This window comes from Acartia tonsa, chromosome 2 (assembly GCF_053477335.1).
Source record: "Acartia tonsa isolate MP-2025a chromosome 2, ASM5347733v1, whole genome shotgun sequence".
NCBI lineage: Eukaryota > Metazoa > Arthropoda > Copepoda > Calanoida > Acartiidae > Acartia > Acartia tonsa.
The window spans coordinates 43651221-43795399 of NC_137261.1; the positions used below are offsets into that span (position 1 = coordinate 43651221).

The window sequence follows — 144179 nt, forward strand, 5'->3', positions numbered from 1 at the left end:
CCGGCGCGCGGGGGGTATAAAAAGTGCCCACCCCCTTATAAAACCAAAAATTCAAATTCCTTCAAACACAGGCATGTTGCATATCAAAATGACCGTATTAAAAGGCTGATTACGAATCTGAAAACCGTTTGGAAAAATATTGCTCCTAGTTCGAATAAGAACTCATTAAGTACCTAAAAACAGCTGATTTAGTCAAAATTGTTTTGGTAGGTTATTTGAAAATCATTTCATACTGAATCAATATTTTTCAAAACAGTTTTCAGATCTGTAATCAGCATTTCAATGCGGTCATTTTGATATGCAACATGCCTGTGTTTGAAGAAATTGGACCTAGGAAATCTTCCGCAAATCCTCCTAGAATCAATTATATGAAAGAAGTGTTACAACAATCTTGTGAAATTTTATTTAAAGATTTAATAAATTAAATTATTTTTTTGAAAAAAAAGTTATTTTTATAGTTTTTTATAAAAAAAATTTAATCGGTTAATTTAGGAAAAATCCGCCTTAAGATGTAAAATGTCGTCTTTTTATTGAGAAAACTTATTCTAATCCGCCATAAGTGTCACCATTCTTTTTTATATAAATATTTCTATATTCTTATTATAGGAAAAAATGGTTAAATTTTATTTTGACCGTGCGTTAAAAGAATGTTTTATGTTTGTGATTGGTTTTTGTTTGATTTGTGGCCATAATAGTATTAGAATTTTGGCAACATTGACCCAATAAAATGATTCTTTTGATTGTATTGATTAATGCTTACTACACTTTTTCATAAAAGCATTTGGGGAAAACTTAAGTAAAATTTTATTAGTTTTTGATGCTATTTAGGGTATTTTAGATCTAAAAACAATAAAATTGAGTATTTACAATATTTTCCTCTAAAGCACCTATACAAAAACGTTTGTAAGCCCATACTACAAGTGTCTGCATACAATAGAAGTCAAGAATAATAAAGGAATACTCTTTAAAAGGGTTTTAAAATACTTAAGCCTTAAATTACAAAATAACACATGGGAAATATTTAAAGGGTGATGTTGATGTCAAATAATTATTGTTAACTGCTGCAAAATTTTTAAGTTAAGAATATGGGTTATTATTGTTTAAGCCTTGGATTTGTTTTCATAGTGTTCTTCGTTTAAAACTTATTAAATCTATTGTGAAATAAAAAAAAACGAGTGTTAATGTATAATGTGTTTTGTAGATTTTGTTTAGTTGAAAACTTAATCGCAGTAAAAGAAATAATAGAAGATTAAAGTTTTAAATGTTTTTAAAATTATATTGAAAATTTTGATCTTCAAAATTAAAAAACTCTTCTAAGGCGGTATAGATCAAAAAATATCTAAAGCTTTTTTCAGATGGCGGAAAATTGTCTAAATGTGTTGATTAAATTTTTTGTTTAAAAAAAACATACAAAAAAGCAAAATTTTAAAAATTCAACATCATTTTAGAAATCTACATAAAAAATTTCTCAACTTTATTGTAAAAACATACAAGCAGGGATAAGGGATAAGGGATTTGTAGAAGATTTCCTAGGTCCTTTCAATTTTTGGTTTTATAAGGGGGCGGGCACATTTTATACCCCCCGCGCGCTCGTTGTTTTTGGATTAAAAAACCTCTTTCAAGTTTCACAGGGCTTTATATTGGCCAAGTAACCCTTGCAAATGACTACTAATGTGAAATTCCAAAATCGACCCACCCTAATAGGCATACAAGTCAATTTCAGGTTCCATGTATGATTCTGAAGGTACTGATCCTCCAAGCATAGACGTCCAAGGGGGGGGGGAAGTGAAGTGGGGATTACCCCCCAAAACAATTTGAGGAGGGATAAATACCCCCCCCCCCCCCAAATAAAAATCTCTTAACAAAAAAATTTTTGCCGCGCTTCCCGCACATTTTTAATACTAAATATTTAATAAAATTTAAATTACCCCCCAAAAAATTTTACCCCAGGAGTAAATTTGGGAGGGGGGTGGGGTAAACAAAATTTACCCCTGCAAACAGATTAGTTGGGGTAATTAGCAAATTTTACCCCCAGGGTAAAAATTTTAAGGAGTTTAAAAAAAATTTGCGGCACGCTTCGCATGCCATTTTATCCCCCCTTAAAAAAAATTTCTCCCCCCCCCCACAAAAAAAGCTTGGCCGCCCCGCTCCAGGTATCCAGAAATTTTTTTAAAGCTCCTTTTTTGAAATGAAAGAAACAGAATTTAAACAAAAAATTTGTAGAGTGTTGTGCAAGGTTGCCCCAACCCCCAAAATATTGAAAATTGAAGAAAAAAAATTTGACAAGAAAAATCTTTTTAGTGAGTGTGGAAGGTCACCCCTTTTCCAAAAAATATGAAATTGAAGACAAAACATTTTTTAAGAGGGTCACCCCATCCCCAGAAAAATTAAAAGTGGAAGAAAAAAATATTTGTACCGGGGGGTGTGGGAAGTCACCCCATTTCATGGAAGAAAAATTTTTAAAAATTTCAGATAAAATTTTTTTACGGGGGTGTGAGAGGTCACCTCACCCCCAAAAAAATTCAAAAAGAAAAAAAAGAAAAAAATTGAAAATGGAAGTTAATTTTTTTTTTAATTTAAGGGGGTTTGGGAGGGTACTCAACCCCCAAAAAATATAAAAGAAAAGAAAAGTATTTAAAAAAAAATTTAAGGTGGTGTTGGAGATCACCCACCCATGAAATAAAAAAGTTGAAAAATTAACAAATCTGTAAGGGTTAATTTCTTATTGCTCTATATGTATGACAGAATTTGGTGCCAGATAGACCATCTAGATCTTATATATCTATTCATTGGATGTCAAAGCTCTTCCCACCTCTACCTGCTTTCTTTTGAATTAAGAACCCTTAGGCATCGCTAACTTTAATGTAAGCCTACCTTAAAGTTGTACTAAAAAAGCTTACATAAATTTGAAAGTAACCTTTATCAAACCCCCCCCCCCCCCCCGCCCACCACCACCCTTCCCTATTAATTTCTACCTGCTTTCTTTGCAAAGAAAGGTTTAGGAATCCCTAACTATTTATGTAAAGGTAGCTTAATCCCCTCCCTATTTTCGATGCCCCTACCTTATGAATCATCCCTTTTGATCCACTTCTCCAAGTCAAAAATCCTAGGGTATCTTATCAAAAAAAGGTACCTTAACTAATTTTAAAAATAATAAGAAATAAAATTCTTTCTTAGGATGACAATTTGATGTTTTTTCAACAAAACTTTGTGTGGATTATTTTTAATTTTACTATAATAGAAAAACAAACTATAAGGATAGATCATATAGAACTAAAAGCTACTCTTTGTAATAAACATATAAAATTTGTTAACATGTGACTCTTTGTAGATTTTAATTTTAACATCTATATAGATGTTCATACATTTTAACAAAAAAGTATCTTAGGTTCAACACTTGCCTATTTCTAATATTTGATTATATGTTACCTATATATTACATGGTGCCTTTACCAAGCTAAGAAATCACTCTCTACAAAACGTTTTTTTAACCTTTCTTTATAAATCTAACAACTTTAAAGCTTAGAGAGGTTTTAGCTATTAAGTATAACAAAGACAGGACTTGAATAGAAACTACTTAAAAACTAATGAAAGCTATATAATTTTTATGATTTTTAAGCTAAAAGAACAGTTAGCTGTTTTAAATAATAACCTTTAAAAAAATATTCTACCAAGAAAGTACACAAGTATAGTATAATGAACCAATAGATATAGTAGATCTAGATGGTAAATCGAGCCCAATAAGTTGTGAAACTTAATAAGGAATATCCAAAGAGGTAACTTTATCCCAAGAAAGTTAACTATTTAAAGATGACTTCTTATATATGGTATGTCATATGCTTTAAATCATGCGAGGGAATAAATTTTTAACCATATGATTAACCAAAGCAAAGGCTTATCCTATGAAAGACTATTTATAGATGATTCATTTTGCGAATGATATCAAAGGATAATTGCTCTTTCTAACCAAATTTTGTTTACTTTCTAACCAATATATGGTAGATTGATCCTCCCCTGTATTCCTGTTGGCTGAATTTGGGAGTATGTTTTAATAATTCTTACTTGATAATTTCTTTATTGGTGTTCCTTTTTTTCTTCTAATCTTGAATGACAGCTTTAAATGACTTATTTTTTATTACATTTTTTTACGGCAATGCTTCGCCTATCTATTATGAAGTGTTGATTTAGGGAAAAGAGAACACTGAAAACATTTTTTACTATGCTAAGAAAATTGCTAATAAAACATCACATGTTTTATTTTAATAGAGAAAGAGGGGACAATGGGCTATTTATTACCAGCTTATACCAATAACGAAATTAATTTTAAAAAATCACAAACATTAACACTTGTATAGTGTCAGAACTGAATAATCAGAATATAAATGTATACGAGTCAAAGCAAAATTGTAAGTAAATTTGTTGAAAAACTGCTTGATACAGAATAATGTTTATGGACATACTTACATTTTAAGGACTTGATAGAGTTGCTTTGCTTATAATATTGTTCTTTGTTGTCCCAGGAATCAATATATCAAAAAGCAGATCAATCGGATAATTAGATCACATAAAAAATTGTTATTAAAAAAGTAGAAAAATCAACATGTTTAATATGGACGTACGGACATTCTGGTGATGATTATAGAGTTGCTATGCTTTCTAAATCGTACCTAACTACTACAGGAATCATCATGCAAAGTTTGAAATCAATAGGACAATTCTATCATGCCTAAATTAACGAATAAAAGCTATCTATCTTGGACGGACCGACCCTAATTATAGAAAAGCCTCGCTTTTAAAAATCATCCTGTACAAAACATTTAGAAGCAATTCATATAAATCTAATATCTTTAGAGGGGTAGCCAAAAGATATGGTGTATGTCTGTCTGTGTGTGTAGGACTGGACTAAGAACTACGCATGAAAACAGTTTTTAGTATCTTTAAAAGTTTTTTAAAGCAAGAATAAGTTTCCTTTTTTTTTTAAATATAACTAATGGCATATAAGAAGCTTCCATGAAAAGAAACCTATTCATTCCAGAAGCTAGCAAGATATTTTAAACATCCTTGATTATATCTCTTTTTTTATGACCATTGTATTTACCTTCACTTTTACTTTATTTCTAAAATAGCGGCTACGCCCCTAGAGGCCTCTAGTGGCACTTTAGATGTTTTTATTTGTTAAAGTCTCTAGTATCTACATTACTTCTTTATTTTACGATAATTCTCTTTATGTTACAATGAAGTCTCCCATATATTTTAAATATTATCGATTTTTTGTCATTTCTCTTGGGAGGTTGGTTGTTCCCTCTCCCAAAATAGTCATAAACCTTCCCAGAAACCATGAGAATCTACATATTAAGGAGAACCCGATCGGTTCAGCGTTTAGCGAGATCCTTTGGTACAGACACACAGACAATCAAACATCCTGCTACTTTAGTATACGGATTTTAGCGCATATGAAGGAACATAAATGAATATATCAATCAGTTAAATGTAGATGAAATCAGGGATCTAAAGGGATAAGACAATAGTAGATAAATTGATACCCCGCCCAAATTGAATTTTGGGATGCCTAGGCAAAATTTTTGAATTTTGATCTCCCTTCCCCCCCCCCCCATATAAAAAAAGCTTGGACGTCCTTGTCCTGTACAATTAGTGGTTGAAACGGCTGGATATTAAGATTAATGAACATACCAATTAAATTCGAAAAAAAGTCCCAAAAGTTATTAAGCCATTGAATAAGAAAACGTTATAATACAAATTTGGGGACTAATGTAATATTTTAGAAAGCCCAATGACCCCTCCCTCCCTGGATTGAATGAGAATTTGTACTTGCTTTCTACCTGACTTAACTAGATAAGATACCTTTTATATGTTAAGTATACCTAAGTAATTTTATGTAACCCTAATTAAATAATTAAAAAATAAAATCAAAAAATATGAAAGATAAGTCTTAATTAGAGTAAAGTTTTTTTCGTCTACATAAATAGAAAAAAAGAAACATTATAAATAACTAAAAGTGTACTCATTGTAATAAAATTTGAATTATAGCTCTTTAAATGTAGAATCAAATAATTACATCTATTTTGTTGTTCATTCATTTTAACGAAAAAAAATAATTTGCAAATGTTTAGCACACCTGCCCATTTCCAATATTTGAATATGATTTGTGTTTTTTTTATATATATTGGGGAGGTTAATTTACCATATTTTCTACTAAAAAAATCACCCTATAAAAAATATTTTTAAGTAACCATTCTTTATAATCATGAAAATAAAAAAATATCTTTAAAGAGGCCTTAGATGGTTAATTGCTATTATGTATAACACAGATAGGATGTATGTGGCAGAATTTACAAGGAACCGTGCTCAAAAACTTTAAAAAGATAGAAATATATTTTAAAATCTTTAGTTAGAAAAACAATTGGCTGTTTTAAGACATAACCAAAAAGGTACTCGTGTATCAAACCTGCTTTTTCTTGACATAACTTAATGTAACTAAGAACAAAATAGGAACCCCTAGTAAACTTCATAAGGTACCTTACAGCTTCCCTAAGTCTTACTTAACATTACTACATTTAGGAATACTTAACAATAACTTAGAAACTTCATAGGAATACTTAACTAAAAGCTTACATAAGCCTGACATAAGAAAATACCATTAGGGACACTTATCTTCGTTCGTGATTCACACTATTAATGCTTTGGTTTTGTGGTGATGTTACGTGATGCTGAGATTTTAATAGATTTATCTTTAAGTAACGGATCTGCAATGTGGAGCCGGAGCTGTGCAGCTCTGTGCCGGCTTCGTTCACGGCTCATTTTTTATTAGAGCTGGAACTGCCCTATAGTGATGATGGTCAGGGGGCGTCCAAGCTTTTTATTTTAAGAGGAATAAAAATTAGGCGTTTCAAATGTTCGAGGGGGGGGGGGGGGTAATCTAATGTTTTTTTTTAATTTTGAAAGGGGTAAAATAAGAGTTTCAAAGTGTGAGGGGTTAAACAGTAAACACCCTTTACTCTCGCAACTTGGACGTATATGATGGCGGCTGTGCTTTTTTTAATACGAACGGCTGCACCACTAGCAGCTAGGGCACTCTATTCTTATAGGTAGGAAATATTAGAAAATCCAAAACTATATCAACTAAAAATAATACTATTCTAAAATCCATCGGTTCATTAGTTTTAGCAACAAAAATCTATTAGACAAAAGCCTTATTAAATATCTTAATAATTGATTAGATATGGAGCCAGAGCCGTAATGGATATTTTATTTCATTTGGCGCCGAATTTATAGAAAACCCCACAAAACAACAGGGTCATTAACCAATTGGGTCTTTGAATAGCAGCCAATACCTTTGCATACATAAACACAGACGCTACAAAAGAGCTAGCAGACGAAAAAGGTCCCCACCACTTGGGCCAGGTAGTTGTCTGGGTTATACATCTATACTTATACATTTATTATTCATGCTAGAAACGAATTTTTAGATATAAACATATAAACATAATTCCAACATATGGAAGGCAACACGAATTTAAATTTTTTATCAACAAAATACATTAATAAGCCTGGGATCTTAGGGGATAAGACAATAGACAATAGATGGATTGTATATTTCCCATTTGATCTACAGAATTGCGTCTATATAGATTAAAATTAATCTTAGACACTGCTCTTTTATACAACCCCAATTAAATTTAATATATTTAAGTCAACGAGAACATGTTAATGAAACATTGGGGGCCAGAATGATTTCTAGTCCAATGTCCCCTCCCTTCTTGATTACACACACATATGCAAAATAAGAAAGCTTGCAACAAACAGTTTTCTAATAATTATTCTTCATATTCACAATTACAAGAAATTAACAAGGATAAAATTAGCAATAAAAATAAAGCAAGCCTAAAATATATATTCTTTCCAAAATATACTTGTCATACTATAATTAATGCTATTAATAAACAGTAATAGTAAACAATAGTAGTTTAATAAAAGTTTCCTGTCGTTATTATGTCAACAAAAGTAAGTAGTTATTCTGTTATTATATTATCAGTATCCATATGTAGTTACTATATCAGCCAAGCTGCAGCTATGTATAGGCGAAGTAAACTCTTAAAATTCCATATATATGGAATGCCAACAGTTTTGACAGTATTGTCTCAACAGATTAATTTTTTATGCCTTTATATCAACCAGTTTGACTTATTTTAAGTTGATGTCCACCATAATATTACAAGAAGTCTGCAACTACCTTGTAATAAGTTAAATTCTGTTCCTATTACTGTCTGCTGTTGTAGAAAAGATTCGCTGTTGAAAATGAAACACACGGTCTTGCGATAATTGTATGTAAAAATGAAAGCTCATCCAACAAAAAGATAGAAATTTTTTAATTCAAATGCTTGCAAATCAAGAAAAACTTAAAGTTTGTAAGATAAGATTATTTAGTGCCAAAGTATCTGCATGGAAGCGGGAGGTAATAGGTACTAATCACATATAAAATTTAATCATACTTAAGACGTTAATGCTGCTTTGATTGGCCACTTTCCAATTCAATGCGTATTCGTACTTGACCTAAAGATAGGGGGTTTATTAGGGATAATACAATGGACGATTAATTTATATACATTATACATCATCAATGATGATAAACAAAACCAACCCTTCCGCAAGTTAGAATTATTGGGTAAAAAGTTTGGAACTACTAGTTTTGAACCTATAAAAGTACCCAAAGTTTTCGAGCCAACATATAAGATATTCTGGTCATCAACTTTGGTACTAGAATAATATTTATTCCAATCTCCCTCCCTTCCTGCCAATAATGCGATTAATGACATTCTATTAACTCTTTCCTATGGTTTATCAAAAAAAATGTGGGTCGCAACTTTCAAACAACAGACATTAGTTTCTGCCAAGTTAAAGATGTTTATACAATACAGTCGTACTTGCCTTTTGGTGGCGAAGCTAATCTATAATTCACTTTTTATGTCTGTCCGCCATCAGTCCGTCCGTCCGTAGGGGAAATGGAATCTTCTTGACTGCTATGTAGGAGAGAGAGTTGATTTTTTTGTGAAGTTTCTCATGACCAATGAAAATTCACAATTTACTTAGTCCGTCAGTTTGTTTGTCATTGTTCAAAAGACATAAATAATTCGTGATTTTCTATGCTTTTTCGTATACTCTAATCCATTCTTTTTTTTATGATAACTTACATCAACTCTATAACTAGTCCATTTTTTATTTATATTTTTTTGTGCTTCTCTGTTTTTGGTTACAAGATATTTGTTTGTTGTATGAATTGTCAGGATTTTTAAAAAGAATAGGATATACTAGGGTAGGAAGAAACATTGGACTTTACATTTTATTGGTAAATAGTAGTTTTGCTGTTTTTTATCTTTGTAGTTTTGTATGAACAACAAAATTTTGCGAATTCACTTGAAGACTATTCTGTCAAAATATTGTTGTAAAATTGTGTTCCAACTGGTCGCCTGGGTTCCAACTGTGTAGAGCTGGATCTTTAAATGTGTAGCCGTTGCCGTTGCCGCTACCAGAGTTACAGCCACTAACCTAATAGCGATCTTAAAATCAAATTGGCTACGCGTGGCTACGGCTTTAAATCTTTAAACCACAACTCATTATCATGTAGATAAAGGACATCCAGTCTAGGGTAGTGTAATCAAAGATTTGGCTGGCAGTTGGATGTCTTTATTTCAAAGGAGAATCTATCTTCATTGAGAGAATTAACTATGTAATAATTAAAACCCAATATACAACCAACTCTTTGAATGCACGATGTTTATCTTAAAGTCGTAAGGGAGAGCTATATGCTCCTTTAAATCTAATACAAATGTTACAAAAAAAATAACAAACAAACAGCGCATAACTTTTTTAATGAAGTAAAAATCTGTTAATAAGTAATAACACTACTTTTCTTACTGATACTTTTGCTTTTTGTTATTAGTGTGGGAACAATTTAACATTATTTGGTAATTTCCCTTTCATTTGATATTGGACCCTAACTAACCCCTCCATTTGCCTCTACCCAAACACTATTATTCTATTGTATTCTCTAAAAATATATATTGTTGATTAATAATTAAAACAAGAGAAACAATTTGCGTAAGTAACGAAGACACAAAATAATATTAATATAAAAAGAGAAAAATTGACATTTATAGGACTCTATTCAATCTAGCAGCTACATAAATAAAATATTTTAAAAGATAGGGAGATTTTTTATGTGTTTGTGGGTAAGGTTAGGTTAGGTTATAATAAGTACTGGGTAGCCCTGCTAGGTAAGGACAACCCGCACGGGTTAGGTATAAAAAAGCAGCATAGTCAATATATTTTTACATACGGGCAACGGGAGTTATAGAGAAACTTCGCTTGTTTAATAGAGGGGCGTTAAAAGGTGACATATTTGAGAACAGAAGGATCTTGCCACATTTTCCTTTCTAATAGGCTTGATATCATGCTTCACATGCACGGATATAAATAAATATAATAAAATTTTAATGGCCATTAATCAGGGTTGACTTAGATAACAATGCGTTGTTAGTACATCTAGAAAACAATCCTTCAATCAAAAGGCGGATCGTCTGTAGAAGGTGGGTAACGCTTTAAACACAACTCCTCTCCACGACACCTTGAACATATTCTGGGTGTGAATTGTAGTGTAACCCACTTAATCGTCCATGGTATTAAGTAAGGTAACACCCAACAGACAACCAACTCTTTGATTGTACGACCTTTTTCTTGATTCGTTGAAGTCTTTACTGTGCATGGTAATGAATTGTGCCTCCTGTTATGGGCCAATTCATTCTCCCTTATCTAACTATTAATGTCCCACACTTAACATAGCAGCAGTATGAACCATTTCTAACGTCTTTAGTTTTGACGCAGTGTTGAGCGGATGTGCTGCATGTTAAGTCACGGTCTCGGGACTGTGTAAGCCATCGTGACTTTATGTTACCTTGTGCATTAATATCAAAGGACATATCAAACAAAAATGTTTTTATTTTAGTTTTTTATTAACTATCCTCTTTCCTTGATATATGGTTGAAAAGCATTATGATATACAGTACATTAACTCGTTTATAATTTGTCATTTTATTTCGAGTTAATCAAACCCTAAAGTTATGGGTATTATTCAGAGTTAAAAAGATCTACGGGAATCTTTTTTAGCTAAGCCCTATCTTACCTAATTTCATATTAAGCATAATTATTAGGCTTATTAATTACCAGAAAATCTGTAAGTTTATTTCAAACATGTTAACTTTTTTGATATTTTGACATTCATTTACCTTGATTTTGGTATTCCAGTTTTGCAGATATCTTTCATTTTTCATAAAAAATTATTTGTAATACTAGATAAAAACCCATAAGTAAAAAAATCTATTACCAAAAAACATCTATTGAATTTGCAATTTAAGTTCAATAAAATTGTGACGCACTAATGGAACACTAACTTACAAACTGCTAAGTAAAGAAAAGCTATGCTGTTAAAAATTAGAAAGACAAATGTATTTTATAAGGTACAAACAGATTATCATGACTTTTTAAAATTACAAATTCTTTTTACTTTCAATTTCTATTTAAAACATCATTTATTAAAAGCGTAGCCTTATGCTTATATAGTGTGTCAGTAGGTCCGACTGTCAGTAAGGTGTATATCAAACTTACAGCTCTAATTGAAATCTTTATTTTCACATCCAAATGCCAAATTATGTTGATTCTTATGATGTTTGGGCATAATATATTCTCAGTTCTCAAAGAATATTTTGTTTTATTAACATGTTTGATTGGGCTTCATTTCTATGTCATCCTTGTTTATTTATTATATCAGAAACAGTTAGAAAAGCCTTTGACATATAATCAACTATAAACAGTTAGGTACACGAATTATTAACTCATAATTAACTCTAAACAGTTGGGTATACGAACTATTAACTCATAATCAACTAAAAACAATTAGGTACCCGAACTATTAAAACATGATCATCTATAAAGAGTTAGGTACACGATCTATTAACTCATAATCATCTATAAACAGTTAGGTACATGAACTATTAACTCATAATCATCTATAAACAGTTAGGTATATGAACTTTTAACTAATAATCAACTATAAACAGCTGAGTTATCGATCTATTAACCCATAATAAACTATAAACAGTTAGGTACTCAAATTATGAACTCATAATTAATAACTTTTAATAGAAGAGAGTAAAAGTAGCTTTATTTTTTTATTCTCATATTTTTTTCTCCTATTAAAATAGATTGCGGATTTTTTGTGTATATATATACAATTTTCCAAAGAGCATCCAGTATAGAACTTACTTAATCTGCCAGTCCATCCATGGTTCATGTAACAAAACACATATGTACACATTTGATGAAGGTTTCGTGATATTCGATGATTATTCTTTTCTCCTGTTCGTCTGTCCTATTCTCTCTTTCTTTGCATTGTTCACTTTTCATGACCACTAAACATTTGCTTGATTAAATTTTTCCAATTTTGTTGTGCTTCGCTACTTATGGATGTAGCCATCCTTGTTAGTTAAAAACTAAATTAATTATTGTTGGTTCTTCAGATGATTTACTTGAGACTAGAATGAGATGTTAAATTGTAAAACCACACTTCCCCATGTAGACAACAACAAAATTCCTTTCTCTTTCAACTTTCCCTTTCTATTGGCGATGCTACTCTTGAAATCAATTTGTCTGTCCGTAACGCTATGGAAGATATGTGATTTTCTTGGTTGCTATTGAACATATACAGATGATATTCCTATGACATAAAGTCTATAAATTGTTTTGTCTGTCTTTCTTTCAGTTTTGCTTCAATATACATTGAATGGTTTCGTGATTTTCTCTGAGTTTTTGCAACACCCCCTTTAAACAGCCTTCCTTCGCTCCAATACTGTTTACACCCGCTGACATAATCCTGTGCATGCCACAAAAAAACTCCATGGATTTTCTTGCAAGACAAACCCACATATCTAAAACGTATAAAAATATATTCGAAAAGTTATAGCCTTAAAGTCACTTATTTTGTTTAATGATTTAAAGAAAAGACATGTTGTAAGTTTTGTTTTCTATTGATTAAAATTCAAAACTGATTTTCTGTTCTGTATTTTGATGTGTTATTCCTATACCTGTAATATGTAGTCCAAATAATTCTTCTCATTGAAAACAAAAAGGACTTTTTGCTAAAATTTTCTGAATGAATCGCAAAATTTTAATTGCAAATTATTTTTATCATTTTTGACAGAAAATGTGACATTTCTGCAAATTTATGAGAAAATTATTTTTTTTCGTGTTTTAAATAAATTAAAACAATTAAATTTCACTTTAAACATTGTTTAAAAACATTACAATACATAGTAAAATCTTTTTATTAAGATTGTTTATATTTCTACCAATTATTATCCTACCAATAATTAACTAAAAAAGATAGTAATCTAAAATTGCGCATTTAGTCCTGTCCTTCCGAAGTTACTGGGATAAAATAAATAGTAATTTATCTCGTATTATAGATAGCTTTCCGCGGATATTTCAATTTAAGGTTTAAAACAAGTCTTACTAACCCCGAGGTGCCGAAGGTCCGGACTAACAAAACTGTTATTGATTCTATAATTTTTTATTTAATATTTGTGGAAAATTATATGTAGTTCGATGCTATACATATTTTTCAGTCTGGCTGAGAACCGGTTCAAGTGGATATTAATTGGTTTCGAAGCCATACTGGAAAAAAAACTTTTCTTGGTTTTGTGAAATTTTCTAAATAAAAAATGTCATCCTTGTTTATTTTGAGTTTCTACGTATAAAAAAAAACCAAATAGTTACTATTTTATATGATTTTATTATATACAATTACTAAAACAAGACATTTTTATGGGTAAAATTTTACAAAAACAATTGATGTGTAAATTTATAAAAAATGTACAAAAAATTAAACTAACTTTGTTAGTATAAACTGTTTAAAATATTTAAATAATTAATGTGTTTGTATTTATAAAATCATTTTGCCAGTAAAGGGATGGTTGGGGAGCATTAAATGCCAACAAATCATCATAACTATGCATAAAATATTTATCTCTGTTCATTGGATTGTCACCAAAAAGAACCCGAGGTTTTCTAGCAGGAATTGGTGGCAGGGGGGTCGATAAGATGGTACATTTTTGGCTCTTTGAGGAAGTTGGTGTTTTGGCATTTAAAAACTGCAGGGTTTGCGGTAAATCATCATAAATTTTAAAATCTGGAGGAGTTTCAATGTTGATATTCCTTTTTAGATTTGCCAGGTGACAGTTTACCTTTAGAGCTGAGATTGGGGTGCTTTTCTTGAATATTAACTTCCTTTTGGCTGTCTTCTTTGTGACACTTTTTGGTAGATTTTTCTTGCTGCTGCGTGTTCCATAATTGATGTGTTGGTTGTCCTGTTGGTTGTTGCCCTGCTGGTATCCAATCCACACAAATTCTGGACTTTTCTTGGATTTACAGGTGTTGAATGTTGATGAGACCGGGGTCAGGGTGCTGCAGGTCTTGGCTCCGCTACTCTTACGCTTCAGTATGCTTGGCAGTCTCAATACAATTCTATAATAGAAGTATAATTATAAGCAAATTGTGATACATACATACAAGATCATAAGTAGAGCAGTTATAAAATTCAGATTTTATTCTGTAATGTTAATTGATATTTTAAAAATAATGGTTATTGGTCAATCAAATAGAAATGAGGAAAAAAACAGTTATGAGGTCGGTACAGATAATTTTGGAAATTTGTATTTTTTTTATATATTTTCATGCACTCAGACTAACATCAACTATGGAAAAGTCTTGATTTTCTCACCTAATACGTTTAGTAAGTTTAAGTTGCTTCTTAGACATCTTGGATGTGAGGATATGTTGATGTTTTCCTAACCAGATCTCAACTGATGAAAATTTAGCATAGACCACCTTTTTAAGTGAACCAGACAGGTAGTAAGCGCGGGGGGGATTAACATAAAATTACCGCTTCCACCGATTAAATACCAACATTTTAACTTCCTCTGCCCACTTTTAGGGTCCTTAACAAAGGGGAAGGGGTAAAATGGGTGGAGTTTTGAGTTTAGAAAAGGCGGAGATTTCTACGGCGGAAATAAAGCCAAATATTGACTTATTGAAGATTAGATAATTAGAAAGGTAAGCAACTCTGTAATCATCATCAATATGTTTTTACTACTTTGAACAAATTGATTTTTTTGGGCTTATTTCAATATTAGACATAGTGTTATAAGCGGAGCATCGATATAATTAAGTCAGAAATGTAAAAGAACTGTTTTAAGTAATATAGTAAAATTTTAAAAGTGAAGATTGTCTATAATTAGGGGTGGTCAATACGTCCGTCCGTAACGGATGGCTCTAGAATTGTTCTATCATGCAAGTAAGAAATCTTACACATTTATTGTTCCATCGATTTAAAACATAACATGATTATTTATGTATCAGTTAGGTACGACTTAGAAAGCGTAGCAACTCTAAAATCGTTGCTAGAAAGTCTGTACTGTTATTCAAAACTTGATTATTCTTTACAAATTTTTGCAAACAATTTTTGTAGCAGCAGCTTAAATTGCCTATAAAAAAATTACGCTATACAATACGAATGACCAATGATAGGTCAGTATACATTTCACAATTGGCCAATGAAAATGTATAATTGCCTATCATTGATCATTTGTAAGACCTTATTTTTTATAGGCACTATAAGCTGCTTCAATTTTGTATAATAAAACTTTCAAAGCTTTGCTTTAATGTATGTTGTCATCCTAGTTCTATAAAAAAAATGAGGCCAAGCTACTCGATAACACCTAAACACAAAATAATACATCTCTTATAATATGACAAGTGTATAAATATTTTATATTCCTGTAGTCTTCATTTACCCATAAAAAAAGATTATCTTTTTTAATGTCGTATTTCTTGTCTTTTTGTTCTAAACATTTAGAGTTTCTTTAGTATTTTGCTACAATAATACAAGCACAGCTAAAGATAATTGAAAATGCCTATGTTCAAATTTCCGAAAAATCTGAAGGATTTATTACTTTCTTTAGTATATTTTTAGTAGTAAGATTTTAGTAAGTTTTTTAAGGATCTCGCATAACATCTAAACTAAATAAGTTTTCTAACTCTATTAAGCTTTAGGACGTTTTTTTTGTTTTAAAAAATATTTTTTTTTGTTTTCTAGCTACGTTTCCCAATTTTGGTGTTATCCTTGTTATCCCGCTTTTCCGTAATTTTTATAGTGGGTGGAGTTTTTCCTGGAGCCGGAGGAAATGGCAAAGGTGGTTAGCAACATATTTGACCGTCCTAATACAGCTCCTCCCACCAAGCTTTGTTTGTGACCCGCCCCTTAACTATGTATGATTGTTTATGTAACCAACTACAAAATTGGTAAAGAGGTAAAAGTCAGAGCTCGTCAACAGAAATTGCGCTAATCCACGTGGCTTTGTTGAATGCAGGAAAAGAGGGAACATTGAACTGTAAATTACACTAGTACCCAAAGTTGTACAACCAAATTGTCTTTTAAAACTTTATTATAGCTTTGCTACACAAAAATATACCTAGATAATTAAATTCACAAAACCTCTCACAAAAAAACAACCGTCCATCAGATAATTTACCATTCACCCATAACGGATTATTACAGGCGGCCAAAAGGACATTTTGAATTAAAGAGTACCTTTGCTACAATAAAGTCCTAATAGTTAGCATATACTAATGTTGATTAGGTCAGTATTGTCTTAAACAATGCAAAATCCTGACAAAATCATCAAAGATTCAAATAACATGTTACCCCTAAAAATCAATCCATCCACCAAACTGTAGCCCGGCCTTAAGTAGTATAGAGTAAGTCTATAAACAATAATTGAAAATTAAAATAGTTATCTAACTCATCGTATTAAAACAACAGCTTTCCACGGTTATAAAAATATAAAATCACTAGCTGCTGCGCTCCTTACATCTAGGAGTTAGATTTTCAACGTTAGAGTAGAAAATAGTCTTAAACCAAAGTAAAAAGCCATATGGGAACTAAATAGCCTGAAACCATCCAGAGACATATAAAATCTTCTATAAAATGAAGAACTCAATCTGCACAGTAGTTATAGAAATATCAAGCTGCAGACAAAAAAACTTCGCTACTTTATATAATAGGATAAGATAAAGACAAGGGTCGCTCAACTTGTGGGAATAAGCCTAATTTACATCTAGTTTAATGACAACTTGAACAATGAAATATAATTTTTCATGGGAAACGGATATTTTAATAAGATTGTTATTGTAATTTGAAACTGTAATATTTACGACAATTCTTCAGTTTAATATAAGTTTTATTTCATTGAACATTTAACATAATATTGAATTAATTTAATTGTATTTCTATGAAATTATTGTAATTTGCCATATCCATGCTATCATTAAACTGATTCACAGCTAATTATCTAATTCTAAAGATCTAAATTTCAGATTATCTTTAAAACCAAACAAAAAACATGTCCTAACAGCCAAAATAGAATAATGAAGAAAATATTATATTTGTTCGTATTGATAGGTAAGAGGACAAAACATTTCTATACATCTTTAGTAAGATCTTTAATTTGACACCTTACTTTTTTAATTCTATTGAGTAATTATTAAAAAAATCCATTTTTTTAACCTAGGAGACTAAAAACTTTGAACTTAAATATATCATTACACAAGCATAAGAAATAGGTGTTTATATATACTCTTAAAATGAGAAAAATATTACAAATCCATTCTAAGCAAAATTGAAATAAAAAGTTTACAAAATAGTAAATAAACTACAATAAAAGAAATTATATGAAATTATTATACGGGCAACCATCTTAAATGTTGTTTTGAGAGTAAAAATGGGAAGGGGGTAAAGAGGGGGTTAAAGTAAGTGTTGCCTGTTTAATATAATATGTTAGGCCATTTTTTTATTTCATTTGTTCAATTTTGCTTACAATGGATTCGTAATATTTTTCTGATTCTAAAGGTATATATAAAACCCATATTTTTTATGCCTGTGTTAGGATGTACAGGGTGTTTTTTTAATGGAACAAAATATGCCTTAAAAACCGGTTTTTCCAAAGTACCTATTTTTGTAAGATTTTTGGATCATGAACAATTTTAAGAGTGTGCAAAAATGCTTACATTTTTGAAATTCAAATTGCGCTGCTTGTGATAATAGTAGAAAAATGTTATGCATATCGTTAGAATCGTCATAAACTCTAGTTTTTGGGTGTTTAAGAACTATTCCTGTGCTACATATAGTTTAGGTGCTATGTGGTAAAATATCCCAACTTACTCAAAACTTTTAACCTTTCTCACATTTTCCAACGTAGCTTCTATACTACAAATAGCATGAATAAGATACATATATCCAAAAACTAGAGTTTATGACAATTCTAACAGTAAGCATAACATTTTTCTACTATTGACACAAGCTGCACAAATTTATTTTTAAAAATGTACACATTTTGCACACTCTTTAAATTGGTCATGATCCAAAAATCTTCCAAAAATAGGTACTTTGGAAAAACCGGTTTTTAAGGCATATTTTGTTGAAAATCTACAAGTATTTTTATCTTATACAAAACTCCCCAACCCAATGAAGAAATTAAGATATAGATTATTAATTTCTGTCAATGGCAAGTGGGTTATATTAAGCAATACTTTTGTTCCATTAAAAAAAGCAACCTGTATTTATGTTCAAAGTTTTGATTAAACCGAGGTTTTAAAAAATCGATTTTTTCAATAATTACCTGACAGAATTCAAAAAGTAAGATGTCAAATTAAAGATCTTACTATTTTTGTTCATAATGGCAATTTTCTTCTTTTTTAGTTTTGTTTTAGTACCTTAAAACCGATGTAATAATCTTTTTAAAAACTTAAATTTCTTAAGAAATAAGAGGTCTACAAAAAAAACGATTGCATATCTAAATTCTATGGAAAATTTTAATCTACCACTTACTAAAAACACCAACTAGCTATTTAAAAAAAAATTTAAAAAGTTAAGACACCTTCTTTACCTAAAATTTAACCGTACTAATTAAAATTAACATATATTACAAATTTGTATCACTGTACCTCTTTGTTATATCTAATTACTAGCACTTGGAAAATGTATCACAGCTCAAGATGATTCACAAACAGTAAACCCTATAATACCAACTGATGATACACAAACTGTAAACCCTCCAATACCAACTGATGATACACAAACTGTAAACCCTATAATACCAACTGATGATACACAAACTGTAAACCCTATAATACCAACTGATGATACACAAACTGTAAACCCTATAATACCAACTGATGATACACAAACTGTAAACCCTATAATACCAACTGATGATACACAAACTGTAAACCCTATAATACCAACTGATGATACACAAACTGTAAACCCTATAATACCAACTGATGATACACAAACTGTAAACCCTATAATACCAACGGATGATACACAAACTGTAAACCCTATAATACCAACTGATGATACACAAACTGTAAACCCTCCAATACCAACTGATGATACACAAACTGTAAACCCTATAATACCAACTGATGATACACAAACTGTAAACCCTATAATACCAACTGATGATACACAAACTGTAAACCCTATAATACCAACTGATGATACACAAACTGTAAACCCTATAATACCAACTGATGATACACAAACTGTAAACCCTCCAATACCAACTGATGATACACAAACTGTAAACCCTCCAATACCAACTGATGATACACAAACTGTAAACCCTCCAATACCAACTGATGATACACAAACTGTAAACCCTTTAATACCTACTGATGATACACAAACTGTAAACCCTATAATACCAACTGATGATACACAAACTGTAAACCCTCCAATACCAACTGATGATACACAAACTGTAAACCCTCCAATACCAACTGATGATACACAAACTGTAAACCCTCCAATACCAACTGATGATACACAAACTGTAAACCCTATAATACCAACTGATGATACACAAACTGTAAACCCTCCTATACCAACTGATGATACACAAACTGTAAACCCTATAATACCAACTGATAATACACAAACTGTAAACCCTATAATACCAACTGATGATACACAAACTGTAAACCCTATAATACCAACTGATGATACACAAACTGTAAACCCTCCAATACCAACGGAAGAAACACAAACAGTTAATCCTCCAATACCAACTGATGAAACACAAACAGTTAATCCTCCTATACCAACTGATGAAACACAAACAGTAAACCCTCCCATACCAACTGAAGAGACACAGACAGTTAATCCTTCACCACCACCAACAGACAGCTCTACTGTAGCTACTACACTTTCTCAAACAAATAGCCCATTATCAATTCCAACTGTAGCTCCTACACCCTTGCCTACAACTAGCCCTACAGAAGCCTCAACATTTTCTCAAACTGGGATTCCAACAGCAGCAACTATACCTCTACCAACAGAAACTCCAACTGTAGCAACTATACATCCACCAACAGGTAATCCAACTGTAACAACAATACCTTTAACTATGCCTTCATCTACTAAAGTTCCAACAGTAAATCCCCCCACAGACAGTGTCACTGTTAATCCTATACCTCCTCCAACTGAGTATCCAACAATTATTCCAATAGTACCCTTCACATATAGTCAAACCATTCAACATATGTCACCAACTCAATCAAATAATATTCAATCAACAATGCCATCTTCAACACTCTCTTTAACTAACAAACCTTACATTGCTTATGGAACAAATGATTATTTGGAAAACCCATCTAAAGCAACTACAGAATACTATTATATTTACCCTAATATAAACAATCTAAACAATACAACAACAATTACCTACAAGAATCATTTACAGTCCAAAGAAATACAAGTTCTTGATTCATTATACGACTCCAATAGTGGACAATACACAGGTATATTAAAATCTTAAGATTATAAACTTATTCAGAGAAATATTAAAAGTTGTCTAGACTTTATTATTAAAATCTATTTTAGCTGATATGGACAGTTTCATTAAGCTTACAGGATCAAACAGGAAAACTTTATTATTTTCTAAATAATAATATAAATTTGTTTTATTACAGTAGTTGGATCATGGAAAGAAAAGGAAGTAGTGGATTTTGTCGTATTTTCTAAGTAGCTTTTCTCCTATTACTAGCCACTGCAGGGGGCTCTAACCCTGCAAGGCCAATTTCCTAAACCTGCGGGGCAATAATTAACTTTTATCTAAACCTAACCTAAAATAACCTAACCCATGAACCCAGTAGTTTTAAAAGTAAATGAGAAAATAATTAAATTTATTGTTTATAAGTGAAAAGTGCTGCAATGAATGGGCAACAAAACTAAATGGTTTAGTTTACTGTGTTGCAGCTGAAGTTTATCCAAACAGGTAAACTGCTGGGATTAAGGGTTGGTGACCTTAAATTATAAAAACAGTGTGTTTTCTTAATAAATATGATTTAACACTTTCCCCTGTCAGAAACGGTCTTTTAAGACATAATTTGTTGAAAATTATTGAATATATTTTTATGATATAAAGCTTCCCACTTTCTGAAGGAGTAAATGGGTAAAATTAGTCAATACTTTTTGTTAAAAAAAACACTTTAAAATCACAAAATTAAATTATGTATTTGTTGTAGGTTAACAAAAGTTATTACTCTTCCAAACAATTATGAGATGAAATTCACTTTCATGAACAAAGGATTTTTATGCCAAACTATCTGATTTTCACAAAGTTTTCCTTTTTTCATTAGTAATGTGAATGTTTTTTTTTAATCAAACATTTTTAAATTGATAGTTTGCATTGAAAAATAATAGGTGGAGATATATTTCAGTATTCAAGTAATAAGGGACAAGCATTATTCAAAACTTTATACATAAATGTAAGAAAAACACAATAGTTTTTTCTATCATTTTTATTTATGATGATAATTTTTGTGATTCAAATAACAACAATATATTTGATTTTAATTGAGTTCGATATTCATTAAAGGTCCTATGTTTTAGAATGAGACAACTCCCTATATAGAAGGATTTATATTTATGGAGGATGGCTTACAATATTACCTATTCCAATGCTTTGAAACCTTAGATTATGTGTGGATAGAAAAACAGGAACATATTCTTGTGGTAATTGTAATTTTGAAAACTTAGAGTAGAGATATAATGTACATTAGTGTCATAACTTATGATACCTTTTGTGCCTTTTAACACTACCATAAGCAGTATTAAAGTAATTTCAGTCAGCTGTAAACAAAAAAGACCACAAGGAAAAAAGTACATCTGCATATACAAGCCTATACACCAAACAAAATATTGAAACTTTAACTAGCAATGATATTACAACTAAGGAATATATTGAAGCATCTACAAAACCAGAAATCAATACACCAATGAGACATTATGATGAAAACACTAAAATGGACTATATGAAGTCAACTAGTTATAGTAATGAGATAACTACCAAAAAGTACAATACCTATTCATATGCATCACCATATGCTCTAGATGAAGTAATGACATCAACCCAATCCTATGACAACTATGCTAAATTGGATGACACAAAACCAATTACTAATGGCAGTAGATCTCAAACAACAGGATATCCCTTACAAATGTTTACAACCCCGTATATGACAAATGAAATGAAAACTACTTTTCCATATAGTAAATACACTAGACCAGATAGAAACCTAAAAAGTATTGCATATGAAGTTAATACAGAAGAAAATAAGCCTTTGGATTTTTCATCTGAACATGTTGAAGCTAGCTATGTTCCTAAATCTATTACATATTCCACTATCAAATCCAAAATCATGCCTGAAATATTGTATTTATTAACAACACCATATAGAACAAAACATCCCAAGGTAAAATCTACAGATACCTACTACAACCCCACAACTGTTGACTACATCAAAAACATAAATACATACAAATCATCAGTTGGTTTTAAAACATTTGATAAAAACACTTTTACCTCAAATGAAAATATTAAAGATACCCTATATCCAATTGAAGATAAGGATAACCATAAATTTACTTATGAAAAAGAATCTTCCAATAACTATGAAAAGTCTGGGAATAGTTATAATACTAAATCTGAGCCTGATGACTATTTGATTGAAAATCAAGAAGACTATAGTTATTGATGAACATTTTTACAATAACATTGAAATAGCTTTGTATATATAGATTTAAAGATAATTATTTAATACTTGAAATATATTTTACATTCAACTCCAATTACATATTAAGTTTAAGGAAATTACATAATGTTAAATATTTAACATTTTTTTGTAGTGATAAAAGAAATAAAGATTTAACTGAACAATGATCATTTTATCAAACATTAAAGAATTACTTTAAAAAAATAATTTTAATTTAAATCAAATTGATTTATATAGAAAGTATAGGAAATGTTGTCAATCTGTGAATAAAATGCAAAATTATATACTCTAAGATGCATGAATGGTCTTGCTATCCTATATAGATAATATAAAATCAACAGACAAATGCTTTGCAATCAAGTTAATCCATGTTGGGTTAGATTGTATAAAAACACTGTTTGTTTAGCTTTGCAGTTACCTGTGCATGTGTGTGTGTGTTGCCATATGGTTGGGTTGGAAGCCTGTGGACCTCCGACCTTCTTAATAACTTTTAGACCTGAATTTACAAAAAAAAAATTATAAATTCTTGTGTGCTTTAAAGTATTGTAATTCATTTAATTTTTGAACTACAAATGTCAAACTTTCAAAATTTGTTTTATGCTAATTAGAAATCATTCTAATCTAATATATTTTAAATAAAAAAGGCAATAACTAGAAGAGACACCTAAATCTAACACCCTGAAAAGTAATATTTAGTTTTAATTGAAATAATGAGTATGCTTTATAGGGCGGGACGATTTGCCATCTTTTTTGGATTTTCACATTAGTACACATTGGCAAGGGTTACTGGGCCAATATAAAACCCTGTGAAACTTGAAAGGGTTTTTTTAATCCAAAAACATCGGGCGGTCGGGAGGTATAAAAAGTGCCCACCCCCTTATAAAACCAAAAATTGAAATTCCTACAAACACAGGCATGTTGCATATCAAAATGACCGCATTAAAATGCTGATTAAGAAACTGAAACAGTTTTGAAAAATATTGCTCTTAGTTCAAATAAGATCTCATTAAGTATTAGGTAGTTTAGTCAAAATCATTTATTTTGGTAGGTTATTTGAAAATCATTTCAGACTGAATCAATATTTTCAAAACGGTTTTCAGATATCTAATGAGCATTTTAATGCGGTCATTTTGATATGCAACATGACTGTGTTTGAAGGAATTTTTGGATCTACTGCAGTTCATGGTAAAATATTGCTGGTAACGAATGCTTCCTGTTTTCTGGCAATATTAGAAGCTTCCTGGATCTAGCATAACAAGAAATATTGCTGGAGCTACCAATTTTTAACTTTCCTGGTTGCTGGCAATTTATACATATTCCTGGCACTGGCATGTTTGAAATATTCCTGTTAAAAAGCAATATTTCCCTTTTTAATTCCCATTTCCCTTTTATTACACTTACCCCGCAATTAGAGGTTGATAAGATTCACTCTACTCGAAGTGGCTTTTTTGGCATGTTTGTCTGATGTGGGAGGGAGGGTAGTGGTGTTTCTCTGTACTAATTGGGGGAGTTAGGAAAGGTATAAATTTTGCTCCGTTCTACAACAATTTAAAGTAAATTAAAAACCTTAAACTGATCAAATGTATATAATGAATTAGAGAGAGAGAGGGGGGGGGGGGTGAGACAAATATGATAAATATTCCGTATTTCTGAATTTTATCTACAGTTAATAATAAAAAGTTTACGTAGGCGTAAAAAGTAACAATATAAAAGTAGTTAGGAAAAATGGTAATAGGTCCTGGGAAGGTTTTTAACTATTTTAGTCGATTGGAAAGTCTAAAAAGGGGAGGGAATATAATTATTTGAAATAAAAATCTCCCGCCATAATCTAATTACCTTCATGGTTTTACTCAAATTAATATCTACCAATGAATTATTAAGAGTGAAGCTTTTCTTATCATGGTCTGTATGTCACAGTTGCGCCACTAGAATTATTCTCAACTAAACCATCAAACCTGGCCGCGGCACTTTTTTTATAATTAGGTTATTTTAGGTTACAGGGGCTAGTATTAAGTTTTGCATTCTATAGGCGTTCAAAATCGTTGGTTTTACTGTTTGATTTCAGAGCCTCACTTAGAAAACATTTATTTATTAAATAATATGATTAAAATTACGAATGTATCTCCCCTTCCCCCTTTTTAATATATTATAAAAATAAAGAGGACCGCCCAAATTTTGGCGCGAAAGTGGATATAAAGATAGAAACTGTTAAGTTTAAAGGTAAAGATCCCACTCTCTTAAATACTTCCCCCACCTCTATTAGGAATGCACATAAAATAATTGAAATTACTGTCCCTTATTAATTGTTGCTGTTTACCCCCTAAGAAATTGGGAAAAAGGGTATGGGGTAAAAACTCCTGTAAGCCAGTAATCTTCTGTCATTGCTGGTAACTTGGAAAATTTGCAGATTGCCAGCTAACAGGAACCTAGGATTTAGGGGAATTTGCGTGCTGCTGGATCCAGGAATCTTGTAATATTGCCAGGAACCAGGAAGCATTCGGTACCAGCAATATTTTACCATGAACTGCAGTAGATCCGAATTTTTTTTATTTTTTTTATAAGAGGACGGGCACATTTTATACCCCCCGCGCGCCCGTTGTTTTTGGATTAAAAAACCTCTTTCAAGTTTCACAGGGTTTTATATTAGCCCAGTAACCCTTGCCAATGTGTACTAATATGAAATTCCAAATTCGACCCACCCTAATGCTTTACCGTATTTTCCAATTACTTATATCAATACTTATTATGTGTACTCATTGTTAAAAAATATATCATTAGTTTTATATCAAGTGTACTTGAAAATACATGTAACTATTGGATTTACTATTTGTCTTGTTTTATTGTGCTTTAGAAATAACTTTTTTCTTTCATTGATTACAATGATACAGGTGAATGAAATTAACAAGATAAAGTCAATTATAGTTGATGATAGATGTATATATTTTTCAAGAGTTTTCGAGTTCCTCTCCATGGCCAGACCCCCTATTTCCAAAAATATATTAAAACCCTATAGCTTATCCAATATGATACTCCCCTCAAAATTATTCCTTTGGTACAACAGAATTTAATCAGCTGCTTATAGGTGAAGAAACCTAGTTTTGGAACAATGTTCAGTGTTAAATTGCTCAAGTTCTTTGAGAATATTGGACTATTCTCTCTAGTTGGGTCTATTATTTATCCAATTCTAATGATCATTCTGTGTTGTACTCCAATGATGTATACAATGGTTTTTAAACCCTCAACTGCGGAAAACTTTGAATTCTCAGGTATAATTTTTTAACATAATTTTCTAGTTATTATTATTATACTATATCATAAAGTAGTAAGCTGAATGGTAGGATGCCTCATATGCCAGGAAGGAATAGTTATATCTAATAGTTGTATTCTTCTCAATTACATTTACAATCATAACATTTTATTTAGGTAAGGCTGGTGTTATGCTGAGCATTCAAGGTTTCCTTTCAACCACATACCTCATTGTCAATCCATTCCTCAGTCGAAAATTTTTCCAGAGCTTTTTAAAGCCTCAGCTACAAGAAAATCTGTCTAGTCCGTGTTTTATTCTTCTTTTGATTGTAACTTGGATCCTTACTGTTGGTTCACAAAGTTTATCTCTAACAGACTTTATAATTGGAGCTCCTATTCCAACTATTTTGGTTGGAGTGCTCGGTGTGTTTGTTGGTGCGTTATTGACTTTAAGTTCCCTCACAGTTTTTGGAATGTCGTGTGCAACAATGATCAATATGTGTGAAAAGCAGTATTCAAATGAGCTTACAAAGGAAAACCTTAGAGTTGTCATTACTAACTTCAAGATGTTAGTAGCAAGTGCAGAACCTTTTCTATTTGTGACATTCTCTATCCAAGTTATTTTAATGATCATATATCTCTACCAGGCAACTCAATTATTTGATGGTTGCTCAGATTTATATGTGGTAAGTTTTATTAAGAAAAGTAATAAAGGTAGTAAGACAAGAGAGGTAATGTTTGATTGAGCCAATAGGACAATCTCATCAGAACCTACATTAAATCTCATTGGTTAAAATTGTGTACACATTTCATTACGAACGCATGATTTTTTTTTCATTTCATACATAGATAAAAGTCAGCTGTAAACAATATCATTTCTTAGTACAAAGCTTTACTGAATCAAACTTACTTGCTCAAAAAGTTCGTCATAAATGAGAAAGCTTCAAACAAAGGTGGATTCTTATTTAATAAAAATTAGGCTCGCTACTCACTGGTGAGGCAAAATTATTTATGTAAAAAATCCTCAAAAATTGCATAAAAAATTTACAAAAATTAATTAAAATCATAAAAGGGTTATTAACATATGATTTTGTTTAATTTTTGTAAATTTTTAATAAGCTTTTAAATGATTTTTCTCAAAAATAATTTGGCCTCACCCTCGAGTAGCGAGTCTATTTTTTTAAAGAATCCACCTCAGCTTGAGTCGTAATTAAACAATACTATCGTCTGCTAATAATGTTCCTTTTAAGATTTGACAAAAAATCGGGTCAGAAGCGTAATCTAAATATAATATGTCTATTAGAAAAGTATATATCGAAGAAAACTAATTTCCTAACTAACTTTATTTTATTTTAGTCGATTGGAATGGTTGGATCAGTTTTGGTACTAATTGCAGCATACATACTCATACTTATTTTATTATGTAATATACATCAAATTTACTTTGTATACTTTTTTTCTAATTAATTTTTATTATTACAAATTGTTAATGAAATGATCTTTTTAGGTGTTACTCTTGATAGATGTTATTGCAGCTACATTAAAATTGTGTGTCACCTAAGGTAAAAGAGAAAATTTATTTATTGATGTAGTTTTATTTATGTTATTTTTGAAACTCTTAAAATTATAGAGAGGAGCAACTTTTTACAGTTGATGGTCAAAAATGGAAAATGCTAAGTGTTCTGATTGAAGAAATAAAAGAGAGTCCACAATTCACTGCCATGGGGTTCTATGCTATTGATAGAACTACTCTGACAGCCACTCTTGGCACTGTAATTACTTACTTTATTATACTGCTACAAACTGTTACATGTGAAAATTGATATGTTTCAAATTAATATGTGTTTAAAAATTTTTTGTGTCAAAATATGATAAATCTTAAAATATCTTTTCAGTTAAAAATACCTTTAGAATATTTTTAGGAAAACTGTAATTCATTTAATTCTTAGTAAGTTGTGTGTTATTACAATTATTTTATCACAAATAATGTGCACCTTGATGTTAAAAGTTTGTAATTTTACAAATATTAAAGAAAAACACTTAAATCATTATAAAATGTGCTCTTTCAGACACTCTTTTCATGTTATGACTGTTATCAGTAATGTTTATATATCAAGCTTATTTTCTCAGAAGACCAAAAATACTAATTAAACCGTGTTTTTCTTTGATTTGACAAAACATGTAAAAACTCAAATTCAGACATAATAGTTGAATGTTTAATACTTTGTTTGTTTAAGTATATACCATTATATCAGTTATAAATGTTTGCCGACCCGCGTTCTAGGCACATTTATAGAAAGCTGTATTAAACCTATAATTTGATACATAATAACCCATACTCTGGAAAAAATACACTTAACCCTGCGGATCACCAACCAAGCTCACTGGGATCTGCCTCCGACTTGCTGAATCACTTTAGATAATGTAATTTTTTATATCACATATTGTATTCAAGGAAAAAACCTACTAAACAATAAATTAAAAGTAAGGTCTTACATTTTTTCTATTATTCCAAATTATGCCAACCTAGTTAAATCTTTAAACTTTATGAAACTGACACGTCTATAATTTCCTAAATCAAATTTTATTTATCCATATCTTGTATAATCCTTGCAGACACCTGTAATTTAAGAACTGCTGATTCAGAAGTTTGAAAAGCGTTACCTTTTAACATCCTAGTTTTAATTTGATACATATCACACTCCTCTAAACAAAATAATTGATTAATAGGTTTACTATACAGTATACAGTAAAATTACTTTTCTATAGTTAATTTTTTTAGGTCAAGAAAGGGTTTCCTTGGTTTTTGTCGTTGCTTGTCATCGCTGTGTAATTTGATGGAAATTTTCCACTCAAAATAGATTTGTACAGAAAGACTTGTTAATTGATTATTACATCCCTCCATCAGATTCAAAAGGTTAAACAGAATAATTACTGTTACACAGGAAATTTTTTCCCAAGTAATCTTTTTTGGATAACTCCTCATTGCTGAATTGTGACATTAAACACATTAAAAACAACCATAAAAATTATTTTTTTTAGAGAGAAATTTATCCCTCCCCCCAAACCATGATTAATGCAAAGTTGGGTTACTTTAATTATAATTGCCATTTTAATTTTGCAATAAAGGGAAGATTTTTTTGTTCCGGTGTTTCATGTATGCTTTTTTGTGTTTAAAAAATGCATTATTTATTCAGAAGATATGTTATGTATCAAATTAATAACCGTTTTTAGTCTAGAGAATTTAACAGTAGAAATACAGTAATCCAAAGCAGACTCTATAAGGGTTATTTTATGGAGAAAATATCTTTAAAAATCTCACACCGTTTAAAATGAAAAATCTGGCGGTCAAAAATCAATTTTCCGCTTAGAAACACATAATCACAGTTCATATGTCTCACACTTTAGGCACAGTGGAATATTTTTCGTGTAATTTAGACATTTTATGGGTAAACTGTTTTTCAATCAGATTTTTAAAAATGATTCGTTATTATAACTCTTTTTATATTTTGAATAAAATGAAATTTGTTAATTTTACCCTAAAACATTTGGTAAATAAAAGTAAAAGAAAATTATAGTTTTGAATGTACTTTGAATAGTCTTATTTTTAAATTTAACAGTTTAGTTGAAGTTAAGCGTTTTCAAAGTAAAGAGCTTTCCAGCAATTAAAAACAAATTAGAATCAAAGAAAGAAAACGAAGTAGCGGGTTACGTCGTATTTTCAAACTAGTTTTTGATAGGTTAATTTAATTATTTCCCCGTGGGATTAGAGCCCCCCGCAGGGGTTAAAAATAGTAGGAAATCTACTGTGAAAATACGACAAAACGCTACTTCGTTTTCTTTCCATAATCCCAAAATTGTTTCTGTAGCTTCTTACCAAAAAGTACTTAAAACAAGGATGACAACATTCATTAAACCGAAGCTCTGAATTGGTAGGCCAAGCGAACAATAACACTTGTAGAGTGTCAGAACTGAATAATTAGAATATAAATGTATACAAGTCGAAACACAATTTGAATTATTTTTTTTAAGTGCTTAAATAAAGGATAATGTTTAAGGATATACTTACAATTTTAGGACTTAATTATAGAGGTGCTCCGCTTATAACATTGTACTTTGTTATTCTAGGAATCAGTATACCAAAATCAGATCAATCGGATAATTATACCACATAAAAATTTGCTGTTAAAAAAGTTAAAAATCAACATATTTAAAATAGACGTACGGACATTCTGTTAACGATTATAGAGTTGCTACACTTTCTAAATCCTACCTAATGACTGAATGAATAACCATGTAAAGTTTGAAATCGATAAGACAATTCTAACATGCCTAAATTAACGAAAAGAGCTAACAGGACGGACAAAATTAGCTTTTTCAGATAGGGACATTTCATCTCATTAAGTTTTAAATTTATGAAAATGGACGCATATACCTGCGGAGAACTGTGGAGGGTTGAACCAATTACCGGTAAAGACGAGGGAATTGTTGCAAAGTAAGAATACAAGTATATCTACTTGCAATTACGGCATAAACTTTCAATGATAATGAAATGAAAATAAATATTATATAACATTAAGGAGGTTGAAACTTATGCAGAATTAAAAATTTTATACCTTTAATACAGAATAGTAGATTAAATTTCTACCACTATAAATCTGATTAAACAATAAACATTCTAACTTTTTATGTAAAATTACTTGCTGTAGCAGATAGAATTCTCTATTGTCACTTTACCTCAACGATTAAACAGCAAGAGCTAAAATTTTCAAATAAGGATGACAAAATCCATAAGTAGCGAAGCACAAAAAATTGTGGATGGGAATACGTACAAGTAGATTTAAAGTGTATTTATTAAATCAAGAATAGATTTATTGGAGAAATAAACACAAAACCTTGTTTTATTTTGTATGATGAAGACGGTTAAAGTAAATTATATACTAGATGCACATAACAATGGGAAAAAATATTTTGAAACTGTTAATGCAAAAAAATTTCGAAAATCGGACCATAAACACCAAAGATATGGAGAAAAATGTAAAAAATATAAAAATAGCCAAAAATCTGCAAAAAGGCAGTCTGACCGTCATCGTTGTTTTTTTTCAAACGACGGGAAATTTAATTATGATATCTTTAACTGAAAAAATTTCGAAAATCGGACCATAAACACCAAAGATATGGGGAAAATTTGAAAAATATAACAATAGCCTAAAACCTGCTAAAAAGCAGTCCGACCGCCATTGATGTCTTATAGTTAATTGTGCTCCTTAATAATGAGAATGTTGTCAAAAAGTTTCAGCTTTCTACTTTTTATAGGAGCCGAGAAAATCACGTTTCCCCCAATTCATTAATTACGGACAGACGGACGGACGGACGGACAGACGGACATTGTGAATTATAGAGTAGCTTCGCTACTAAAAATCGTTTTCTACAGACTACACTGGAAAACAAGAAAATCAGCAAAGTACTTATGTCGTTTTGTATTTAGATGTGACATAAAGAAGGGCTCCCTTATTCTGCAAGACAAACCTTTGTTCATAGTACCACCTGACGTACATTATGAGGTGGATTTTTTATTTATCTATAATACGAAGTAGAACAATGTTTGTCTATCTGTCCGTCTGAAGCTTACGATCTTAGCTACCTACCGATTGGGTTCTACTCTTCCAGTTTTGTTAGACAGGTATCAACATTATGATTTTTTTTCAGCATTCGTGGAAAATTTTCTGTAATTCGATGCTATACATGATTTTCAGTATGGCTGAGAACAGGTACTAATCCACCGGTTTGGAAGCCATACTGGCAATATTATTAAAATATTAAGTTGGACGCATATCTGGAATTTCAAGTATCCCAATTGGACTTTACTGAATCCATTGTCTTCTGGAGTCTTGCTGATTCAAAAACTAAAGATGGCAGAAAAACAGCCAGGTAAATTCATAAGTGTTATGACCAATCATCCATTCTGTTAAATTATATTCTACTATATTCAAAACTTAATTATATCTAATGAGGATGGGTTATAGTTGATACGCTGAAGCCCCGCAGGGTTTGGGAATAAAAATCTTAGTCTTGTTATATTTTGTAGCCCCGGCCTTAAGTCCTCCAGGGCAATTATAAATTGAGTTAATTCTATATTTTTTTATTTCCGAATATGCATGCAATATCTATACTTTTTGACTTACTAAGAGAAAATTCTAAAATTGTTTCGGAACGCAATGCCTAGCCGTTCTCGAAATCTTATCTCGAAGCCCTCCGAATGACCAACATAGTGAAGTTTACGAATGTGTATTTATTACCATGAAAACAGTAAGTCTAAAACAAAATATAAGAATTAATTACATAAAATTAATTGTTATTATTTTGTAACATCGAGGTTGCGTGATTTCAATTTAATAAAAAATATGAATTTTCTAAAAAACTTAAAATTGGCACGAATCATATTAAATCGCATCAGAAATTGATAATTTTAGAATAAAATAATCAATAATATAAAAGTAAATATTCGTATATCAAAACTTAGCAGTTAAATGGTCTATTTGCTGAAAAATTAATGATTTAAATTTCTTCGTAAAATTGTACCATTCTACGCTTATTTTCAAGAATTAAAAGATAAATTCTTACCACATATGATGTCAAACTAAGCAGGAAGGCTTATTTGAGATCTTCCACACATCAGAGCGCATGTATATTCAAGCAATACATTATTTTCATTCACGTAGCTCCTCACGTGGGACTTATCAAAGGAAAAGTGCGCGTCTCTTTTGTTCGTTTACAAGCCACGCGCGGAGATAGTTAGGAATGCCGCGTAACACACTCATTCTCTGGGGAATTCTGGTGTAAGGAAAAAGGAATTAATGGGTTCGAACTTGCCGGGGAATACAAGAAATACATACCGACACACACCCGTCTATTCACTGGGAATCGAACACAATACCTCATCTTTGCAACATGCGTGCAGACAGTGTCCACGAAATCATAATCTCATAACGCATAAATTACAAGAGTTTAAAATGTCATGGCCATAAGGCCTAAAATTGGTTATGGAAACTTACAAATACCACAACAACTCAAACCGCCTCAGCTACCACATAAGGACAGGAATAAGGAATGGGAAAAGCATTCAACATTCATGAATTGCACATTTACCACTCACACATCTCATTATATCATGGCCTCATAATCTCAAATAAAATTAGAATTACAGACCATGTAATTGCGAATACATGAATTAATAATCATTAGTACCTAAACTTCAATTAGGTACCTACATAATAAAATAGGTAAATGATTTTTATACTAAAAATCGCATCGATAATTAAATAATCAACTCAAACTTTTTTCATCAAAAGAAAGAAAGATTAAATAATAACATTTCTTCTACTAAATCTTTTTGCTAGAAAAGAAAAGTAAAATTGCATAAAAACTTCTCATTAATTAGAATTTTTCTCCGACAGAAAAATAACTTGCTTACATCTAAACATTTTCAGATAAGATAAGTAAGATCCTTAAATCTAAACATGTTTTAATAAAATAGATACTTAAATCTAAATAAAATATGACTGTAAAAAAATCATCAAACTTTGGAAAATTAAAATTTCATAATTTTAAATCTTCGTGAATCAGAATTGCGTAAAATTAAAATTGCAATTGAAATATGCAAATTAAATTTACTAAAATAAAACAAAAGCTCAATGTAAGAAAAGAACTTTTCTGAAATGCTGAATCTTCAATTTCTCTCTGTTTTAAGAAGAAAGCAATATATACATATTCATACAGTCATAATTAAAGGCAATTTGGCCTCAGTTAGAATGAATCCCTCAAGATACAAACTAACAATGTCCATCAAATAATAATAAATGCCATGTTCCAGCTATCCTGTTGGACGTTATGACTTTCCATCACAACTTTTGATACTGCATAATTTCTAACAGGATTTCTGGCGCAGGGCTGCATCAACTGAAACAAACATAATTAGTGATGTTTAATTCAAATCAAAAATAAAAAGAATCATGAAATAATTCAAAGAAACTTTTAAATTCATCAATCAAAGCAAATTAATCAAAATAAAATATTTTATGCTTTAGTTTTGCCGTTTTGCGTCGGGCCTGGCCGAGGAAACAGAGCTTAGGTACGTCGTAAAGCGGTCTTATTAAGCTAAATTCTACGAAAATCAAAGAATCTACTTAATTCATTGCGAAAAAAATCTGCATTTTTTCTTTAGATACATCAGTTCAAAGGTAAATAGTAATAATTTTAATATGCATGTAATATTAAATTATTTATGTGATTGTAATAAATCATAAAGAAATATTTAAATGATGTAAAAATCTCATTTTATTAATTTCTTATCATATCAAATTTCAATCCAACAAGGATAAAAATGTTTATATCTGTATAGGTACCTAGGAAATTTTCCTCGAAAAAAATCCCAGGTCTCGGAAAGACTTAAATCATTGAAAGAACTTGCGAAAACGTATGAAAACTTAAGTTTGCATTTCAAATGAAAAAAATCTTGCATCGATTTGAAAGTTTAAACGAAATTGTATCAAAAATTGCGTTACTTATAAATCTTAAGAAATGGGTAATTTCTTTTTTAAAAAATACTGCTTCAATTTTAATATATGCGATAAAAATGAAGGTAGAGTTAATTTAAAATATGCATAGTTTATCTTAAATTAATTCTGTGACATTCACATAAAATAATAATCAATATTTTAATAATACCATACATCGTGTTCATTATTATAAATGCTTAAACATGAACGAAAAATATATGTACCTAGGAAAATAATTGCTAAAAGTATTTTCTCAAGGTTTAAAATTGTCCGAAATCGCTAGGTACGAATATTACTACGAATCTCTGCTCTCGGAATGAACAAAAAAATCTTTACGCGTGGATTAATAGGAATCCCAGCTCCCGGAGTGAAAGAAAAACTTTTGTACATGAATTGTTAAAAATCTCTGCCTCCGGAATGAAAGAAAATCTTTGATTTGCTTACAAATTTAAACAAATATCTTGATTTTTTGCGATAATCTTTTAAAATAATAACGAGGAATATTTTAAACATTATCATAATAATATTACATGTTGTGTTCTTTACTTTAATGCATTATTTCATATGAGGATCTGAGAAATAACATTTTTTAAGTAAACGTGAACCATAAAAAAAATACCTCGAAAAATAATTTGTAAAAAAATCTATTTTTCTCAATTTAAAATCTGCAAAAATCATTTGGTATTTAATACACACGAACTTTTGCTTTTCAAAATCATACTTAAAGAAACAAAATCTTTTAAAATCTGCTTTAAAAGTCTAAACAGTTTTGTAGAATTTTTGTGCTTAGGCATGAACAATAAAATTAGTTGAATAATGAATACTTATTCTTTACAGAACCCATTTAGGTTCCTTTCACAAGCTCAACATATAACTTGTAATATTTTTTCTTTAAAGATCATTTTCACACATAAATAGTTTATGTTGTAGATTAGATATGTGTGGTTTGAAAATTTTCAATGACTTTCTGGCGGCAACACCCGCCATATTTCCACCCGCCATACTGCAGGCCTCTTACCCTGTGTCGGGCGGCAAGCTTGGCAGCAACCAAGTCGATTCTTGATTTACAACAGCACCTAGGTATGTAATTAAAAAAGTGTGGCTGTCATAAAACTTAGAATCATCTACCGGCTTTTGTCCGGCCGGAACCGAAACTCCCGTCGGCTCTTGTCCGGCCGGGACCGAATTTCTTATCGGCTCTTGCCCAGCTGGAACCGAAACTCCTGTCGGCTCTTGTCCAGCTGGAACCGAAACTCTGATCGGCTCTTGTCCAGCCGGAACCGAAACTCCAGTCGGCTCTTGTCCAGCTGGAACCGAATCATTCATCGGCTCAACACCCGCCGTAACAATGTTATCAACGGCTACAGTATCGTCACCAATATCATCAGGATTAACTGCAGCATAACTAACATCATTATCAGTAATAGCCACGGCAACACCCGCCGTAGCCATGTTGTCAACGGCTGCAGCACTAGCAGAACCAAAAGGTTCATCAGCAGCGTTACAAGCAGAACCAACAGGTTCATCAATAGCATCACAAGCAGCACCAACAGTCGGCTGCGGCTGAACATCTGAGCTTTCTGGTTTTAAAAACCCTATAGCTTCACTTTCCAACTCGAAATCTGAGCAGACAACATACCTACTCTTTGCTAATCCATTAGCACTAACAGCAAAATATCCAGATCCAAACAGGCTGGAGTAAAGCATGGTTTCTCCTACTGAGCGTTCAGAGTAGGGAAACATCGACGGGCGCAGGTGCCCAATGAGCAAATCCACCTGCCCATTAACCAAAGTAAAATCTTCAGGTTTCATATCAAACAAAACAGCTGCCTCCACAGGATTCATGGAGCACATCGCCTCTTTAGGACCAATGAGAGGCACTACCACAGGTTCTAACATGTGATAATTCTTGTGTCGATCAACTAAACATAGCTTGACCGTCGGGAGACATTTAACTTCACCATCAGCTAGAGAAATTCTTGCTGAACGTCCAGTAAAAGGTAACTGAAGTTTATTAACAAGTGACTGGGTTACCATTGGGATAGTTGAACCAGTGTCCCACATGGCGGACACTGGGACCTTCTGGCGATTAATATCAACGACGTCTAATTGTTGTAACATTAACATTAGGTTCGCCTCAGGGGAAGTATGTGCTTCATAGACGGCGGCAGCCATATCAACACTCTCATGTAGAAGGTTGTTATGGGTCTGACCACAATTGTCCACTTTGCATCCGCCTTTTACATCTGCCTTCGGGCAATCCACAGATTTATGCCCTTTCTGCAAACAAAGCCAACAGCATCCAGCACTCTCCACAAAACTCTTCCTGTCTGGCACTGACAGGTCATGAAATTTTGGGCACTTGTAAAGTAAGTGCATATCATTACAGCCATTAACAAAACATGACTGCTTCATCTTAGATTTACCAGGTTTACCTACGGCGGTAGCTGCTGCCGCAGGATTACCCTTCTTCTTAGAGGGGGTGTCCATATCAGTTGAGCACCGCATTAAAATAGCGCCCCTCTGTTCCTCGATAATCTGCATCAACTTTGGCACATTTGGGACGTCCATTGAGCCCAATGCCAAATTAAGCTTATCTTGAAAGTCTCGAGGTAACTTCTTGGATAACATCTCCAGAAGGATCACGGTCAACCACTGACTGGTGGTAACCTCATCATCTTCATCATCTTTAGTCAGCTGCTCCAGTTGGCTAACTGCACCACCGAACTCTGCTAACACAGTCACAATCTGGTTGGAGTCCGACGGTTTAGACTTTTTCTCCCATTGGTTGAAAAGGCAGAGCATTTGACGTGTCTTAGACTTGAAACGCGAGTCAAGGTAAGCCCACTGAGATTCATGCGATTGAATCTGAGTTAATTGGAGTCTCAGCTCTTTATTTTTACAGACCTTCTCACTGCTCAACAATAACTGCAAATACGACGGGTCCTGTCCTACAGTAAGCTTTTTAAAATTGTCCTTAAAACTTACGTAGGATGCTTCCTGGCCGTCGAAAGAGGGGAGAAGACGCTCGTCAACACGATTCATATATCCTGGCGTGAACATAGAACCGGTGGCGAAATGTGGTGTGCCAAACGGTGACACAAATGGCGATGCTGCTGTGGCACCCGCCGTCGTCGTGGGTGGCTTCATAGGATCAGTAATATTTGACATAATATCATTTGCCATAAATTCATTTGACATAAAACATTTGACATAAAATCACTTCACATAAAGGTACATTTGACATAAAAACATTTGACATAAAGGTACATTTGCCATAAAGGTACACTTCACATAAAAACGTTTCACATAACACGGTTGGACCCTCAGATGTCAAAACTTTATTTTAGTGTTTGGCCAAAATGACTTAGCAATTGTATCTGTAAGTACGTCTAATAACACCCTTTGCTATTTTTAAAATCCTAGAAAATTTTTTTTGCAAGAAAATTGCATAAATTCGCAACCTTTTTTAGAACCACTACATAACTCGAGTTTTAAAACTTTTTATATAAAATCCTTTTTACAAAAAATATCAATAATTACTTAAAATTAAACCTGAAGGAAAAAAATTCTCATTACACGTGTTAATTTTCATGTTTTAGGTCTTTTTTTGAAGAAAACATAACTTCTCCTTTTTTGACAATAATATATTTTTTTAACAATTCAAAGTAAAATATAATAAAACTTAAACGATTTTTCTTGAATTATCAGTTGAAAATTTCATCAAACATGCAATTTAAGTGATGAAAATTTAATAAAATCATTTTTTGAATGTTTAGAATTACCAATTTTCTACATTTAAAACAAAATGTTAACAAAATTTAAAAACATTCTAACATATAACTTCAAAAATCAATAACATTTTATAAAAAGATGTTTCAAAAAATAAATCATTAAAAGGTATTAAAATGCATTTGAAATTACTTAAAATTAAAACGAGAACATCTTTTTACACTGTATTCTGTGAAATAGAGTTTAAATGACATGATTAGTGAATGAAATATTTCCTAAACTCATTAAGCCTTTTTGTGACTATATTAAAAATAATTTATTTTGTTTTATATTGTTTTTATATTCAAATATTTGACAAAATTTTCCCTACGTCAATAAAATAAAGTCAGTTTTTTACTGTTTCCAGGTTTTTCTTTATAATTTTAACAATTAAATATAATATAAATCTTCATTATCTTTAATTTGAATTATCATACACATTAAAATGTGAAGTATAAGCTAGAATAGCACTTTTTTCAACGAATGTTTTAATGACATTATATCAAAATAATTCCTCTTAAATATCACACAACATATGATTGGGAAGTATAGCCATTTCTTGGAGGTATAATATTTACAAAAATACCATTAATTCTGTTTTTATCAGAAGTTAAAAAAATTGAACAATTCTAAAACAATGGTTGGCTGTCTAGATATTGAGAACACTAAGACTACGGCTCTGTTCTATTGAAATAACGTTGCAAAAAGAGGGGTTCTGAAAGTAATCTACCTAATTTTTTTTTAAAGAACCAACAAGTACTGTCAGTATCTTTTTTCTTGTAATCTAGCAGACAATCAAATCATAACACAATTTTCATGATAAAATATTCAGGTTTCTACTTCACATTTTAAAAAATATACTGATCAATAAAATGTTCAAAATTTTACTTTGTACTAATTGAAAAAATATGTTGTAATTCTTATTTTAAAGTTACATTTTTATCCCTGACAAAATCATAGACGACTTTTAAAGGCATCTTATCTAAACTTTTTGAAGAAAAACTTAAAAACGTTAATTAATTATGAAAACTATTTTCTTCGATTTTTCTGAAGTTATTATCGCATTCTATGGGTTTTTTATTATCATTTACTTATATCGAAAGTGCCAAACATTGTACCCCAACTTATTCATTTAATAAAAAACGAAGCGTGATAAAGGTACATTTGACATAAAGGTACATATGATATAAAGGTACATTTGACATAAAGGTACGTTTGACATAAAGGTACATTTGACATAAAGGTACACTTGGCATAAAGGTACATTTCACATAAAGGTACATTTCACATAAAGGTACACTTCACATAAAGGTATATTTCACATAAAGATACATTTCACATAAATAATTTTCTCATTAAAAAATTTTTCACATAAAAACGTTTCACATAAAGATACATTTCAAATAAATTTGTCATGAAAACAATTGTCATGGGTACCAGTATAAAACTTTGAGTACCAGTAAAAACTTTGGGTACCAGTAAAAACTATGGGTACCAGTATAAAACTTTGGGTACCAGTAAAAACTTTGGGTACCAGTATAAAACTTTGGGTACTAGAATAAAATTTTGGATACAGGATAAAACTTTGGGTACCAGTACAAAACACTTTACATAAAAGTGTTTCACACTAAGGTACATTTGACATAAAGGTACATTTCACAAAGGTTTAAAAAATTTTCTCATTAAAGAATTTTTCACATAAAAACGTTTCACATAAAGATACATTTCACATAAATTTGTCATGAAAACATTTTTCATGGGTACCAGTATAAAACTTTGGGTACCAGTAAAAACTTTGGGTACTAGTATAAAACTTTGGGTATCAGTATAAAACTTTGGAAACCAGTATATAACTTTGGGTAACAGTATAAACTTTGGGTACCAGTATAAAACTTTGGGTACCAGTAAAAACTTTGGGTACCAGTAAAAACTTTGGGTACCAGTATAAAACTTTGGGTACCAGTATAAAACTTTGGAAACCAGTATATAACTTTGGGTAACAGTATAAAACTTTGGGTACCAGTACAAAACTGGATACCAGTACAAAACTTTGGATACCAGTATGAAACTTTGAGTACCAGTATAAAACTTTGGGTACAAGTATGAATTTTTTGGGTACCAGTAAAAAACTTTGGGTACCAGTAAAAAACTTTGGGTACCAGTATAAAACTTTGGGTACCAGTATAAAACTCTGGGTACCAACATAAAACTTAATGATTAAAGTAAATTTTCATTCTTAAATTTGTAAGATTTTTTTTCATTGAAAATATTTTGAAGAAAAAAACATGATTTTATGCGAAGTGTAGTTTTATATGAAATGTACCTTTATGTCAATTTTATTTTCATTTGAAGAGTACTTTTATGTTAAATGTATCTTTATGTCAAGTGTACCTTTATTTTAAATGTACCTTTATGTTAAATATACCTTTATGTGAAATGTTTTTATGGGAAATGTATCTTTATGTGAAATGTACCTTTATGTTAAATATAACTTTATATGAAACGTTTTTTTGTAAAATATATGTCAAATGTTTATATGAGAAATGTACCTTTATTTCAAATGTACTTTTATGGGAAATGTGCCTTTATGTCAAATGTACCTTTATGTGAAATGTACCTTTATGTGAAATGTACCTTTATGTGAAATGTACCTTTGTGTGAAACGTTTTTTTTGTGTAGTTTACCCATATGTAAAATATACATTTTTTTATGTGAAGTGTATCTTTATGCCAAATATACCTTTATGAGAAATGGTTTTATGTGAAATGTATCTTATGTGAAATGTATCTTTATGTGAAGTGTACCTTTATGTGAAATGTAACTTTATGTAAAGTGTACCTTTATATCATATGTACCTTTATGTGAAATGTACCTTTATGTGAAATGTACCTTTATGTCAAATGTACCTTTATGTGAAGTGTACCTTTATGCCAAGTGTACCTTTATGCCAAGTGTACCTTTATGCCAAGTGTACCTTTATGTCAAATGTACCTTTATGCCAAATGTACCTTAATGTCAAATGTACCTTTATGTGAAATGAGTTTATGTGAAACGTTTTTATGTAAAGTGTACCTTTATGTGAAGTGAGTTTATGTCAAATGATACTTTATGTCAAATGTTTTATGTGAAATGAATTTATGTGAAGTGATTTTATGTCAAATATTACTGATCCGGCTTCATAGGTTCAAGCTTAACCTCAGCCAATTGTTTCATCAAAGCAGACAAAGTGTTTATAATTGGATCGGGCAAGGGAAAATATGACCCTTTAATAACTTTCACAATCTTCAAGCATCGATCATATAATTCAGCCTGATGATTAGGCAAATTATCACCAACTACATCAACAACACTTTGAATGTCACTAAGCTCTTCTATAGCATCAAGAGCATCCTTCAAGGCACTATAGTCTTTTTGCACAGTAACTATATCAGAATAAATGTCACTAAACTCATCAAGCTCTTGGATTCTCAAACCAAGCTTGCTAAAACCGCCCATGATGCTGTCGAACGTTTCGAACTTGTCGTGGACAAGGATTGACTCCTTAGTGAGATGTCTAACATCAAGTTCTGAAGTATCACTGACCAACTTCATCACTCTACTTAGCTCACTGGTTAGGGCATCAACGGCTGGACGCAGCCGCTTACTCAATTGATCACCTTTATTCTTTTTAGGACCCATGATTGTCACTAAAGTTAACTGTACTGATTATGACTATAATAATGTGTGGTAAGGTATCACAACCAACACATTCACAAAACTTCACAGATTCTTCTTAGATGCATCTGTTCTGTCTTGTTTTCATTGTTTCGGAACGCAATGCCTAGCCGTTCTCAAAATCTTATCTCGAAGCCCTCCGAATGACCAACATAGTGAAGTTTACGAATGTGTATTTATTACCATGAAAACAGTAAGTCTAAAACAAAAATATAAGAATTAATTACATAAAATTAATTGTTATTATTTTGTAACATCGAGGTTGCGTGATTTCAATTTAATAAAAAATATGAATTTTCTAAAAAACTTAAAATTGGCACGAATCATATTAAATCGCATCAGAAATTGATAATTTTAGAATAAAATAATCAATAATATAAAAGTAAATATTCTATATCAAAACTTAGCAGTTAAATGGTCTATTTGCTGAAAAATTAATGATTTAAATTTCTTCGTAAAATTGTACCATTCTACGCTTATTTTCAAGAATTAAAAGATAAATTCTTACCACATATGATGTCAAACTAAGCAGGAAGGCTTATTTGAGATCTTCCACACATCAGAGCGCATGTATATTCAAGCAATACATTATTTTCATTCACGTAGCTCCTCACGTGGGACTTATCAAAGGAAAAGTGCGCGTCTCTTTTGTTCGTTTACAAGCCACGCGCGGAGATAGTTAGGAATGCCGCGTAACACACTCATTCTCTGGGGAATTCTGGTGTAAGGAAAAAGGGATTAATGGGTTCGAACTTGCCGGGGAATACAAGAAATACATACCGACACAAAAATGAAATAACGTTTATACAAAATAGAGTATTGTAGAGGAATATAAAAAGAGTACATATGAGAATGACGGTTGAAGGTATTATATATGCTTGTATGATTAATTAAATCAAACACAGTTAGACTTCACCCCATGGGGCCTGGTTGGCTTCAGACTATTTTAAAGTAGCTAGGGATGGTTTAACGCTATTTTATTTAATTCAGAGGAATTTACTTCACAAATTGTTACAGTATTGGACAAGGATCTACAACACAATTTCCAACTGCCATGCTACCAACTTTAGCCAAGTAAGAATGTTTCTAGTATGGCTTCGAAACCGTCTAATATACGCGCTGGATTAAACCATAAAAAGTACTAAAATAGGCCCTAGGACAAATGCAGAAGTCCCAAATGTCGGAGTGGACAAACACAGGAGTGAACACTTAACCTAACCTATTTTAGACCAACTTATAGGTTTTTAAATGCCTAACCCCTGCGGGGGGTTTATTTGTATATTCATATCTTAACCTAACGTAATCTGTATAGAAATACTTAATTAAATTAATATTTTAACACTCCTGCGTTTGTCCACTCCGATGTTAGGGACTCCTGCGTTTGTCCTGGAACCCTAAAATATCATTATTGTATTGTATTACAGCCAGTTTTTTACGAATCAAAAAACGAAAAAAATCTTATTATTAATACCATAAAAATCGGCCTCTCGGGGATAACAAAACTGGAATTAATTCTATAAATTTTCATTTCAATATCCGCGGAAAGCGATATTTTTAATACTGTTTTTATATTTCAGAGTAAATCATAGTTGCAGGAATGTTAATAATCGAAAATAATATACATTAAAATTAATATTTTAAAAAAACATACTTTATCAGTGACAATTTTAGAAAAACTTCATAATTTTTTATTATGAACTTGTTCTGACAATATCTCGTGTACCCTTCTCAATTGATAATATAATTTATTAAATCAATAAAAATAGATTTGTAGATTTATTCTGAATATTAATGTTCCTTTAATATATAATAAAACTGGTTAATTCGCCCCTAGTCTCCAATGAAGGAGGGGGGATAGCCTAATTACATTTATAAATCAGTTAACACTCTTTAAAGACCAAACACAGAATTTAGCTGGAACGAGAAGCTCGGGTGTGAAGATTTAAGAGCTGTCAGGGATATTTATGAAGGAGAAGAGTTAACCAGTTGCTACCTAGATATAACAGCTCAGGTATGTAGCTTCAATATAAGGTAGCTTCTTTTAAAAAATAGGAACATTATTAACATTGATTTTTTTCTTTTAAAAAGTTGTAATTTGTTTAGTAGAATTCAAATCAACAAAATGTTCCAAAAAGCTGCATGTGATCCTTAACTCCCACAACAGTGGTTTCAAAGTCAGGAAAATATCCTAAAACCTAAACAGGACAGATAGAAAAGTACCCTATTTTAAAATTGAATAACAACAGACACCTTTTTCAACTCATGTTTGGATTTTCTAAAATCCAGAAACAAGAACAAAAGAAGAACCCATTGTTAAAGAATAATTATGGAATTATTTTCAGCTGAAACAAACATTTATATATTTCTTATAAGAGCATTGTTAAAAAGTGGGTAATTATTAATTATAATAATATTTATTATAGGGTCGTATAACACACGATGAAAGAAGAATGTTATTACAGAAAGGGTATGGATTCACCTGCAGCTGTGAAGCCTGTGATATGGATGAACATCAGGTCAGTTGGTCTCTATGCTGGTCAATATGTCCTTGTTATGGTAGGTTTACTTGCAGCTGTGAAGCCTGTGATATGGATGATCATCAGGTTAGTTGGTCTCTATGCTGGTCAGTATGTCCTTGGTATGGTAGGTTTACTTGCAGCTGTGAAGCCTGTGATATGGATGAACATCAGGTTAGTTTGTAGTAAATTCTTCACTATATCTATGTCTAAGGTGTATACTATACGTCATATTAGGTGATTATGCCTGTAGATCCATTTTGTATTAATATTATTTTGTAATTATTTTATCCAAACATTCCATATTGTCTAAATAATGATTATATTCTGCGTTAATGATTAGGGTCAAACTGATTTTCATCAGTGGAAGAATTTCTCTAAATTAAACCTTTTAGATAACAGAAGAGGATATTCTAAGAACAGAAGCATTTAATATCTCACAAACAGAATTCAATCTTTCCATGGATGATGGCAGTACTACTGAAAATTTGAATCATCTCCTAAAGTTGTCTAAACGATGGTTTCATCTTGTACAACTTCTTGGTAATAAGGTATAATTTTATCAGTTTTTTTTAAATTAGAAATGTTTTTGAGAATTGCTGATTGTTTTTTCTTTCTGTCAAAAATTTATTATTGAAGTTGATTATATCAAGAATACAAATAAACATACTTACAACAAGAATGACAAGATCTATAAAAGCGGAGCTCTAAAATCAAAGAATTCTAGGTGAAAATTTTCTTACAACCCACTACCCCCCCCCCTCTTCTTACCCACTTCCCTTTTGTTACAGAACAAGTTTTACGCTAACAAATATATGCAAATTTTTAGCAAATTCGATTGAAATAAATTTGCTGATTACGGCTCATGACAACAACTTTTTTTCGAACCATCAATTCTATAATATAAAGTTGTAAGGCTTTTTTGTCTGAAACTTAGGATATCATATACAACTGAACAGTTTTCTTTTTTCTTTTTAGGGAATCTTCATTTAAGATATTTTTTTTTTGATTTAAGCCTTAGGATGGTTTAAGGCTACTTTTTCTGCCCATTCTATACCCCTTTGAATACAGAGCCCTTAGATTCCTGGTCTGCATTATCTAGTTATTAGTATTAAACCTAAAAAGCATATTACTAAATTACAGGTAATCCATCAACTGGAAGTGGCAGAAATAGTTTGGCACCTGTCGCTTATTCTTGGAGAAGACAAGGATCTAAATTTCATTGCCAGGTGACGAATTGCAATCAGTACACTTTATTATAAGGATAACGACATTTATTTTTGCTTCTGGTCTTTATTTATAGAAAACGAGGATGTTAATTTCATTGCAAAGTGACATAATAATTCAATTGTAATTCATCAGTAATATCTTTAAATTACCTGAAAATATTTGTTCATTTTCAAGCTTAAGATTTCAATAATCACTGAACTAATTTAGTTCTCATTTATAGGAAAGCTTCACATAGGCCACAGGATAGTTTTAGGCTATTTTGATTTAGGCTAATGAGTGAAAATTTAAAAGCATCACAGGGCCTAAATAAAGCTAACCTAATATAGAGGACCCAATCAGATCAGTAGCTATTGAGATCATAAGCTTCAGACAAAAAGCCCTTACAAATTTATATAATAGGATGGTAATTTTAAAACTTTTTATTTTTAGTGAAGGTGTAAAATTATCAGCTATTCGATATGGAAGCGATAGTTGGCAGGTATAACCATAATAAATAAATTTTCCGATTCAAATCCGCTGGATTAGAATCGTTTCATGTATAGTATCGTATTACAGATAAATTTCCACGAATATGGAAATTAATACTATTCTTGTTAACTGGTTTAAATCCTAAAATTTTTCATTTTCATATCCGCGGAAAGCTGTCTATGAAATAACTAGATAACTATTTTAATATTTGCAAGGATAGCCTTGCAAAACTATAAGAAAACTATAAATCCCAGGCCTGCCTCAGATAATTAATTTTTATATTAAAAATTTGGGTTAATATATTTTAATCAATTAATTTTTTTTTAAATCAAGCCGATGTTCAAAATTCTTTTACTATTAGATTGAGCATGGTTTATTGAGTACACATAACTATAAAAAAAATGCACAAAGGTTAAAATAAAGTGGGTTATTTTTTTTGCATATTTTATTTAAAATTATATGACACCCTTTAGTCAAATGTGCTTATTAAGTCAAATTGTTCTTAAATAATAAATATTACCATTTCCTATATATACATTTGGTCATAATAAAGAACAGTATCACCACCATTGTGTTTAATAGACTGATATTGCGAATATTAAAAATTAAAAGAATTTTTGAAAATTATAATGTTCCTTGCTATTTTATTTGGTTTTTCTACATTGTGTTATGGTTTGTTTTGTTATTAATTTTATAGTATAGATGTATAACCAGACAACTGTTATAAACCCTTTTAGTCTGATTGTTTTCTGCTCTTTTGTAGCAACATGGCTGCGTTAATATTCCCGACGCCATTCGTTGATTTTCAAAGACCCAATTAAAAGTCGGCACAGGGTCTATGGGAAGGGGAAATACAGTTAATTAAACCCTTCCCACTCTAGTGTTTTACTCTAATATTTTTTCGTATTATAAATGTTTTTAGGCTAGGCAATGGAGAATGAAATTTGAAGATCCTTTAAAGTATTTGATGGGATAATTACTTTGTGTACATTTAATATTTAAAAAAAAACAAATATAGAGTATCTAAAACTTGCTTTTTTTAGTTTTAAAAATAAAAATTAAATTAAATTAAATTACAGTAACAAATATATTATTTAAAGACAGCAATTAAGATTATGTTAAGTGTTGAAAAGTGAAAGTACAGGGTGTAGTAGAGTAGGCATAGACGTCCAGGCTTTTTAATTTTTTTTTTGGGGGGGGGGGGGGGTAAAATGGCGCGCGAAGCTTGGGGTAAATTTTTGAATGGGGGGGGGGGGGTAAAATGAAAAAAAAATTGGGAGGGGGGGGGGGGGTAATCGCCACTTGAACCCCCCCTTGGACGTCTATGAGATCAGGCTACACAAATACTGTATTCTTGATCAGTTTCTTTGTTATAAACATATTGGAATGGCAGGGACCTACAATAGCCGATAAATTGATGTACCTCACCAATGATGATACACAAAATTATCCCTTCTTTAGATTAAATTTATTAGTTGAAACGTTTGGACACTTAACTTAACAGCCAACGAACTAATATTTATTAAAAGTCCCAAAAAATAGTAAGCCAACGAATAAGAAAAAATAATATACAGCTTTAGGGACTAGTGTTCGTATAGACTTATTAACATACAAACTTCGCTTCTTACTTTTAAATCTTGATTATTTGATTAAAAATAGTTTAATCTTTAAAAAGTGGTAATTCTGGTTATCATCAATTTATCTTCGGTTGTCTTATCCTTCAAGAATCCTGAGCATGAAAATTAATCAAATAACAGTATAATAAGCATATATTATCAATTTATTTCAAGATAAATATTTTCAATTATTTAGATTATATTATTAATTTATTATTTACATAATAATGATCTAATTACATAATATAAATATTTATATAATTCATTTAATAATACTTCAATAAAATATTTTATTTACAAATTGATTTTTTAAAATGTATCAAATAAATCGACGTAATACTGTTTTTCAACATAAATGAACTTTAATAAATAATAATAATAAATCTAAAAATTAATTCTAAATTAGAATTATTAACATTGTTATATTTACACCTAAAGTTATGTAAATTGTTCTAAATATGAAGATTTACAAAAATTAAAATCAACATAATTAATTTTAAAAATACATAGATGATTAAGTAAAAAAGTAGAATTATCGAAAAAGATATTTCTTAAATCTTAAAATTGCTGAATAAAAACACAAAATCGGGCAGGGAAAAAGGGATGTGTCATTAGACGATAAATCATTCTTTTCCTCATTTATTTACAGCAAATATCATACTTTGTGGAGGGTTAGGGGAAGAGATTATTTAAAATAAGATGATCTTTCTTTAAGATTGGGGAACTATAGGCCTTATTTCCTAATACTGATCTATCCCTTTCCCCTGGATCTAAAAATGATAAGTTTTGTACACTTTTTCATACATTATTATTAATATATAAATAGCTACATCTAATGATGACATTGTGATGATAAATAATGATGATGGGATGATGAGTGAGTGGAATTAAAGTTCTAATTTCACTTCTTCTTTTCACCTAAACATAAAAATGTCGTCTTAGTTTATTCGCTTTTTCGTAAAAATTGTTATTTCTAAAATCAAATGTAAAGGCAGTCACAAATCATTTAAATATATGTTATTCTTTAATACATAGATAAAAAAATAGAATATTACATTAAATAATTTGTGACTTGGAAAGTAAAATTTGCCTAATTGGTCTTTTTAAAGGCAGGTTAGCTAAAATCTTATTAATTGTGCAAAATGCTATTATGATATATACAAGATTTTAAAAAATATACAAGAGCAAAATAATGTGTTGCAAATAATAAGTCATATTATTTGCATAAAAAATCTAACAAAGAAACGTGCAATCCAAATGAAACATAAAAGTATATAACTACGAAAAACTTAATAAATAATAAAAAAAAGCAAACTTAAAATTTTGAGTGAAAAAAAGAAAACTATCTAACATATAACTATAAATACAGGAGTAGGTCAATGGTAATTAAATTTTTCCAGTATAGCTTTGAAAACAAATAATATCCGTTGGATTAGAACCGGTAATCTTATAATCTTTTATTATAATATCCGCAAAAACCTGTCTTTTGTGCAATGCGATAAATAACTATTCCCAAACTTAAAAAAGAAAGACTTTAATTATGTTTGGTTCAATCTCTTGGGAAAATTTAAAGTTCTTGTTCTTTCATTGATCTATCACTGTATGTATACACAATAAATTAATCTAATTATAATAAATTAAATGCAAAAAAATCAAAAACAAAAAAAGCAGCATTACCAGTTTTGTTAGCCGGGCCTTCAGCCTCTCGGGGTTAACACAACTAGCTTTAATCTTTTATTTTTTTATTTTTATAACTGCAGAAATTTTAAAGAAAAGAAAATGTTTTCATGTGCACAATTCTAATAGTTATGCAATTGAGCAAATTTATGTTTTATGTAATTAGCAAGCATTGGTTAATTAGAATAAACCATAGTCAAAAAAGAATTATTATAAAATACTTAAGCATTTAAATTAATGAATAAATAATTCTTCTTGATTAGGCTATTTATTTTTCACTTAATTTAATGTCCTTGTTTTAAAATAGTCATATTATTTAGGTGAGGTCATTAAATTTATGGGTAATAAATATTTAATGTAAAATTTTCAATCTTTTACTAAATTATCACATCAACAGTTAGATTGAAAATTTAACATGATTTTGTCTTCATGTAAATTTAATATTAGTCAAAGGAAACAGATTGGTAGCTTTAAATTATCAACAACAAAAAATAGGTTTCAAACAAGGGCACGGCAACCGTCAAACTGCAAATTCATTATTTTTTGTGGATGTTAACGCCAGTCCAGCATTTATAAGCTGCCAAAAGTTTAGGTTCAAAGTCGTAAATTCAACCACATCAGCTGCAATCAACAATAAGCAGCTACGCCAAAAAAAAGGTATAACTTTTGGTGTTTAACTGAGACAACTACCTGGCCCTAGTGGTGGGGACCTTTGTAGCGACATGACTGTGTTTATATTTACGATGCAGTGCCGAGCCCTTCTAAAACTTATAATGGGTTTTTCTAAAGATGCCAATCTTGATTCTTTTGTAAATGTTAGTCTGTTTTACCAGTATCATTTAGAGTCCCATATCCCCTCCCTCCCTGTTAAATGGAAAGCCAGGGATAAAGAATATGTAATGTATAGGATATGTAGCACCAGAGAAAATGATTATTTCATCGATTTTTCGCCAATGAAATTTTTGTGTTAGCCTAGGCCTAAAGCTGCTAAGGAAATTTTTTTTAAATTTTTAATTTTAATATCCGCGGAAATCTGTCTATAAAACGAAGTGATAAATAAGCATTCCCCTGGTGCCATATCTCTTAAACTGTTTTGTATGAGGAATAAAATAAAATCATGTCACGTCAATGGAGTGTCTTTTAATACTTTTTGGTTTGTCCGGCTTCGGCTTCACGTTGTCCAAGAAGCTGAATATGAGGGTGTTGTACTCGATGTCGATCTGTCTGCACTGGTTCCTCGCGTTGTAGTTGTTCTCAAGTTTACCTGAATTACCAATGACATGTACATTTTACAAACCTCGTGGAACACCTTGGCTCCAAACTCCCGGGGTATTAGACTTTGATAAACTCTTTGATGGCACGACCATTGTCTGGAAGTCCTAACATGATGTGTTGCGCCTGTTTTGGGTCAAGAAATTCCCTCTTCTATAACCATTAATGTTGCGCATTAGAAATAGCAGCAGTAAGAACCATTTTTAACGTCTTTGGTTATGACGTTGTATTGAGGATGAAATCCATCACCTCCCCGAAGACGGGCGGATGCGCTAGGTGTTAAGCCATGGTCGTGTGTCCATCTCCATATCTTTTATTTATTACATATTTGCAAAAAAAATATCTCAGAAAGCTTCTTATACGTCTCGGGGCAGTTCTTTTACAATCATGAATTTAACGACTGTAAAAGAATTTATTTAAAGAAAAGTACAAGTACAATACCAAATCATATAGAGATAAGAGTATCAGTAATGCAAAAATTATTCTTTTGTAATATAATAAAAGGCTCGTTTTATCAGAAGTATTGTATATCATTTTCTTCACATTTTTTCATTGATGTTATTATTAATTAAACAAGAAAGATGACTTCCAAACCACGCAGTTTAAATACAATTAAAATGGACCTATGGGTATTAAAGTTTTGAAATTTATAATTCATTGAAACATTTCATGTTCTTGTAATGTCTTATTTCAAAAAGATAATTTTAAAAACTGTGATAAGAAAAAATAAATATAATTTTTCTTATATATAGTAAAGGATATCTATTTACATTGAGCGTTTACTACTATTGAGAAAATGTATTTATCATGGTGGTCTATCAATTACGCGAAAGCTTGCAAGTGTATGATATCACAATAGAAAATTGTTATACATTTACAATGTTTAAATCAGATAATAAAACTGCAAAGAGCAAGGAGATTTTTGGTGCTGTAATAATAAATAAGTAAATTTTTCTTGTGTTTGTGATGTACCAGTATTTATCATATAATTTCAATATATTTTTCCAATAGTCTTTTATAACTATACACCTCTTTATCTCAATGAAATGGAAAAGTATTTTCCAGTATGGCTTCAAATCCGCGGGATTAGAACCGGTTCTTAGCCATACGGAAAAATCATGTAAACATAGTATTGTAGACAAATTTCCATGCATGTTAAAATAAAAATCACAAAATTAATGCCAATTTTGCCGGACAAGGCATTCGGACATTCGAGGCTAACCAAACTAGAATTAATCTTATATTTTTTTTTCAATATCCTTGGAAATATGTCTATATTACGATGCGTTATAATATTATAACTATTATAATATTTAAAACATTTTTTAAAGAAAAGAGCAAAATTATTTTATACACTATTTCTAAAGGAATATTATTAGGATGTTTTTCCATTGGTCTGTTTATAAGTAACTATGCCATTAAGATCACCTATACGTTGATTTTCAACCATTTTATACGCCTGTATGGGCCGGAAATATGGTCCAAAGCCCCTGTTTTTACATCAGTAAATTTTTTGACCTATCACACCAAAGATCTATCTCTTTACCCTCACCAAAATAATTCCACCCACTTATAAATATTATTCACATGATAAAAAATGTTTTAGGGGGTAAAATATTTTCACCGATATAAGCGCTCGATATTATCGTCCCCCTACCCACAAAAAAAAGTATAACCCCCATAAAACACATAGATTTTACTTATGGTTTTCATCAGGTTTTCATAAAAAAATAATAACATAATTATGAAAAATACAAAAAAAGCGTACCTTTTTTCATACACTTTGATTTGGCAAAGAACCTAAAGAGAATACAGATTTCATTGCCAATTAGATAAAAAAAAAACTTTTTACAAAATGTTCCATTCATTTAATGGTTCAAGCAAATAAAAAGTACAATAGTATTGAATCATTTCCTTTTTTAAACAAACTTTCTTATGCAGTTTAATAATAACTGTTTTCTAGCTAATTCTTACTTTAAGCTGATAAAGTTTTGTTAATTTCAGTATTAGAGGAAAGAATCATTTATAATTTCTTTGCATCTTTAGTCTTAAGTTGTTTTAAAAAATAGCATATAGGTAGTATACATTTATTTTTTTAGAGGGAGGGCAGCTAGCATATAGTTAGGTCTGGCCACTACATTGACACTATTAGGAATTAAAATATTCTTCCAAATAAACCAAATAGATAAAAGTCATAAGTTTATGATTAAATTTTACAATTTAAGAATTTGTTTGGCAATAAAATGTATAACATTTGCCTGACACAGTGCATGATTAGAGTTAGGAAGGTAAATGGAGGTGGGAGCAGTGAGTCCTGGTCAAAGAACTGGATTATGTTGTACAGCCTCGCATACCTAGACAAATATAAATAGTTAGGTATATGAATGGAGGTGGGAGCAGTGAGTCCTGGTCAAAGAACTGGATTATGTTGTACAGCCTCGCATACCTAGACAATATATTATAGTTAGGTATATGAATGGAGGTGGGAGCAGTAAATCCTGGTTAAAGAACTGGATTATGTGGTACAGCCTCGCATACCTATACAATATTTTATAGTTAGGTATATGAATGGAGGTGGGAGCAGTGAGTCCTGGTCAAAAAACTGGATTATGTGGTACAGCCTCGCATACCTAGACAATATATTATAGTTAAGTATATGAATAGAGGTGGGAGCAGTGAGTCCTGGTCAAAGAACTGGATTATGTTGTACAGCCTCGCATACCTAAACAATATATTACAGTTAGGTATATGAATGGAGGTGGGAGAAGTGAGTCCAGGTCAAAGACTGGATCATGTTATAAAGCCTCGCATATCTAGACAGATATATTATAGTTAGGTAAATGCATGGAGGTGGGTAAAATTATATGCCTAGTCGAGCACAGAAAACCTCATTATTTACAAATTTATTTAAATAAGTGCGGGGGGTGTTTTTCATTAATTTGTGTTTAAATTTTATGTCAGGTTAGGTTATGTAGGTTATATTGTGATCACACCAATATAAAGATTGGCTTTAAAGAAAATTTAGATTTTTAAAAACTGTCTTATAAAGAATATTCTGATTGAAAGACATACGGACAGAATATAGTTAAATAGAAGTTGTTCAAACAACACTTAAAAGAATGCGTACCTCACCTTGTAGGGGCTGGATTCTCCTTGGATTTAAAAGTGATTTCCCAGAGAAAAAACAGCTTAAATTGGGATGTGATACTCTAACACCCAAGGATATTAGGTTAAGTAACATACAATAGACAACCAACCCTTTGACTGTACGACCTTTGTCTGGAAGTCCATTTGTGCATGGTAATGGGTTGCACCTGGGATAAGGCATTCACCCTATTCTCACTATTGCAGCAGTAGGTACTATTTTTAAATCTCTAGTATGATATGATATTGTGCAGACTCTAAACAGCTAATTGACTCTATTGCCGCGAGTTAAAAAGAATGCTTACTTCCACTGAGTGTCCAAGTTGTCGTATATTTTTCTATAAGTAATTGTCATCATGACAATGAGGATTCTCAATAGCACCACACTCACTAAAAAAAATATTTAAGTAAATTTTTTGCTTAAGTTTGAAGTGTAAAAATAGTATCTGTTAAGTAGACAAATGTTAAAGAATTTAAGTAAAACAATAGAGGGGGAAGGGGTTAAATAATTGTATGTCCCCACTCCGAGGACCCTGCACTGACTTTCAATTGGATCTTTAATAATAAGCCAATACCGTCGGGAATATTAACACAACCAAGTCGCCACAAAAGAGCAGAAAGCAATTTGCTAGCAGACGAAAAAGTTACCTAACAGGGGGATCCAAGTAGTTGTCTAGTTATTTACTAAGTATATTTGCGAATACTTTTATTTAATGAAATCTTCCAATTTTTAACATGTACAAAACGGTCTGCTTAATTACTTCAAGATCCATGTCAGATCTATATAGGAAATAAATGTCTATAAACGAGCTCAATTTTTCCAAGGAATATTTTTTAAAACAGTGCTCCAATAATCCATAATAAACTCTCATTGCCCAGAACGATAAGACCCATTATTTTACTTTATTGAAAAGAAATTCCTTTTTTTAATTTCATGTTGCTATTTACCTTATATCAATGTATTTAATTTCTAATCATAAAAAAGAAAATTTAAATTTATAAAATAATAAATGTAAGAAAACTCTGTTTTAAAAGAATTCGATTGTGGCGACACTTTGTGTGTTCAAATATTAAACTAAAATTGTAATCATCATCATTAACCCTTTGGTGATGGTAATGTAAAGAAAAAATATAATTTAAAAAATCTTTTTAAAATCATTTAGATTATTAAATATTTACTTTCTTTTAGATAGTAATGCCGGGTGAGGAAAATAGATTTATTGAGAAATAGATATGCATATAGAAAACTAGCCAATAGGGAGATAATTATTACTCAGTCATCCGGGTGCCCAGATTGGACGCACAGACAAAGTAGGTTACAATGTAGCTTCGCTGCAAGAAATAAACGTACCTAAAAATTGGTAAACCACCCACATGGGGACAACAGCTGATTGTAGATTCTCTGCTCCAAGACGCCTGAGCAAAAATATGAAATAATAGTTATTTATCGCATCGTATTATAGACAGCTTCCGCGGATAGTAAAATAAGAATTCTAAGATTAATTCCAGGCCAAAAGCACGGGCTTTAAAACTAGTATTGATTTTATGATTTTTATTTCATCATACGTAGAAAATTGACAATACCTAAAGATAGTTGCAAAAACCCTAAAATATATAGTTATGCACAGCAAAATGAATCTTCAGAAATGCAGTAAAGATGAACAAATTAAAAAAAAAGGGCATAACCCTTATATTAAAACCCGCTTGTTCGCAAAAAAATCTTGATAGATGGATTGTTTAATTATAAACAAGTGTAGACACCCAACTGAATTTTAAAGTTCTAATATACCGATTTCACCAAGGCTTACATGTTTCTCATCTCTATGCATAGAATTCAACGTTATCGTTATACCTGGATATGACACAGGAGGCCATGTCACCTCTGGTGGGCTTTGCTGGAGCCAAAGACAGGATCCTGCTGGCCATACAGGTTGTGTTATACATTGTTTCTAGTCTACATCTAAAAAATAGAGGACATTGTATTGTGATATTTTGATATAAAATACGTGGATATTATGACTGGGGAAATTTTGTCGTCAATTTAGGTTGTTTCTTTGATTTTTATTTATTTGTCAGATCTTTCCTTAAGTAGAAGGGGGAGGAATGGGATGAAGGCGAAGAGGGTGGTTATCTTATCGTTATATTAGCCAGCTGGAAAGACTCTTTTATTAGAGTAGGTGACATCCAAGTAATTATATATCGATTCCAGAGGTGGACTCGCTTAGTGGGGCAAAATTGTTTTCGTGAAAAATCCTCCAAAATCACATAAAAAATCTACAAAAATTAAATAAAATATTATGTTAATAACCCTTCTATGATTTAAATAACACCATTGAAGAATAGAAAGCAAAATTTAATGTGCATTAATGCATTATAACGAAAAAAATAAGAATGCCATCGCATTTTGCCAAAAAGCAGTATTTGTACGGCATCCTATTCCATATTTTATTAATGTTTAAAGGCGTTGTTGCTTTCAATGATTTTCTTCTCTTAATCAATACACTTTTTTATAAAATAAATATTTGAAATGGAAACCTATAAAAAGAATAATATTATTTTTCTTTTTTCAAAAGAGTCACTTTTGAACAAGGGTGATAACATCCATAAGTAGCAATGCACAAACTCATAGATTGAAAAGCGGAAAAAAGTAAAATATATAGCCAACGCATGGGCAATGGTCACCAAATAGAGAGAAAGAAAACGAAAGCGAAAGAATGAATCAGTAGCTTTGCTACTTTATAAAAAAAAGTAACTGGCATACATTTGCAAAGTGTGTCCAAAAAGATTTTAAAAATAAATATGGCAAAAATACTTTCTTTAACTTTATTTTTACCTATTCAACTGTACCTAACTTACTTGGCAATAGAGTTGACGTTGATTTCTGAAGATTGAGCAGCAAGAGAGGAAAGACAATCTGTATCATAGGGTAGATCTGCTACCTAAATAATAGGAAAAATTATCAGTATCATAGTGTAGAAATGCTACCTAAATAAGAGAGAGGAAAGATACTCTGTATCACAGGGTAGATATGCTACCCAAATAAGAGAGAGGAAAGATACTGTGTATCATAGGGTAGATCTGCTACCTAAATAAGAGAAAGAAAAAATACTCTGCATCATAGGGTAGATCTGCTACCTAAATAAGAGAAAGGAAAGATACTCTGTATCATAGGGTAGATCTGTTACCTAAATAAAGGAGAGAAAATATACTCTGTATCATAGGGTAGATCTGCTACCTAAATAATAGAGAAGAAAGATACTCTGTATCATAGGGTAGATCTGCTACCTAAATAAAAGAGAGGCAAGATATTCTGTATCATAGAGTAGATCTGCTACCTAAATAAGAGTGAGGAAAGATATTCTGTATCATAAGGTAGATCTGCTACCTAAATAAGAGAGGAAAGATAGTCTGTATCATAGGGTAGATCTGCTACCTAAATAAGAGAGAGGAAAGATATTCTGTATCATAGGGTAGATCTGCTACCTAAATAAGAGAGAAGAAAGATACTCTGTATCATAGGGTAGATCTGCTACCTAAATAAGAGAGAAGAAAGATACTGTGTATCATAGGGTAGATCTGCTACCTAAATAAGAGAGAAGAAAGATACTGTGTATCATAGGGTAGATCTGCTACCTAAATAAGAGAGAGGAAAGATATTCTGTATCATAGGGTAGATCTGCTACCTAAATAAGAGAGAAGAAAGATACTCTGTATCATAGGGTAGATCTGCTACCTAAATAAGAGAGAGGAAAGATACTCTGTATCATAGGGTAGATCTGCTACCTAAATAAGAGAGAGGAAAGATACTCGGTATAATGTGGTAGATCTGCTACCTAAATAAGAGAGAGGAAAGATACTCTGTATCATAGGGTAGATCTGCTACCTAAATAAGAGGAAAAATTGCCATTATCATTTGCTAACTAAATAAGATATAGGAAAGACACTCTCTAACCAATAAATTATAACTGCATGTCCCCATCACAATTACCTTGAATTGGGTCATTGAAAATCAACCAATAGTGTCGGGAATATTAACAAAGACAAGTAACAGAAAACATTTTACTAGCAGACAAAAAAGTCCTTGAAAAAGGGGTAGGGAGGCAGTTATCTGCATAAACATCTATACTATAGATCTGCTCATCTAAGTACAAATAAAGCATAATTAAATATGGATAAAATTTTACCTTGTCGTAGTCCGGGTTTGCTCTGAAAGGTTGCAGCATTACCCAGAAGAAATATTTGAATATCCTGATTGTACTGCTAGCCTGGTAGAGTCACAAAATTATTTTTACAGTCAAATTGTAGGTCTAGAAATAGGTTTTCTAAGTCTTAAATATTCCTATGTATCTTTGTTGGACAACAGATCCCATAACTCGTAGAATAACCTAGTAATAAATTTAGAAGAAAAAAATTAGCCTTAATTAGGTTAAAATGTGAAAATATTCTTATAGACTAATTTAGTCCTCATTGCCAACCCATTAGAAAAAGGGAAAAAAAGGATGATCATGATGTTAATTACGCTGTAAGATAAAATAATTGTATGTGCGTTTTTGTGTTTGTGTGTATAAAACGTCATGTGCATTCATTTAATATAAAAAAAATTAAGAACAGTAAAAAGAGTTATTATCTTCTTAAGTGCTTTTATAATTATTTTCTTGACACCATCCATTCCAAGGGCAGTGTTGACCTCTAATACCCCATACCCTCCGCCTAGAGGCAATTTTAAAAATATTAAAACAAGATAGAAGTCTTATAGTAGTTTAGGTTAGGTTAGGTTAAATTTTAAAAAGAGATAGCCCATTGGATTTGGTAATACGTTTGGTTTTATCGACTAATTTAAAATCATGATATGATTTTCTGAGTATCTAATATGTTGGTTAAGATTTTCAGATTTTACCAGTTTCCCTGTATAGAATTAATCATTCACTTTACTTAATTTAGAATTAGCAAGAATATAAAATTTAAAAAATATTACAGACAGTGAGAGGTGAGTCGTTTATATATATATCGTTTCCCTATATTGAAAAGTAAAAGGTATGTATTTTTTACATATTATATGCAACCTCGTTGAAATATGCATGAGAACATAAAGACTTGCATCCTTATGATAAAGTAACAGATCCTGTGCCTGTGTGTCTGTCTTTACCGAATGATCTCACTAACCACTGAACCAATACGGTTCTCAATTACACTGTAGATTCTCATAGGTCCTAGGCAGGTTTATAACAATTTTGATGGAGGTTACCACTACACTCCCAAGCTAAGAAATCGCAAAAAAAAAGAATATTTAAAGTAACTACGCGGAAGAAATTATTGTATAACTCCTGCCTTTCCATCAGATAGGTAATTAAACATGTAGGACACCCCGCAGGAGAAAGCGAGCATAATCACCAAGAAGGTTATCAGAAACATAAACACATCCTAAACAACAAAATTATAAGTAGTTGGATATATAAAATATACGTGGATATTACGACAGGGGAAAATTGTCGTCAATTTAGGTTGCTATGAAACTTATTTATTGGTCAGTTCGGTCATCTAGTAGAAGAAGAGGAGATATCTATAAAATTAACTTATAATTACTGAAAATCAAAATTTCGCTTTTAAAATTTTTCTAATAGGGTGATGTTCTAACTTTGAACAATGATATACGGACTGAATAAAGAAAAATTTCATTAGGGAGACATTGGTCTGTAAATTAAACTAGTATCCAAAGTTTTTGATAACTTTGGTTGGCTAAAAAATTTGCTAATCTTAATATTGTCCAAACCTTTTAACTTTCAATAATTTTAATCTACAGAATGGATAATTTTGTGTATCATCAGTGGAATTTATACATCAAATTATTGTCCATTGTCTTATCCCTGGCTTGAGATTCATTAATTACATAATAAAAAACAAAAATTATGGTGTTTAATAGAATAAATGGATAACTTAAAATTAACAGATAATAGCACTATACCAATTATTTGAAAATAGAAGTAAAATCATTTAAAAATCAAAAGCCTTTTGGGACCAATTACTTTATAATCCATTTAGTCTATTAAGATATAACAACTGTCTATTAACATTGAGACTTCTAGGAGCAATTAAATAAGGAAGGAGGGTGTTAGAATCAACAACTTTGTTAAATATTTTTTTGGAATTTTAGTTTGGAGAAGGTTTCCTTTCCTAAATATATTTTTAGAAAGACCTTTATTTGAAGATTTTACTGTTAAGGAGAACAATATACAATATAGACAGTCATTGTGTTCCTTTAGACTAATTAGACGACTAAATTGTGGCCAAAAAACATAAGTTTCTTTTAAAAGTGTTTTAAAATGTATCATTTGAATTGGAGATGAGAATTATCAAGAATTTAACAATGATTATTTTATAAAAAAAAGTTTCCAGTATGGCTTCAAAACCGATTTATATCCGCTGGATTAGAAAAAGTTCCCGACCGTGCTAAAAAATTATGTATAGCATCGTTTTATAGACAATTTTCCACGTATATTTAAATAAAAATCATAAAATGAATACCAGTTGTGCTAGCCCGGGTCTCAGGCCCCTTAAAGATAACAAAACTGGATTTAATCTTATAATTCTTATTTTAATATTCATGGAAAGCTGTGATAAATAACTAATCCTAACTTTAAATACTTAAAAAATACTCACCTTCATCATTGCATTGATACTCAGAATAATGGGTCCAAAATATTTGGAGACAATTCCTATTTTAATTGTCTTGATGATAGCAAATGTAAACGCCATGCCCCAGAATATGCGTCCAACAGAACTAAAAACATTTCATAAATTTAAGATATCTACTTTTAAAAAACGAAGCTTTTATAAGAATCGTCCTATAGATTGAATTTTCATTTGATGATTTTGATCATGTAAAGAAAACGTAGTAGCGGGTTTCGTCGTATTTTTACTGTAGCTTTGATTGTTATTTAAATGTTGAATTGGCCCCAAAGGATTAGAGCAACCCGCAGGGGCTAGTAAAATGAGATAAGCTACTGTAAAAATTTGACGAAACTCACTACTTCGTTTTCTTTCCATGAACCGATGATTCCTGTAACAGGTATGTACAATTTAGAAATAACCAGAAAATCTTTCGTGATTTAAAACAATGCTAAGCTTTACTTTTCAAGATATTTTTATCCTCTTGTTGAGGAAATAAATTATTATATCCATTAGTGAATTAAAAAGTTCTATTCAGTTCATACAAAGAATTACAAAAACCCTTCAAATTAATGATATTGTACTTTCAAAACAAGAATAAATATTTTCAAGACTTGCACTTCTAAAATTCTATAAATCAAAAATTTTAACACAAAATCAACATACTTAAAAGTCAAATAAGCGGGTACTCGTTTCACCCCCTTTGTTTTTAGGGTGTTTTATCGAGGGGATATAGAACCTTGCCAGGGAAGGTGAAGGGAGTACATAAACCCAGACTAGTGGGGTAGATACACCCCCTACACACTTCTTTTCTACTGTTTAAGATATTAGATTATTTGGTAAATTATTCTTTAGGTTCAGTTTTCTCTTAATTTTAACGCATTACTTATTACTTAAATAAATCGAAATCAATGGGTGTTTTACAATAGATATATTAAATTAGAGTTTTAATTATAAATGTTTTTTTTCCTTATGGAAGAACTTTCAGTGTCCCCTACATCTCCAACTATATACTCGAGCGATCTAAAATAATTCTATATTTAAAAAAATATGTAGTATATAATATAGGATTAGGAATATCAAAATATTATATCTGACTAGTAGACCAATTAGAAATAGAATATCCATAATTATATTGTAATTATTCCAAAAAATTATACCTGACTAGTAGACTAATTAGATATAGAATATCCATAATTATATTGTAATTATTCCAAAATATTATATCGTACTAGTAGACCAATTAGAAATAGAAGATCCATAATTATATTGTAATTATTCCAAAATATTATACCTGACTAGTAGACTAATTAGATATAGAATATCCATAATTATATTGTAATTATTCCAAAATATTATACCTGACTAGTAGACCAATTAGAAATAGAAGATCCATAATTATATTGTAATTATTCCAAAATATTATACCTGACTAGTAGACCAATTAGATATAGAAGATCCATAATTATATTGTAATTATTCCAAAATATTATACCTGACTAGTAGACTAATCAGATATAGAAGATCCACAATTATATTGTAATTATTCCAAAATATTTTACCTGACTAGTAGACCAATTAGAAATAGAAGATCCATAATTATATTGTAATTATTCCAAAATATTATACCTGACTAGCAGACCAATTAGAAATAGAAGATCCATAATTATATTGTAATTATTCCAAAATATTATACCTGACTAGTAGACCAATTAGAAATAGAAGATCCATAATTATATTGTAATTATTCCAAAATATTATACCTGACTAGTAGACCAATTAGAAATAGAAGATCCATAATTATATTGTAATTATTCCAAAATATTATATCTGACTAGTAGACCAACTAGAAATAGAAGATCCATAGTTATATTGTAATTATTCCAAAATATTATACCTGACTAGTAGACCAACTAGAAATAGAAGATCCATAATTATATTGTTATTATTCCAAAATATTATACCTGACTAGCAGACCAATTAGAAATAGAGGATCCATAATTATATTGTAATTATTCCAAAATATTATACCTGACTAGCAGACCAATTAGAAATAGAAGATCCATAATTATATTGTTATTATTCCAAAATATTATACCTGACTAGCAGACCAATTAGAAATAGAAGATCCATAATTATATTGTTATTATTCCAAATTATTATACCTGACCAATAGACCAATTAGAAATAGAAGATCCATAATTATATTGTAATTGTTCCAAAATGTGAAGTACCTAAAACAAAACTGAGATTGATATATGAGCAGATTGTTGTTTACTTTTTATACTGTTTAAATTCAAGTTCTAATAGTGTAATGGTTGATAGATTGATGTACATTCACAATGATGATAAACAAAATTACCCCTCCTGTAGATTACAATTATTGGTTGAAAGGTTTGGACAATCAACCAACAAATCAATATTAAATAATTAAATCCCCAAAGTTGTTAAGCCAACGAACAAGAAAACGTGATTATAAAAATATGGAGGACTAATGTAATTAACAGCTCATGTAAACGTGATTATAAACTATGGGGGACTAGTGTAATAAACAGCTCAATGTATCCGACCTCCCTAGCAAAAATAATTTTAGAAACCCCGCTCTAGTACAAAACAATCCAAATAAAATCCAAACCAAAAAGTAGTATTATGATTTATAATGTTTTTTTCTTCTACAACGTGATTTTGTGCATACATGATTTATTGTATAAACAGCATGTTGTATGCTAAAAAAAAGTGTTCCTTCTATACCATTTGTTATTTGTGAATTTGTATAACATGTTTTTCAAGAATTAAAAAGGAATACAAATGAAAGAGACAAAAAAGTTATTAGGAATGATTAGAAGAACGTGCTTCATGCACCCCCCACCCTTTATTTTAAAATGAAGAAAAGGCACGTTTCTTAGGCTAGAGCAGGCTAAAACCCTACGGCTGATTATACATGCGGGGATCTTATAACCTGTATTTAACCTAACCTAACCTGAAAACAAGTGATGAAAATGCAAATTTTTTAAAACTTTATAATATGAGGGGTACCGACAAGTTTTAATTAGTATAGCAAGGAATGAATAAGAAAAGCCTGCACATTAGAAGAACAGATCTACAACCCAAACAACTTTTTAAACAATTCGTTTCAAAAGGGTTCATCGTTTTAAAATATTTTCAAAGGACGTAAACGTATAACTTATCATTCAACTGTATTACAACCATATTTAGATGTTATCATCCTTGCTTATTTGATGGATTATTTACTAAGTATATTTGCGATTACTTTTATTTAATGAAATCTTCCAATTTTTAACATGTACAAAACGGCCTGCTTAATTGCTTCAAGATCCATGTCAGATCTATATAGGAAATAAATGTCTATAAACGAGCTCAAGTTTTCCAAGGAATATATGATTAAAACTCATAGTGCTCCAATAATCCATAATAAACTCTCATTGCCCAGAACGATAAGACCCATTATTTTACTTTATTAAAAATAAATTCATTTTTTTCATTTCATGTTGCTATTTACCTTATATTGATGTATTTAATTTCTAATCATAAAAAAGAAAATTTAAATTTATAATATGATAAATTTAAGAAAACTATGTTTTAAAAGAATTCGATTGTGGCGACATTTTGTGTGTTCAAATATTAAACTAAAATTGTAATCATCATCATTAACCCTTTGGTGATGGTAATGTAAAGAAAAAAAATATAATTTAAAAAAATCTTTTAAAAATCATTTAAATTATTAAATATTTACTTTCTTTTAGATAGTAATGCCGGGTGAGGAAAATAGATTTATTGAGAAATAGATATGCATATAGAAAACTAGCCAATAGGGAGATAATTATATCGAGCCAACTCTAGTACTACATATATGTAAGACTAAATTAATATTTAATTAACTAACAATTATATTTCTTAAAGAAATCATTGTATTTGTAATCAAATAGTCTATTGTCTTTAGTGATTGTTATTTTTATTATGAGCTTATTAGTAGTTTTTAGTAGATTGATTATTTGTATATTACTTATTTTATTATACTATATTACTTATAAGTCAAAATATGTTCTATTGATAAAATGTTCCTATTATCCTTCTAAAATGTAACATGATCTCTGTGTGTGTCTCTCTGTACCGAATGATCTCGCCAACCACTAAACCGATATGGTTCTCCTTTATTTTTAGCTAGTATAGGTCCTGATAACTATTTTGGAGTAGGATACCATCACCCTCTAAAGCCAAAAAAAGTGACCCCTAGCCAAATTTTTTTACTTCTCATTTTTAAGACTAAAATAACTATTCAACCCACTCCACCTGAATTGAACCTCAAGGCCTCTAGGGGCGAATCCGCTAGTAATGATATAATACACTTTACATTAACTCAAATATTTAAAGATAAAAATGAATCAAAATTTCTTAGTAACTTTCTCCTTTCTTGCAGATAATAAATGTTTAGTATTTGCTTATGGTAAGTGTTTGTTGTGTAAGATAAATTGATCTGTCATAGGAAACAACATTATATACACTTAAACACATAGCGGGTTTGGGCAATCAGTTAATAACTCTGCACTTGAGCAGTCTTTAAAACAAATAATATTTAAGATGATGAGACTAAATATATTTAATACATGATTATGAGACCGTTCAGGATACAGGTCCTATAAAAACTAAGGTTTCCAAAGGAGCAAAGCTATTAATTCGAGCTTTTTAGAATCTCAGTTTACATTTTTTAGGTTTATATACTGCACTGGCTGGTTGATGAACGTCACATGTAACTAATTTAGATGAAGTCTAATTTATATTAACAGATAGATTTTTTTATTTTTTATTTTTATATTATTAAAACATAGCCAAACCCACAAACTTTTTTCTATGGGGAGAGGGGTTCGATCCATTTCTCTTAATGGGCAATTAATACCTAGAAAATCAGTAATAGGTTCTAAAATGACTCTAATTCTTCTATATAACCTACATTAATATGCACACAAAAAAAATGGTTTGATGCTAAAACTTACCGCTTCTTGAATCTTTTCTCATTAGGCTGGTGTCCCTCCAGCCTCCATAGAAATACGCCAGTACCAACATCACGGAGACAATACGAGCACACAAACACCGCCAGCAGGAAATCTAAACAATAACAATACTTTTTTTTATCACATCTTATTATAGACAGCATTCAGCGGATATCAAAATGGAAAAAAAATCTGGTTTTGAACCAGTTATGTTAGACCCGAGGGGCCGAAAGACCGGTCTAACAAAACTGGTATTAATTTTAAAATTTTTATTTTAATATTCGTAGAAATTTGTCTGCAATTCGTTGCTATGCATTTTTACTGTGGCTGAGAACTGGTTCTATTCCACCGGATATCAATCGGTTACGAAGCAGTACTGTAAATTTGGTCATTTTTGATACATACTATTATCATAGATGGATTAGAATCGTTTCTCAGCCATACTGAAAAATCATGTACATTATCTTAAACAGTTAATTCCCCACAAATATAAAACAAAAATCATAAGATTAATTCCAGTTTTGTAAGCCCGGGCTTATCAAAGATTTTACATATAAATTTTTGAATAAAAAATAAGACAATATTAATACCCTAAAATTAAGGCATAAGTACAAATTAGGTAAAAGTATGAAGTTATGATGAAGACGCATATTCTGCACGCGCCTGACAATGCCATAAATCCTGGATTTGCAACAAGATTGAATGCAGGTTCAAGATAAATGGCTGGCTTCGAACCAGGCATAAAAGGGACTCACAATCAATGCTTAATTCAAAAAAATTAAATTTTCATAAAATTTCTAATATTTCTACTTTTCTAACGTTTGATATTGTTAAAGCATCAAATAAAACAACATATTATCTTATTATCATTTTGCAGTAGATGAAGCCTTTTGTGCTACATAACAATTTGTATATTCCCTAAATATAAATTTTGAAAAATTATAGACTGTACTTTCAATTAAAATAAAGGTCATCTTTACAGATAGCTTATTAACTATGAAATTGATAAAATACAACAAGAATAAGAATGTTTGAATGCCAATGCCATACACCCATGACTATAATGTTTTTCTTACAGTTTTTCGATATTCACTTCACATAAAGACAATTTTACTTCAAGTTGACGCAATACATAACTTAAAACATGTTAGCATTATTTCAACTGTGAGCGAGGACATTCTAAAAGTTTTTTTTACAGATTTACTTATAGAATAAATATTCCAGTATGTCTTCGAAACTGATTGATATCCTTTGGGGCTAACAAAACCAGTTTTAGTCTTACAATTTTTCATTTTAGTATCCGCGAAAGCTGTCTATAATACGATGTGATATATAACTATTTTACGTTTATGAAATATCCTTGTAGCGGATTTGCATTCCAAGTTTATGTAAATCCAATGAATTGTGTGATGTATTTATTTGATATCATAACAATTTGTTCAACTCTATTACCCAGACCAAACATACAGGGGCTCAGAGTAGGGCAATGAACATTGAAATCAAGATTAATGCAAAAACAACATAAAAGTTTGCCAGGTGAAAACTAACGTTAATTTCCCTCACTCCAAAAGCCAATAGCTATCTTTCATAACTTTAAAATAAAAAATAATATTACCTCAATTATTATACTTTATCATTTGAGAGCGGGAGATTAAATTATCACCCATCCCTGTATTTTTGCAAAATATTCGCAAATATATTTTCATAAATAGGTTTCCCGATAAATATATTTTTTCAAACACGATCAAAACTTTACACCACATTTTTACTGAATATAAATATACAAGGACTTTTATGTCCTATAGGAGCGATATTTTTATATGACTCATAAATAAAACAATGTTTTAAAATCTAGAAATTTTATTTTTTTATAAATACCTACACCAAGAGGGATTGCTATAATCTGGCCAGGTAAAAGATTGATTCCCCTGAGAATTACAGGTAGCTGTCGCGCGGCTACCAAGCCCTGGTAAATTTCATCTTAAATAATCTGCTAAAATAATACTTTCCAGTTTTTAATTTCCTTTTTTCATTATCTTAAAACCTTTCTCATGATTATTATACCTAATATGTTAAGTGTAAAGATGACAGCATATACTTAAAAAAAAGACTTAACAAACAGACAAAGAAAAAAAGAACAATAAAGCCTATATCATCATTCTTAGATGAACGTACTCATATTGTGATAATTATTATCTAATTATTATGCTTTCTAGATGATGTATTATTGTTACAGGAATCTATGTAGCTCAAGATTGAAAGGAAGATTTTAATTTGAATAAATTGATGATTAGGGCTATCAATACCTTTCTTATCATGATTTCCAATCTAAAGACACTTCCAAGCCAATCCCGTCTAAGTACCAACTTACCCAAATAAAGAAAAGCTTTGCTATCTCTACACTATTCTATAAATTATTACCAGATCAACTTGTACTCTAATAAATAAATGCTCGCATCTAGCTAAAATAGCAATACTTCCCCAATACACCCACTTTACCCCATCCCCAACCCTCCTACTGTATGAACAAACTAATCAATAAATGAGGTCCATATTAGCAACATAAATTTATATACCAAAAGTTCCCTAAAAACATATTTACGTACATATATCCTATATTAATTTCTGCACTTCAAAACACATTAGTTAAATAAGACTAAGAGCAGGGTATCAAACACTTTGCTAATATTAAACTGATAAAAATGGCTCATTTTGATATGGGTTTACCAATTTTATAATCAAAAGTCGGAATTAGAAATAAATTAAATCTGTCTAAAATAAAGTAAATCATAATCATAGATCGTGTAATATCTGAAGATAAATAAGTTTTAAATTTATTAAAAGTGTCATGGCTTAATTGATAAATGTTAGTTTATTATTAATTACAAAAACTATTATAGCTATCAACACAAACAAAAGGATGATTGTACCTCCATTCAGATACATAGAAATACGAAGGACTTTATTTGCTTCTAAAATATACGTCTTTATAGATAAAATTCTCAAGCTTATATTTTATTTTGTATCTAATACTCTAAAATTTGGCAAACAGGGAAAAATGTATAACCCCATAATATTTTTCTTTGAATGTTAAATGTTACAGATAGATACACGAAAAATAACAGTGAGTTGAGAGTTAGGTAAGGTACTATTACCTATCTTTAAGATTTGATCAATCAAAATCTGTATTAAAAGAGAGTTCTATATCCACATGTGAAATATTACGAAAATGCATGCGAAACATAATTTTTCTCACTTTAAGCGAAAATATATGAATTAAATTAGTTTAAAATACAATAATTTTTTTTCTGTTTGATTGAGAACTGGTTCTAATCCACTAGATATTAATAGGTTTCGAGGCGATACGTGAAAATGTTTTACCCAATACAAAGTTATCCATTCTAGCATCTTACTGAGTAATTCTTGGAGAATATGATAAAATGTACAGTTTCCTCTGTGGCATTGTAATAAGTTTCAAATACCAGTGGGGGGTACTTTTCAGCAAGTTCGATTTCAGCAAATATTAGACTAAAACTAGCACTATTTAAGAATTTTAAGTTATTGATTTGGGTTCTCGTGGAAGCTACTCAATTATTACATTACCTTGGGCTAGAGTTTAAGCCACCCAAATTGATGGCAGTCTCATATCAATAAGAAATAGGACAAGGGATAGCATGATATAAGTTGCTTGATAGATCTTAATTCACCACAAATATTCCTCCTTGCGACCTTAGGCATCTCAGGGAAGGTTGCGTGATTACAATCTGACAAATTGCAACAGCAGTTGTCAACCAACTGCAAAGTCTAGAGGGGGGACTTCAATTTGGCTTGACTGATTAATTCACAATTTCTAGGGTAATTCAAAGCTGTTTGTTTGTACCCCCCGGGATAGATTACACCCTTTTTGTCAAAACAAAAATAAATGTTGGGGTGTGGTGGGGGTACAAAGTCTCTAAAGGGTAGGTGCAAAGCAAATAGTTTGAAAAGCAATAAAAAAAATATTAGAATATTGCAACTCTTGTATTAATTTTGCTTCACATGCTCCAAATATACTTTGAAGATGTGCAATTTGTTTTGATAGACAGGATTTGGCGGTACAATGTACATTGTACAATATACTTTACTGCCAACTTTTCTTCTAATACAGGGCTAGTTCAATTGATGATAAATATAGGTATATATGATTATTTTTACTTTTATTAATTCTTTAACCATAAATTTCCATGATTCCATTACAATAACTGAGCATATTGGGTATAGTCCCTTTTCACAATGGCTTTTGATAGGTTAGTTTAGCTTAGGTTAGGTAATTGCCCCACAGGGCTAGGTAATTGGCATCGCAGGGTTAGAGCCCACACAGGGGCTAGAAATAGGAGAAAAGATACTGTGAAAAAACGGAGAAACGCCTCTTAAGAGTTAAGAGGCGTTATCACGAATGGGACTATACAGCATATATTTTTGTATTTTTTAAAAATTGTTTAATTTTAGAGAAATAGATCTGGTTGTAAATTATGAAAAAGGGTAAAGCTTCTTTTGGATTACATCTCTAATAATTTTAAAATTATTAAACCGTATTAAAGTTTAAACCTTAGTTCAGGATTTAAGCTTTTTTTATTTGATAAAAGATAGTGTCATAACTTAAAAAATGAAATCATCAAATAAAAAATCATTAGAAGAAGTATATAAATTGAAACAAATAACATTATGAATTGTTGAACAGACTGACCGACAAAGTAAAGTATATAATAAATGTGGATGTTTTTAACTAATTCCAAAGTCAAACTTAACTTAAATATTTTAATTATAAAATCAGCCATCTATCTTAAACAGAAGAAAATACACATTTTTCATTACGTTACGGACAAAAAAAAACATTGTAGAAGAATGTGAGAAATAGGGCTTTTTAAAACCTCCTAACAGATTTTTCTTCAAAAAAAACTACTCATCCTTGCATTTGTGCAAGTCTATTATATAAGTAGTTAAACTCATTTCAGCATAGATATGATTTCCTAATCTATCACTTTGGTTTCATGTATTCTTTGATATTATTTTAAGAAGTGTATAATATGATATTACATATTCAAATATTGTGTGAGATTAAAAAAGTTTTATTATTTATTTTATATTTTAAGTACTGCAATTTAAAAAGTTGAATTTGATTTATAAGCAGAAATATAAAGTTTTAAAAATATTTTTTGTACCTCTCAATTCTAACAATGCAAACTCTTATATTACTAAAAACGATCGTAGGACAAACGCAGGAGTGACAAACGTTGGAGTGGACCTAACCTATTTTATTTTTTGAATGCCTAACCCCCTGCGGGAAGCTTATTTGTATATACTAATTTAACTTAATATTTTAGATGATCCTGCATTTGTCCTGGAACCCTAAAACTATCTGCTAAAACTACCTGATATAGCAGCTTCGCCGAGATTCGAACTTATCACCTACCCAACAACGAGCGGATGCACTACGTGTTACGCCACAGTCGCAGGTTAAATAAATGTAACTTACCAATGATATAAACATAGGGTGGTACAGGTTCTGTGACATAGCTCACAATCAGAGTGATAAAGATTATGTAAGAAAATGCGGTGTAAATTCCCCTGAAACAAAAGCAATTTTAATCCTAAAACATATTAATCAAATTTTAGTTCTATTGCTCTAGTCAGTCTGCCTGTAAGGATAAATTTCTTTCCAATCTAACAAGTTTGTCAAGCGGTTGCACAGTAAAATTTTGCGAGAATCAAAGCTTTCCTAAGACTAAGAAGTTTAAAGGCTGCTAGCTATTCCAAATTATCCAAAGTTTTTGACCCGTGTTTACTATCTACCTTCAAGGAGAGGTTATTTTTAACATAAACAAAAATTTTACCTGTTGAGTGGAACCCTCCACTCTCTGCAGAACCAGGGGGTTTTCTGCATTTTACCCCTCGCAGACGGCAGGGTAGGGTACAGACAAGAATAAAACAGGGGGTACAAAAAGAGCAACAGGTAACATGGAACCTGAATAAGGAAATATTGTAAAATCAATTGAATTTTTAAATACTAAAGTAAGTACTATGCGCTTGCAAATAAGTTTCCATGTAAGTATGAAATAGTATTAATAACGCCTAAGAAAACATTGTCTTAAAGGACAGTGTTTAAATAAAATCATAAATCAAATAAGATTTATTGTAAAAATTAAACTATAGAGTTTCTTTTTAACCCGTAATTACATGCATAGACTTCTCAGGCTTGGGGTAATGGGGTGTTTACTCCCTTTAAACTATGAAAACCCTCATTCTACCCCCATCAAAATTTTAAAAATACTTTAATTACCCCCTGCAAACCTTTGAAATCCCTCATTTTACCCCTATTAAAATAAAAGGCTTTGACGTCCCTGATTAGATGGTAACTACAATAATTATAGGTTAAATAAAGAAAAGTGTAATTAATGAAGAAAGTATTCTTTATAATAAATATATGTATGCTGGTACATGAATTACTTTTATTCCACATTCATTCATATTTTTACAGGAACAATAAAATAGAAATATCATTAATGGTCTTTATGCTTAAAAAAGAACAAGGGCAACAACTATAATAGCAATAATTGTTGTATTTTGACAATCAATTAATGCTAAATAGATTTTCATTTTAATGGCTTGCTTCGACAAAAGGTAATTAATTGTAGAATAGTTATTTCCTTTAATGGAAAATTTGTCAACATAGTCAACTCTATAATTAAACACTTTTAAGTTCGTTTGTTTATCCTCTTATTTTTCAAAATTTGTTAACCTAGATTTCATATTTGTAAATGTAGGGTAGATATAAAGGCGTAGCTACTTTTTATTTCGTCTGTTCGTCTGAAATACTTACTTGTTTGAGTACATGTAAAGACCTGGCAAACCAGGACATATCCAACCACAGAGGATTCTTAAAACTATCATAAACATCTTGTAACTCGGTTTCACCTACATTGAGTAATACATTATTATATTATTATTTTTTAATTTTTTCTCATCATTAGGGTAAGATTAAATTTCAATACTCCTTGTTGGTTGAAAAGTTTGGACACTGCTAGTTTGAAACAACCAATCCCGATTTTATGAAAGTATCCAAAGTTTTTTTTCCAACTTTTAATAAACTTTGGGTACTGTAGAAGATCATTTCCAAGAATCAATCACGAAGATACTTAACTGTTTTCTTTAAAAGGTAATAATAGTCATTTATCGCGTCGTATTACAGACAGTTTTCCGCGGATATAAAAATGAAAAATTTTCAGATTATAAGCAAGATGTGTTAAAAAGCCGGGCTAAAAAAATTTATTATTCTTTTTTTAATTTCAGTGGAAAATTGTCTGATATACGGTAACAAACAGAGAACCGGTTTTAATCCAGAGGATATTAATCGGTTACTGAAGTCATACGGAAAAAAATTGTTTTACGATGTCCAATCAATGAACAAATACACGCCAAACAAATTATTATATAATTAAAACTAGACTTATAAAAAAAACTTGCAATATATCAAAATAATTTAATAAAAAGTAAAACGTTTTTTTATTCAGATTACATACATTATGTATAGAAAAATAAAAATATATTTATAACATGTGTTACATGCGGTTCCATTGGAATTCAGCCCACACGGGATTCAACCCACGGAATTCAGTCCAGCTGGATTCAACCCAACGGTATTCAGCCCACACGGGATTCAACCCACGGTATTCAGCCCACATGGGATTCAACCCACGGTATTTAGTCCATACGGGACTCAACCCACGGAATTCAGTCCATACTGTCCTCAACCCACGGAATTCAGTCCAAACGGGACTCAACCTACGGAATTCAGTCCATACGGGACTCAACCCACGGAATTCAGTCCACATGGGATTCAACCCATTATATATGTAAAATTACCAGTTTGAAAAAAAAATTTTTTTTTTAATTTGAGAACTAATTTTTTTGAAAAAGTTTATGTAAATTTTTTTATAGTAGATAATATTTATAAAATATGCTTTATAAAAAAAATTGAAAAAAAATTATTTTCTAAAAATTTGTTTCTCACATTTGAAAAAAAATTATTTGTTTTTAAAACTGAGAATTTTATATATAAAAATTGGGTTGAATCCCGTGTGGACTGAATTCTCAGTTTTAAAACCAAGTAATTTTTTTTCAAATTTGAGAAACAAATTTTTGGAAAATAATTCTTTTTTCTCAAATTTTGTTATAAAGCATATTTTATAAAATAAGTTCTACAATAAAAAAATTTACATAAACTTTTTTCAAAACTTTTTTTTAAATTTTCTAAAAATTTAGTTTACAAAATTAAAAAAAAATATTTTTAAAAACTGGTAATTTTACATAAATAATGGGTTGAATCCCATGTGGACTGAATTCCGTGGGTTGAGTCCCGTTTGGACTGAATTCCGTGGGTTGAGTCCCGTATGGACTGAATTCCGTGGGTTGAGTCCCGTATGGACTGAATTCCGTGGGTTGAGTCCCGTATGGACTGAATTCCGTGGGTTGAGTCCCGTGTGGGCTGAATTCTGCGTGGGCTGAATCCCGTGGGTTGAATCCCATGTGGGCTGAATACCGTTGGGTTGAATCTCGCTGGGCTGAATTCCGTGGGTTGAATCCCGTGTGGACTGAATTCCAATGGAACCGTTACATGCTTTCTGTAATAGTTGGGATGTGGTAAGTATTTCATTTTCTTAAAAATTATCAATTCATTTCTAATTAAATTTTTTTTAAATGTAAAAAAATGGGGGAGGGATATTTTTCTAAAGATATCTCTTGGGAGGTTGGAGTTAACCTCCCAAATAATATTTAAAAACTTTCCTGGACCTTCTTAAAACTTCACTATAAAGGAGAACCATATTAAACAGCGGTTAGCGAGATCCTTTGCTGCAAACAGACAGACAAGCATCATGTTACTTTTATATACAAATTAAGAGAAATGTCTATTTTTGACTGGCAACACTGCTAGAGTATATTTGAAACATATTTAAATATCATAGAAGCAAATACTTGACTTTTCATGCAATATCTTTTATAACTATGTACTTTAAACATATTTGTCAAAATTAGATTCACATATCAGATAATAATTTAATTTTATCAATGCAATAATTCCAACCAAACAAGGATGACTTTGTACAAAAGTAAATTAACAATGATATAGATTTAAAGGATAAAAACATCCATATGTAGCGTAGCTCAAAAAGCTACGGAATGAACAATATCATACGGACAATACGGAGAGATAAATACTGATTTTTTGAGGATAACTTGTCCCGAAAGCATCCAGTATAGTACAACTTACTTAGTATGACAATCATACAATAATAGACATATAAATAATTTTTCGAAGGATTCATGATTTTTATCACTCCTAGTATCTTTTATTAGTATGCCCTTCAATAGATTTCATTTCCTAATTCTCACTGAACATTATTAATTTTTGAGTGCGTCGCTATTTATGGATATTGTCATCCTTGACAATCCTTGGAAAAAACAGGCATAATTTTTTTTAAATAAAGAAAATTTAAAGCATGCAGCAAACAACAACAAAAAAAGACATGCTTAAGGACCAAAAAATATACAACAATAAAATTCAAACTGACAGAAAAAATGAGTCAATTGAAAATTGTATACCTTGTCCTAGAATTTTGATTAAAAACAAAGTAAAGGTGAGTTTTTTTTATCTTTTAGTGCCAGGTAGAAAACTTTTTTTTTCTTGAAATGTCATTTTCTTAAAAGAAAAGGTTTCACAATTTCAGAGATTTTAAAAATTAAACCATTTTTTTAAGTAGCTAACATCTAATTATTCTAATATATATTGTTTTATAGCCAATGTGTAATAATTTTAACTTGAATCCAATAAAACATATTAATTTCATCTAAAGAAAAGTAATTAAAATGGTGTTTTATCAAAGTTATAACTAAATCATATTTTAAGTGGTTTTTATGATTAGATACACCGAGAACCAAATAGATAAGCAAATCTAAATTTTTAGACTAGCTGATGTGCTATTTATTATTGTACTTTAAATGTAATATTTAGCATAATTTGGCTACTAGTATCCGTTTTTAATTTGCTAAAATTAAATCAAATTAATTATCTTTTTGCTTGACAAAGCCCAAATTGTGATAAAATTATGTCAAAAATGATCCATGTGACGTAATAAAAATAAGGGGTTTATTCATCTCTTTTTTAGGGGTTTTCTTTCCCACTTCTCCTTTCATCTCCCTCATTTTATTACGTCACGTGGATCATTTTTATCACAATTTTAACACAATTTTGGCTTTGTCTTGTGCTTAAATGGTATTGATTTTTACAAATTAACTATGAATTCTAGTATCCAAAGAAAACATCTAAATATTATATTTAAAGGATTATCATTAAAAAAGAATAGCGCAGCCACTATCTGAAAATACGAATTTGGTTATTTATTTGGTTCTCAGAGTGTATAGAGTGGAACTAATCAAAAAAAGAATTTGAAGTAGTAACATAATTCAAGGAAGTAAAACATTGTGCTTCTTTATTAATAGTTCCTATAAAAAATCAAGTACTTTATCTTAAGCGCAGTGTAACTGAATAGTAAATTTTAAATCAAAATTTATCTAAAAATTAGCTGAATTTAAAATTACTAAAATGATAAAATTTCCACTCTGTGATAAACTATTTTATGCAAGGCTCGGAAGCCGCGCATTAGCCGAATCTACGACTCAATAAAAACTTTAAAATTCAACAGGATGTTCCTAAACAGACAATCCATCTTTTTGAGAGGAAATATTTTAGTCACACTAGCGGGATTAAAGTTTATGGTAATGCGCGGCTGCCGAGCCCTAATTTTGTGCTAGGGAATACATGGATAGGTCAATGAAAGTTACGGTATTTTAGGGGCCGTTACATTAGAAAGTGTTTTGTTCTGTTACTAAAGGAAAGTGGGTAAGAAGTAGGGAGAAAAGAATCCTGGTCCCATGTTCCTGCGCTGTCTACAGTTGAAAGTATACAAATAAAAGCTAAAAATTGCAAGGTGAATTTTTAAGAATTGGGCAAAATTGTATCTCGCATTGACCTATCCATATATTATATCTGACATAATAGAAGTATAATAGATTTTCTTACCAAACTTTTTAAGCAGAACATACTGAAAGCGTTCATGAGCAACAAACTTCATTCTGGAATCCAGGATTGCTAAGATATAGTTGGCATCCTGAATAGAAAAAAATCCTGCATTGTTTGGAACCTAGTAATAGTGTCTAACTTTTTATCTCTGTGACGTAACAAAAATCCATTTCTTTTTTAGGGGTTTCCTTTCCCACCTCCCCTCTCATCTTTCGATTTTTGTTACGTCACAAAGATAAAAAGTTAGACACTATTACGAGGTTCCATTGTTTGTCATTTGTCATTCAAGACACCCTCTTCAAATTGAAGACGATGTGACGCTTGACGATTACTGTAATGGCGTTCCAATCGATATATTTTTACTGGATATTGCACTAGATTTTCAACTACTCTGATAAAGTATTGCTCGCTGCTGGCTAAAATAACAACACCCCCCATCCTCCTACTTTACTATTACTCAACCCCTACAAGATAAACGGACTTATCAATAAATGAGGTCCATATTAGAAACACATTAACGACAAATTTTCCCATGTCAATATATCCTGTATCCATTGCTAATTGGCAGATAAGCAAAAAAAATTTCCATAAAAAAATATGTAAAATAAAACATGGTATATAAAAATTGTTCTAAAGTAATATTACCCGTATAAGTATAACACGAAAATGTGTTATCCTTAGCATGTATTTTTCTATTTTTCTTTGTGTGGTATAAGTTTAAATTGGCCTATTTTCTTAAAGTTTTCTTCTGAATATGTTTACATATACATAACATGTAATGAATGGATTATATTAGATTTTAAAGTACATACTATTTTGCAGAATATTTCTATAATACGATGCAATTCCAGGTTTTTTCGGTATGGCTGAGAACCAGTTCTTCTAAGTGTATATTGATTGGTTTCGAAGCCATACTGGAATTTTTTTACAGTTAGGGAGTTGAATCCATTTTTATAGAAGCAGAAATATAATCTATGATTATGGTTTGGACCCTCTAAAACTGTAATCTACCCTTCCACTTTTACCTCTCTTGGTGAAGATATCTTCAACGCCGATACGATTTTTGAAATGTAAGATTCTACTTTCCCTTCTCTTGGTGAAGATATCTTCAACGCCGATACGATTTTTGAAATGTAAGATTCCACTTTCCCCTCTCTTGGTGAAGATATCTTCAACGCCGATACGATTTTTGAAATTTAAGATTCCACTTTCCCCTCTCTTGGTGAAGATATCTTCAACAAGAGAGACAAAAGTGGAATCTTATATTTCAAAAATCGTATCGGCGTTGAAGATATCTTCACCAAGAGAGGGGAAAGTGGAAGGGTAGATTACAGTTTTAGAGGGTCCAAACCATAATCGTAGATTATATTTCTGCTTCTATAAAAATGGATTCAACTCCCTAACTGTTTTAGGTACACACAATAAACTATTTAGTTAATTTATGTGGATATCAATAATTCTAAAAAGCAATTGTTTTAATATTGTATTTTATTAATCGATAAATTATTACTTGGATGTTGCACCAGATTTTCATTTACTCTGAATAAGATATGCTTACAGCAGGACAAAATAACGATACCCTCCATCCACACCCATTTATCCCATCCCCTCCTACAGAAAAAAACCTCACTACTTTTCAAAAAAGTATATTCTTAGCTACAATAATAAATAAAAAAAATTAGGGTTATTATTCAGGCAAAAACTTTATGCAACAGTAATTTTCAGCTAAGAAAATGTGGAAAATCCAATAAGTGTTCATAAAGATTCTTTAAGAAATGGCACAATTTATCTTCTATTCTATAAAGAGAATAGGCTGGACACTGGACAGGGATATAGTACCTAAAGAACATTAATGTAATTAAATCTTTTGACAAACCCCAAACTGTCCCAGTTTTGAGCAAGACGATTCCAGTTACATCATATACGTTTCGGGAAAGAGAAAGGGAAGGGGGGAAGAAAATCTCTTTAAAAGAGATGGGAGAAAAGGGAAGAGATGTTCTTCCCCTCTTACCTTTTTATATGACGTCACAGGAATCGTCTTGCTCAAACCTGGGACAGTTTAAGGTTTATCAATCTTTTTGTGGGGATTTCTCTTGGTAGAGATAAATACACAAAAAATAATTGTAAACAATGACTGGAGCTAACAGAAACTTCACTGTAAAGGAGAACCATATCGGTTCAGATCCTTAAAAGTTGGAACTGAGACAGACTGTACATTGGTTTGGTAAGTATGTCTAAAATTTTACTTCCTTAATTTTAATTTTAATATCCGCGGAAAGCCGTCTATAAAACGATGCAATAAATAACTTTTACAGTTGCAATGTTCCTGTCCTCGTAGAGAGAAATATGAAGAGAAATAAGTGAAGATGGGATTTATAAAATTTTCCACAGACTTGCCATCAATTGATCCTTCATCTGACCCGAGATGGATCTTACAATGGATATAGGATATACGCGGATATATTGACAGGGAAAATTTGGTCGTCAATCTAGCTTGCTATTATGAATCTCATTTATTAGTCAGTTAGTTTATCCAGTATGAAGGCATAGGGGGGGGGGTATGGGGTATTCCTGTCCAGTTTTTTGTTTAGGAATGAATATTTCTTACCCGAGGGAATAAATGATGGACCGATAGGTCATCATTTATTCACGAGGGTAAGAAATATTCATTCCTAAACAAAAAACTGGACAGGAATATCATTCTCATTTAAACAAAAAAACTCATTTTTTTATGCTAAAATGTGGTTTAATTTTGGTTTTTAAATTAAATTTATTTCTCTGGTATAATTTTTCTTTCTTTTAGTAATTAATAAGAATTATAAAATCTTCCAAAAAAAATTAAAAATCTTCTAAAATCATACCAGGGATATAAATGAGATACCAGAGAAATAAATGAATATTTACATCCACTATTTAAGGGGTTGTTTATATGGGAATGGTTATTTTAGCCAGCTGGGAGCATCACTTTACAAGAGTACATGATTTTTTTGGTGCAAGATCCAAGTAATAACATATCGATTGTTATTACAAAAAAATTACTGATCTTTAATAGTGAATCTCTTCAATTCTTATATGTTGGTCTGTCTGTCTGTGATGCTGCACATTATAATTACAAACTATTAGTGCTCGTCGCTCATTTACTTTTCCATTGTTCCTTCAGTTGTATAGTGAATGTAGAATATATTTGGATATTATAACAGAGGAAATCTTGTCGTAAATTTAGGTTGCAAGTATGAACATCATTTATTGGTCAGTTCGTAGGAGGAGAGGGAATGGGCTAAAGGTGGGTATCAATATTTTAGCCCGCTACGAGTACCGCTTTATTAGAGAACATAAAAATCTGATGTAACATCCAAGTAGTAAAGTCTAACTATCATATTTTTCCCTAATTTGTTAAAAAGCTTTATGGAAAGAAAATTTAATTATTGTACAATTTGTAAATGATGAAAATTAAATCCGATTATCGTACTCAAAAAAAATTAAATCAACATAAATTTTTAAAACTTTGCAAATTTTAAAATATTTAGCTAATATTTGTGTTTTGAAAAAATTTTTAATTTTATCTAATTTTCTATTTTTTTGTTTTTTAAAAAATATTACAAAAATATTATGAACTTTAAAAATACAATATTTATTTCAATTGATTTGAATCATGTAATTGTGCATATATACATTTAAACACATGTCTATCAATTAATATAAATTGTTGGATTGAAAACAGAATGGAGCAATTTCCTGTGTGCAAATGAATTATTGATATACCAATTAGAGCTATTTTAAAATTAACTACGCTACTATAATTAAACTACCTTGAAAAAAAATACATTACCTTGATGCCTGAATTTGTAGTTTGCAAAAATGTTTCAACTTCTTGTAAATTTTCGCATTGTTCTAGCAAAGATATCGCATAATCCTCACATCTAAAAAAATTTTAATAAATTTTGGAATGTTTTTTCAGTATTGATCCGAAACCAATTACCAACCGCAGGATTAGAACCATTTCATAGCCATACTGAAAAATTATGTATAGCATTGTAATACAGACAATTTTCTACGAAGAATAAAACAAAAGTAATAAAATTAATCTTATAATATTTCAATTTATTATTTCATTAGTATCCTCGGAAAGCTGTCTATATAATACGATGCAATAAGTAACTATTCTTTATTTGCATATCCATATAAAACAAATAGGAGCTCTATATGTCTGTCTTTGTCGAAAGATTTCGCTCACATTCGGACCGATAAGTTTCTCCTTCTATTAGGTTCCTGGAAGTTTTTGAGTTTCTTAATTTTTAAATTGCATTACCCCCACCTCTTTCTTTAGAGTGTCCCTCTAGGTGCCTCTTGGGTTGATTTTATTAACACAGCAAAGATGGGCGTTTAATAGGTTAATTTGGAGGGATTAAAATTAATGTTTATATTAATATAAGTTTACCTATTTTCAATTTCTTCATATTCTCGTTTATACTCAGGTATCGTAGCCTTCCGAAAGTTTGCCTCGCACGCAAACTCAAACAGCTTTTTGACAGGACAGAAAAAGTCAGCTGACACCTCGTTGAAGTACTCCAAGGAGGCGACTATGTAGGCAGGGCTAGCGATGGCCTTGAAGAGCTCGATCTTCTTCAGGGGGTCAGTCATATTGTCTTTCTGCTCTAACCTACAATAAATTTTTGCAATGTTTAATTGTTTATATACAAATTTGGATTACTTTTCATATTAATGAAACAAAAATTATAGGAAAGTGGGTATGAATGGGGGGAGGGTGGTAGTAAGGAAGTGGGTTGTGATTTCATTTATAATTGTTTGTCATAATCCTGGTCCCTTGTCCCTGATATTATGATATCTAAAATGATAAGATAATATTTTGTCTTATCGTCCAAGGATTCAATTCTTTTAAATTATATTCATGTCCAATTTTTGCGTGTAAACAACTTAAAATATCAACATGATTGAAATAAATTAACAGACTTTCTGGAAGTAATCATAAAATTGCTACACAAAATTAGAAATTATATTTTCCAAAGCTACATTTAATTAATTTCATTGAGCCACTCATTAGTAATGGATATATACGTCGCGTTGATATATTGACAGGGAAAAATTTGTCGTCAATTTAGCTTGATAATATTAACCTCATGTATTGTTTAGTTCGTTCATCCAGAAGGAGGGGAGGTGATGGGTAAAAAGGTTGGATGTGGGGTATAGTTATTTTAGCCAGCTAAGAGTTTTACTATATTAGAGAACTAGCGGCTACGACCCCTAGAGGCCTCTAGGGGCACTTGAGAACGGGGGAGTCGTATTTGATAACTCAATTTCTTATTTTAGATTATATGAGAAAAAGTAAAAAAAAAATTTGCAGGGGGAGAAAAATTCTTTTTTTTGGGGTGGAGGGTAATTTTTTTCTTGGGCCGATTTATTTTGAGAGGGTGGTGGTACCCTCCCCAAAAAATAGTTATAAACCTTCCCTTGACCTATGAGAAGCTACCCTGTTAAGGAGAACCCGATCGGTTCAGCGGTTAGCGAGACCCTTCGTTACAAACAAACAGACACACATCGTTCTACTTTGTAGTATAGATATGAAAATCTGGCGTAACATCCAACTAATAATATTTAAATCCATTGCAATGTACTAACCTGTATCCATAGTTGAATAATATTTTGACACGTTCATAATCATTTTTCTTTGCAGCATGGATTAAAGAGTTACAGTTCACCCTACTTCCAACCTAAAACATAAAACATCCTGAAAATTTTTTTCTACGGTTTAACTTCCAAACCGATTTTTATCCGCTGTAGCAGTCTTATTGAAAAATCACGTATAGCAACAATTTTTCACGAATCTTACAATACAAATCATAAAATTAATGCAAGTTTTCTTACCCAGGTCTTAAACACTTCAGCGCTAACTGTTGTAATCATATAATTTTTCATTTTTATATCCGCCGAAAGCTGTCGATAATACGAAGCGATAAATAACTATATTTAATTCTAATATTTAATGGGCTATATTTTATTTTAAAAAGGAACAGTTACTTAAAGTAGTTTATTAAATGCATGAAAAAATCCAAAAGTTTTTTTTAAATACTGCAATGAGAGTTATAAAAGAAGAAAGAAAATTAAATTACCATTTTTAGTGTAATCAAGGAGCCCGTACAGCCAAACGGTTTGTTGTATTTTGTTTTAATAGATAAAAGATTTTGGAGAAAAATATAAAATATACTAAATTGTGCCAGCGTAAGTCCTTCTTTTTATTGTTACACCCTGTATGTTTACTGGTTTGCCAGCATAGGTCTTGGTTTTATGGTGACACCTTGTATGAAAACCTGTGTGCCAGCGTAGGTCTTGTTTTTATTGTGACACCCTGTATTTTTACCAGTGTGCCAGCATAGGTCTTGTTTTTATGGTGACACCCTGTATGTTTACCTGTGTGCCAGCCTAGGTCTTGTTTTTATTGTGACACCCTGTATTTTTACCTGTTTGCCAGCATAGGTCTTGTTTTTATGGTGACACCCTGTATGTTTAGTATTTACCTGTGTGCCAGCGTAGGTAATTTTTTTATTGTGACACCCTGTATTTTCACCTGTGTTTAAGCGTATGTCTTGTTTTCATTGTGACACTCTGTATGTTTACCTGTGTTCCAGCGTAGGTCTTGTTTTATTGTGACACCCTGTATGTTTACCTGTGATCCAGCGTAGGTCTTGTTTTTATTGTGACACCCTGTATGTTTACCTGTGTGCCAGCGTAGGTCTTGTTTTTGTGATTAAATTTCTTCGTTTTTGTGTTCTGAATCCATTTCAAAATTGATGTCAAAATATCTGACCTATAATAGTATAAAAACATTGTAAACACAAGGATAAAAATTTTCTATGGAGTTGCAGCAAAAACAAGTTGGCATAAATGTGTTTTTGTCTCTAAGATCTAGCCCAAACTTTGCATGGTTACTCTAAAAATCCTGCTACAAATCACACTAGGGAAGCATAAAACAAGTCTTGGACAAAAAAGAAACTTTACAAATAAATTATGAGATCTTTCTGGAATTAAACATCAAGCAAAAAAAATCCAATGAGCAAAAAGTTTTTATAAAAAAAAATAATTTAAAGTAAACTAAGCCGCAAATTCAAACCCGTTTGGGCGCTTTAGAAAAAAATTTGAAGAGCGATAGCAAAATATTTTGGTAAGGTTTAGACTTCTAACTGATTTTTAGAATTGTAAGTCCCAGTGGCTTACTTGCGGCTGACGCATGGCTGCCGAGTCCTGATTTCTACTGCGCCAAAAGTAATAAAAATCTGTAATTTATTTTTCAATATCGAGAAAAGTTTTTTGACCTTAACATGATAGGTAGGTGGTAGGTATACTGTTAACTAAGATGAAAAAAATAAAAAAACGTCAAAGTAACGCACAAAAATCAATTGAATTTTTTATATCTCCTATGATTAATTATTGATGCTTTTCCTCTAGGTGCATATCAACCTCTGAAACCTCTCCCCCCCCCCCCTTACTTATAAAATAAATTTTAAAAAAGGCAGATCGTTTTTTTCTGTTTCTTACTTACCCTACAGGGTTACCCAGTACCAAATATAAATGAGCCTGATCTGATCTAAAATAATTAACAATCTAAATCCCCCTCCCCCCCCCCTCACTTTATTTTAATTCATTACAATATAATTTCAATTACTGTGCTTTACTGGACACTCTGAGAACAAATTAAAATTAAAAATAATATACATACATAGTATGTAATATCTTAATTAAGTATAAAGCCAATACAATCATGTTAAATTATCTAGACAGGATGTAGACGTATAGATTGATTTATTGAGAAGCCGCACAACTGAAAATGGTGCATTATGCTAGACTATGCCTGGCCTATCTATGACTTTTTAGCTTCTGATGTGGCTCAGTTTTAGCAAGTAAAATATACATGGCTCTTTTATAGCAAAATGAAAAAAAATATTTAATATAATTTGGCAATTTTAATCAAGTTTAGCCAATGGAAAGTAGGCATAAAGTTAATTCATTGTCGTGTAAGCTGTGATCTTCTTGAGCATGTAAACGATAATTTGAAGAGATTTAGAGTATTCTTGGGTTGGTGGGGTGGTGTTGGGTGAGTAATTTCACCCTCTAAAATTTTATCTGTTGGTTAAAATAGGGGCGGAAAACTACCCCTATTAATTAAGATGTGATTTGGGTGAAACCAAACATTTTATGTGTGAAATATAAAACAAATTTAATAACTTTTATTTAAAAGCACTGAGGAATGGCATGACAGGATTCAAATTTTTTTACCCCCTTCTCCTCCCTTTTGTACATCCTTTCATTGTAGACAATCGAGTCAGTTTAGATAATTATTAATTATAAAACTTAGTTAGTGACTTTATAAATTATGAAGTATTTATGCATAGATTGTCCCTTTATTTGTTGTTCTAGATACCATTACTAAGGACAAGTAATTATGTCTGCAATGGAATACAGGAAGATGGAACAAGTAATGTTTCTATACAACTAATTATGAACCAGATTGGGTAATCACAGAAGACCGCACTTCCTCAAGACTTAAAAGGCAAAAAAACTATTTTACTTAAAGAAAATCAATGAAATAAAAGAATAGTTTTCATGAAAAATGATGACAGAATGCGGACGCCATATTATCCTAGATTGATTGAGCTCAAATTAAAAATTCTAAAACAGTCTTCTAGCTATACTAGATCTAAAGTTAGAGTTAGTGTGAATTAGTGTGTGAGGAAGGAATGAACAAATAAACAAACAAACAAAAAGAGAAAGGCAATCCCTTCCTCCTAGAAGCAATACACCACAGAGTTAGGACTTTAAAATTAGCATAGAAATTAGCACATACAATGCTTATATACAAAGTAAAGTTACTAAAACACAAACTTTTACAACTATTTTAAGACCCTGCATGGTTTATAACCAAATGATATGGTGTTGATATGTTCTGATATAATTAACAGCAAATAAAAGTAGTAAAATGTTTTACAATAGGAGAAAAATGTTTCTGAAATAATTATATTTCAGTGTTTTTATTGCTTCTAAAGAAAATCTGAGTGTTGTTGTGTATCTTCAATTTAATTTCGGGACAATAAAAAGTTTTACAGATGCTTTATGGTTTATAGCTCAAGTCTTAGACATAAACTCATCTAAATAAAATCTTTATTGGATTATTTTTCCATTTTTTATTTTCTGCTGACTAAGTAGAATCATGAGAACAAATTCCTCACAAGTATGTTTACAAATTAAGATTTTAAATCAATTACATGAGATATTATACACCTTTGAAAACATAATATCATACTATGTGCACTGTTTTAAAAGTTTTACATTTTTCTTAAAATTTGATACAATAAAACTTTATAATCTTATTTTTGCATTTATGAAATACTTTAAAACATTTGCAAAAATCTTCAGTTTTTCTACATTGTAAAAAATTTTTTTCCTTCTAGTTAAAGATTGTTTTCACAAGAGATAATCCTGCAAAATATTGATAAACCTCCTACCTCAAACTTAACATTATCCTAACCATAATCAAGCATTAGTTAAATGAAAACTACTTTAATTTGATAGTATTCAGAAGAATTATAAGCAGGTCTTGCTAATTATTATCATCTGCAACATAATTCTCTCACAATTAATCATGTTCGATAAACTTTCCTCATTTTCTTCTTAAACTTGGATAATATAGTAATACATTAATAACTTTTTTCCCCCTTTTTTATACTTTTCTTGTATATATCTTGATATATGTATATGTTTCCAAAATTATAAATTATTCTAAATACAATGGAATTAATAAAACGCATGTAAAATTGCTGCCACATGCATAGCTGTGGCCGAAAAACATTAAGAAAATCCTTCATTGAAAACATAAAATAAGTTTAATGCTTATCTTTCTAGTACTCCATGTAAACATGTGTATTAAATTTAGTCAAAAGTCGTTACTTATCAATTACTCTATTGTATTTATTTTCACATATCAAAACCAAGAGTAAAATTTATACTTTAAAACTTCATAAAAATTCATAAAATTTTGGAATTGGAAAATAATTTACAGATTAAAACTTAGCAAATCCATCCTAGAAATGCTTGTGTCACCATTTAGAATAGAATATGTAAAACTTACTCAACTTTAATCAAAGAAATGTTGAAAAATAGAATTAAACTTATTGAAAGAGTTTGTGAATATTCTGGTCACACTTTTCCTTCAATAAAAAATATAGGTTTTCCTTTTTTCATACAAGGTTTAATCATTTGTGAGCAAGGTCCTGGGAATATAAATCTGCACTTCATGTCACTTACATATCTATTATTTTGTAAAAGCAAAATTTTTTTTGTAACATAAATGAAACTAACTACTGTAATTTGAATTGGAAGTAGCTTTTAGTGCCTAATAAAAAATGACATCATACACTACAAATGACCAATGATAGGCCAGTACATATTTTACCACTGGTTAATTACAATGTATACTGGCCTATTATTGGTTGTTTGAATTGTATGACGTCATTATGCACTATAAGCTGCTTCTTTGAATTACACTTGTACAGCATTTTTCATACAAAAGATATGAAAATTATCACGTATCTACCTGTATTTTGCAATTTATTTGAAATGAAAACATTGAATTCAGTAATTATGTAGCAAATAACAATGTTTTCATATAATTATTTGATTTGAAAACATGGAATTTCAATAATTATTTAGCAAATAATGTTTTTCATATATTTTTGTTTTATTTATTTAGTTAGTGTATTTATAAAGGTATAAGCTTTGATGTAAACTTTAAGACTCGTATAAATAATACTGTGCTTCTTTTAAGCCACACCTTGTGCGACTGTCTTCATGATGATATATTTTCATCTCCTGAAGATTGATAGATTTAAAATATTCAAGAATTCATTTTCGAGTTTTTTCTAAAAAATTGGGAAGACGGTTTCAAAAGCAAAGCTTAAATCTTATTTATTACACTTAATATTGAACACCTTGACTTAATAAATGTATTTGACAATCTATTGCAATATGTGCAATGTAAACATTAATGAACTATTTCACTTAGCCATAATACAAAGTAGCTTGATGTCTGTCCATCCGTCCGTCCGTCTGAAGCTTAAGATCTCGGTAACCATTGAACCGTTTGGATTCTACTCTTCAGGGAATATACCTGATGGTCTTGTGAGAGTTTTAAGCTATTTTCTTAGGAGGTGGGACACTCTAGACCCCCCCCCCCCAAAAAAAACATCAACCTCCACCCCAAAATTGTTTCCTTTTGTATGCCCATTCTTATAGTTTTCAATGAGTAAATTATCCTTTACTTTTCTATTATTATAAGATAGTAAAGTAAACTTAAGTTATTACGTACAATTTTTCTATATTTAATAATTGTAATCTCCTCTCTAGAATGTTTGTGTGTGGAGCTATCTTCATAAATAAGAAAATAATCTCTCTATCTGCAAGTCATACTTACTATATAATATCCCATATCATTTTTACCAGTGATGCTTCTCTAAAAGATTTTTTGATCTGGAAGACTTATCACATATATGCAGTCATACCAAAATTAAGAAAGATTAATAAATTTTAAACCCGTGTAAATAATTGGTCGTTTAGCTGTAAGTAAGGAAAGATGGATAGGAAAACATAATAGACCTTAGTTATTTTTTTACGATTTATGGCACTCAATCGAAATCATCTGAGCTTCGCTTCTATGATTTATATAATCCTTGTTTTATTCCCCTATTTAAAGACACTTAATGCATTTTAATGCAACTCTATTTGCATTTAGAAGATTCTTTTGATTGCATTGGACACTTGGGGTCAAAAGTGTAAAATTATTATGTCTTTCATTTTCATACTTGAGCAGCTGAAATAAAATATATGTTGAAATGGCCACTTGACAGTTATATTTAATAAACATTGGGCTTTAATGTCTAATTAACATTAATATGGTTAATATAAGCGTATTTTTAAATAAACAAAGCACGTTCTGTATAACAGGGCACGCCAGCTGGGACCATATACGACAGTAGGGCTTATTGAAGCCCAACTGTCAGTCGCGCGACTTAGCAGAATAAACAATCCATGCCGCACTTAGCCTAAACCAACCTCATCCGCACCCACACTAAGACTACTGCCTCAGCTGCATCACACGAACAGTTATAGACACCCTCAGCTGCCTAACCCTACTATAAAGCTTTAACAAAAAGAGCCCCGTATGGATAGTACCACGTAGGTATTGGGCCTCATAGGATTAAAGCCTCGCACACAGGGGATAGAAATATATTTTTCACTTAAAAATATTTGGGGAGAGGTGGGGCTCGGAAATTATAAAAAGACTTTAGTTCCTATATCACTCATCAATTAATTTTGATCCTCGACAATTGAGGTTCAAAACCTATCAAAATCTAAACTTGTGATAGGGATTTGTTAATTATTACCTTCTTAATTGGGAAGGTAATAATCGGGGCTTGTCAGCCGCTTGTGAACCTCATGGAAATCAACATTTTACAATTTCAATAATCAGCTTGAAGTCTTAACCTAAACTAAATATGGCAATCCCTCTCTAAAAAAATACAGCATCCATACGGGTTTTAATTTTAGGCTTAGTCGAGTCTGACGCGCGAATACCGATCCCTAGTAATAATTAACTTACTTTTGTTGAACCGCCGCCAGGAACACAGCTTCCTCCATCAGCTCTGCTGTGTCCGTCAGTGTCTTCATTTTCTAAACGAAAGAATGATTCTATTCCAGTATGACCACGAAACCGATTAATACCACTTTTGAGTGAAAAACCATTTATTCATATCAATTATCTCTATCTAGCTGTCTGTACGTCTGATCTAAGTATTCACTGGATGCTAAGCTTATTGGACTATGCTTTTCACGGAGTATAACTAGTGTACACCTCCTCCCTCCTAAAATGTCGTATTTATATAGTAACATAGAATTTACTGTAAAATAAAATTTGAACTTTAAGGAAAAGAATTGTTCCGCATATTTGTAATTCTTTATGCTTTATGTGTTTTTATATTTGTTGAAATAATTTATTGCTGAACTGTATTGCTTTAATGTGTCCCAAGATTTAAATTTTATTATATTTCAAGCAGCTCTTTAACTATATTGTTTGTCTGTCTGTCTGTTGGTATTTTCTAAAGATAATTTGATAATAAAGAAACAGAATATTATAAAATCATTGATAATAGAACAAGAATTTCATGTTTGGTGATTTATTGGCACTATTTGCTGAAAGTTTTTAAAAAGTATAAAAAATGGTTGGCTAGACTTTTTCAATACTATTCGTGGCCATAACTATTCTTGTTATTTTTTAAAGTACAAAACCAAACTAAGACCAGAAAGTATGATGTTTAAGCTTTAGCTGCTATGTCTGACGCGTGATTTTTATAGGAAGAGGTGTTTACTCATAACTCTCTATATTTCAATAGAACTTTTTAAAGTGAAAAATTTATATTAAGTTTATGCTTTTTATTTTGATATTCGTGGAAACGTATACGATTTTTCATTATGGCTAGGAACCGGTTCTAATCCAGTTTCGAAGCCACACCGAAAGAAATATTTCTGATACGTAATAAAATAAATATGTACATATGACAAAAATATGTTCGTGACATATGAATACTTAATGTTTCTGTGATTTTTCATGAAATTGAAAACCTTGGCATAATTATTAATGAAAGCATATGAACGATATGTCGTTGGCATAAATTGTTTTTTTACAGCATATTCATAAATAAATAATTATCAAAATTATATTTCCCGTATATCTTCGAAACTGATTAATATCCGCTGGATAAAAACTTATTCCAGCCATACTGAAAAATCATTTACAGCATCGCATTACAGACAATTTTCCACGAATACTAGAATAAAAAACATTTAATTATTATCAGTTTGTTATCCCACTTCTTCCTCCCCTCGGCTATAACAAAGCTGGTTTAAATATTATAATTTTTTATTTGATATCCGCGGAAAGCTGTCTATGATACGATGCGCCATTAGCGTATTTTTGAAGGATTAGATTATTTCTAGTGGTACTGCCATAGTCCGCTCGTCCATATGAGCACATATATTTATAACATTGGAACTTAGTCCTTCGTTCGTGATTTTTTTGTGTAGATTTCTTTTACCATTTACATTAAGTCATTCTTATTGTTAAGCATAAAACTTTAAAATTTATCACATTTTATTAAAGATGCTAGGGAAAATTAGTCATCAACTTAGCTTGCTAATATAGACCTTACATATTGGTCAGATAGTTCATCTATTGGGAGGGGAGGGGGTAAAGGGGGTATCGTTACTTTAGCCGGATGTTTAAAGTATTACTTTATCAGAAAATATGAAAATCTTGTGCAGCATCCAAGTAACTATATATATATCCATTGTTGTATTACTAAAAGAACTCAACAGAAAAAGGGAAACAGAACAAAAACATATTTTCTACATTGGTCTTTAATTTAGTTAATGGACATTTTAAGGAGTCTGCAGCCGCCTCAGTCGGCTGTGAAATAATCAGTTGGAATCCTGCGGCTAAATTCATTGTTAAAACTATAAAAATAAAATAAGTTAAGCGGCCAACCTTGATTTTAAGATTATTTTTTATCAAGCAGCCGTTTAAGTCCCCTTTTTTTAGCCAGCCAAATAAGTAATCATTTCATGTGATATTAGACTTTAATAATTAATCAGCAGCTGTTAGCCAACCATTCTTTTACAACAAACTGCTGTTGCTCTTACAATTGACGACCCCTGCGCCTTTTATTTCTTTTATAAAGCTAATGTAACAGTGTGTGTTATTTTGCATAATTTTATCACCATTTTTTTTTGTTATTGCTTTTGCACACATAAAAAACAGAACACTTGGTTGCTTTAATGTTCACTAGCGGCTACGCCCCCAGAGGCCTATAGGCCTAGAATAGGGGGAGAGGTCAGTCGACCTCTCCCATTTCAAATTTTAGTTTTCAAAGAAAAAGTAAAACGAAAATTTTGTTGTGAGGGGCGCGGTGGTGGTACCTTCCCCTAAAATAAATATAGATATCCCAGGACCTATCATCAAAGTTAATTACATTGACAAGGAAAACCATATGTAGCATCTTATTACAGACAATTTTCACAGAATAATGTGATAAAAATCATAAAATAAATATCAATTTTGTTAGCCGGGGCTTTCGGCGACTCGTGGCTAACAAAACTGGTTTTGATCATATATTTTTTTAATATCCGCGGAAAGCTGTCTATAGTACGATGCAATAGATAATTATTCTAAACTTACTGTTTTTCCCCTTAAATTGATTAGTTCTGTACTTTTGCTTATTCTATAACACATACACATTTGCATATTTTTTACACAAATATCTTCTAAATATTGCTTTTGCATATTAAGATGCAGTAAACAATGCAATAAAAAGTACCTTATCGTTTTGAAGAATTTCTAGGAGTCCGATGACTATCTTTTCGTCATTCACACTAAAAAAAATATATAAAAAATTAAAACATTTTTGGGATCCTAAAAGAGAAGAAAATAGATATGTACCCAATATTTTAACTAATATTACAATTAAGGGGAAGGTTAACTTTGCTTCCTTTATCTTTTCATTATTTCCCTGCAAAGGTTGAACCAATAAATGTATAAGTATAGATGTATAACCCAGACAACTACTTGGCCCAAGTGGTAGGGACCTTTTTTGTTTGTTAGCAAATTGCTTTCTTCCCTATTGTAGCGACTTGACTGCATTTTTATTTCCTTCGTTAATGGCTGATATTGAAGAACAAATTGAAAGTCGGCACAGGATCCCCACCCCATAGGTAAAAATACTTAAAGCACGTGCCCCCTATATTCTTTTATTTTAATGTTGAACCAACCTGATTGTGGCTCCTATAGCTTCCTTGATAAGTGCATTAACATTTCTTCTAGTTTCATCATTGGCTGTCAGAAAGAAATCCAGTAGCTCCTCTATTAGAGCCATATTCCTAAATAGATAAGTTATAAATAATAAAATCGCAACAACATTAAACTTTTATACATTTTTAAAAATAGAAGAATAGTTATTTATCGCATCGTATTATAGACAGATTTTTTATGAAAATATTCGTAAAAAATCGTCTGTAATACGATACTATCTTTATAAAAAAAGTAACAGGATGTTTGTGTGTTTGTATGTTTGTACCGAATGATCTGGCTAAACGCTGAATCGATCTGGTTCTCCTTAACAGGGTAGCTTCTCATAGGTCCCAGGAAGGTTTATAACTATTTTGGGGGAGGGTAATCCTAGAAAAAAATGACCCCCCCAAAAAAAAATTTTCAGTTTATTTTTTAACTAAAATTTAAAGGGGGGGACTCCCTAAAAAAAATTCCCCCCCCCCCCATTTTTTTTCTTTTTCTTTTGAAATCTAAATGAAGTAATTGGGTTATCCAATTCATTTCCCATTTCCTAAGGTGCCCCTAGAGGCCTCTAGTGGCGTAGCAGCTAGTGTTAATATAAATTAAAACAAAACTGGCAAAGTTGCTGAAAGCTTTTGTAGAAAGATATTTTGTAAATAATAGTAGATATAGGTTTTTGAAAAAATAACAGGGCTTTAGTAGACTCTGTAAGACAGAAGAATATAAACCGACAAACAATGTTTGTAATTAAAGTATAGATGTATATACAGATAACTACACCCCTCCCTTTTTCAGTGACCTTATTCGTCTACTAGCAAATTGTTTTCTACTACTTGGCTGTGTTAATACACATCACACCATTGGTTAATTATCAATGACCCAATTTGTAACGTAGCTGGGCTACTAATTTAATAAATCATATTTAAAAAATATTTAGTAAACATAAATTTATTTTCTATTTACCTCTCCCTGACTAAAATTGTCAGTGTACAAAACAAAATTGAAACAGAAATGAATAAATAAAATGAAGTTTGTTTGATGTCCAGTCCAGCTCATATTCTCATGATATGTCATTAGTGCTTTTATCAGGGCGTCAGCCGCCTTTAAGCCTCAGGAAAAACAACTATTTTAAAAATCAGTCTTAATCTGACCAAATATGACAATCTCTCTTTTTAAAACAATTTTTAAGGCATCCAAAGCGGTTTAAATTTGAGGCTTATTGGCGGCTGCCAAGCCCTAGTTTTTTACTTTAGGAAACGTCCAAAGTATTTAGTCTAATCATTTCCAACTACAGAAGAAGTAATTTTGTTTATCATCATTTAGGGAGTAATTAACTTATAGGACATTGTCTTATCCCTCCTATTAAGGTCCACCGCCCCTGTTCCATTTCCTGTTTTGAAAAACCTTATAAACCTTTATAATTGTTGTTTCAAAGTTTGTTTTTCAACTGGGCTAAATGAATAATACTATAAAATTTATTTTACGAGGCACATATTCATAGATTTTCTTTTACAAATGTGTCGTTTTTAACGCTGAAACTTTAAAGGTTTTTTGACTATTTTGTAGGATATGTGAATTATTAAAATATTTTGAATATGTGTCTATGCACGAAAAAGAAACAAATAAAGAAAAACTCTGTTACTTTTAAAAGAAACTTAATATATATGTAAATATTATTGTTTGGAGGGAATGGCTACTATAATATCTCTCATGGTCCGTATGTATGTCAGGGAAATTATAAGAATTATTACGCCATTGTTTTTAAAATATTTTTGCTATAATGATTTTGGTGCACCCTATGACAAGAAGACCTATAATTTATATGGTTGGAATCTAAAAAAAGGCACTCTTGTGTTGTAATTGTCCTTATATTTGTATCTCTAAGGTGTCGCTGCGCTATTTACTGAATTGTTTATCCTTGTTTTCACTCTGTGTTTCTAGTCAATTAAAATTAATAGAAGAAATATATAAATACAAATAAGTTTTTAAAGATAAAATATGTATGAGCATATTTTTTGTTTGACAAACTTAAAAAAGACATTATGGCAGACAAACACCTTTCAAGTTATACATGCACGAATTTTTTCAACGAATTTTACTGTAAAGCTAACTTTATCCTAAGGAATTCAATTATTCATAGCTAACTCATTATATGCTTTGTCATTTGCTTCATACTATACTAGGAAAGAATTTTTTCCATTAAATAAATTACCCCAAAAAATCTTTAATTAAATAAATGCGACTATTTATAGCTGACTCAGTATGCAAACAAAATAAAAAAAAATGCATTTTCTACCCAAATATGTGCACAATTTCAACCAATGCCATGGCTGGGTTGTTCTTCTGTTCTCCTATTGGCTGATTTAGAGAATGTGTCTCTAGTATTGAGAATAGTGTGCTGTTTAATATTTACCTTGTCTCAGAAACACATACTCGAATACATTCCTTGCTAAACTTCTTTTCACTTAAAATAGTTTTGTTGCTGTCGTCCTAAATAAATATTATTCAATAATTCTAGAGACGTTAACCTTATTTCTATGTCAGACGGGTGACATTAATAGTAAATGTAGTGATAGTGGAATGTCTTGGCCCGTAAACACATCATGTAATTAAGGACTCCCGAGGCTTAACACGTAGCGCATCTGCTCGGCGTCGGGGAGGTGATGAGTTTGAATCTTGGCTCCTACTGCTACTATGTCAGATGCGCGACATTAATAGTTAGAGAAAGGGGAACGTCTTGGCCCAAAACAGGCGCAACTCATTGTCATGAACAGTTAGAACTTCAGGAAAAAAAAGTTGTGAAATCAAATAGTTGGTTACTTAACTTAATACCCCGGGAGTTTGGGCAGAAAAGGAGAGGTTAGATATCCTTAGCTGAAGGACCAACGTTAAAGTGGCATGGACATTATAGACGAACCCCAAACTGTCCCAGTTTTGAGCAAGACGATTCCTGTGACGTCATATAAAAAGGGAAGGGGGAAGAAAATATCTTCCCTTTTCTCTCATCTCTTTTAAAGAGATTTTCTTCCCCCCTTCCCTTTTTCTTTCCCGAAACGTATATGACGTAACTGAAATCGTCTTGCTCAAAACTGGGACAGTTTGGGGTTCGTCACATTATACATAATATTTGTTTAGTACTGAATATTGCACCAGATTTCGTCTACTCTAATAATATGGTACTTCAAGCTGGCTAATCTAACAATCCAACCCTTTTACCCCATACCCTCCCCTCCTGCTGGAGCAATGAACAGAAAAATAAATAAGCCTTATAATAGCAACAAAATTTCCCCTGTCATAATATCCACTAAATATGTATCCATTACTGAATAATTGCTACCTGTAGAAACCTGAGGTCCTGTTCCTTGATGGCCTGCAGCATGGCCTCTTTGCTCAGGTCATTCAGACGTGTGAAACCATTACTAAAAACTGCATCAACTAAAATTATTTGGGTTCAATGTACTACAGGATTTCACAAAGGAATGTTTGATAAACCCAATGTATAAAATATTGAGCTTTGTTGTCTGTAGCAAAGAATCTCGCTTACCACTTGACCTATATGGTTCTCCTTAACTGTGAAGTTCCAGAGAAGGTTTATAACTATTTTAGGGGAGGGTATCTCCACCCTCTCAAGAAATATAGTACCAAGAAAAACACACAACCTTTTGTGCCCCTAGAGGCTTCTAGGGATGCAGCCGCTAGTATGTGTTTTATATTTAATTCCTTAAACTATAAAAAAGCTTACTTTTCATACACTTTTAAAGAATAATGAGTGTTTGTTTTATGGATAATTATTAGAGATTAACTTCAATAATAGTTTCTAATCCCTTAAATTATAAAAATAGCTTATTTTTCAAATAAATAGCATGTGGTAATTTTTGAGATAATTATAATTAATACGATTCTAGGGCTCGGAAGCCGCCTGTAAGCCTTGGGGAAATCAACCTTTAGCAATTTATAAAAATGAGCTTTAAGCCTAAACTTGAACCAATGCAAAATAACAATTCTTTTTTTTTATTTCTAAAGTATCTAAATTTGTTTTGAATTTGAGGCTTAGTCGCGGCTGTCGAGTCCTGAGGTGGATTCTTAAAAAAAAATTTGCCCCACTAATCGCATAGTGGGACAAAATTGTTTTCGTGAAAAAAACCACCAAAATCACAAAAAAATCTACAAAAATTAAATAAAACTTATGTTAATAACCCTTCTATGATTTTGTAGATTTTTAATGTGATTTTGGTGGATTTTTCACAAAAACAATTTTGCCCCACTAAGCGATTAGTGGGGCAAATTTTTTTTTAAGAATCCACCTCTTAATAATTCCTTACATTGCGAATAAAAATATTTCTAATTACCTGACTTTATCTCCCAAGAAAATCTCATTTCTGAAAAACAAAATCAAATCATGTTTAAAGGTCACGATAATTAGATACACGGTATAAAAATTCATAAAAATTAATCACTTCAAATGTAAAACATCATGAAATGAATAGGGTTGTTTTTTTGCGCTAATTATGTGCTAATATAATACAGTTATAGAGTATCTTTGCTGCTAAATATTGAAACAGAAATTATCCAATTTTAAAGTTGAAGTAAAATTTTGTAACATAATGTATGTAAACTGTGAACGATCAGAAATGTCAATGATTTTGATTATATCATACTCAAAAAACTATGTAGTTCATACATTACAAAATTTCTACATATTTTTGATGATTCACATTTTCCAAACGTGGCAATATTTCTTTGAAGGTTTGTTTTCTAATAGTTTAGGTAAAGTTTTTAATTTATTATGTGGCTATTAACAAAATTAAACTGAATTGTTTCAATTGATTTGTTTGCTGCTTAGCATAAACACTCAAAATTGTTCACAACTAAAATTTAAAATTCGGCAATTTTTGGCAAGAATTTTACAAAAGTTTCAGCAACAAATTCTTCGGAGTTTTGCATGACAAAGTTTTGGGTTATGTGCCCTGGGGGATCAATTCACTGAAAAAAATAAATAAATAGATATTTTTACATAGTTTGTTGTTCTTTAAAATTTAGTATGTTTAGAAAGGTAGAACTGTTTTTGTTGATATTATTACCTCCCCACTCCCAAAAAAAAAACTACACAAATCTTTAAGGATTCTCTAACAAATCTTATAATGCAGGATTTTTTTCTTATTTTGTTATTTTTTTTTTTAATTTAATAGAATTTTTGGATCATGGAAAGAAAACGAAGTTGCCGGTTTCATCGTATTTTCACAGTAGCTTTTGAAGGGTTATTTTAGGTTAGGTTAGGTTAAGTAAATGTTAATTATTGCCCCGCAGGGTTAGAAAATATGCCCCGCAGGGCTAGAGCCCCCCGCAGGGGCTAGAAATAGGAGAAAAGCTACTGTGAAAAAACGACGAAACCGGAAACTTCGTTTTCTTTCCATGATCCGAATTTTTTTTTTTAAGCAAAAATTGTTTAACCAGTTATTGTACACTTATTTTGAATTGATATAAAAATTACTCATACTAAAAATTAAAGAAAAACTATAAAGAACTTTCCTCTACAAATGTCTTTTTGAATTGTAAGAAAAAAGAAATAGTTTATTTAGAAGTCAAACTTTGTTTATTTATTAAATCTTATCAAAGACTTTTTAATGTTTGCATAAAAAGTTTATCATAAAATATGCAAAACTTTATGTTGACATATCAACAGTTTTTACTAAATTTCCCTATTGTTCTTGGGTAGATAAAAAATAATTATATCAACAGGGATGAAAATCACTGTATGTAGAATATTCGTGGATATTTTAACAGGGGAAAAATTGTCGTCAATTGCTAACATGGAACTCGTTTATTGTTCAGTTTGTTAATCCATTAGTATGGGATGGAGTAAAGGTAATTGATCCTAACATATTGACGTGCAAACACTAGATATAGTGCAGCTACGCTTTGAAACTGTATTTTGCAAAGCCACAATGAATATGTATAGAAAAGACAAAAGAAGATTTATTTGGTTGATATTTCTTAACTGCATTGTATATATTCATGGATGCATTGGACAATGGCGATTAAATTAATCTGCAACTCCATTTCTATTTTACTTATTATAAGCTACACATAATAAATCAGGAAAATATTATCAAATGTCAATTAAAAAATGGATTACAAATATACCTGGGTATATTGTCAGGGGAAAATTTATAGTCAATTTTGCTTGCTAATGGGGTAAAGGGATTGGACGCGGTGTGTCGTAATTTTAACCAGCTGCGAGCAACACTTTATCAGAGTAATTAAAATCTGTGGCAACATTCAAGTAATACTTTATTGATTACTAGCGGATACGCCCCTAGAGGCCTCTAGGGGGCACTTGAGGAGGAGAGAGTCGAATTTAATAACCCAATTTCTTATTTTAGATTTTAAAAGAAAAATTAAAAAAAATTTTTTTTTTTTTTTGGGGTGGGGGCGAAATTTTTTTTTTTTTTTTTTGGAGGGGGGAGGTTGCCCCCCCCCCCTCATTTTTAATTTTAGTAAAAAAAATTTTTAAAAAATTTTTTTCGCGGGGGGATTTTTCATTTTTGGGGGGGTTGGGTGTGTCCCACCCCCCAAGAAAATAGTTATAAACCTTCACGGGACCTATGAGAAGCTACCCTGTTAAGGAGAACCCTATCGGTTCAGCGGTTAGTGAGATCCTTCGGTACAGACACACAAACACACAGACAAACAGACATCCTGTTACTTTAGTATAAGGATTGCATGAGTACTGTTTCCCAGGAGACAAGACAATGTATGATGTAGTACAAGCTTCTATTATAGTAAAGAAAAATCACCAATTCACCTTGTAGCTTAAAATTATGTGTGGAAAAGTTTGGACACTACAAGCTTTTAAAACCCAATTGAGGTTCTATATAATTTCCCTCCCTACATATTCATGATAAGATATAACTTTTTTCAACTCTTTAAAAGAGATAATTTTTCCTTATATGTTTAATAATTTATTCCAAATTAATAGGCCAACTTTTTTCATAAGAAGTACAGAAAAAAAACGAACCATAAATATACGTGGTTATTAGAGCAGGGTTTCGTCAATTTAGGTTGCTAACATGGACATCACTTATTGGTCAGTTCGTTTATCCAATAAGAAGGGAGGGATGGGTAAAGTTTCACTTTATTAGAGTACATGATAATCTGGAGTAAGATCCAAGTAATACTATTTCATTGAACAATGACTTGTAAGAAATATAATAGGCAGAAGTAGACCAGCAACACCAAACCAACACAACAAATTTTGAGCAGTTTGTATTGTTCTTAAAATTTTCAAATCCGCAAAAAAGTAAGATATCTTTAAGTAGGCTTGAAAAGTACGTCATAAATGGATATCTTGGATGTTGTACCAGATTTTCATGTACTCTGATAAAATGATGCCCGTAGCAGGCTAAATAACGATACTCCCATCCACCCCTCTTTTACATCATCCCCTCTCGTCTTACTGGATGAACGAACTGACCAATAAATTAGGTCCATATTATCAGCTAAATTAACGACAAATTTTCTCCTGTCAATATATCCATTCATATCCTATATTCATTACGTCATAACTTAGTTTACAGAATAAATTTAAAATTTAAAAAGGTAAAGAAATAAAGGAAGCCAAATTAAATTTAAAAATATGCTTATAATGTCTGGTATTTTAATTTAGTAAGAAGTTTTTTTTGTCTGTTATTTAATACCTATATTTGCGACAACTTTTATTTAATGAAATCTTCCAATTTTTAACATTTACAAAATCGGTGGCCCTCTCGGACGGGATTCGAACCTGGGTTAGCCAGATAAGAAGTCACACATTCTATACATAAGCTATATGCAACTTCAAAGATAGGAAGTAAAAATAGATAAGGTAGTAAAAATAGTATGATTCACGAAACCTCGAAACCAAAAAATATATTACTCACGAAACCTCCCAACTTTTGAATTTCGTGGTTTCGGTCGAAAAGTACATGGACAAAATTTCCCATATAAAAGATTTAAAATTTAGCAATGTTTCGTATAAATTAAGCTTAAACTGACCTAATATTAATTAAAACTATTTAAAACATTATATCTAATGTACATACACATATAATAATCCTAAAAACGATATTCTTTTAACAATTTACATCAAAATTAAGTTTTTGTAAAAAAAACTATACTATTATTATAAATCCATCCCACTTCATATGTTCTTCCTTCCCTATTTCCTCCTTATGTCCCCCCCCACCTCCCAAAATGAAATTCACGAAACCTCCGTGATTTTTTTATAATGTCGTCTTTGTAAAAATTATTAGATTAATTTAAATTAAAACAAGAGTATTTAAATGTCGGCGGAACGTTTTTTTAGCTCTTATAACAATATTTTTAACAAAAATTTGGTGTAATTTAATATCGGCGTAATAGTTTTAGCTATTATAATAATTTCAATTTCTATCCCCTTAATATTCAGAGATTAATAGTCGGGGATTGGAAAATGGAAGAAAAAGATTAATAGTAGGGTAAAAGACAATGGAAGAAAAATATTAATATTCAAGGAAAGTTCAAGGAAAGAACAATGGAAGAAAAAGAAGGGTTGATTAATCCCCATTATTAATTTTGTTTTGGGTTGTAAAAACATGACCAATTTTTGTTTGATATTAATGCGGCTTTTGTGGCATAAGGGTACGTTGTAAGGCTAAGGTCGTGGCTATCCAAGATCGACTCCAGGTAGGGACTTTCATGTAAAAAAAATTTTTTATTTAACATAACAGACTGAAAAATATATTTAACATCTTATTATATCCAGTTTTCTATGAATATAAAAATGCACAATCATTTCAGATTAAAGCCAGTGTTATATAATAATAGTTAATAATACGATGCTTTAAATAACTATTATATTACTCGCCCTACCCTCCAAACATACAAACACACAGACAAATATCCTGTTACTTTATAAATTTTTGATTTTTATATCCGTTTAAACGGTCGCTGATGATTGAAAATTACGCAACCTACGAATTTCTTTCTCTCTCTCTCTCTTTCCTCCTATAATATTAAGTATCCCTCAAAGCTTATAGGTCGCCGGTTCAAAACCCCCCAAGTAACTTATCAAGAATTCCAGTTCTATTGCCCGCATGTATAATAAACTATTAAAGCTATCATCCATATAATAAAGTAACAGAATGTTTATTTGTCTGTCTGTTTGTTTGTGACAAAGGATCTCGCTAACCCCTGAACCCATATGGTTCTCCTTTACAGGGTAGCTTATCATAGGTTCTGGGAAGGTTTCTAACTATTTTGGAAGAGGGTAAAACCACCCACCCAAGAGAAATCGTTCTGGAAAAAAATTACCCCTCCCCCCCCTCCACACAACAATATCTTTCTTTCTCTTTCTCTCTCTATACAGATAAAAATATTTTTTAAATACCCGAAGAGGTTTCGATCTTAGGTGCTTCAGACTGCTTGGATAAAATATTAACAATAAAATTTATCCACTGAGCTAAAGAGGAAAGCTTTAATGATCAGTTAATTTAAACAATTAGTATAAAGTATTCTTTAAAATATTTAGGGCCATGGAAGTCGGTTCGAGGCTTGGCGATAATTTTTTTTTTAATTACCTTTTTAAATATATTAAGGGACTTCAAAATTAGTTTTATTTTATTAATTACTGATATTGTTTACAATGTCATAAAAAGAAATATTCTTTAGAATATTTAGGGCCAAGGAAGTCGGTTCGAGGCTTGGCAACATTTTTTTTAAATTGCTTTTTTAAAGATTTTAAGTGACTTTTCAAAATAAGTTTTAGTTTTATTTTATTTATTTAATAAAAAATTAAATTTTTTTTAAAGGAAATAAAATATGTTTATTCTAACAACAATAATTGAACCACTGATCTTCGTACCCCATTCTCTCATATCATACCACTACGCTATGAAAGAATAGCTATAAGATGCAATACCAATAATGTATTATAAAAAAAGGAAACAATAATTTTCACTAATTTATCTAAACCTGGATGGTACATCCAGGCATTTCTAGTTTAATATAAATGTAGGTTTCACATTTAAATACATATTACATGTGAAAAATTCCTTCCAGTATATTTCTTTCATTTTATCACCTTTGGTTACATCTTACATACCTAAACCAAATATGCCCGGAGTTATCCTCCACAAAAAAAAAAAAATTTTTGTCAATTTTAGGGTCAACTAAAGTGCTGAATAACGGCTTCTGCATATTTACTATCATAAATTAAAGTAGAGAAATAGAGGGGGCACGGGTTATATGTAACTCTACCCATTTTTTTTGTTTTAGTTTCACCCCAAAAAATGTAATTTTTTGCCGAGAGGAGGGGTGGTGGTTGTACCCTCCTCCAAAATAGCTATAAAACCTTCCCAGGACCGCGCGTAAGAATCTACATATAAGAATGGAACCATACCCAGCGGTTAGCGATTCTTCGGTACAGACAAAGATCATGTTACTTTTTTATAAGGATAGAATGTAACGGGGTAGAATACGACGGGTCCACGAATAAGTAATGGGATTTAGCCTATATGTCTACTTTGACACTTTTTTCAGCAAGGAAAATATTAGCAGAACAAACATGCCAATCAAATTATAATGGAATACAAAAGAAACTTATACGATTTTGGGGAAAATATCTTTTTTTCCAGTGAACCAACCTTACATAATAGCCCTTCTTACAAAGAAAATAGTTTGTAGCCCCGCGGGTATATCAACCAGTAGTATTAATCTACACTAAACCCTCCTTACCTACTCTTATATTTTTTTTTAAAAATCTTTTTCCAAAAAAAAACAAATATTCGGTGGAAAGGGAATTTTTGTAACGCCAAATTGCCGAATATGGTATTAAGCTAAGTTTTATACAACATATTGAAAAACATATCATTTTCAAAAACATGAAAAGTATTTTTATGAAATTATATGATCGTCAGAGGCTGTTTTAAATACAAAATTATCAATATTTACATAAACCAAGCATAGTCCTTTAATATTAAACGTATAATATAAATTAAAATATTTATCAGGGCTCGACAGTCGGGCATCGATTGCGCATAAACCTTAAATGTAAACCTTGTTGTACAAAAATTTAATTCTGCAAAGATTAATTGTCTGTTTTAGAAAAGGTTTAGACATCCAGCTGAATTTTAAATTTTTTACGACGGTTTCACTAAGGCTTACACGCGACTTACGCGCAGCTGTCGAGCACTGGAAAAAAATCCAGTGACTTTGTTAATATAACAGATTTAAATATCTTTCACTGAACGCTATTACTATGCATCGCAAATTTACACGTCAATAAAAAAATAGGTTCCTTAAATAATGTTTATGATTTTTACCTGGGAACAAAGACGACATCGTGATTACGTTTCCTTCCACAACATTGAACAACGCTTTGGTGGTTGCCGACTGCTTGCCGTCCTCTCCTGACGGAGATTTTGTTGGAGCCGCTGCCTGTGGCACTATAGCTGAGGGATCTATAGACGGGGGTAAGTCGACGGTCAAATCTTCTTTTTCTGGATTTTATTTTCAATTACACCCGAATATAAACTTATTCTCAACGGATAGACATTTGTTTATTAATCGCGGTTATTCGTTCGTTGTAGTAGAGTTGTTTGAATTATACATTTAAATTGTACCTACTGCTGCTATATCAGAAGTGCGAAATGGAAAGCTATCGACCAAAACAGACGATGGTTGTGTGGAAAAAGGTGGGGTGTGAAAAAAAATATTTTCAAACCTTTGGACGTTTGCTTGATTCTTGAGTATATTCAATCAGGTATTATTTAGGCTTGTAACCCCCCAAAAAAAACTTAAATTACAGAGGATGAGATTTCTAATTTAAACAGACACTTTCGGGGGAGTGATTGAAGACCTTGTTTAGTTGGCTCAGAGTCAAGAGTATCAAGTGTAGTTGCTGTGCTCACACAGTTATTGATTACATCTCCTTCATCATCATCTTTCTCATTACATAGCTCATCCTAAAATACAATTATACAATTAAAGAATTTCAAAATAGTTCTTTTCCCATAACGAACAATTCAGCTGTATTCTTGATGGGAAAAATAATCAGTTTAGGCTATTTTTCCTTGTATAAACTAACCCTAATTTTTGAGTATTTGGGTAGATTTTTTACTGAAACGAATTAGGCCTTTACATTTCTTAAAGAATGATGAATCAGCTTATAGTGCCTAATAAAAAATGATGTCATACAATACAAATGACCAATGATAGGCCATTATATATTTTAGTATTGATCAATTACAATGTGTACTGGCCTATTATTGGTCATTTGTATTGTATGACCTCTTTTTTATTTTGGCTTATAAGCTTCAAGATTGATGTTACCACTTGGAGCCAAAGTAGCTTTGCCATGTAAATGTAAAAAGTCGCTCAAAGAAAAAACATGTGACGTCATAAAAATGAGTGATTATCCATATCTTTTTTGGGGGTTTCTTTCCAACTTCTCCTCTCATCTCCCTCATTTTTATGACGTCACATTGAGCGACTTTCTCCATTTACCTATGCCATTTCTAAAATGATAAGCTAGACTATACACATTTCCTTCGCTCTATTCAATTTGTTGAGCATCAAATAAATATTACAAACAATCGTAAAGTTTAGTATCTGACCTGTTCAATAGTCTGCAAAGAATTAGGGGATTCTCCCTTTATGAGTTGAGCAGTGTCTTCACTCTGAGCTTCTAGCCCATCTTCACTTCCCTCCTCAGTAGTTACTTCACCTGAGTTCATAGCAATAGATGTTGCAATCTTAATCAAAGCAGTGAATGTTCGACTGTTTGGTTGATTTTTAGCTGGTTTTTTTGGTTATGTAATAGTTTTTTTCCAGTATGGCGTCGAAACCAATTAATATCTGCTTGATTAAAACCGGTTCTTAGAGATAATGAAAAATCATGTATAGCTTCCTATAATAGGATGCGATAAATAACTATTATCTTTTTCTGAGATAGCAGGGGGAGTGGGGGGGGGGAGTTTAAAATATTTTCCCTTCCCCTATCTAAGCCATATCTATTCTTGCCTATGTTTTGTTCACTATTGAGAGCCACGTGAATGGTGCTACCATCAGCTGATTCTAGTATGACGTCATTAGCTGTTTCTATCTCGTTCAAGTCTTCTTCTCTAAAATAAATAGTAAAGATTAATTTTGTAGAACTTATAAAATATAGAAAGGTACTCTGGAAGAAATGTTATTTAATTTTAGTGAGTGTTCTAAGTAAAGGACATGATGATTTAACCAATCAAGACTTGATGTGGAATACCAAAGGAATTAGAGAGAAAACCAGGTAGACCAAAACAACCTGGAGGAGAAAACTCTTATATTAACTGCATGATGAGAAAATCACATCTCTCAGCGGTACATTATGTCGTGCCAATTCCAAAAATAATTGAAGAACCATTGTCCGTGGCCTATGCTCTACAGGGAAGAGATAATTGGCAATGATCTTTAAAAAGTTAATTTTCTTACAATCTGAATGTCAATGTAAATCTTAGATTAGATACCTATGATTATTAGTCGAAGTATATTTTTAACCAAGTAAGAAGTTTTATCACCTTTTGGAAAGGTTGATTAAACTTTATTTTTTTTGCTTCAAAATTTATTGGCTTACTTTTTACAGCTTGGCAAAATTTTATGAACTTTAGTTACAGGTCTGCTAGGTTATGGGTCACTGTGTAATAGGCTAAAAAAGGGATTTATGTATGCTACCTGCTTAAAAATCTTATGAAGAAACCATATAATTTAATAACATTTTCCAGACTTACAATATTTTTAAAAACTTTATGTATGTACAGTGAATGTATAAATAGTTTACCATAAGATTGATATTTCCAAATATACCCGATATTCAATTCAATGGAAGCCTCGAATTTTCAATACATATTGAATTTGGGGGTAAATTGGTTTACTTGCTGAGTGTGAAATTGAACAAACTCAAACATTAACACTGACTTTGAGGAATTTCATTATGTGTGAATAAATAGTTATTTATCGCATCTTATTATAGACAACTTTCCGCGAATAAGGAAATAAAAAAATTTAGTTTGCGCCGCGGAGCAAAATGCTTGTCTTACAAAACTAATATTAATCTTATGATTTTTATTTTAATATTTGTGGAAAATTGTCTGTAATACGGTAGTCTACATGATTTTTCATTATGGCTAAGAACCGGTTCTAATCCAGTGGATATTAAACTGGACCAATAAGAAGCTTCATTTTAAAGCAGAACTATAACTAAGTCCATCGGTTAGCAAGATCTTATTCTCTAAAAACAGACACAAATACATCCTGTTATTTTTATATAAAGATGAATACCTCAAGTGAACGTAGTTCTCTGTCCTTCCTCCGCAACTCTTTAATTCTTCTTCTGCTGAATTAGTCATTGCTCATTCTAAAAGTTTATTCGTATTATACTAAAAGTTTATTCGTATTACTAGCGGATACGCCCCTAGAGGCCTCTAGTGGCCCGTTAGATGTTTTTGTTTGTTAAAGTCTCTACGTTACTTTTTTATTTTACGATTCTCTTTATGTTACGTTGAAGTCTCCCATATATTTTTAAAATTTTTATTTTTTTGTCATTTCTCTTGGGAGGGTGGTTGTACCCTCCCCTAAAATAGTTATAAACCTTTCCAGAATCAATGAGAATCTACCCTGTTAAGGAGAACCCGATCTGTTCAGCGGTTAGCGAGGTCCTTCGGTACAAACACACAGACACACAGACAAACATCCTGTTACTTTAGTATAAGGAATTATCAAGAAAACAAGAATAACAACATTCATAAACTAAGAATTTAAGTGAGAAAGCGCTTTTGTTATTGTAGTATCATCGAGATAAAAATCGTTGTTAATCCGACGTAAAATTTAAATCAGGGCTCGACAACCTTATAGAGTTTAGAAATCAGCTAAAAGTTTAAACCTCATTCAATATGGCAATTTCTCTTTTTATAAAAGTTTTAAAGCCACTCACTCAGACGGGTCTAAATTTGAGGCCTAATAGCAGATTTAAATTAAGAATGTTTGTATAACAGAAATGAATAAAATCAGCTATACAAAGCTACTTACAATTTCCTATTATATACACTAGTTATTTTAGTGAGTAGCTAAATCATAACCAATATAGAAATACAATTTGAAATAATACAATATTACAATTCTTAATTTTTAACATCTTTTGTAATGTCTCTAAAATAAACAAAAATTAAGTAATGCAGGAAAATGTTTTCAAAAAATGAATAATAACATAATGCATAATAAATTTGAATAAACTTTTAAATCCTTTTACTTCTTCATATCAGTATTTGTACAGGCAAACTTATTTCTCATCTTTTAGATGTTTTTTGTAGTGAAGCTATTTCAATATTCACTTTGACCTTAATCAAGGCCCAGCTAAGGGAAAGTTTTATTCAATTTCTAGTATGGCTTCGAAACCGATAAATATCCGCTGGATTAAAACCAGTTCTAAGCTATACTGAAAATCTTATATGGCATCGTATTACAGACAATTTCCCATGAATATTAATTGAATAATTAATACCAGTTTTGTTGGCCCGGGACTTCGGGTCTAAGAAACCTGGTATTCTAATATCCCCGGAAAGCTGTCTAAAATAAAGTGCGTTAAATAACCATCATTTTGATTTTATATGAAGAAAAAAACATATTTAGCCCCTTTTTAAAATCTTCAACCCGCAATAAAAAAGCATATTTTTTTAAAATTTTGTTTGTGGTCCAATTGCCATATGAGGGAATCTCCAAGTATTTCATAATGTATCCCGTATCGCTTCGAAACCGATCAATATCCGGTGTATTAGAATCGGTTCTAAGCCATACTGAAAAATCATGTATGGCATCGTATTACAGACAATTTCCAATGAATATCAATTAAAAATTAATACCAGTTTTGTTAGACGGGCCTTCGGCCCCTCGGGTCTAAGAAACCTGGTATCCTAATATCCGCGTAAAGCTGTCTATAAGTGCGTTAAATAACCATAATTTTTATTTTATAAAACAGGACCTTATTTAGCCTCTTTTAAAGTCTTCAATCCTCTACAATAAGCATAAAAATACCATGTTTTCTTCAAAAAGTGTGTTTGTGGTACAATTGCTTTATAAGAGAAATCGCCGAAGTGTTTCATAATGTTCTCCGTATCGCTTCGAAACCGATTACTATCCGGTGGATTAGAATCGGTTCACAGCCACACTGAAAATTTATGTCTAGCATCGTAGTATGTCCAGTTTTCTACGCATATAAAAATATAATATCATAAGATTAAAACCAGTTTTTGTATCACGTGGGTTCAGCATATCTGGGCTAATCTTTTAAATATACATTTTTATAACTGCGGAAAACTGTTTAAAAACGATGCGAGAAATAACTATTACCTGAATTGTTGCAGGTTAGGGTGATAATTCTGTGAAAATAAAACATTTTCGAGTAAAAGACAAATTCAGATTTACAGTATTTCTTATCAACACATTGTTATCATTTTATTTCTGAAAATAAAAGAATATGAGCTTCAAAATTGATTTGTATCTAAAGCTTTGCATAAGAGGATGGTGAATTGAAGATGTTTTTATACTTTATCATGCACTATAATCATGAAAATATTGACAAGAAGTTTTGGGCATTGTCGGTTTCGTGACATCACTTCTTAAGGGGCGTTTCGTCGTATTTTCAAAGTAGCTTTTAATAGGTCATTTTAAGAGGCGATTTCACGAAACCGACAAAATCCGAAATCTCCGCCGTCTATTTTATATGTAAGCCGAGAAAATTACTTTTAAAACTTAAAAGCGACTAAATACGGACAAACAGGCGGACATTTTAAATTATAGAGTTGCTTCGCTACTAAAAAACATTATAGCAGATTTGTTGCGTGGTTAGGAAATCTGTTAAAATTTATGAATTATTTTATGCTTTTTAAAAAGTATTTTCTGTCCTCATTTATTTCATTTTCAATCAAGTATATTTTTATTTATGTTTGTTTCCAATTAGAAACAGCGATAATGTCAGGAAAGAGAAAACATTGGGTTGTTTATTACACTAGTCCCCAAAGTTTTATAATAAAGTTTCCTTTTCCTTGGCTTAACAACTTTGGGGACTTTCATTGGTTGGTTCATTTAATTTAGTGTCCAAATTATTCAACCACTTATTTTAATCTACAGAAGGGATATTTTTGTATCAATATTGGGGATATACGTCAATGTATCGGCCTTATTGTCATTGTCATATCCCTTTAGATCCCTGGATAAAGAATTGTGATAATTGAATTGAACAAAAACAATATTCCAAATGTTAATAAGCCGAAGGTATTCCTTGGAAACATCAAATTGTCTAATTAATTATAAGAGGCAAATCAATGTGCAAGATTTCATTGATTTAAGGCCCGTAATAACTATTCAACCTCATTTTTTAAATTTTAAAACTGATTTTTTATAATACAATTATTTAAAGTAAGGTTTATAGAAGCCCCACAGGATAAAAGTATGCTAAACTAAATACTATTTATAGTCACAGAGAAGCCCTTACATGAAAAATAATGGATTCTACTTACTTAAAACATTAAAATTAATGATTTTTCTTTTCATTTCTTTTTATGATAAAAAATATGCCATTTTTGTATGACAACCAGAAAAGAAGACACACCTCCAAATTTTAGAAATCAAGTTTTATTTTCGGGACACACAGTTCAATGGAATGGGACAAATTATAACTAAAATGTTTTAACAAATTAAGAAGCATTTTTTATCTGTCATATTTTTGAATCATTATCTGTATAAAAACAGTAAGAGTAAATGTGGACTGCGTAGAGACATTAAATTAAAATAATAGAGGGTGTATGTAACTCTACCCACAGGACCGGGACCCTTTCCCGATTTTGGATTAGGTACATGAAATCAGCTTTTAGCGTTGGAAAAATAAAAACCCAGCCTAGTCCATATAAATAAACAGAAAGTAATTTGGTAGCTGATGAAAAGGGTCTCCACTACTTGGGTCAGGTAGTTGTTTGTATTATAAATCTTTACTTACTGTAGAGTCTGTAACACTTAATAAACAGATGAACATACTCTTAATTGTTATAAATTATCTTCGTTGCTCAAATTTAAATTTATATAAATTTTGAAATATGTTTGGTAATGTACAATGTATGTTCTACTATTTTCCGATAAATGTATGTAAATAATTATTATTGTATGGACCAAATTAATTGATATTCAATATTTATATTGTGTAGCTTTCAACCTATTATCAAAATTATACAATACATAATTTTATATAACACAACTTATTTAAACATTATAGATTATTAGTTAGGTAGCTGGTTCAAATCACAAGCGTAGAGATCTTAATATCTTACAAAGCTATCCATTTTACTTTTAGCATTAATACTGGTTGAATATCTAATTTTATTGCTAAATTTCTTATTTTTTTCCTTGTTTTACTTTAATTAAATTTCTTAATTATTTTTATCAGAATTTAAAATATTGTACATGTATATCCCATAGTATGTTGATACAGGCCAATACAAAAGTAGAAATTCAAGAAGAAATACGTGTTTTCATCATGTCAATATGTTGTAGTTGGGATTTGGAAAATATCTTTAATTTCTTGAGTTTAAGGAGTTTGTTGCATTTTGTATCATATTTCCTGTTCAATATTGTAAAATATTTTATTTAATAGTTATTTCTCGCATCGTATTATAAACAGCTTTCTGCGGATATAGAATGTACAATTAAAAGAATAAAACCACCTTTTTTAGCCCCGAGGTGCCGAAGGCACGGGCTAAAAAAACTAGAAAGCTGGATATAATACAATGCTAGACATAGTTTTTTCGTATGGATGAGAACCGGTTCTTATCCACCGGATTCGAATGAATATAAGAAAAAAGATTACAAAATACCTTTTAAGAAAGGAGAAAGTCTTTAACCTCTCATTCATTTATTTTGAATTTAGACGATCAAGTTTATATCCTAATATACAAAGTAAGATTTTTTTGTCTATAGCTAAAGATTTCTGAACTGCTGAACCGATTGATTTTAGGGAAGCTTCACATACATATGTCTTAAATTGATTTTAGGTGATTTTTTTATAGATTTAAGATTTCTGATGGTTAAAGGCTACTTTCCTATTTTTCCTTACACTTCAATTACAGAGCCCCTAGAGGCGCAACGACTAGTATAAGAAACAGAAAGTCTATTATATATTTAGGAGAAGAGAACTATGTTGATTCTCCAAACTTGAGAAGAAAATACTTAAGTGTATGTATTGTAGGCTTCAGATAAAGCAAGACCATATAAGAAACAAGTAGTCGTGATGTACTATTTGTTATTAATTTTCCACTTGTTACAAGCGAATCTACCCTATATTTTGCGTATGTCCGTCTGTCAATCAGTCCTTTTAACAACAAATAATTTAATAACCTAAAGTTATAATTTTGTGACAAATTTTATAATACCCGAAAGAAAAAATTATAATACTTTTCCGTTTTAAAAAAGAATTAGCTTCTCATTGTTGTGCTATGATTGGACATCATTTTCATCGTTCCACTTTTAATTTAATTATTTTATGAAGTGTACTTACTTTTATTATCAGATATAAGAATCCTCCAAATTGTTCTTTATTTGATTTATTTTTATCTTAGAGCTAAAATCATTCAGGTTAACACATTTATATGAAGATATTCTTAAAGCAACCTTTATTTGACAATGACGGACACAAAAGTGGACTTTCATACAGACTGTATTTGCATAGCAGCTACGCTATAATCAAAACATAGTCTTTATAGAATTCGATATATTATTACTTGGATCTTACACCAGATTATCATGCACTCTGATAAAGTGATGCTCACAGCTGGCTGAAATAACTATACTCCCCATCAATCCCCTCTACTTTATCCCCTCCCCTCCCACTGAATGAACGATCTAACCAATAAATGGTGTACATAATAGCAACCTAAATGTTCGACAAATTTTCCCCTGTCAATATTTCCACGTATACTATGTATATCCATTTTATAGCATAGAATTGTTGTTCTCTGTAATGCGTACATTGATTATACAAGATTCCCTTTTTTCCAGGGAGAAAAGGTATAATGGACCAAAGATGTATCTTTCCCCCAAACTAATAATAGTTATTTTTCGCATCGTATTATAGACAGCTTTCCATGGATATGAAGAAAAAAAATTATAAGACAAAAACAGTTTTATTTGCCCCGAAGAGCTGAACGCCGGGCTAACAAAACTTTTATATTTTTTTTATTTTTTTATATTTTTATGATTTATATTTTAATATTCATGGAAAACTGTCTGTAATGCATTGTTATAATGATTTATTAGTATGGCTGAGAACCAGTTCTAATCCACCGGATATTAATCGGTTTCGAAGCTAGTTTCTGCTACTGGTGCTTTAAATTCTTAGAGAAAAGATTGGTGAAAGACAAAAAAGCAGAAGTTATAGTCCAATGATCCATACCTGCATCCTTGTCTTGTTCCAGACCAAAATGCCCAAGATAATAGAATGTGTTCCAAATTTCTCAGAAGGAATAAATGAAAAAGTTATTTCAGCTATATCAGGTTTGGTTTTTGTTGGGTTTAGTTTGATTAGGTTAATTATCACCTGTAAGCTAGCAGGCCTTATAAATCTTACAATCCTTAAATATACAGTAAATGTGTGCAGACATGAAGGTTTTGCAAAAAAATAGAATTCAGATCAAAATAATGGCAAAGGAAACGGTAAAATGGATATTAATTAATAGAAAAGGCTAAAAAGTAATGTATCAAAACGTTTTCCATAAAATATAAAGAATATTACATCCAACATAAAAGTACATTATAAATCACACATTATTTTTATCTGACAAAAACATCAATTATCCGAAGATAAATAAGATAATTTCAACAATTTACTTTTTAAAATTTAATCAAATAGCAAAATTTTGTATTAGAAAGTGTGAAGGCAACACCTGGAGTCACTTTGCTGGATGTGGATCCTGGTAAATCTACAAACAGGTACATACACAAAAATGACTTTTACAAAAAAAAATTTTCTTACGCTACTTTTAAAAAGTTTTGCATTTAAAGCATTTCTGTTAAAAGATCAGACATTTAACTAACAAAAGGTAATTATATAATAGTTATTTCTCGCATCGTATTATAAACGGCTTTCCGCAGATATAGAATGTACAATTATAAGATTAAAACTATTTTTTTTAGCCACAAAGTGCCGAAGGCACCGGCTAAAAAAACTGGTTTTAATTTATGATTGTACATTTTTATATTCGTAGAATGAATTCGAATGAATACGAGAAAAGAAAGTCTTTGATATTATAATTGGTTATTTATCTTTTATTTAGAACCGTGTTTACATTTGTTGGTTCACCAGAAACAATTATAGAGGGAGCACTAAATGCTGCTAAAGTAAGATTTTAACAATTTTAATTTAGTATTCAAAATTACTGAGATAAAGATGGAAATTTAAAAAAATATTATGAATTAATAGAAAGTAATAGCTGGTACTAATTTGCCATTATGCCCCTTATAATGGTTAGCTAGTGCATTATAAATCTAAACATTTAAAGATATACAATAACTGTTCCCAATAAAACTTTAATTTAGACAGATATACTGATATATGAATTAGCTGTGCAGCATTACTGATATTAACCTGGCCCAAATTGATTAATTTCCAATAAATGACATTTATTTGCATTTATTCTTAATTTGTAAAGTTTTTTTTCGGAAAATGATAAATAAAATCTGATGTTAACCAGGTATAAAGGCATTGATCATGGAAAAAAAATGTATAGGGATTATCTATTAATATTAAGATTACATTATAATAATGCAACAAACTTATATTGGCAAATATATAATAATATTTCATCCAAAACTTGTATTCTTTGATTTCAGCCCTTACTTAGCTTAAAGATATTTTGGATAAGAATGTGTGAGAAAAAAACTTATCTTTCATGTACATATCCCTGTGTCCCTGTTGTGTTGTGTGTAATCAGAATATTGCATGATGTGTATAATGTGTTAGGAAGGTAAAAACAATTTGCTTTAATTGATCAATAATAAAAGGAGACTTTGATTATAACCTAAGCTTAGACTTAATATAAAATTTTTAAATTTTGATATTTCAAGGCTGCCTATCCCTTGATTGATATGAGAAAGCACAAGGGTGAACATCCTAGACTTGGAGCTCTGGATGTTTGTCCATTTATCCCTGTTCAAGATGTTACTGTGGAGGAATGTGTTGAAGTTTCTAAGAAGTTTGGGGCCCGTCTGGCTGAAGAACTTAAGGTACAAAACTATTTAAAACCAAATAGAACCGTGAAAGATTGTCCCCATCATATAACACATGTATTTTTAGTAAAATGATATGTTTAGATTCCTATTTTCCTTTATGGAGCCTCATCTGAAAGAGATTATAGAAAAACAATGCCTCAAATCAGAGCAGGTATATTATACTTTAGTACCCTATCAATAACACTTTAAGTTGTTTAATTAGTGACTATATTTCCTTAATAAACCTATTACAGGAGAATATGAAGGTCTTGAGCAGAAGCTAAAGCTCCGAGAGTGGGCTCCTGACTTTGGAGACGCAAACTTTGTCCCATCCTGGGGAGCAACTGTCACTGGAGTCAGGAAATTCTTAATTGCCTACAATATCAACATGCTTGCTACTAAAGAACAGGCTCACAGAATAGCTCTTAATCTGAGAGAGAAAGGCAGAAGTGATAAGGAGCCAGGTAGACTAGCAGCTTGCCAAGGAATTGGCTGGTGGCTGGAAGAAGCTAACATCGCACAAATATCATTGAATCTGACTGATATGGATGTTACTCCCATGCATGTTGCATACGAAGAAGCCTGCAAGGATGCTAAAGAACTTGGACTTGCAGTCACTGGATCTGAACTTGTAGGTCTTGTTCCACTTCAGGTATAAAAAATTATCAACAATAGGTGTATTATAAATGATCATGCAAAAAAAGAAGCATTTAAACAATTAAAAGTTATGTTATCAAATATTTTCTAGGCTCTTCTAGAAGCAGCAGAATTTTACATGAAGAAAGAAGGTTTACTTGTGCTTGAAGAGGATCAAAAAGTCCATTTAGCAATAAACAGACTTGGACTAAGCACACTTTCCCCTTTCAATCCCAAGGAACGCATTATTGAATACTGTCTTAAGAATGAAGATAGTGATCTACTTATCAATAAGACTGTAGCTGACTTTGTCAAGAGTGTTGGAGCCAGATCTGCTGCTCCTGGTGGTGGATCTGTTTCAGCCCTTGTTGGAGCTGTGGGTTGTGGACTTGGCGCTATGGTTGCCAAGTTAACCTACGGGAAAAGGTAAAATGATGGCCATATTTCATGTTTTACCCTGTTAGATTAAAACCATACTCATATTGATTTATAGTACGATAAAATAATTTTTCAGACAATGGGAACACCTTGATGGCCAGATGAGAACTTTGCTTCCACCTCTGCACAAATCTATGCTTGAAGTCATTGACATGATTGATGCTGATACAAATGCTTTCAATGACTTCTTTGCTGCTATGAAGCTTCCTAAATCAACAACAGAAGAAAGTGTAAAAAGAGATTCTGAGATGCAGAAGGTTTGAGATTTTTCATTTTAAAATATAAATCTTTAAATTAAAATTCATTTGAAAATAATTATTTAGTAAATTTTCAATTTGTTTAAGAATATATTGTCTTTTCTTGTAAATACTTACTTTGTTGCAAAAAATGTGTTTACTTAAGTGTATTGTGTGCTAAATCTAAAGTGAGTATAAAATTGTAATATAGGCTATAGTAACTGCAATAAATGTTCCCTTGGGACTGGCTAAGAAGTTGAATTCTCTGTGGGAACTTTTAGACAGTGTTGCTCAACTTGGAAATATAAACTGTAAATCTGATCTTCAAGTTGCTGCAAGGTTAGACATAGTTTTAGTAATAAAGCTACTCTATGACTATGTGTAATTTTAAGTTTAGTTTTCTTCCAACAGCTTAAACAGTTTAAATTATTCATATTGTATTTCTGGAGAGAAAAAAATTGTAAAATAAAATGATTTAATTAGAAATTGGAATTATATATGCACAAAATTTGACAAAATTTATGCACAGGTGTGTTGAAGTTGGTGTACAAGGAGCTGTGCATAATGTGCACATTAATCTCAAAGATTTGAAGGATCAGAATCTACACAATCAACTTTTGGAAGAAGCAAATAAAGAGGTGATTATTTTATTAATCCATGTTAATACTTTCTTTTTATACTTATGGTGTCTCTTTACTTCTTAAACTTTTTAGCATAATAAATACTTATAATTGTGTATTTATACAGATAGAATTGTCCTAACAATTTAAACTTAATGTTCTTTATCAATTATAGAATTTATGAAAATGTATTTGGGTTTATGAGTAATGAATTTTTTAGAAGCACACAAACAAGATTATTTTAGATTATAATAATTGTTGTTAAATAATCAATGTTAATTAACATTAACATTATTAAATAATCGATAATTTTTAACTAATATTTATGTTTAGAGAGATCTAGCTGTTGCCAGAAGAGATCTGGTTCTTCAAGTACTAGAAGATAGAAACTGATTTTCTTTCTAATTAAATATTTTATTTTCTCTGTTATTTTCATCTTAAAATGGCAATGTTCTATAATGTAAACCTTTTATTTAACAATGCTAAATAAATTAAACAATTGGTAACTATAATTTTAATCATTCTTTAAGCTAAAATTAATTATGATGGGTGTGTTGCACCCACTGAACCCAAGGATCTAAAGGGATAAGACAATGGCCTATAAAATGATGTACATTCCCAATTATGATACACAAAATTATCCCTTCGTTAGATTACAATTAGTGGTTAAAACGTTTTGGCAATCAAATTAATGACCCAGCCAATAAAAATTCATTGTTTCCAAAGTTGTTAAGCCAACGAATAAGAAAAAGTTATTATAAAACTAATAAGTAATAAACGGCCAATTGTTCCCTCCCTCCCTGCACCGAAATGAGGGAGAAAAAAAAATAATAAGCTACGGGTATGTGAATACCTAATTTAAAATAACCACAAAATACTGTTTATTCTAACCTTTGTTTAAAAGAAGGTCAATACAAATACAAGTAACAAGAAGTGTAAATATTGAATAAAATTCATATATTTTTGTAGCAAGCCAAAAATGAAACATGAATTATTAACAAGAAAAAGCAATAAAATTATATTGGATTTGATTATTCATGCTGTTTGTAGGCTTTATGTACAGGTTTATATAAGTGTTTAAAAGCAAGGCTACTTCCTAATACTAGCTGTCCGTATGTTCGTCAGAAACTCTTTAAAGAAACTATATTCAGCTGTAGTAAAGGCTTATATTACTATTCTGCTTGAATGGAAATGGGAAAATTTAATTATTAGGGATACTATAGAAACATGGGCAACTATATGCAGTTTTCTATAATCAAATGGCACATATATCTTCAATTCACTTGGTCTGTCTGTCTTTATTGCTTGCTCAATGTGAATTAGAAATATTTTTTTTATTGTTTTCTGTATTGGATCTGCATCTCCAATGTTTTTTAAGAAAATTATGTGATTGGATGTAATGGATTTATTGCTTGGATCTTACACCAGAATATCATGTACTCTAATATAGTGAAACTTGTAGCTGACTAAAATAACGATGCCTCCATTCACCCCCATTACATTCTATGACACATTACAAACTTTCCCGATTTTGTATTACTTTTGAGGAACATGATTCCAGTTACGTCATATTTTTCTTTCCCGAAAAAGGGAAGGGGGAAAGAAAAAAAAGGGAAGGGGGGAAGAAAAAAGAGATGGGAGAAAAGGGGGTTTTCCCCATCTCTTTTGAAGAGATTTTCTTTCCCCCTTCCCTTTTTCGGGAAAGAAAAATATGACGTAACTGGAATCATGTTCCTCAAAAGTAATACAAAATCTGGAAAAATTGTAATGTGTCACTGGATGAATGAACTGACTAATAAATGAAGTCCATGTTAGCAATCTAAATTGACGATAACTTTTTAACTGTCATAAAATCAACGTATATTCTATAACATATCTACCTTCATAAATAACAATAGTTTGGTGCAAGTTTTTTTTATTGGTTTAAGGAAAATATGAGTGTTTGTGTGTGATTTTATTTGGTGTGTGTGTGTTTATGTGTCAAAAATAATTGGTTTTTAGTGCTTTCTTTTTGGGTTGTTTATCAATTAAAATTTCTTTTATGATTATTTCTAAAAGCTGCACCAAAAGACCTCTTTCACTTATTTAATACTCAAAAACATTTTTTTCCTTACTCCTTAAGTTATCTTATACAGCTTTGCTAATATTGTAATATTGGACATAATAGTCCTTGTTACAAGTATATATGTAGATACTATTAATATATATTGTATGTTAATGTATTATTATCCAGGCAATTATAAATTAATTGTAAGGGAATATTATTAACTATATTTAGCTATGGAAATTATATATTCTTACATAATATTAGAAAGAGTTCAAAATTATATACTATTTTATAATCAGTTCTAATCAATCGGTTCCGAAGCCATACTGGAATATAAATTAATATGTTATTGACCCATTTCTAATTGATATCCAGAAAATTCTGTTTTTATGCGGATCTGTTTTTCTACCCAGCGTATTTTCATATTTCAGCTAAATATTTAAACATAATCATAGCTAGTATCAGGGTATTTTCATATTTCAGCTGAATATTTATATATAATTATAGCTAATCTCGGGGTATTTTCTTATTTCAACAAATATTTATGCTTAATTATAGCTAATCTCAGGGTATTTTCATATTTCAACAAAATATTTATTATTTATGCTCAATTATAGCTAATCTCAGGGTATTTTCATATGTCAGCTAAATATTTATGCTCAATTATAGCTAATCTCAGGGTATTTTCATATTTCAGCAAATATTTATGCTCAATTATAGCTAATCTCAGGGTATTTTCATATTTCAGCAAATATTTATGCTCAATTATAGCTAATCTCAGGGATTTTCATATTTCAGCAAATATTTATACTTGATTATAGCTAATTTCAGGGTATTTTCTTATTTCAACAAATATTTATGCTCAATTACAGCTCATCTCACGGTATTTTTATATTTCATTTAATATTTATACTTGTTATAGCTAATTTCCTTGTTGGTATAAGCTTAATTTAAATACCTTTAAAACAAGGATCTATCCATAATAGTAGCTAGGTAAAAAAATGTATTGATAACCATACAAACTGACATTTCGAATTATTGAGTACCTACAAATTATTAAATTACATCTTTATATATTTAAATTTATAGTATTATAAGTAATATATTAATACTTCAGAATTGAAAATAAACTTAGTTTATAAGTCTCTATTTAAATATCATATAATCTTGATGTTTTATATTTTAATGAGCTACTACTTTTGTAGATTTCAATTAGTGGGTGAAAAGTTTGAACATTCAACTTAATGAACCAACCAATCAAAATTTAATAAAAGTCCCCAAAGTTGGTAAGCCAACCAATAAGAAAAGAAAGGGGACCTGTGTAATACACTGCAGCTAAATGTCCCCTCCTCCCTCCTGGAGTGACTGTAAATGTATATACTTTTGTGAATGTTTTTGGGTAGCCTATATTCTTTATTCTGAGTGCCAAATAATTCTGGAAACCACACTATATTATTCCGTCGGGCATTAGTGTAGACTATTATAAACTTGTCCGGCCAATTCAGCTTTCTAAGTTTATTCTAAATTACTTATTGGTTGTTTGTGGCCTATATAATATACTAAGAATGCAGGATAATTTTGAAAACCACACAATATCATTAAATAAGATACGTGTGTGGACTTTAATGTTCTTGAGAGAGTTACTAAATTTAGAAGATCTTAACTTGGAGATATAATTTTTCCTGGGTTTATAGCCTATATATACAATACTTAGAGTGCGACTCATTATTAGTTATTTTTCAAATCGTATTATAGCCAGCAGTCCGCGGATATTAACATAAAAATTATAAGATAAAAACCAGTTTTGTTGCCCAGTGAAAATTTCTGTAATACGATGCAATACATGAATTTTCAGTATGGATAAGAACTGAATCTAATCAACTAATCAACTGATACACTCTGCTGGTATTCAACAAATATATAATCTTCACCAATAAGCTAATTTTCAGCTCTCGATTTATGTATTTGTTTGTGTGTGTGTGTGTGTGTGTGTGTGTGTCTGTATGTGTGTGGGTGATTATGTGTGTGTCTGTGTTTGTGGGTGTTTGTGTGTGTGTTTGTGTGGGTGTGGGTGGGTGGGTGTTTGTGTGTGGGATTGAAAGTTAATCTTTGGATTAAGATGATTTGTAGAAGGAAAACATTATACTTCTAATTAGCCCCACTTCACTTCCAACTAGTAACCAAGGAGGTATATCCTATCTGAAGTAAAAACTATTTTGTCTCAAACTTTTCGTTACTATATTTTTCTGCATTGATAAATATTAATGCAATGGTTTTTTTAAAAGCGAAGCTTTTCTATAATTAGGGTCGGTCCGTCCGTCCGTCCGTAGGTCCGTCCGTAACGTATAGCTTTTTTCGTTAATTTAGGCATTTTAGAATTGTCCTATCGATTTCAAACTTTGCATGTTGATTCCTTTAGTAGTTAGGTACGATTTAGAAAGCGTAGCAACTCTATAATCATTACCAAAATGTCCGTACGTCCATTTTAAACATGTAGATTTTTTTTCTTTTTTAACAACAAATTTTTATGTGATCTGATCATCCAATTAATCTGATTTTTGGTATATTGATTCCTGGGACAACAAAGTATTATGTTATAAGCGAAGCATCTCTATAATCAAGTCCTAAAAATGTAAGTATGTCCATAAACATTACTCTGTATCAAGCAGTATTTCATCCAATTTTTTACAATTTTGCTTTAATATATTTTTATTCTAATTATTCAGTTCTGACACTATATAAGTGTTAATGTCCGTTTGTCCTACCGTTTCAGTGCTTCGCTTTTATGGATGTTGTCATACTTGTTTAAATATACAGAACCAAATTATTTTGTTTTGATATTCATGTTATTTAACTTTCTGAAAAGATATAGGAAGGAAAAGGTATCTTTGATATTAACTATATAATGTTTCTTTTATTTCCTTTCAAAATCTTAATAGTTAAAAAAAGGAAAAATATAAAATTGATTGAAATTGCTTTATTTCGGGAAAAGGACATTGGAATGTATATTATACTGTTTCCCAAAGTTTTATATACATGTATAATATATATGTATTGCCATTCGTTGGCTAAAAATGTTATTTACTTTTCTTATATATTGGTTGGTTGGTTCAAACTAACATTCATAAATAGCGTCGCAAATATTAACACAGCCAAGTCACTACATCATCATTAGGTTATACAAAAATGTATCGTCCATTGTCTTATCCCAAAGCATCCCTGACTTTAACTGCATAGTCATACCATACCTAGCTGATTTCCTTGCTAACTCTACATTTTAAATTTACAAAGGAGAAAGAGAAAAAGTTGAAATAGTTTAAGGTAGTGAAAATTTACAAGGAATTACTGCACAAAAGTTTATGGGACATGATACACTGCAAAAATTCAAAGCTCATAACCCTGTTATTATGAAAATAAGTGGCAGAGGTAATTTTACCTTTGTTAGGTTAGAATATAATATATTAGGTACTGGGTAGTCCCGCAGGATTGGGCACCTACGATTTATGCCCCGCAGGGCTAGGGCATCTAGCAGATGTTAAGCAGATGTTAGGTATAAGAAAATACTGCCCCCATCGCCTTATTTCAAATTATTTTCAGGGGGGATGGTATTATCAGCGCTCAAGCAACTTGTAAGCTTTTACCCTAACTGCGGTTTTATCCCCCTAACCATTAATTAATTTAACTTGATATAGAATAAGTTTATTGTCAATTGACTTCAAATTTAATTACGTACGCCATGAAGCAAAGAAATTTAGGATCTTAATTCAATATTTTTACAGTGCAGTGTAGTTCGGCATGTATGAATTTATTTATAAATGCACCAGGAAGAAAGTTTAAAGTTGGTTACATCTCTTTATCATAGATGTATAACCAAATTATCCTATTTTGTCTTGGCTGTCGGGACATAGAAAAAAAAAAGATCTTTTTATTGTTTAAATCAGTGACAACTATTTTTTCCCAAAAGAATGGCATTACTAAGGAAAGGATACAATTTTTTATCTCCAAAATTCACTTGATCGAAATTCTGCCTTTGTTAGATAGTTGTCTATAGGAAAGGTTGTGTTTTAAATTATGTGACCTATTACTTTGTCAATAGCCTATGTTTTTTCAGCTTTTGTAAGTATATTTGGAAATAAAACAATCCTTTAAGGTGTTTTTCTTAATTCCATCTACAGGGAATTCTTCCTATAACTATAATTTCTCTAGCCCCTGTGTGGGTACATATGCACGCCCTCAGATGTTTTTAAAAAGTAATATATCTCCCATTAGTAATTGATACATATTACAATATTAGGCAGGGATCTTAAGGGATAAGACAATGGACAACGAAATATAAGTACAACCCAAATTATAAAAATCAAAAAATGAAAATTGCAATTTTGATTGAAAAGCTTGGACAATGCTTGTGTGTACGTAACTTAATCAATATTGGATAAAAAGTCTCCAGAGTTCTTAAGCGAAAGAATGAGAACAGTTGTTTAGAAAATTTTTGGGACCAATTTATTCTAAATTGCAATGCCACCTCCCCCCGACGTCCCTGATAGTGTGTATTAGATGAATATATTTAAGTTTTGTCTATAAAGTAATTGTCTTATCTATCATGGAAATAGGGATAGCACAATGATGGAATAATTTATCTTCTTTCCCTAAATTTTAATGATGTAATTTTGATGCGGTTGATTAAAACACTTTGGAGGGGTAGTAGTAGCTTGAGAGGATAATTAATATCTCTCCCTGGTTATAATGTATTAGGCAATTTATCCCTTTCATTTGATTACTAGAATTGATGGTTTCTTTCCGGATTTATCCCGACAATTTTGCTTAATTGTCTTAGAGATAAAAATATATTGCTACCAAGAACAATTACGTACAATAGCAGCAAGAAAAATGAATAAAACACATTACACTAAGCTTATTAACCTTAATTCGATTTGATCATTACCTTATTGAAAAAGGATTAGGATAAATGCAGTTATGTCTGTGTGCGTGTGTAACTGTAATAATTTTCTTATCAATAGACAAATTGAATTATCCTCTGCATGTAGGCCTTAGCTATTCCAATGAATCTGTTATTACTTAAATCTTACACCAGATTAGATCTAATAAAGTGAACTTTGAAGCGAGCTAAAATAACAATCTCCCCCACTCCCTCCCTTCCTACTGGATTAACGATTCTAAAATGAATGACAGGGAAAATAGTAACCTAAATTGATGGCAATTTTCATATGTGACAATATCCACGTATATTTCTACATTCATTGCTATTTATAAAATGTATGTTAATGGTATTTTAAATGAGACATAAGAAAATCTTTTGATTAGAAAAAAAATAAATGGGAAAGCTTATATATATATTACAAATATCTTTTTCTATTATTAATTGTTTTAAAGTGAAACTTCTATATTATTCAGATTGTCTGTTTGTCCGTCTCTCAAATAGTCACGTAACATTTCTGCCGGGGGTTAAACACAAATGTTTTACTTACTAGAGATAGATAAGTATCTACTCTGTAAATAACTTTGACCATTTATACGTCAATAATGCTTAAATGAGCACAAAAATTATATCTAAAAATGTTATTTAACCGGCTGTAATCTAAGAGGTTACGTTACTTGTGAAGATTTTAATAATTTTTGTTCCGCTTATGGTAAATGTCACCCAATTGTATTCATATTTTTTGTGAGTGGTATAATTGTAAAGTGAATATAGTGAATTACCATTATACATTGTATATATTGTATGGTACTTATAATAACAGGAAAGGATGAAGGCCCTTATAGAGGCAATCGATTTATGATTTTTCAAAGAAAAGAAAGTCCTTTAAAAAAATGCTATAAACTCTGTGAATCCTTGCGCTTTCATGAAATAAAAATTTAACACAAAACTTAGTCTATAACAAATTTTAGAATATTGTTATTTTGGACAATAGTTTTTAAAAATTATTTTAATATCTAGGAGGAGGCTAACAAAATTAGTATTAAATTTATGATTTTTGTTTTAATATTCGTTGAAAATTGTCTGCAATATGATGCTATAAATGATTTTTTAGGGTGTCTAAGAACTGATCCTAATTCAGCGGATATTAATCGGTTTCAAAGCCCTACTTGAAAATAACATAAATGATCGGTTCAGCTTATAGTATGTGGATGTTTTTATGGTAAAGAAATAGATGCAGTTAGTTATGGTAGGATGCCACTTAATAGTATAATGCTAATATATTCAGCTAAACAGTATAGCATATAAAACTATTAATAATATGATAGAAAGCTACATAAAATTATACTTAATAGTATAGTACAAATATATTCAGTTAAATAGTATAGCACATAAAACTATTAATAATATCATAGAAAGCTACATAAAATTATACTTAGTATAATACAAATATATTCAGCTAAACAGTATAGCATATAAAACTATTAATAATATCATAAAAAGCAAAAAATAATACTTAATAGAATAATGCTAATATTTTCAGCTAGATGTTAAGACTCTAGGGGGCTTGGTGTCGCTTCGGGTACTAGGTAACTAGACCTATCTCCACGCACCTTGAAACACACTCCGCTTATGATTGCGGTGTAAAGCGTCCATTCGCCCATCAGACAACCAACTCTCTGAGATGCATGACCTTTGTCTGAGAAGTCCCAACTGTGCATTGTAAAGAGTTGCGCCTGTTTTAGGCCAAGGAATTCCCCCCACTCTGACTATTTACGTCGCGCATCTGACATTGTAGCAATGGGAACCATTTTTAACGTCTTTAGTTATGACGCGGTGTCGGACCGAGATTCGAACCTATCACCTTCCCGACGACGAGCGGAATTTTTTCAGCTATATATCATTTCATACAGTTTCTACTTACTCCAAAATAGTACCCATACATATGCTCAAGTTTTCTTTCAGAGGGTTGTAATGATTACAATCTTCACACATACCCACACCCCTCCCCTGGTAAAATTCTCTGCATGTGCTGGATTTATTAATTATATATTAATCTATATACAAGGAGAAAATATAAAAGTAAGGCAATAACAGAAAATAAAGGATTCCATAATTAGAATATTCATTTACTATTAAAATATTTCTGCTAGTTTGTATCAGGGCTCGGCAGCCGATTGTAAGCCTCAGTGAAATCGTCATATCATAATTTTAAAATTCAGCTGTATGTCTAAACCTGTTCCCACACAAACAGTAAATGTTTTCCGAATTTATTTTTTGCACTCGAGCAGGTTTAAAGTTGAGCCTTATGCGCGGATGCCGAGCCCTTGTTTGTACCTATCTGAATTAGAAATTTACTTCTTTAGACACTGTATCACCAATTGTTTGTACTTTTCGAGAGAAAAAAATAATTGTGTATACTTTTGCTTGGTTAGTTTAGGTTAGGTAGAGTTAGGAAAGCATTGGTAGCTCTGTATGGTTTACCGAGTTCCATTAAAAAGCTAAAACATTTTTTTCAGGTGAAAAAGTAACATATATTTTTACATTATATATCTAAAATGATGTAAGATTCACAGTGTATCATATCTAAAGTCACTCATTCAGGGAAGAGGGCATTGAATACTACAACAAGAAGCATTACATTCAAACGTAACAAAACATTTAAAGCAGCAAAAAATAATTTACATAGTTGTTCTTGGGGTAGGAAGCGTATTTAAAGAAAAATCATACTATTTCTAGTAGCGATTTGAAGCTTACCTAAAAGGGTAGCGAGAGATTTTATAAAGCACTGCTGGAAGAGAGTCCTACACTAAACAGACTGACAAAGCACATGTATAGTGTAGCTTTGCTACAGTTACTTTCCTGTGCTTTGGTTGCCAATCAAATAATGTATTGAGTATTGTTGTTACATACAAACAAAAAATACAAAATATATCTTATTATCATAAATAATGATTTATTCAGCTATATAAATGCTCTGCTATTTCCACACATAGGGCTTGAGGGGACCCACTCCACCCCAATGTGAATAGGAAATAAAATATAAAGGGGGAGGGGGAGTGAAGTAAGTATTTTCATGGGATGTATTCTGGTAATGCATATACATGTGAAAATTTGTCGGCAATTTAGGCTGCTAACATAGTCATTGGTCAGATCGTTCATCCAAGAGGAAGAGTAAAGGGGTGGATGGGGGAGATTTTTTATTTTTGCCATCTACAAGTTTCACTTTATTAGAGTACACGATAATCTGGTGTAAGATCCAAGCAATAATAAATCCATTATTCTGATATGTTTACAAGTCAAGATCAATCAAAATATTATTATAAGAAAAGCGTTAAAATGCCTATGGTAGACACAAGCAAATATGTAATATATAGCCTCAACATAATTTTTAAAAGCGAAGCTTTTCTATAATTAGGGTCGGTCCGTCCGTCCGTCACGGATAGCTTTTTTCGTTAATTTAGACATGTTAGAATTGTCCTATCGATTTCAAATTTTGCATGGTGATTCCTTTAGTAGTTAGGTACGAGTTAGAAAGCGTAGCAACTCTATAATCATTACCAGAATGTCCGTACGTCCATTTTAAACATGTTGATTTTTTTTACATTTTTAACAACTAATTTGTATGTGACCTAATTATCCGATTGGTCTGATTTTTGGTATACTGATTCCTGGGACAACAAAGTACAATATTATAAGCGAAGCAACTCTATAATCAAGTCCTAAAAATGTAAGTATGTTCATAATAATTATCCCGTATCAAGCAGTTTTTCAACAAATTTACTTACAATTTTGCTTTGACTCTTATACATTCGCATTCTGATTATTCAGTTCTGACATTATACAAGTGTTAATGTCCGTTTGTCCTACCGTTTCAGAGCTTCGCTTTTATGGATGTTGTCATCCTTGTCTATTTATAGGTTTAACATGGCATATGAAGACATTGTAAGTTATTGTCTTAGAAGTTTACTACTGATTTAGTTGAAAAGGGATTAACTCAGGGATCTAAGGGGATTAGACAATGGCCGATAAATTTATGTACATTCCCAATCATGATAGACAAAATAACCCCTTATTTAGACTACAATTAGTGGTTGAGGCGATTGGACACTTAAATTATTGAACCAACCAATCAAAATTCAAGAATAGTTATTTCTCGCATCGTATTATAAACAGCTTTCGCGGATATAGAATGTACAATTATAAGATTAAAAACAGTTTTTTAGCCCTGAGGTGCCGAAGGCACGGGCTAAAAAAACTGGTTTTAATCTTATGATTGTACATTTTTATATTCGTAGAAAGCTGGATATAATATGATGCTAGACATAGTCTTTTCGTATGGATGAGAACCGGTTCCTATCCACTGGATTCGAATGAATCCGAGAAAAGTCTATAAAGTGGTTAAATGTCCCCTCCATCTTTGGGATTAATTATTCAAAAGGTGTTTGAACACTTCTGCACATGTAATACAATCATCTGAACAGCAAAATATGACAATAGCATAAAGTGCTCTTTTTCTATGCTTCAATCTTATTATTATTAATATAAAATTTCAGGGGTTTATGGCGACCTGTTGCTGATATAAAATTGGTGGTTGCTGACATTATATTGACATTGTTTATTTACAATATTTATTTAGACTATACAAAGTTGTCATTGCTGGCGTAATATCGAAATGTCAGTCAGTTTCCCTATATACTTATTTCGCCTTAACAATTTCTAAATAGTTCCTCATAATCTTTCTTCAAATATTAATCACTGAACTATATACATTACATACCCCCTGAAGAAAACTAAGAAAAGAATTATTTTAAAGTTGGCATGGATATCTAGAAAAGACAATAACATTAAGATGGATTAAAAAACTAAAAACTGATCTTCTTAACAGGGAGGAAGAGAACATTGTACCGTAAATTATACTGTCCCCAAAATGTTTATTTTCTTATTCATTTATTTCTTGGCCTGAAGATCAAAGGGTTTATTAATAAGGTGTCAAAACTTTTCTACCTATAAATTTAAGTTCAATTATCAAGGCTAATTTTATTTTTCCGATTTTATTATCTTTATTTAACAAATTTTAAATTCTTTTTTTAAACTTTTATTCCTTTACATACTATGTAAAATACAAAAACAAAATATTAGTATCCCAGACCTTCAACAATAACCCCTATCCTAGTCCGATGAGGCTACTTATATTACATAGGGAAATGTAATTATTTCAGCTGCTATTACAGATAGAAAGTTAAAATTTAGCACATTCTAATAGTATAAATAACTTGCTTTATCAGTTCGTCTGTTCGACAATTCATAATTTTTCTATTATTTATGTTTTCGCTGCTTATGGATCTTTTATTGTAAATCACACAATAATGACAAGCTTGGGGGGGGGAGGTATATAAATATCGAGAATATTCCCCACCCTCTTAGTGTTGAAAAGATTAATGTTGAATGCACCATTGCCTTTTTCTTTATACACATTTCTCAAGGGCGGGTATCCAGGTAGAAAGGGGACTATGGGCTGTTTTTTTTTACTACACGAGCCCCCAAAGTTTTATAATAACGTTTTGACTTCACAACTTTGGGGACTTCTACTATCTAATTGTTTCAACCACTGATGTAATCTACAAAAGGGGTCATTTTGTGTATCATCATTGAGGATGTACATCAATTTATCGATCTTTGTTTTGTCCCTTGAGACCCCTGGCGGGTATCAATTGTAAGTTTGCTTTGTATTCAACAGTATATAAGAAATTTAACACATTTTTCCTTGAAACATTTAAGTTGAATATTTTCTGTCTATGTATAGGATTAGTATTTCCTAAGTCGGGGGAATGCATTGCATACGAAAAGCAATGCATATTACCATACTAAGGTTGTTTGGAAGCTAGGGGATCTTAATGGATATTTGAATTAAGAATTGATGTATACCCAAACTGGCAAAAATAGAATTATGCTACATGAAGATTAAAACTATTGGTGGAAAAGTTTGGACTCAAAACTTTTAAGGTAGCGAATAGCATCAGAACAAGTTCATAAAATTTGGAGGCAGTGATATTTACTATTTACTATCCCCTCCAATCCAACCCACCCCCCGTAAAAATTAAAAATCCTACAAATATAATTAATCTTAATTCTGAAATTAAAATTAGACAGATTTTTCTCTCTCTTTCATCTTTTTCTTTTTCCTTGATGAATAATAATAAGGAATGGAATTTGAATTTCAAGAATATCTTTAAGTAAATTTAAAAAAAAAAAAACTGAATTTTCATTATGGCTTCGAAAAAGACTTATGTCCGCTAGAATCGGTACTCATCGATAATAAAAAATCATGTGAAGCATCGTATTACGGAAAATTTTCCACGAATATTGAAATAAAAATCACAAAATTAAAAGCAGTGCTGTTAGCCCGGGTCTTCGACCCCTCGGAGCTTACAAAAATGGGTTTATTCTTTCATTTTTATATCCTCGGAAAGCTGCCTATAGTACGTAGCGATAAATAGCTACAAGATATTTGTTTCGAAACATTTATTTTGATTTCCATAAAACTAAATGTAATTTCAGTTTTCAAATACAGAATTCCAATGTGATCTTAAATGGTCTTTCTTAATGTATATTGTCTATAATTAATTCGGATAAAAACAGCTGTAATCACTGGATCTAAGTGTGTTTGTATTAAAGGATCTTGTTAACCACTGAACCGATATGGTTCTTCTTTACAACGTAGCTCCTGGGAAGATTTTGACTTTTCTTTAAGAAGCTAAATAAAAAATGGGTGGCTCGAATTCAACCCCCCATCACCTCAAGTGCCCCTAGAGGGCTCTGGGGGGAGACGCTAGTGGTTCATGTATATACGCATCTTTTTTTTGTGCAGAAAAAAAAGTTACAACTTAGTTTTACTCAAAAACTTTTTTACTCTTTTTGAAAGGATAGAAATGCTAAACTATTTTTACTAGTTTATTTACACCCAACATTCGGTATATTATCATCTGGATGTTGCACCAGATTTTCATGTACCCTGATAAAATAATTTTCGCAGTTGGCTAAAATACCCCCCATCTTCCAATTTTAACTCATCTCCTCCCCACCTAGTTGATGAACGAACTGACCGATAAATGAGGTCCATATTAGCAAGCTAAATTGACGATAAATTTTCCTCTACCAATGTATCCACATATATCCTATATCCATTCACACAACTCGCATGGTTTACAGCTCTTGTTGCAAAATATTATTCTTAGAGAAGCGAAGCTCATCACTAATAAAAGGTCAGTACGCCAACTTTTCCACAATAAGTGTTGGTCCTTCTATAAAGAATAGCTCTTTTGTTTAGATTAAAAATAATATTGGAATTAAAAAGCGTTGCTACTATATATTTGTTATGTTTGTTTTTATCTGATGTTGAGCTTACTTTTTTAGATTTTGCCATCCTTGTTTAATCTGTAAATGTAAATAAAATTGCAACTTATTCTTAATTTCCTAACAAATGTACAGAGCATTTAGAAATTAAGTAATTCACTACAGAACTAATGAGATTAGTCTTTTTCAAAGTTTCAACTAATTAAACTTAGATATCTCTAAATATACTTACATTTTATTGTGTAAGTAGGAATATGTATATAGGAATGGAAGTATTATTATTTGGATCATACACCAGATTTTCATTTCTCTAATAAATTGAAACTTGCAGCGGGATAAAATCACGATGTTCCCTATACCCTAACGTACTGGATGCAGGGGCGTCCAAGCTTTTTATTTTGGGGGGGAGGGTAAAAATTTTTTAGGGGGGGGTAAAATGGCACGCGAAGCGCGCCGCAAATTTTTTTACCCCCCCCCCAAAATTTTTACCCCGGGGGTAAAATTTGCTTGGGGGGGTAATTACCCCCCCTGAAATCTGTTGGCAGGGATAAATTTAGTTTACCCCCCCCCCAAATTTACCCTCGGGGTAAAATTTTTGGGGGGGGTAATTTAGATTTTATTAAATATATAGTATTAAAAATGCGCGCGAAGCGCGGAAAATTTTTTTTTATTAGAGATTTTTTATTTTGGGGGGGGTATTTACCCCCCCAAAATTATTTTGGGGGGGGGAAATACCCTCTCCTTAATTGTTGGGGGTGCCTACGGCACCCCCAGGGTAGGGGTAAATTTTAAATGGGGGGGGGGGGTAAACGAAAAAATCTTTGAAATCGTTTGGGGGGGTAATCGCCCCATAACCCCCCCCCCTTGGACGTCTATGACTGGATGAACGAATTGACTAATAAACGAGTTTCAAGTTAGCAGGCTAAATTAACAACAATTATTCCCGAGTTCACAGGTTATATGGTCACTTTAAATATGGAAGTATTTTATTAAAGTTTAACCTAAAATCACAGGACTTTTATTTCAAAGATATTATGACAACAGTCTTAATATCTATAACATTATTAAATTTCATAATATAATCTAAATATATATAAAACAATTCATATGTTTTGAAAATTTACATTGTAAAACACCGTAGGTACTTAAAATGTTTATCTCAATTTAAAAACGCCACTCACCACGCAACTATACCAAAACTACAATCTAATGTAGGTAAAGTTCTATTTTGCACAATTATTTAATCTAAATGTGTACAAAAACTAATTGTACTGAATTTTTTTTTGAAAACTTTCCTTAAAATTTAAAAGTATACTGTCCAATACATAATTTTAAAATCTTTGATTTACTTTTAACGTTTAATTGAGCAATATGAGCCTGCATTTTAAGCTTACCCTGTATGTCAATAGTCCTAAACCTACCTAATATAAAACGAAAGAAAATAAATATGTTAGATTAGAAGTAAAAGAAAAATCTTCAAAAATTGGCATATATTTCATGGTTTGATAAAGTTATTTTAGATTAAATTTACTCAATTTCTCAAGAAACTGTGCATTGTAAAGTAAAACACAGACAAAGGTTAAACAATTTAAATCGATTAAAAACACCTCCGGGCTAAAAAAAACTGGTTTTAAACTTATAGTTGTACATTCTATATCCGCAGAAAGCGGTTTATAATACGATGAAAGAAATAACTATTATATATATCTGTAAAATTAATAACACAATTTTAATCATATTTTTTTAGCCTTTTTGGTGAAAAGACCAAAATTTTCTAGAAAATATTTAAATTGTACATATACTTATTACATAATAAAAATGCATTAATTTTTGTCACTATTCCCGCTATGCACAATTTGCAAAAGGTAATTATTATTTCAATAATGTTAATTCATGTCATTATCCAGCTGGAGTTTTAGTGTCACGGCTACTCCTACAGTTTGTTAACCTATCCTATATAGGATTATATTAGGCTATATTTGAATTGCTAGCAAATTGTTTTCTGCTTACTACTTGGCTGCGTTAATATTCCCGACACCATTGGTTGATTTTCATAGACACTACTTAGATTCGGCACAAGGTCTTTGGGATAGTGTAGATATGAATGAACGTTATGTATTATGTACATATATATATTTTTCATAAATATTATTAGCTTGCCATGGTCAAACTTATCCTTGTTAACATTTAGATTTTTCCAAATTCTATTTAAAGAAAATTCTTACTAAAATATATTCATTTATTTCATGCATTTCCCTAGCGATGGTTTTATTTTAACTTTATTGTCACTCAGAGTATTAAACAAGAATGAAATTGTTATTTATCGCATCGTATTATAAACAGCTTACCGCGGATCAAAAAAATGTACAAGATGAAAACTAGTTTTGTTATCCTTAAGATGGCCAAGGCACTTGCTAATAAAACTAGTTTTACATTTGTACATTTTATATTCGTAGAAAATTTGAAATAATACTATACGAGAAATGACTTTTCAGTATGGATAAGAACCGGTTCTAATCCAGCGGATATTAATTGATTTCGAAGCCATACTGGAAAAAAATATTTTCATTTTCAAATCTTCAATTTCTTTTATGTCTTTCCGCATTATGTGTCTCTTCCGTTCATTGTCGGGGTGGAGATGAAAGTCTCGGCTAAACACTGTGTCATAACTAAAGACGTTAAAAGTGGTTCCTACTGCTTCTGTGTAACCAAACCTAAATTATCCTGCAGCGACCAAATTAACACGGAATTGAACCAACCTAATCGTCGATATATTATTACTTGGATGTTGCACTAGATTTAGATGTAATCTGGAAAAGTGACGCTATTAGCTGGCTAAAATAATTATACCCCCATCACCCATCTTTACCCCATCCCCTCCCGTCCTACTGGATGAAAAAACTGGCCATTTAGCAAGCAATTTTTCCCTGTCATATCCATGTATATCCATTAACCTAGTTGATTTAATTTACTGATTATTTGTAAATTATTAACATTGTTTTAACAAAAGTTGCATGTTTTTACTTTGGCCTATATTTCTATGCATATTCATAATTTAGTATCAAGGACAATAGCAAATAAAAATGATTTATCATGATTAAATCTGCATATTCATTGTAATAAAGTTTTAATTTTCATTGGAAAAAAATATGACGTTGCAATAGTTTTCAGTGCAAGTAATATCCTTTTCCCGATAATAATATAATTGTAGAGCAAAAATACATAATGCAGTTAAGAGGGTGAAATAATTTTTATAAAAGCAGAAATATAATCTATGATTATGATTTTGTTCCTATAAAAAAAAGTTAATGTATGATTTCATTTTCCCCGTTCTTGGTAATGCTATCATTATGGACGATGTCATTTTTGTATAGTGCAATTCCACTTTCAACAGAGACGATTCTGGAATGGTACATTCATTCTATACCTATATGAGCGACAACTTTTTCTATTTTTTACCTTATGAAATATTTTTGACTGATTTTTTATAAAACGGCTTAATTTATTGCATCAAGATCCATGATATAGGAAATAAACGTCTATAAATGAGCTCGAGTCTTCCAATAGTAGAGTGTTTAATACTCATAGTGCTCTAATCATCCTAATTAAATTCTCATTGACCAAAGCGATAAGACCTTTATTCTTTTTGTTTATGGAATAAATTAAGTTTTTCACTTCATGTTGATATTTGAATTTCATTGAAGTATTTAATCTTTATCTAATAAACAAAAATATGCGTTCATAATAAAGTAAATTTAAGAAAACTCTGTTTTAAAATAATTCGATTGTGGCGACACTTCCTTTGTGTGTTCAAATATTAAAATTAAAATTTTAATCATATTAACCCTTTAGTGATGGTAATTTAAAGGAAAAAAATTTAAAATCTTTTTAAAATCATTTAAATTATTTAATATTTACTTCTTTCTTTTCTTTTAAATAGTAATGGCGGGGAAGGAAAATTGAAATAGATAAATAGATATGTACTTATAGAAAACTAGCCAATAGCGATATAGTTATATCAAGCCAACTCTAGTGTTTGCATACCAGCGTTTTCATAAACATTATTATCCTTATTTTAATCGGCCATGGTGATATCATTAACAAGAGAGGGGGAAATGGAATAATTTTTAGAGGGTCAAACTCGTAATCATAGATTATATTTCTAGTTTTATAAAATTGTTTCAACCTCCTAACTATAATATGTAAATATAAAGGTAGAAAAAATTACAATTACCATGCATGACTATGGCTGGTAATAATGTATTATTAATACAATTATTTATTCGTTTACCATAACATGCAGTGTTAATACTTGATGCTTTGGTTTTTTCTTATTATTTTTGTTTCAAAATGTCACTTAAAAACTATATTACATAAATAATAACTTCAAATTTTAAAATTAAAAATGGTATTTTAGAAATTTTGCTGTTGATTTCTTTTGTAGGAAGTTTCACGTTAGTCAGAATGATACTAAGCCCGTTTATTGTAAGTACTCTTTATGTGTGTGAGTGTATGTGCATGATAGTGTATGTGTAATTTGTGTGTGTGTGTGTAATTTGTGTGTATGTGTGGACGTGTGTATGTGGATAAATGTGTGTGTAAGAGTAGCGGCGAAACCAATTCTCTGTCGGAGCTTTTGGGGCCTATCGGAGTAATCAGAGTAGGAATGGTTTTATGAGACAGACACATATAGAGAGACAGAGAGAGAGAGAGAGAGAGGGGGGGGAGAGGGAGGGAGAGAGAGAGAAAGAGGGAGAGGGAGGGAGAGAGAGAGAGAGAGGAAGAGGAAGGGAGATACCAAAGAGAGAAGAAGGAAAGACATAGAGAGAGGTTTAAAGAAATAGATACAGAATATATATGGATATTATGACTGGGGAAAAATTGTCGTCAATGTAAGTTGCTAACATGGACATCCCTTATTGGTCAGTTCGTGCATTCAGTAGGAGGAGAGAGAATGGGCTAAGGGAGTGTATGGGGGTTTCGTTGTTTAGCCAGCAGCGAGCATTATTTTATCAGAGTACATGAAAATCTGGCGCAACATCCAAGTAATAATATATTCATTGTTCAGAGTACCAAGATTAATAAATGAGGGACAAAAATACATAAAAAGTTAGAGAAAAGGCTTGAAATGGGATAGACAAAAAAAATGAAAAGAAAGTTACAAGACCATCAACGGTAGTTCGAAGATTCATTAATAGAAATTAAATCTTATATTGATAACACGTTGAAACATATTCTGTGGAATTTCTAAAATGTAACTGGTGTCAAAAATCCGGAAAACAATCTTTTTATGATACGCTAGATTTTTTGAGGATCCTTTATTAAAAGCGAAGCTTTTCTATAATTAGGGTCGGTCCGTACGTCCGTCACAAACGGATAGCTTTTTTCGTTGTTTTAAACGGGTTAGAATTGTCCTATTGATTCCAAACTTTGCATGATGATTTCTGTAGTAGTTAGGTACAATTTAGAAAGCGTAGCAACTCTATAATCATTACAAGAATGTCCGTCATCCGATTTATCTGATTTTTGATATGCTGATTCCTGGGACAACAAATTATAATGTTATAAGAGAAGCAACTCTATAATCATGTCCTAAAATGTAAGTATGTCCATAAACATTATTCTGTATCAAGCAGTTTTTCAACAAATTTACTCACAATTTTGCTTCGACTCTTATACATTTATATTCTGATTATTCAGTTCTGAACCTATATAAGTGTAAATGTCCGTATGTCCTACCGTTTCAATGCTTCGCTTTTATGGATGTTGTCATCCTTGTTAATCATTCCATTAACTAAAATCTGCACAAAAAATATTTTCAATCAATTGTCCTAAAGTTTTTATGTTGAATTTTTGGACATTGTTAGTTTGAACAACCCAATCGAGATTTGTTAAGAGTATCCAGGGTTTATAAGACAGGAAATGAGACGATGTGTTTATAAACATTGGGGACCAGTGTAATTTCCAATCCACAATCCCTTTCCTCCCTGGATATTGTGTAAAGAATTTGGATGAGTGTGAGGAAAGGAAATTCCTGTACATATTTCAAAATATTTTCAATATTCAAGTTTTATAAAAAAAAAGATAAAAGGATGACTACATCCTAAAGTACCAAAGCTCAAAAATTAAGGATGGACAATGGGACATCGGGGAAAAAATTAACCATAGAGAAGTGCCATTAAAAATAAACATTAAACTAAAATAAATCACGAAAGCTTTTTAATTCTATACTGTAAAAATATAGGAATCGAACTAGCACCCAAACCAATAGCAAATCTCAATGAAACTGGATAGAAGTATGCAGAATTTGAACTTATTCAATCCCTGACAATTTCAGTCGTTTCTCATGAATGGGAGTCAAGAAAATCATGAAAACATAAAATTATAGAAATCGATATACCACCCCAAGTAATTGATGAATCCTACACTAACTCTGTAAAGAATGTAAATTAATTAATCCCTGAAAATTTCAGTCGTCTATCTACAAAAGGAGCCGACAAAATCACGTTTCCACCAAAAACGTTTCAGACGGACGACATATCAATTTACAGAGTAGCTTAGCTACTAAAAAATATATATTTCTAAAGAAATATTCAACATAAATATGGTCAAAATATCATTGTGTACACTTTTTATTAAACTCTCTTAAATGCGAAGAAAGGATTAAGTATGGTTGTCTGTAAGTCTTTTAATCAGGAATTGCCATTAATTTATTATACATATAGTTATTTCGCAGTGCACAGAAATTCGCGAAAAAGACTTTCTTACCTATTTCTCCTTCAGTGAAGCTTGGATCTTAGCTATTCCAGATTATTCATAAGCCGCTTAACACAATTTTGCGAGCAAGACATAGACGTTCAGCTGTTTGGCAGCTGGTAGCGTTTAAAGCATAGATTTTTGGAAATAATCGTTACATTTTACCGTGAACTGTACTAGATCCAACTAATTTAATCATCTATAACCCTAAAAGCAATTCTTGGAACTCAGGGGAGAATTTTGTCTTTAAATGTATTTCTTATTTTATACTGTAAAAGCATAATCCAAACCCGCGCATGGCATCAATAGTAAGAGAAGTAGAATGCCTTGAATCATAAAAAGGCGCAACTCATTACCATGCACAATTAGGACTTCCAGACAAAGGTCATGCAATCAAAGGGTTGGTACGTGGAGAGGTCAATATACTAAAGCGACACCAAGCCCCCTGGAGGTCATCATCAAAAACAATTTCCAGACAAAGTGCAAAAAGTTTTGCATTTAATTTTAACCTGTCAAGAAATTTATTAGTTTTAATTTTGCAGGGTTTTTGTCCATATTTGCTTGTCTATAGTAAGGTGGTATAATTACATGATATCTCAGGATTTTATGGATAGAATAACATGTTTTCATTCGAATCCGGTGGATAGATACCGTTTCTCATCCATACGAAAAAACTATGTCTAGCATCGTATTATATCCAGCTTTCTACGAATATAAAAATGTACAATCATAAAATTAAAACCAGTTTTTTTAACAGGTGACTTCGGCACCTCAGGGCTAAAAAAACTGGTTTTAATCTTATAATTATATAAATTATATATCCGTGGAAAGCCGTTTATAATACGATGCGAGAAATAACTATTAATAATTTTACATCCGTGAGGTAAAACAATAATAGTTATTTCTCGCATCGTATTATAAACGGCTTTTCGCGGATATAGAATGTACAATTATAAGATTAAAACCAGTTTTTTAGCCCCTAGGTGCCGTAGGCACGGGCTAAAAAAAACTGGTTTTAATCTTATGATTGTACATTTTTATATTCGTAGAAAGCTGGATATAATACGATGCTAGACATAGTTTTTTCGTATGGATGAGAACCGGTTCCTATCCACCGGATTCGAATGAATACGAGAAAAAGAATTAATAACTTGTTTTTGTATTATGGTGAAAATATTGGCAATAACATGAATAGATTTAGTAATTGACCCTCTCATATTTTTGCGAATTATCCATAAAGTTGTGTCGTGGTAACTGTTTATTCAAATGCTCTTTTTAAGTCAAACTGTTGAAACTTTACTGAAAAACGCGAAAAAAATTGTAACTCTTTTCCTATGAAATGAGCAAAGAAATTTGGAAAAAGAAAAAAATAATAGTTTTCTTGACAAGAACATTTTTAAGCGGACCAATCCTTAACTAACACTTTCCTCAAACTTTAATACTAGACCTGTAATTAGTAGTCCCAGGTTGATTAAAATGAATTCAACAAATATTGTTTGACCCTGTAGAAAATTGTTTAAGTTGTGCCTAAAGTAAACAACTGGTTAAGTTTGTACAATTTGTAACTTTCCAGTGGATGAGTGAACCCCGTGACCCTAAAAGAAAACACCACCTCCCCTAACCCAGTTACAGTCTTTTTTCAGAAAGGGAGAGAGGACAATGAGCTGTTTATTACACAAGTCCCCAAAGTTTTATAATAATGTTTTCTTATTCGTTGGCTCAACAACTTTAGGAACTATAGAGAATTTTATATTGGTTGGTTAAACGAGTTTAGTGTTCAAACGTTTCAACCACTTATTTCAATTAACAGAAGGGGTAATTCTGTGTATCCCTGGTCAATTTTGGTCCCATTGTTGGGGATCATTATCATTAACTGGGAAATTCTCGTCCAATTTACTTGACATATAATTTTGTTGACAAAAGTTACAACTTAATCATATGAAAATAAAATTATTAAATTGGTTGATTTTATATTAAATATAATGCAGGCACCTCAAACCTATAGGCAAATTATCTAGTACTCTGATAAAGTGATGCTGGCAGTTGGCTAAAATGGTGATACCCCCCATCAAACCCTTTAGCCCATCCTAATGGATGAACGAACTAACAAATATTGAGGTCCGTATTACCAAGCAAATTTTCCCCTGTAAATATATTCGCGCATATCCTATAACCTGTATTGTAATGGATTGATATTTTTTGTTTGCTGTACCGTAGACTAGATTGTAGAAGTAGATAACTTAACATGTAAATCTACACACAAATATATATTACATATACAGGGAGGGAGGGAATATTGGGATATTTATTACACTAGTCCCAAAGTTTATTATAGCATTTTCTTATACGTTGGCTTAAAAACTAAATTGGTTGGTTCATTAAGTTGAGTGTCCTAACGTTTCACTAATTGTATCTACATTAGGGTTAGTTTTATGTATTAACATTGGGGATGTACATTGTACATCAATTTATCGGCCATTGTATAATTTCTTTAGATCCCTGATTACATATAATGTTGAAAACACAATAACTGTTGAATTTCTAAGTTTATGTTGATGGGCACGATTTATCACCAACCTCACTCTAGGCAGTTTATAACATGTGTATGTGAGACGCTTGGTAATCTTAGAAATCATTTTCCTATGAGACCTTATAATTACAAAAAATATGTAAGAATAGAAATATAATCCATATAACTACCTGGATCCAGTGTTGAGGACCTTTTTCGTCTGCTACTAAATTGCTTTCTGCTCTAATTATAGAAAAGCTTCGCTTTTAAAAAGTTATAGAATAGAGGGGACACAAGCTATATATATATATATATATGTATATAGCTTTACCAACAAGGTGAAGACCCTGTGTTGATTTTCAATTGGGTCGTTGAATATCAGCCAATATTGTCAGAAATATAATTCGGGTCCAGGAAAAAAGATTTTGACAACTAGTCTCAGCATATTTTGTAACGTGGACTCTTTTATTCTAATTTTACTGGTGAGATTGATAAATAGGAAACGTCTTAGATGAATAAAACCTGTTTTAAGAATGGTAAAAGAATAAATACAGAATTTTAACAAAGAATTTTTTATATGTATTTTTATTTCTTATTGAATTTAATTTTAACTTTGAGATATTTCTTCAAATAAAATGGTTTGTTTATGATCATAACTTACCTAGTAAAGTCTTGTAATTTGTGTAGGTTGGTTCAATCGATATATTATTTCTTGGATGTTGCACCAGATTTTCATTTACTCTGATAAAGTGATAGTCACAGCTGGCTAAAATGCGTCACCCCCATCCACCCATTTAACACATCCTCTCCCCTTCTACTGGTTGAACGAACTGACCAATTAATGATGTCCAAGTTAGCAACCTAAATCAAAATATCCACGTATAAACTTTTTTCTAATTTGTTAATGTACTCCTTATGTTTTTAGTTCCATTTAATTTCAGAGCTATGACCATAAGAGTGTTTAATATATGTTGTCTCTTTTTTTTATTGTTTTAAACAAAACAGATAAACAGAATACCGAGTTTAATAATAGAACAAGGATGACAACATCCATAAAAGCGAAGCACTGACACGGTAGGACAAACGGACATTAACATTTGTAGAGTATCAAAACAGAATAATCAGAATATATATGTATGAAATTTAAACAAATTGTAAGTGAATTTGTTGAAAAACTGCTTAAATACAGGATATTGTTTCAGGACATAATTACATTTTTAGGACTTGATTATAGAGTTGCTCCGCTTATTACATTATACTTTGTTGTCACAGGAATCAATATACCAAAAATCAGATCAATCGGATGATTAGATCACATGAAAATTTGGTGTTAAAAAAGTAAAAAACCAACATGTTTAAAATAGACGTACGGACATTTTGGTGATGATTATTGAGTTGCTACGCTTTCTAAATCGTACCTAACTATTAAAGGAATCACCATGCAAAATTTTAAATCGATAAGACAATTCTAACATGCCTAAATTAACGAAAAAAGCTCTCCGTTACGGACGTACGGACGGACCGACCCTAATTTTAGAAAAGCTTCGCTTTTAAAAATGGAGTATATAAAAGTGGGAAGGTTGCGTGAATAAAAACAACTAACCCAGGTAAACAGATATTACTTATTAAGGACATGGTAGACATAAAGTACAAAGTTAAGAAAACTGGAAAAATATATGCAATATGATACAGAGAATCATTCATAGGTCATCGGGTCAAAAAAAAATTTCACTCGTGTTCCAAAAAAATATGTTTGTCTTTGCGTTGCATTGCTTTGGAATATGAAAAAAGATATATGTTGGATATCTAATTTATCTTCAATTTGCCTATCCCCGTGTGCCTGAATATGATAACAATTCCTGGAACAGCTTTTCAGGCTGGTCACTCAAACTTTGAGGGCAGCATCTCTGCAATTACAAATAGACCTAATAGTATCAACCCTTCTTGGGTCTTATCATTCAATTTGCAGAATGTATATTACATTATGGCTTCAATACCGATTAATATCCGCTTGATCAGAACCTGTTCTCTGCCATACTGAAAACTCATAAATAGCATCGTATTACAGACAAGCTTTCATGATTATTAAAATCTTAGATTTAAGACAAGAAATAGGCCCTCATTCCGGATTTTATAACTTACTCCTATATATTTTTTTTCAGAGAGAGGGGGGTTGGTATTGTTGGTTCACTAAAACATCTAAGGCATTCTCCCAAGTAAAGTTTAACACAAATGTTTACATAGAATGATAATACAATACCTTAAGTCAATGTTAATGATGAAAAGTCAACTGTTTTCCCAAAATTATATTATATTGTCATCTTTTCAGCCAGCTACAGGTTTTTCTTTATTAGAGTACATGATAATCCGATGTAAGATCCATGTAATAATCGATCCATTCTCTCAATAGTTGGATAGTAGAACAAGGACTATAGTCTCCATTAGCAATCATTCGATATTAAAAAAATAGGGTAATCATATCTATAATACAAAGTAGAACGATGTCTGTCTGTCCGTCCGTCCGTCCCCTAAGATCTCGGTAACCACTAAACCGATCGGATTCTACTCTTCAGGGAATATACCTACTGGTCCTGTGGTGGTTTTGGGCTATTTTCTTGGGGGGTGGGACACCCCCAACCCCCCAAAAACAAAAAATCCCCCCCCCCATTTTTTTTTGTAGAAGATTTCCTTGGTCCTTTTACGTATTTCGCCAAAAAAAAATTTTAGCACCTCTTGGGGCAAAGCTCTAGAGGCTAGGGGCGAAGCCGCTAGTACTAGTACATCTTATGACATATTTAATGAATGTAATATGTATATAAATGAAATTATGATGTAATCCATACATAATATTAAAGAGCCTCTATTCTGCACCTATGTATGTAGGCTTGCCATTGAATTCTTTAAGATTGCCTTTTATTTTGAATGTTAAAACTCAAAGACAATTATTACCTAATTATAATGTAGCTACGTCGTATAAAAATATGGATCTAGTGCAGTTCACGGTAAAATGTTCCTGTACACAACAATAATTATAAACTTTTCAAAAGAAGGTAACAGACAAATATTGGATATTATAGAGTAGTGTTGCACTAATATAAAAAAAACATTGTTTTTATTTAACATATATGAAATCATATAAAAAGTTATTGCACTAGATCCAAAACTACATATTTTCCGTCCAACTTTTGTTGAGAC

General features: G+C 31.1%; 6 protein-coding genes across 9 annotated transcripts; 5 read left to right on the top strand and 1 right to left on the bottom strand.

The window, feature by feature from the left end:
- The first annotated feature begins 17472 nt into the window (after positions 1-17472).
- On the top strand, positions 17473-23408 carry LOC145311917 (uncharacterized). 2 transcript variants are annotated; one of them, XM_080150960.1, is made up of 8 exons: positions 17473-17587; positions 19153-20988; positions 21071-21108; positions 21385-21464; positions 21715-21774; positions 21891-21957; positions 22082-22204; positions 22318-23408. In XM_080150960.1, exons 1-8 carry the CDS (start codon positions 17554-17556, stop codon positions 23224-23226), a joined length of 3147 nt encoding a protein of 1048 aa, XP_080007086.1. In that variant the 5' UTR covers positions 17473-17553; the 3' UTR covers positions 23227-23408. The 2 variants fall into 2 exon arrangements, with proteins under 2 accessions (XP_080007086.1, XP_080007087.1); XM_080150961.1 differs by having other exon boundaries at positions 22082-22186; positions 22315-23408.
- A 3059-nt stretch (positions 23409-26467) lies between these two features.
- On the top strand, positions 26468-28449 carry LOC145312570 (uncharacterized). Its single transcript, XM_080151825.1, has 5 exons — positions 26468-26510; positions 26668-27176; positions 27847-27913; positions 27998-28052; positions 28121-28449. Exons 1-5 carry the CDS (start codon positions 26468-26470, stop codon positions 28311-28313), a joined length of 867 nt encoding a protein of 288 aa, XP_080007951.1. The 3' UTR covers positions 28314-28449.
- A 2417-nt stretch (positions 28450-30866) lies between these two features.
- Positions 30867-44150, top strand: LOC145312571 (uncharacterized). The gene is made up of 5 exons (XM_080151826.1): positions 30867-30985; positions 31979-32054; positions 32315-32421; positions 43524-43607; positions 44111-44150. The coding sequence occupies exons 1-5, from the start codon at positions 30906-30908 to the stop codon at positions 44148-44150; spliced, it is 387 nt and encodes a 128-aa protein (XP_080007952.1). The 5' UTR covers positions 30867-30905.
- Positions 44151-44433: 283 nt separating this feature from the next.
- On the top strand, positions 44434-47757 carry LOC145312814 (uncharacterized). Its single transcript, XM_080152052.1, has 6 exons — positions 44434-44544; positions 44957-45049; positions 45445-45600; positions 46193-46278; positions 46709-46757; positions 47670-47757. Exons 2-6 carry the CDS (start codon positions 44984-44986, stop codon positions 47721-47723), a joined length of 411 nt encoding a protein of 136 aa, XP_080008178.1. The 5' UTR covers positions 44434-44544; positions 44957-44983; the 3' UTR covers positions 47724-47757.
- A 752-nt stretch (positions 47758-48509) lies between these two features.
- On the bottom strand, positions 48510-109659 carry LOC145311919 (short transient receptor potential channel 1-like). 3 transcript variants are annotated; one of them, XM_080150966.1, is made up of 34 exons: positions 109547-109659; positions 107483-107558; positions 106190-106290; positions 105784-105893; positions 105027-105132; positions 104491-104667; positions 97501-97530; positions 96489-96586; positions 95565-95641; positions 93133-93240; positions 92682-92736; positions 89912-89982; positions 83980-84070; positions 82885-82976; positions 81686-81907; positions 81077-81167; positions 77248-77335; positions 72991-73085; positions 72005-72135; positions 71647-71738; positions 66135-66246; positions 63288-63356; positions 62092-62145; positions 61114-61234; positions 59785-59877; positions 58641-58721; positions 57313-57395; positions 56309-56416; positions 55808-55872; positions 54762-54846; positions 53571-53666; positions 53081-53112; positions 51188-51304; positions 48510-49281 (listed from the first exon to the last, which is right to left on the bottom strand). In XM_080150966.1, exons 2-34 carry the CDS (start codon positions 107548-107550, stop codon positions 49265-49267), a joined length of 3036 nt encoding a protein of 1011 aa, XP_080007092.1. In that variant the 5' UTR covers positions 107551-107558; positions 109547-109659; the 3' UTR covers positions 48510-49264. The 3 variants fall into 3 exon arrangements, with proteins under 3 accessions (XP_080007092.1, XP_080007090.1, XP_080007089.1); XM_080150964.1 differs by lacking the exon at positions 48510-49281 and having other exon boundaries at positions 49305-51304; positions 96489-96577; XM_080150963.1 differs by lacking the exon at positions 48510-49281 and having other exon boundaries at positions 49305-51304.
- A 3962-nt stretch (positions 109660-113621) lies between these two features.
- LOC145311920 (formimidoyltransferase-cyclodeaminase-like) lies at positions 113622-117892 on the top strand. The gene is made up of 11 exons (XM_080150967.1): positions 113622-113737; positions 114109-114172; positions 114517-114580; positions 115307-115465; positions 115553-115622; positions 115705-116102; positions 116199-116512; positions 116601-116781; positions 116972-117099; positions 117290-117398; positions 117714-117892. Exons 1-11 carry the CDS (start codon positions 113626-113628, stop codon positions 117771-117773), a joined length of 1659 nt encoding a protein of 552 aa, XP_080007093.1. The 5' UTR covers positions 113622-113625; the 3' UTR covers positions 117774-117892.
- Positions 117893-144179: the final 26287 nt, after the last annotated feature.

What these genes read in the sequence shown, in the direction of transcription:
- LOC145311920 (XM_080150967.1), top strand. Translation starts at nt 113,626, where the DNA reads ATGATCCATACCTGCATCCTTGTCTTGTTCCAGACCAAAATGCCCAAG. An exon ending in GAGATTCTGAGATGCAGAAG is followed by an intron (nt 116,782 to 116,971) that starts GTTTGAGATTTT and finishes ATTGTAATATAG; the next exon opens with GCTATAGTAACTGCAATAAA. An exon ending in GATCTTCAAGTTGCTGCAAG is followed by an intron (nt 117,100 to 117,289) that starts GTTAGACATAGT and finishes ATTTATGCACAG; the next exon opens with GTGTGTTGAAGTTGGTGTAC.
- LOC145311917 (XM_080150960.1), top strand. Translation starts at nt 17,554, where the DNA reads ATGAAGAAAATATTATATTTGTTCGTATTGATAG. An exon ending in GCTGAAGTTTATCCAAACAG is followed by an intron (nt 21,465 to 21,714) that starts GTAAACTGCTGG and finishes TATTTGTTGTAG; the next exon opens with GTTAACAAAAGTTATTACTC. An exon ending in AACAGGAACATATTCTTGTG is followed by an intron (nt 22,205 to 22,317) that starts GTAATTGTAATT and finishes AAGTAATTTCAG; the next exon opens with TCAGCTGTAAACAAAAAAGA.
- LOC145312814 (XM_080152052.1), top strand. Translation starts at nt 44,984, where the DNA reads ATGTTATTACAGAAAGGGTATGGATTCACCTGCAGCTGTGAAGCCTGT. An exon ending in GTGATATGGATGAACATCAG is followed by an intron (nt 45,050 to 45,444) that starts GTCAGTTGGTCT and finishes TAAACCTTTTAG; the next exon opens with ATAACAGAAGAGGATATTCT. An exon ending in GATCTAAATTTCATTGCCAG is followed by an intron (nt 46,279 to 46,708) that starts GTGACGAATTGC and finishes TTTTATTTTTAG; the next exon opens with TGAAGGTGTAAAATTATCAG.
- LOC145311919 (XM_080150963.1), bottom strand. Translation starts at nt 107,550, where the DNA reads ATGACTAATTCAGCAGAAGAAGAATTAAAGAGTTGCGGAGGAAGGACA. An exon ending in GTATGTGTTTCTGAGACAAG is followed by an intron (nt 93,241 to 95,564) that starts GTAAATATTAAA and finishes TTATCTATTTAG; the next exon opens with GAATATGGCTCTAATAGAGG. An exon ending in CTGGCGGCGGTTCAACAAAA is followed by an intron (nt 84,071 to 89,911) that starts GTAAGTTAATTA and finishes ATACTATTATAG; the next exon opens with GTCAGATATTTTGACATCAA.
- LOC145312571 (XM_080151826.1), top strand. Translation starts at nt 30,906, where the DNA reads ATGAAAATGGACGCATATACCTGCGGAGAACTGTGGAGGGTTGAACCA. An exon ending in CACCTGACGTACATTATGAG is followed by an intron (nt 32,055 to 32,314) that starts GTGGATTTTTTA and finishes TAAAATATTAAG; the next exon opens with TTGGACGCATATCTGGAATT. An exon ending in GATGGCAGAAAAACAGCCAG is followed by an intron (nt 32,422 to 43,523) that starts GTAAATTCATAA and finishes TATTTAATTCAG; the next exon opens with AGGAATTTACTTCACAAATT.
- LOC145312570 (XM_080151825.1), top strand. Translation starts at nt 26,468, where the DNA reads ATGGTTTTTAAACCCTCAACTGCGGAAAACTTTGAATTCTCAG. An exon ending in GGAAAACTTTGAATTCTCAG is followed by an intron (nt 26,511 to 26,667) that starts GTATAATTTTTT and finishes CATTTTATTTAG; the next exon opens with GTAAGGCTGGTGTTATGCTG. An exon ending in AAAATTGTGTGTCACCTAAG is followed by an intron (nt 28,053 to 28,120) that starts GTAAAAGAGAAA and finishes TTAAAATTATAG; the next exon opens with AGAGGAGCAACTTTTTACAG.